This window comes from Diabrotica virgifera, chromosome 10, assembly GCF_917563875.1.
Source record: "Diabrotica virgifera virgifera chromosome 10, PGI_DIABVI_V3a".
In the NCBI taxonomy this organism is placed as follows: Eukaryota; Metazoa; Arthropoda; class Insecta; order Coleoptera; family Chrysomelidae; genus Diabrotica; species Diabrotica virgifera.
In genome coordinates this window covers 100,764,539-100,908,717 of record NC_065452.1, presented here as the reverse complement: position 1 = coordinate 100,908,717, position 144,179 = coordinate 100,764,539, and the positions used below count along the sequence as shown (strand labels likewise).

At 34.3% G+C, this 144,179-nt stretch overlaps 2 protein-coding genes across 2 annotated transcripts; one reads left to right on the top strand and one right to left on the bottom strand.

The window, feature by feature from the left end:
• The first annotated feature begins 30,831 nt into the window (after window positions 1-30,831).
• Window positions 30,832-142,282, top strand: LOC126878478 (secretory carrier-associated membrane protein 1). Its single transcript, XM_050641228.1, has 7 exons — window positions 30,832-31,084; window positions 31,206-31,301; window positions 87,830-87,958; window positions 114,399-114,606; window positions 130,176-130,422; window positions 131,372-131,498; window positions 138,194-142,282. Exons 1-7 carry the CDS (start codon window positions 31,028-31,030, stop codon window positions 138,356-138,358), a joined length of 1,029 nt encoding a protein of 342 aa, XP_050497185.1. The 5' UTR covers window positions 30,832-31,027; the 3' UTR covers window positions 138,359-142,282.
• Window positions 72,623-74,665, bottom strand: LOC126878477 (isovaleryl-CoA dehydrogenase, mitochondrial). Its single transcript, XM_050641227.1, has one exon. The coding sequence runs from the start codon at window positions 74,508-74,510 to the stop codon at window positions 73,257-73,259; it is 1,254 nt and encodes a 417-aa protein (XP_050497184.1). The 5' UTR covers window positions 74,511-74,665; the 3' UTR covers window positions 72,623-73,256.
• Window positions 142,283-144,179: the final 1,897 nt, after the last annotated feature.

The window sequence follows — 144,179 nt, the reverse complement described above, 5'->3', positions numbered from 1 at the left end:
TCAATTGGAGTAGAATTAATGACATCTACCTTGAGATTTGCTGGAGACGTGTAAGAAATATGTTACGCGAAATTGAACTAGAACCAAAAATATTTTTTGTGAAGACGAGGATATCTCAAACATATTCTATACAACTGATCTTCAAAGAACAAAGAAGAGAAAAACATTTTTCGATGAAGCAGGTGAAAGTGAAACAATTTTAAAGGGCAAGAAAGATTCAGAATTGAATTAGGTATTTAATGTTATGTGCTACAAAGAGATTTAAATGCTACAAAGATGTTACATCAGCTGTTAGATATTTTCTACGCTAGATAAAGAAGCTAGCAGCCAAGACGTCAATTAATACTTCATGCGTAAAATAGAAAAAAGATGTTAATGAAACCAAAGAAAAGTTGCATAATGAAATTACTCATTCTATAAAATTATGCCAAAAGTTGAATAAACATTTGAAAAATTAGATGCCATCCATAAAGTAAAGGCAACATTTCCCAATATTGTACCTTACTGCATGTTTATTTGACGATACCAACTTCTAATGCATTAGGCGAGCGGTCTTTTTCGTCTTTAAAAAGAATAAAACTATATTTAACGCCAAATTTGGCTCAAGAAAGTCTAGACGCATATAAATATCGTAGTATAGAAAATGAAGACCTTATATGAGAGATTGCTAATGCGTACTCAAGAAAAAAGAGTGAACTAATTTTTGTCTTATGTATTTTTTAGAATAGGTATATTTTTTGTTTGTCACAATGTGTAGTTTTGTGGAACTTTCTGTTTTGTTATATTTTTAAATGTATTTTTTGGAATATTTTTTACGTTTGCTACTCTTGTTGTTTGTTTTAAAAAATATTGTATGTATAGATTTTACAATAAACATTTATAGTTAATAAATGTAATGTGTTTTCTTGTTAAAAAACTGACAACGAATAGCAATTAAGGGGGCCCCTAAACATCCAGTGCCCAGGGCCCGAAGTTAGGTTAAACCGGCACTGGCTTGATTCCTGAAACCAGGAAGCCACCAGATCGTTAGAATAAAGGGGCAACTGCGTTTATCACCTGACTAAAAGTTTAGATGAAAGGTGTGTGGATCTTACAGCCTAGGTCAACATTTAACTGTGTTCCAGGCTGTTTTTGCTTTGGTGACCTGCATTGATGAAATCATAGATGGAGACCATAAAGCTAAGAGAATCAACATTTACACAGATAGCCAAGCCGCTATTCTGGCAGTAAAGAACCCGCTCACGAAATCAAAACTGGCGAGAAACTGCAAAGATATTCTCAACAACCTAGCAAAAGACAATAAAGTGTCTTTAATATGGGTGCCGGTTCATGGGAATATACCCCTCAGAACCTTCCTGTGGTATTATTAAAGATGCTACGAAAAACGAGGTTCAGAAAAAGCTAATAAGAAATCATCAAAAGAAATGGAGAGTTACTCAAGAACAAATCTAGATTAACAAAATAATCAAGAATAATGATAAAAACTTTCGAACAATTTTATAAAAAAAAGGTAACGCACAAATAGTTTTCTAACTTCGCGAGAGATGCAATCGGTCACTGAAATGGTAACTGGACATTGCCGTTTAAGCGAAAGGTCACAGGGGCGACAATTTACGGGGCCGTAAGAGCAGTAAGCCTGACGAGGCATTTGACTAACCAATTGTAGATAAAATAGGGAGTTAGTCAACCAATACCTCGTGTTTACTGCTCCTACGGCGCCGTAAATTATCGCCCGTGTGGCCTTTCGCTAAAAAACCACCTATAAAAACTAGGTAAGATGAACGAACCATGGTGCAAAAAGTGCGAAATGGAAGAAGAGACTGCGGTACACCTACTATACCATTGCAAAGTGGTAAGTGATGTAAGGAAAGAATTCACTGGTCGATTGAGGTTTGAACCTTAACCTACTAATAGCGAAAGACCACACGGGCGATAATTTACGGCGCAATAAGAGCAGTAAACCTGACGAGCCATTTGACTAACCAATTGTAGATGAAATAGGGAGTTAGTCAACCAATACCTCGTGTTTACTGCTCCTACGGCGCCGTAAATTATCGCCCGTGTGGCCTTTCGCTAAAAAACCACCTATAAAAACTAGGTAAGATGAATGAACCATGGTGCAAAAAGTGCGAAATGGAAGAAGAGACTGCGGTACACCTACTACACCATTGCAATGTGCTAAGTGACGTAAGACAGGAATTTACTGGTCAACTGAGGTTTGAACCTAAAACTACTAATAGCGAAAGGTCACACGGGCGATAATTTAAGGCGCCGTAAGAGCAGTAAACCTGACGAGGCATTTGACTAACCAATTGTAGATGAAATAGGGAGTTAGTCAACCAATGCCTCGTGTTTACTGCTCCTACGGCGCCGTAAATTATCGCCCGTGTGGCCTTTCGCTAAGAAACCACCTATAAAAACTAGGTAAGATGAATGAACCATGGTACAAAAAGTGCGAAATGGAAGAAGAGACTGCGGTACACCTACAACACCATTGCAAAATGCTAAGTGATGTAAGGCAAGAATTCACTGGTCGATTGAGGTTTGAACCTAAAACTACTAATAGCGAAAGGTCACACGGGCGATAATTTAAGGCGCCGTAAGAGCAGTAAACCTGACGAGCCATTTGACTAACCAATTGTAGATGAAATAGGGAGTTAGTCAACCAATGCCTCGTGTTTACTGCTCCTACGGCGCCGTAAATTATCGCCCGTGTGGCCTTTCGCTAAGAAACCACCTATAAAAACTAGGTAAGATGAATGAACCATGGTACAAAAAGTGCGAAATGGAAGAAGAGACTGCGGTACACCTACTACACCATTGCAAAATGCTAAGTGATGTAAGGCAAGAATTCACTGGTCGATTGAGGTTTGAACCTAAAACTACTAATAGCGAAAGGTCACACGGGCGATAATTTAAGGCGCCGTAAGAGCAGTAAACCTGACGAGCCATTTGACTAACCAATTGTAGATGAAATAGGGAGTTAGTCAACCAATGCCTCGTGTTTACTGCTCCTACGGCGCCGTAAATTATCGCCCGTGTGGCCTTTCGCTAAGAAACCACCTATAAAAACTAGGTAAGATGAATGAACCATGGTGCAAAAAGTGCGAAATGGAAGAAGAGACTGCGGTACACCTACTACACCATTGCAATGTGCTAAGTGATGTAAGGCAAGAATTCACTGGTCGATTGAGGTTTGAACCTAAAACTACTAATAGCGAAAGACCACACGGGCGTTAATTTACGGCGCAGTAAGAGCAGTAAACCTGACGAGCCATTTGACTAACCAATTGTAGATGAAAGAGGGAGTTAGTCAACCAATGCCTCGTGTTTACTGCTCCTACGGCGCCGTAAATTATCGCCCGTGTGGCCTTTCGCTAAGAAACCACCTATAAAAACTAGGTAAGATGAATGAACCATGGTACAAAAAGTGCGAAATGGAAGAAGAGACTGCGGTACACCTACTACACCATTGCAAAATGCTAAGTGATGTAAGGCAAGAATTCACTGGTCGATTGAGGTTTGAACCTAAAACTACTAATAGCGAAAGGTCACACGGGCGATAATTTAAGGCGCCGTAAGAGCAGTAAACCTGACGAGCCATTTGACTAACCAATTGTAGATGAAATAGGGAGTTAGTCAACCAATGCCTCGTGTTTACTGCTCCTACGGCGCCGTAAATTATCGCCCGTGTGGCCTTTCGCTAAGAAACCACCTATAAAAACTAGGTAAGATGAATGAACCATGGTGCAAAAAGTGCGAAATGGAAGAAGAGACTGCGGTACACCTACTACACCATTGCAATGTGCTAAGTGATGTAAGGCAAGAATTCACTGGTCGATTGAGGTTTGAACCTAAAACTACTAATAGCGAAAGACCACACGGGCGATAATTTACGGCGCAGTAAGAGCAGTAAACCTGACGAGCCATTTGACTAACCAATTGTAGATGAAATAGGGAGTTAGTCAACCAATGCCTCGTGTTTACTGCTCCTACGGCGCCGTAAATTATCGCCCGTGTGGCCTTTCGCTAAGAAACCACCTATAAAAACTAGGTAAGATGAATGAACCATGGTACAAAAAGTGCGAAATGGAAGAAGAGACTGCGGTACACCTACTACACCATTGCAAAATGCTAAGTGATGTAAGGCAAGAATTCACTGGTCGATTGAGGTTTGAACCTAAAACTACTAATAGCGAAAGGCCACACGGGCGATAATTTAAGGCGCCGGTAAGAGCAGTAAACCTGACGAGCCATTTGACTAACCAATTGTAGATGAAATAGGGAGTTAGTCAACCAATACCTCGTGTTTACTGCTCCTACGGCGCCGTAAATTATCGCCCGTGTGGCCTTTCGCTAAAAAACCACCTATAAAAACTAGGTAAGATGAATGAACCATGGTGCAAAAAGTGCGAAATGGAAGAAGAGACTGCGGTACACCTAGTACACCATTGCAATGTGCTAAGTGATGTAAGGCAAGAATTCACTGGTCGATTGAGGTTTGAACCTAAAACTACTAATAGCGAAAGGCCACACGGGCGATAATTTAAGGCATCGTAAGAGCAGTAAACCTGACGAGGCATTTGACTAACCAATTTTAGATGAAATAGGGAGTTAGTCAACCAATGCCTCATGTTTACTGCTCCTGCGGCAATGTTCCAGATGTAAGGGTTTGTTCACTACGGAGACCAAAGGATGGTATCCTCGCCTAGAGCTTTAGGATCCTACTCTTCATTTTGGTGAGCGCGCGCATTTAAAATAATGCATCTGGCGATCGATAATATGGTACAAGCAGTACGAGGGATACCAAGGAGCGAGGGTCGGCACCTCGTTGTGAGCACAACTTAAGGCAGGAATTCACTGGTCAACTGATGTTTGAACCTAAAACTACTAATAGCGAAAGGCCACACGGGCGATAATTTACGGCGTCGTAAGGGCAGTAAACCTGACGGGGCATTTGACTAACCAATTGTAGACGAAATAGGGCGAGTTAATTAACCAATGCCTCGTGTTTACTGCTCCTACGGCGCCGTAAATTACCGCCCGTGTGGCCTTTCGCATAAGAAAACTGTTGGCCTTTGTTGAGGCCACATAACTTGTAAGAGTTTAAGGCAAAAACAAGGTATGGGGTACAAAGGCCTTTCGTCCAGGTGACAGCAGAGCAAGGTTGGCAAAAACCAAGGTTTTTTCAAAAAACCAAAAAACCAAGTTTTTTTTTGTTTAAACCAGGTATATTTGGTTTAACCCAGATTTATTAGATACAAAGTATCATCAGTCTAAATACTTTTAAAATGAATAAACTATGTATTTTATAAAACAATAGTAATAAACAATGAAAAAAATGATTAAGACAACTTAAAAATAAAATAACAAAAAAAAACATTAAATGTAATAATCTTCAAAATAGTTAAGTTCGAAAATAAAAAAATAGAATTTATTTATCTTAAATTTTCTTCATTTGCGGCAACTGTATTAAAGACTTTAAATAAAAACACCAGTTTGGATGCTCAATAAAAAAAATCAGGTTTTTTTCTTTAAAAACCAATTTTAAACCATGGTTTATACCAAGGTTTTAAGCATGTTGGTTTAAACCTGCCAACCCTGAAGAAGAGACTAACGAGTCTCACCTGATTTAAGAAGAAGAAGAAAAAGGTGTGCAACGGACTGGTATTTGAAGAGTTGAAGAGTAATGACAAAAGGACAAAGATCTATTGGTGATCATAACTGAAGATAGGCTACAATAAACAAAAGAAACATTTTTGTATTGTATATTAATATTTTTCTCCGCTTTCATGTGTTAAAAAGAATTAATGAATGTTAAAAAACGCAAATTTTATGTAAATTATTAACTTATATAATTGTATGTTGATAAGGCACACAAATGTAAATTTGCAATTAGTATAGTTTAATCAACTAGTGTACGAAAGCGTGTGTACCTGAAAAAGAAGCGTGCATATTAAATTTTTAAATTGTCAAACAACATTCTCACCTGTGTCAGGTGTGTGGACAATCGTGGGAACATCATTTAATGGCAATAGTTTTTCCCTTGCTCTGTCTTCATTCAAATCACTAAATTTATAATTACTATCTTCAGATCGCGAAATTTTGAATCGACGCTGCTCTGACATTTTATCCAATAATATTTATTTTAAACTTAAAAAATTCTACATGAATCAAAAATATCACTTTTAAAAAAGTTATTTCAAATAAAAAACAAACAACGTCCGGAAGTGAGGGAAATGTTATTTTCTGTTTTGGACAACCCGCACAAATTTGATAACTAACACTTGTCATATATCGTATTGTTTATACGCGACATCTACACTGCGCTGTTATCAGTCGCTTTCACAAGGTGGGTACAATCCGACAATCAAATAAAGGTGCTATTCCAAAATAATTTTACTCAAATCCAACGTTGGCTTCCATCTAGCGGCGAATAGCTTCACGATATTTCGGAGTTTAAGACGTTTCGAAACCGCCAAAATCATTTTAAAAGATCCTAGTCATATCCTAAAGTTGTCCCTTGTAGGGTATGGATAGAATTTGACCTTAAATAGCAGAATTTTTGTTTTTGCTGCACAGAGGGTTACAAGTTTATTGAATACACACACCACTTGGATATCGACTGACGGAAATATGAGTAAGCTGGATGTCTCGGCGTCTAGGCAGGGCCGGAGTAGCTATGCCTGCCTAATACAATTATTGCTCCCTACTTTCATAATAAATATACCGATGGACAAAGAAATGCAACACCTAGAATGACAAATATTTTTTTAAATGTTTATTTACGGAAGTATACATTATAATTTTCTTATTATTTGATAACATTATAAACAAATTCGCAACGTCATTTTCGTCAAAAAATTAATCATGAGCGGCTTCTTGATTTTCTATACACTCAGTTACTCTACTTATGTTTTGTAGACTTTGGAAAGGCATTTGATAAAGTTCAGCATGAAAAGCTTGTAGTTATATTAAAAAGCAAAAATATTGACAGTCGTGATATGAAAATTATATCTAATAATATATTGGAATCAAACTGCCAAATTAAGAGTTGACAACCAGGACACCCAAGATATCAAAATACAAAGAGGGGTCCGTCAGGGTTGCGTGCTGTTTCCACTACTTTTCAATGTCTACAGTGAAGCGGTATTTCAAGAAGCGCTCTCAGATTCAATAGAAGGTATATCTATCAATGGAGAAGTTTTGAACAACTTACGTTTGCAGACGATACAGTAATAATAACGGATAATAACAATGATTTATAGAACGTAATGCAACGCCTTCATGAATGCTGTCATGAGTACGGACTGAAGATGAATTTAAAGAAAACTTAATGCATGATCATAGATAAATCAGCTCAAATCCAGATTCATATGGCATGCAATAGGTCTTCTAAGTTTTCTGAAGGACGTAGCAATCGACTTAGGTTTCGACCTACCATATCCCACATATGTTCGATGGATGACAAATCAGCTGATCTTGATGGCCACTCCAAAGTGTCTATACCAGATTCTTGTATGAACTCCACAGTTTCACGGACAATAAAATATAAGGTCTTGCGTTATCCTCTTGAAAGATAGCATTTGAAACGGTTTGTAGATAGGGGCGTAAAGTGCCGCTAATAAGAACTGAGGTGATCTGCTTCCCAAACATATAATACCCCATACCATAATGCTTGGTTGTCAAGTGTATATTTCGTCTCTCACCTAAAAAACGTCTTACCCTTATACGCCCATCAGAGCCACCCAAATGACACCTAAATTTATCATTCACAACCAGACAACAGTGTCTGATTCTGTGATGAATCTTAAAAAAAATTGAAAAAAAAATTGTGAAATTTTTTCTCAAATTACGGATACCCAACATCATTTTCATTTATTAGAATTATTATGATAACTCTTATTATTAATTTTACGAAAAAAAGTTATTCTTCATAAAAAGCTCTGCATGATCTGAAACCTTCAATCGTCATATATCAACTTTTATACGAGGTATGTCAAAAAGTATGAATTTCGTTTAAGAGTAAAGTGCCTTTATGGTTCACAATATTTCAATTAGAAGGATGTAATTACATATTGAAACATAGTTTTTAATTATAAACAACTTTTCGTAATAACAATTTTCAATTTTGTGACAAATAAAGGTACTTTACTCTTGAGCGAAAGTCATATTTTTGACATACCTCGTATAAAATTGATAAAATTTGATTTTTAATGGTTGCATCTTAGATTTTAGACCATATAGAGCTTTTTATGAACAATAACTTTTTTCGTAAAATTAATAATAAAAGAGTTACATCATTGTAATAAATGAAAATGATGTTGGGTATCCGTAATTTGAGAAAAATTAATAAAAATATATTTCAATTAGAAGGATATAAATGCGCATTAAAACATAGTTTTTAATTCCAAACAACTTTTTATAAGAACAATTTTCAATATTGTGAAAAATAAAAATAATAACTTTACTTTTGAGCGAAATTCATATTTTTTGACATACCTTTTTTATAACCCCTAATAGATTCTGCAATCTGCCGGAAGGACAATAAGCGTTTGCTTTGACAAATGTGAGATTGACATATATGTAGAGTATCACTCCAGTGACGTGATCTTCTTTAAAGATTTAGCTAAATTAATATTTAGTGTTTTTTTGACAATGAGAACACTAAATTTAAATTTAGCATAGTTTGACATACCTGGTATAATATTGATAAAATTTCATATCTGACTGTTGAATCTTGGATGTTAGACCATGCCGAACTTATAATATTTGATAATATAATATATAAAATAGAATCATTAGATATTCAATTTTTTCAATCATACGAGTTATGTCAAAAATATGAATTTCTCTCAAGAGTACCTTCATATTTCAAAATATCGAAAATTGTTGGGTAATACGACCCATATGCGCGCCAATGGAGAATATAAAATTCTTAATTGTATGTCAAACAATGGGCAATAATTACTTCTTAAAACCTACCAAATTTCAATTGCATATTTCAACCGGTTTTAGAACAGTAAATAAATGGTCAGTTTGTAAATTTAGAAAAATTTCAACATCCCGTATCTCGGAAACGAAGCATTTGCGGACATATGTTTATAGAGCAAACTGTCAATGCAGAATTACCCCTTAAAGTTTGCCGCACTTATTTAGAAACACCCTGTATTGATGAAGAACATGGCTAGTTGTGAAAGTACCTAATTTTTTTATTATCCAACATAGTTGGATTTTAATTTCAATGGCTATAGTTGGGTTTTAATTTCAGTATTTTATAAATGCTAGAATATTCCACAGGGTGTGGTGAACTTTGAGAAAAAAACACAGTTTGATTGGTACACCCGGTATACAGTGACAATTTACCTGTCTAGCAACAATTTTATTACAGCGATATTGTTAAATAATAAGGCTATAAATCACTTAAATCACGCTAAAAGATCACTTAAATTGGACAACAGGTTTAGGAAATTCGGGACATCAACAACGACCCATTTTTAAGGTGGTGCGTTAATTTCTTGGAGTTGGGTATTGTCTGTGAATCTTCTATCAAACATTTCTTCCAAAGGACATCGCACACATCTTTATGGAAAATATAATGTCACTCAAATTCAATAAAATTTATACGAATAGATTCGTTTTAAATTAACGGTCAATTCTTATCATTCCGCCAACTCTTAATTATGATTAATTACGGCGCAAATTGCAATTAAAGTTTATCGAAATCACATTTTTGGAGTCTATTATATGTCAGTTATAATCACTATTGCTCTGGGTGCTATTCAAAACAGCTTAAACCGCGCTGGGCCTAAGCGGATTAGTGAAACTATTATAATAAGATGCTTAATAGCCCGAGAAGATTTATGAAGTTACCGATAATCTGGGTATTTTAAAATATTTTTTCTCTCTCTAACTTATGTACCTACCCATTTGATTTCAGATTGATTTATATCAATTTCTGCTCTGATTGTTGAAAATTAAGAGTTGGCGCAATGATAAGAATTGACCGTTAATTTGAAACGAATCTATTCATATAAATTTTATTGAATTTGAGTGACATTTTATTTTCCATAACGGCTCCATAACGGCCAACGGCTCTATTAGTACTGTGGTACTGTGGTGCAGTGTTGCATTGTCATGTCTGTAGCATGGTTGATTTCTTTCTGTCGCTGACAAACTAGCCAAATTCGTTTGAACTATACTCCTTAAAATTTTCAAATATCGTTGTCCAGTAAGATTTTAAAAAGAGCAAATTTTTTGAAATGCTCTTGGCCTTTTTAGACGGGGATTTTAGGATGTTATGTAAGTAGTGACAATTATGTATGTTCAATATGCCATTATTCGTAAGTTTTGGCATATTAATCGATACAATATTACTTAAAAATCTTCTGGATGCGCATTATTTCAGCAATATCCATTGGTATAAGAATTAGACCTCTAAATTATATTTTTTGTCACAATTCTTTGAATTGTTGAAAATGACAATCGCAAATGACGCATTGCATCTCTTATATAAGCATTCGGATATGCAGTTTAAAATTCCAAAACATTTGCATCATTATCTTCCTTATCGATAATATTGGCGTATCTCCAATATTCTGTTCTCTAAGATCCATTATTTTACAAATTATTCTTAGTGGCATAAATGGTTTTATGAGCTGGAGAAGGTAAGTCAGGGTATGGTTTTGCAAAAACACGATATAGTCTGGCTGCGATTCTCTGGATTTTCTATGAATTATTAATAAATTATTAAAATATTTACTCTATAAAAAGATAAACCTATTTAGTTATATGTTTATGATTTACGCGAACTGGGAACTGTCAACTAAAATTTTCATGACATGCTATCCAGAGGTCACCAATTAGTTTCCCTGCGGGTCCGTTTCGAAAACCTATGACACTTCCGGGGTCCGGATTTATGCTGCCTGTGTCTGACTGTTCTGATTCGGTTTCTTTGTGGATTATTGTTAAAAAATATCCCCTATAAACAAATCAGAAGGGTGCCGGGCGAAATTTTTGGGCAGAAATTGTTTAATATATTTTTTAACACATTCAAAACATCACCTTGCCCGCGAAAATATGTTTTTAGCATTTTTGGGTCATCTTAAATAAAAAAGATCTGTCGTTTTATTAAAACTTAAGAGTTTTCAAGCATCGCAAATGCATATTTTCGCATTTTTCAGATTTTAAATCGCTTATAACTCTAAAACTATCAACTTTTCAGAAATATGACAAGAGACCTTTATTGTTTATAATTACCCAAGAAACCTAAAAATAGACTTTTCGAGGCAAAAAAGTAATTTTGAATTTGCTTAAAAAATGGTTTCATCCGGCACTCTTCTGATTTGTTTAAAGGGGACATTTTTGAACAGAAATCCGCAAATAAATCGAGTCAGAAACATTTTTCATACGAAAGTCACCTCACATATGGACTACTATGGAAAGGAAAACTAATAATATCTGATTGTTTTTTGGTTACTGTATACTTTTCTGTAAGTTTTCAGGGTACAATAAATAAAATATAAATTCATTGTGTATTGTTTTGATGTTATTATCAGTATATTTTGAAAACAGCAGTATTGTAAATTGTTACTGAGAATATTTTAAAAATTAGGAATTTATATTTTGAATGCTAAGGAAGTTTTTAGACATCTTCTAGAAAGAAAACTGAGGAATTTAAAATAAATATTCGTAGCACAAAATACTAATTAACTTGTTATTTTTTCTACATTAGTTTCAATGCAAGGTGTTTGTTGCAATTTGCAAACTTATTAAATCTGAAAATTATTTTAATTAAATGCACATCTGAAAAGGACTCCTACTTAACATATACTAGAGAGGAAATAAATATAAAAAAATGCACATGACAATTTTATATTACAGCTTACTTAATTTCAAAATTAATGATTAGTAAGTATAACAATAAGGGGGAAAACTCTTTACAAAATTAAATTATCAGAGAGAAAAATGACATTTTTTATGTACAACCTGTCTGCAGTTTGCAGTGAGTTTAGTGCAACTGAGTCTCATTAGGGAGTTGAGATATTCATCTGTTAAGTGAGATGTCTACCGATTTTTAATAAAGTTCATTCTTGATAAAGCGGCTTCGCACACATAAGTTGAGCCAAACATAGTACACAATTTTATGGCCAAACATTTTCAAAATTGCCAAACACTAGGTATATTCTGAATTTATTGACGGTCCGCACAAAACTAGCTCACGGTCCGGATGCGAACCGCGGTCCGCTAATTGGTGACCCCTGTCATCATTCTCTTTGCCTTATCCCTATGCGGGGTCGGCTTCCCTAATTGCATTTCTCCACACAATTCTATCTTGGGCCATATCAATGTTAATCCCCTTTACCAACATGTCCTGCCTTATCGTCTCCCCCCAGCTCTTCTTTGGTCTTCCTCTCCTACTCCTTCCAGGAATCTGCACTTCAGCTATTCTTCGTATTGGGTGGTTAACGTCTCGACGTTGAACATGACCAAACCATCTTAACCTATGCTCTCTCATTTTGGCATCAATTGGTGCCACACCTAGACTTCCCCTAATATACTCATTTCTAATTTTATCCTTCTTTGTCACTCCACTCATCCATCTAAGCATTCTCATTTCCGCCACATGCATTCGCTGTTCCTCTTTCTTTTTCACTGCCCAACATTCAGTTCCGTACATCATAGCTGGTCTTATGGCTGTTTTATAGAATTTTCCCTTCAGCTTCATTGGAATTTTTCTGTCACACAACACACCACTCGCTTCTTTCCACTTCATCCATCCAGCCCTAATTCTACTGCATGCATCTCCATCTATTTCTCCATTACTCTGTAATACCGATCCTAGGTACTTAAAACTATTGCTTTTTACAATCATTTCACCATCCAAAGATACCATTTTATTTGTAGTAGCTCCATCTTTAAATGAACATTCCAAATACTCTGTTTTTGTCCTACTAAGTTTTAAACCTTTTTCCTCCAGAGCTTGTCTCCACTGTTCCAGTTTTTGTTCTAAGTCTCTTTCACTATTTCCTACTAACACGACATCATCAGCATACATTAAGCACCATGGAATGTTACCCTGTATTTTCGCTGTTATCTGGTCCAAAACTAATGAGAATAAATACGGACTAAGCACAGAACCTTGATGCAATCCTACTTTCACATGAAATTTATCAGTCTCTCCCACACCTGTCCTAACACTAGTCGTTACTCCCTCATACATATCCCTCACAATCTTTACATATTCACCAGGGACTCCTTTCTTATTGAGTGCCCACCACAGAATCTCTCGAGGAACTCTATCATATGCTTTCTCAAGATCAATGAATACCATATGAGCGTTTGTTTCTTTACTCCTGTATTTTTCCATCAACTGCCTTATAATGAAAATTGCATCTGTTGTTGATCTACCCTGCATAAAGCCAAATTGATTCTCGGATATTTCGGTTTCTTCACGTATCCGTCTATCAATTACTCTTTCCCATATTTTCATGGTGTGGCTAAGCAGTTTTATAGCCCTGTAGTTTGTACATTGTTGTATATCTCCCTTGTTTTTGTAAACAGGTACCAGTATACTGCTTCTCCATTCGTCTGGCATTTGTCCAACTTCCATAATTCTATTAAATAGACCTGCTAGCCACCTTGTTCCTGTCTCTCCCAATGCTCTCCATACTTCCCCAGGAATATCATCTGGTCCTACCGCTTTTCCTTTCTTTATTTTTTGAAGCGCTTGAGCCACTTCCTCGTTGGTTATTTTGGTGACCATTGCTGCTACTGTCTCCGTTGACTCTACAGGCTGTCTGTCAAATTCTTCATTTAATAAGCTGTCAAAGTACTTTCTCCATCTCTTTTTGACATCCCTTTCGTGAACTAGTATTTTATTATTTTCATCTCGGATACATCTAATCTGATTAAAATCTTTTGCTTTCTTTGCTCTCTGTTTGGCTATTTTATATATCTTCGTTTCGCCTTCCCTGGTATCAAGTTGATCGTATAGGTTTGAATACGCTTCTGCTTTAGCTTTTGCTACTGCTACTTTCGCTTTCTTTTTGGCGACCATATAGTTTTGAAGATCTATGTCCGATCTGGTTTCTTGCCACTTTTTATATAATTTTCTCTTCTCTTTTATGTTTCCTTGTACTTCATTTGACCACCACCAAGTCTCTTTATCTTCAAACTTCTTTCCTGACGTTTTCCCAAGTATTTCAATAGCCGTCTCTCTAATAATATTGGCCATTTTTCTCCAAATTGTGTTAGGGCTTCCTTTCATGTTCCAACATATTTTTTCTACTATTCTTTCCCTGAATAGACCTTCCTTCTCATCTTTTAGCATCCACCACTTGATTTTTTGTGGTCCTCTCCGATATTTTTGTTTAGTTTCGCTTTTTACTTCGATGTCCAGAACAAGCAGCTTATGTTGTTGGCTTACTGTCTCACTAACTATTACCTTGCAGTCCTTGCATTCACGTATGTCTTCTTTCCTTATCATGAAGTAGTCTATTTGGGATTGATGTTGTCCACTTTTGTAGGTAATAAGTTGAGTTTCTCTCTTTTTAAAGAATGTGTTAACAATCGCCATATCCAATGCTGTTGCTAATTCTAGCATGTCATCTCCAGCTTCATTTCTAGTTCCAAAGCCTAATCCCCCATGTATTGTTTCATATCCTGTCTTGGCTTGGCCCACATGTGCATTGAAATCACCTCCTATTATAACTTTCTCCTCCGCTGGAATATCACTCAGTATGTCTCCCAATTGATCATAGAAAGCTCTTCTTTCATTCTCACCCAGACCTGTTTGAGGAGCATACACACACACAACATTCAATACCTCTTTATCAATTACAAATTTCACTGACATCATTCTATCACTCGTTCTTACAACATCTACTACGTTATCTTTCATTTCACTATCAGCAATTATACCAACTCCATTTCTAGTGTTACTACTCCCTACATACCACAATTTATATCCATCACCTAGTTCTTTCGCCCTTTGTCCTTTCCACCTAGTTTCTTGAATACAAGCAATTTGAACTCTTCTTCGTTTGAGCGCATCCACTAACTCCAGACTCTTACCTGTAAGACTACCAAGATTCCAAGACCCTATCCTGATTTTTCTAACCTGCAATGGTGTTCCCCCTGAGATAGTCCTCACCCGGAGATCCGAATGGAGGCTCATTTTACTTCCGGAACATTTTACCTCAGGAGATGCCATCATTTCAGTATAAGTTTTTATTTCGTTTGGAGAAGGTCTTTTCATTATCATGGCCTGAAAAGATTTTTGGATATTTGATGCCTGAATGCCTTTTCTATCAGCACCATACCCTGCCCTGTCCTGCACGTTTAGCCAATACACCACCAATGCAACCAAAGTGCAGTATTACCCCACACCCGCCTGCATTTTTCTGTATAGGCCAGGATCCCTACTGTAAGGACTGCCCTATAAGCCAATGTATTGTTGCCCGTATCCCGCCACTAGGAGGCACGTACTTCATTCGGGAATATTCTGAATTTATTGACGGTCCGCACAAAACTAGCTCACGGTCCGGATGCGAACCGCGGTCCGCTAATTGGTGACCCCTGTATACAATAATAATCAAAATCATAATGCAAATATTTAATCTACACGTTAAAAGCTAAAGATCTGAATAACTGCTATAGTTAAGTATAGTATACAGTTAAGCTTAAAGGATAGTCAAAGTTCAAAGTTCTTTTTAATAACGCCATAACATATAGAGTGATCAATTTAGGAAATTTGAAAAGAATTTAGATACGCCTTTTGAATCACCTTGTTTATTAAATTTTGTTTTATCCACAAAATTTGAGAGTTTCATCAAAACAGATGGTACTAAAAAAGTTCCACCAAACAATTTGCATTGTTTGCAACACTAAAATTTAAATAAAAATTTTACGGGGTTTTGCTCCCATTTAAAGCTACACCCTCCCCCCTCCCTCCTCCAATGTTTGTGTACGTTCCAATTAGATTATTATTGTAGTGCCATTAAACACATTGTCCTTAAAACTTTTTTTGCCTCTTGGTACTTTTTCGATAAACCAGTTTTTATCGAGATATTTTGAACATTTGTAAGATCAACCACATATTTGTAAATCGTTAAGTAGGTAAGATTATAAAATTTTAATTTTCATAATATTATTATTAGATTTCTATAATCTTACATCTTACATACTTACTTAACCATTTAGAAATATGTGTAGAAATTTTCAAAATATCTCGATGAAACCTGGCTTATTGAAAAAGTAGGTACTAAGAGGCAAAAAGTTTTAAAAACATTATGTTTAACTGATGGTACCACAATAATAATTTAATTGGAACGTACATAAATATTTGGGGGCGTCTAAGGGGGAACAAAACCCCCTTAAAATTTTTTGAGGTGCACAAATTTCACTGTCATTTTTTTTTCAGATGTTCCAACCATATTAATACCACATGTCCATTTTCAATAAAAAATCTCTAATAGTTTTCGATATATTGGAAAAAATGGTTTTTCATGTTGTAACTTCAAAGGTCTTTAACTTTTTTATATGCACATTTGTACTAAGGTATGTTAGGTTCAATCGAACTATTTTTGATCCCAGAATATGTTATTTATTTTATGATCTGCGTTTGTGTGCTACACCCTGTATACCTAGTTTAACACTGGCGAAGCGTCCATGTAACCACTGTTACCATTGGTAACAGTTAAAAATCTTGCAAATAAATATTTTATGACTACTATGAAATAATTCCAATTATATTTTTTACTAACAGAAATATTTGTTAATAAGTAGTACATAATTCAGTAAATAGTCAACTAGACGCACGAAAATATTGGCGAGATTATGTGAATCCGTTGCACGTTATTATACGCTGTTACCACATTTGGGTACGGTAACACAGGAGAGCAGGAACCTCGCTATCGCTCGGGACTAGCTCGTTTTTGAAAATATTGAAGGAGCAACGGCTCTAGAGACGGCGCGTTCGCACGCTGTGTATATCAGTATTGTAACCATATTTTGATTTGGTAACGTTAGTTTAGTACCTATTACAGATTACAGTATGCGTGCATTTACACATGGAAGAGTGTTGCTGCGTATTGCGTAATCGATCAACTACTTGAAAAGTCATTGTCCTTGTGTATTTTTTTATACACTCACCGGCGCAAAATTCCGCCACCCAAAATTTTTTAATTAAGTTTGACAATCTATAACTTTATTATTTGTACTTCGATTTTCAAGATTCTTGCACGAGTTTGTAGGTACATGTATTGATGTCAATTTCTATTATTCCGGTAACAAAAAATTTTTGCTTAGATGGCATTATACGGGGGTGAATGTAAGCGTTGTTTTTTCTCCTAACTTTAAAAAATTCTGTGGAAAAATTGGAGGGCTGATTTTGTTTCATACTCCTTTTGTATTATCCTGGAAGTATCAATAAGGTCTTGTTTTTTGAATTATCTGAATATCTCTTTTCTTGTAAGAGCTGTAATTAAAACCACTGATTTGAAGGTTTATTTAATTAAAAATATCAAACGCACTAAAATTAACAAAACAAAACAAATTTAACAACAAAATAAAACAATTCAATAGCGGTTATGTCCACCTCTTGCAGCAACGACTGCTCGCAATCTGTTTAGCATTTAATAAAGATGTGTTTTCCTTGCCTGGGGAACAGCCCAATATTCCTCTACCAGGGCCATAACTGTACCAAATTTTCTGGAGGCCTAGGATGACGGCAAATAGCTTTTTTTTATTCATCCCATAAATGCTCAATATGATTGAGATCTGGCCTGCATGTGGGCCATTCTAATCTTATCAATCCAACCTCAATAATTGTATGAGTCAATCAGTGTTTTTATTTACAAAAAATGGTACAGCTCTTACAAGAAAAAATATATTCGGATAATTCAAAAAACAAAATGGTGGTGATGCCTTCGGGAAAATATGACAGGACTATGAAACAAAATCAGCTATTCCATTTTTCCACAGAATTTTTTAAAATTAGGAGAAAATACAACGCTTCCTTTCACCCCTGTACAATGACATGCAAGCAAAATGTTTTGTTACCGGAATAATACCAAACAATATGAATACATATACCTACAAACTGGTGCAAGAATCTTGAAAATCGGAGCACATAATGCAGATGGCATTATACGGGGGTGAATGTAAGCGTTTTTTTTTTCTCCTAACTTTAAAAAATTCTGTGGAAAAATTGGAGGGCTGATTTTGTTTCATACTCCTTTTGTATTATCCTGGAGGTATCACTAAGGTCTTGTTTTTTGAATTATCTGAATATCTCTTTTGTTGTAAGAGTTGTAATTAAAAACACTGCTTTGAAGGTTTATTTAATTAAAAATATCAAACGCACTAAAATTAACAAAACAAAACAAATTTAACAACAAAACAAAACAATTCAATAGCGGTTATGTCCACCTCTTGCAACAACGACTGCTCGCATTCTGTTTAGCATCTAATAAAGATGTGTTTTCCTTGCCTGGTGAATAGCCCGATATTCCTCTACCAGGGCCATAACTGTACCAAATTTTCTGGAGACCTAGGATGACGGCAAATAGCTTTTTTTATTCATCCCATAAATGCTCAATATGATTGAGATCTGGGCTGCATGCGGGCCATTCTAATCTTATGAATCCAACCTCAATTGTATGAGTCAATCAGTGTTTTTATTTACAAAAAATGGTACAAATGGTTCTTACAAGAAAAAAGATATTTGGATAATTTAAAAAACAAAATGTTGGTGATGCCTCCGGGAAAATATGACAGGACTATGAAACAAAATCAGCTATTCAATTTTTCCACAGAATTTTTTAAAATTAGGAGAAAATACAACGCTTCCTTTCACACATGTACAATGACATGCAAGCAAAATTTTTTGTTACCGGAATAATACCAAACAATATGAATACATGTACCTACAAACTGGTGCAAGAATCTTGAAAATCGGAGCACAAATAATAAAGTTATAAATTGTCAAACTTAATCAAAAATTTTGGGTGGCGGAATTTTGTGCCGGTGAGTGTATATAATTTTGAAGAAAAAAATGGGATTAATTATTGAAAATGGAAGACTTAAAATATAAACAATAGTTTTCAGAATATGTTCTTTTTCCTACTTGTTCATTTTTTTATGTTAATTTTATGGTAGAATAATCTGATTAGTTTGTTTATTATTTATTGTTATACCTATTCAATACACGGGCGCCCATATAAAAATTTTCAGGGGGGGGGGCAGACGTGAAGATGTTGCACATTATATTTTGTATACTTTGGATAACCATATATAGTTTACAGCACCCAAAAACCAAGGGGGGGCCACGCCCCCCTGCCCGTGGGTATGGGCGCCCGTGATTACATATACATAATTACATAGGTACATATAATTGGGGAATAGTGATTTGTTTAATTTTATCCCACAGGATTAAAAACAAAAACTTATATTTGGGAGGTTCAAAATAATTTTTTTAAATAAGATTTTTTTACATCTGGTTTTGGTAACACTTTCGAAAAAGTCACGAGTCGCCACTGATGCAATACCAAACCAAACAAGCAAAAAATTTATATAGGTAATCATAGTCAGTTATAATCAATAACTACTGAAATAGTTCGAAAAATACTGTTTTAATAATGCACAAAGCCAATGAAATTGAAGTTATATTGAGATTTTTGAATAATACATACGTTTTTAACCGAAGCGACATTGAAATTATCTGAAACCGGTACTGAACACTAAAAGTGATACCTAAGAATAGTAAAATGTGTGCAAAATTGTACACAATCGATAAATCGGGGAAAGCGTCAAGGTTGTGTAATGCCACCGATGTTGCTCATTATTTAATCAGAGCAAGTCTACAAAAAATACACTGCGCGTCAAAGAGAACGGGCCACCCACAAGCCATTTAAGAAATTTTTCATTTTTATTTTTTCTTATTTAAGTATATCAAATAATGAAATCTATTATCTATTGAGTCAGATACTTTTGTAGCACGTAACCCGATATTATCATTAGTAAAAATTGGAAAACAAGGAACAATTTGGGAAAATAATAAATGCATTGAAAATTTAGATGTAGGTACCATTACAGTTAGTTATAGCAATAATTGAATTATAGACTCAAGAAAAGGCAAGTATCACTGGTTTCAATATTGTGTGTTGCCACCACGATTCTGGATACCACTTATCATTCGATTTGGCATATAACTGTTTTGGATGTCCTTGGTAGGGAAAGTGGTCCACCCCTCAATTAGAGCCCTTCGAAGCTCTTCGCATGTTGTTGGAGCAACTATACGACGTCTTCCACGCCTTTTGAGAAGGCTCCATATTTGCTCAATAGGATTAAGGTCTGGACTTTGAGCAGGTCAGTCCATTTTAGGAATACCAACATCTTCAAGATACTGTGTGATCATTGCCGTGTGTAATCTCGAATTATCTTGCATTAGCAGAAAACCATTACCACTAAACCCAGCATATGACATCACATAATGTTAATGTTGTAGGATCTCCGTTTTGTATCGGTGTGCTGTTAATGTGCCTCTATTAATCAAGACGAGATCCGTGTGTGTCTCAAAACAAATCCCTGCTCAAAACATTACTGAGCCCCCACTAAAAGCAACCCCGTGGCCGAGTGCAGGTAGCATAACGTTCTCAAGCCCTTCTGTTGACCTTATTTCGACCACCTTTACCATAAACTGATATTCTATACTCATCCGTAACCAATCCTTTTTCCCAATCGTTTATTGTCCAATTGACGTATTCAGGGGCAAATGTAAGTCGGTGTCTTTTGTGAGCAGCAGTAAGTAATGGCCCCATTGCTGTATTGTAAGCTATCAAACTCTGTTCTGTTAACCTTTGTTGAAAAGTAGAAACGCTGATTACTGGTCCTTGGGCTTGCTGAATATGGCTTTGGAGCTAGTGATGTTGATTATAGTTACTTTCGAGTTTTCGTTACAAATCGTTACCTTTGTATAAAGTAATCATTTACAGTATTCGTTACTTTGATTACTATGATTACTTTTGTTACTTTTGTATTTGAGTACCGGTAATCATATCGAGAATCGTATTTCTCAGTAGGTAGGTATTTTGTATAGGTATTCCGATATAGGTAACAACGACCTTCACCGATCTGTTTAAGGGATAAAAATGATTTGATTACTGTGATTACTTTTGTTACTTTTGTATTTGTGTACCGGTAATCATATCGAGAATCGTATTTCTCAGTGGCTAGGTATTTTGTATAGGTATTCCGATATAACAACGACCTTCACCGATCTGTTTAAGGGATAAAAATGATTTGATTACTATGATTACTTTTGTTATTTTTGTATTTGAGTACCGGTAATCATATCGAGAATCGCGTTTTTCAGTAGGTAGGTATTTTGTATGGGTATTCCGATATAACAACGACCTTCACCGATCGGTTTTTACTCGCTGGGATACGATTGGTAGAAAGTAATCAAGTGTACTGGTTGTAGATACAATAGTCGTTACTCGCTCTGATACGATTGGTACGAAGTAACGAAGTAATCAAAGTAGATACAATAGTCGTTACTCGCTCTGATACGATTGGTAGGAAGTAACGAAGTAATCAGAGTAATCAAAGTAGATACAATAGTCGTTACTCGCTCTGATACGATTGGTACGAAGTAATCAGAGTAATCAAAGTAATCAAAGTAACGATTTACCTCTCTGTATAGTAATCGTTGCTTTCGGTATTCGTAAGTAACGAGTACTTTGTAACGAATTTTTTTTTGAAACGTTTATTCAGCAATCTGTTAGTTATAAAAAATTCTAACAATAAGCGTCTTTGGGGTTTGAAGTATAAAAAATTGACGTTAGAGAGGTCAGTCCAATGACTGGGCCTCTAGTATGGAACAAACATGACATTCCGATAATATGCTACATATAAACATACATTTTACATTTACAAACAATACATATTCTAAAACATAAACCCAATTACGGTGAGTTATAAAACTTAATTATAAATAAGGTCCAATGGATTTTTACGTTTTAGTCTGTGAGTTTGTTGACTATTATCAAGCAAGTTTATTGCCAAGGCATTTGGATGGCTTTCTAGGCGTTTTATGTACCGAACACTGCACTGAACTATCACTTCACTGATCGTAGGTACTTCTAGATCACAATAAATATCTTTGTTTGACACGAACCATGGGGCGTCTGTTATAGAGCGTAACACTTTGGATTGTAATCTTTCCATTATGGATATGTTGGATTTTGCTGCTGTACCCCATAGCTGGATCCCATAGGTCCAGACCGGTTTCAGTATTGTATTGTATACCAACAGTTTGTTCTGTGTATAGACAACTTCGATGTTCTGCCCAGTATCCAATAATGTTTACGAAATTTTAAATTTAACTGTTGGCGCTTTTTCCATATATGTGTTCTCCATGTCAAAGTTTTGTCCAGGTGCATACCAAGGTATTTAACGCTTTCGGCTTGTGGAATTTCTTTGTTATTTATTTCTATATTGGGCGATATTTTACGACATTTTGTAAATATGATATGTTGTGATTTTGATTCACTGATCTTTATTCGCTATTTCTTTGTCCACTTTTCAATGTTCCTAATATGCCTTTGAAGAAATTCGGTAGCTGTTGCGGGGTTTTCATCTGTGATTAACATAGCTGTGTCGTCTGCGAATGTTGTAGTCGTTACATTTTCGTTTGTTGGTATGTCGTGTGTAAATATTAGATATAATATAGGACCCAGAACACTACCTTGAGGGACTCCAGATCGTATAGGGTAGATTTTTGATGTATCTGCTTCATGCTTGACACGGTAGTACCTTTCTTCTAAATATGATTTTAGTATAGTAAACATTGAATCAGGAACGTTCATTTTTATTTTGAAGAGCAACCCTTCGTGCCAGACTTTATCAAAAGCCTGACTGACGTCAAGAAAAAGTGCAGAACAGTACTTTTTTTCTTCAAAAGTTTTATTTACTATATCAACGACTCTATGAACTTGTTCTATTGTTGAATGCTTCTCTCTGAAACCAAACTGGTGATCCGGAAAAAGATTGTTATCAGTTATTATCTTCATTAGCCTGGTCGCTAATAGCTTCTCAAATAGTTTAGCTAATACCGGTAAGAGGGTCCCGGTGAATTCGTAACTATTTTAATCCCCCATCCTAATTACAGGCCAATTGGTAACTCTGGCCCTCAGGTAATTCTTCGGTAACCAATCAACTACCAGTGAATTCGTAACTAAATAATAATAAGGTATAATCTTTTAGACTTGAAATACACATATGGAAAATCTCTTTGCTTTTAAATTATCAGATGGATTTAAATAATTTATCATTACTAAACATCTAAATATTGAATTTACAATTACTTGATAAAAACCAAGCTCGTGTAGAGCTATACTTGATGGAAATAATATTTATAACACGTGTTAATGAAACACTATAATATTGTTTCAATTATTTTATTAAGATATTTCAATTTTTGCTATTTTTTATAGGTACATAATATAATGCAAATTTAATATTTTTAAGCAAACCAAGAAACATTCGTTTTAGATTTACGGTATTAGATTTAATCAATGGTTTCGAATTCACCTGAAGAAAGTTTCGAGTTGGCAGGTCAGGTAATTGAAAAGTTACGAATTGGCCGGTGTACATTTTGATTTGAAAATTTTTGTCATTAAAAGTTACGAGTTGGCGCGTGTCCCGGTAAGAGGCTAATAGGACGATAAGAGGTATGTTCGTGAGGTGGTTTACCATGTTTATGGATCATTATTATATCAGCAATTTTCCATTGCGTTGGTACAATTTTGAGCCTTATTGCGGCGTTGAATAGTTGTGTTATCATAACTACACCTTTATCTGGTAACTCTTTTAAGATAGTTCCTGTTATAAGGTCATAGCCAGGAGCTTTTTTGGTTTTCTGAATATATTGAATAGTATTTTTTACATCTCTTTTTGTTACTTGTTTAATTTGCTCACTTGGCTGTTGGATTGTTGCTAGACTTTCATAGATTTTCATTTTCTTCAGAACTGACAGAGGGTAGAGGTTGAAAAACTTCTTCAAGATATTTTCCAAATGCCTCTGATTTTTCTTGATCTGTTCTCGACCATGAGCCATCTGGGTTTCTTAATGCTGGTATGTGTTTACTGGGTTGTTTTAATTTCCTGGTGGCCTTCCAAAGTGAATAATCGGTATCTGCTGTTGGTGTTAAATTTTGAAGATAATTTTCGATGTACGAGTTTTTGTGCTGTAGTATTGTATTTTTCAGCTGTCTTGTGGCTCTATTGTAGTTCGTTTTGTCTTGATGCTGCCTTGTGTTTTGCCATATCTTTCTTAGTCTCCTCTTCTCTTTAATTTGGTTTCTTATATTAATAGGATTGTTTCTTTTATTCTGTGTATCTTTACATTCTGGAGTGGCATTCCAAGCAGCTTCTTGGAGAGGTGTAGTAAATTCGTATACTGCCAATTCAAGTTTATCTTTTGTTTTGAGAGAAATATTAAGGTTTATTTTTTGATGTATTTCTTCTCTGAACTCATTCCAGTCGGTTTTATGATTGTGCAGTTTTGCTGGACGTTATTTCTCAACAAATCTTGAATTTAGCGTCGCTATTACGGGGGTATGGTCTGAAGCAATTTCATAATTTGGTACAATATTTAGATAGCCTTCTCCAAAACCTTTGCTTACAAAGAAGTCAAGACAGTCCGGAAGTCTACTAGGGTCAGTGGGCCAGTAAGTAGGTGTGTAACTAGATAAGTGTTTGAGATGTAGTTCCTGCATTACTTGAAAGAGGATTCTACCTCTACCTGGTGGAGAAAGTCGAGAGCCCCAACTCACATGTTTTGCATTATAGTCAGCACCGGCAAGAAATCTATTACCTAGTGAATTAAAATAATTAGTAAATGATTCTTTATTCGGTGGATAGTTTGGTGGAAGATATGCTGCTGATATTGCTACTTGTCCAAGCCAATCTTCTATAATAATACTTGCTGCCTGCAAGTGTGGCTCTTTTATGTTACCAAGGTGATAGTGTTTAATCCCTTTTCGAATAATAACGGCTGCACCTGCCCTAGTTGTAATAAATACGATTGTAACGAATAGATACTTTTTCAACATCTCTATTTGGAGCATTTAAGCAGTTTGCGTCCAGTTTCGCAATGCAGCATTAGTGAGAACGCGATCTTCTCTGACTGTTATCTTCTTTTTTGCACTTGTGCCGGTTGCCGTTGATGAAGTCGGTCTCAAGAAGTAATCGTTAATAAGTTCTCTGCACAATTGGACAACTAAAGCCGGCTACTCACGGTACTGCGGCGTCGTTCAATTTTGTCGAATTCGACTAATTGGCAAAAATTATGATCGTGTGCATCCAACAAAATCGTACAATTTGACCACAGATAGATTGGTCTGTCTGCTGCAGTAGGTACTGCAGAATTGATATTATCGACGATTTTGTCGAATGACACCGCAGTACCGTGAGTGGCAGGCTTAATATTCAATTTTCAGACTGCTTGTATATTAGTGCACCCTAATATCTATGTGCGTATTTTGGCATTGGATCCGAGCTTGACATGCCACACCGTTGCCATATTCTCTATTTTTTCATATTATCACATTACATAAAGTTGCATTTAAAAATATGTAGTTTTGAAACACCAATTAAGAAGTTATGTTGTTGTTTTCCCCAATTTTGAAAAAACGTAAAAACGTTGAATTATCCACGTCCGTCTCTCCGTCCGTCCGTTTCTCTGTCTGTCTGTAAACTCAACTCATCCGTCATTATACCAGGTAGAATGACACATGAGGTGTCAAATGAAAGCTTATAATCCAAGGATGGTACTAAAGGTGAGAAATTTGATCCAGGCTGTCTGTCCGTCTGTCCGTCCGACCTCGAATATAATTCCTTCGTCACTATGCCAGGTAGAATAACAAATGAGATGTCAAATAAAAGCTTATAATCCAAGGATGGTACTAAAGGTGAGAAATTTGACCTAAGCTGTCTGTCCGACCGCTAATATAACTCCTCCGTCACTATACCAGGTAGAATAACAAATGAGGTGTCAAATGAAAGTTTATAATCCAAGGATGGTTCTAAAGGTGAGAAATTTGACCTACGCTGTCTGTCCGTATAACCTAGGACTTCCGGTTTTATTATATTATTCGAGTTTATTATATTTTATTATTCGGCGCGCCAAGACGGGAACAAATATATACTTCCGGTTTCATGACTGTCTGTCCGTCCGTCCGCGAATACAACTCCTCCATTATTAATATTGACAGATTAATGAACGGACAGACGGCAGACTGCCTAGGTCAAATTTCTTACCTTTAGTAGCATCTTTGGATTATCAACTTTCATTTGACACCTCATTTGTCTTTCTGTCTGGTGTAATGACGGAGAAGTTATATTCGCGGTCGGACAAATAGACGGACAGACAGCCTAGGTTAAATTTATCACCTTTAGTACCATCCTTGGATTATAAGCTTTCATTTGACACCTCATTTGTCACTCTACCTGGTGTAAAGACGGAGGAGTTATATTCGCGGTCGGACGGACAGACAGACAGAGAGCCTAGGTCACATTTCTCACCTTTAGTACCATCCTTGGATTATAAGCTTTCATTCGACACCTCATTTGTCATTATACCTGGTATAATGACGGACTAGTCGTGTTTACAGACAGACAGACAGACAGACCGACGGACGGACGGACAGACGGACGTGGATAATTCAAAGTTTTCACATTTTTCAAAATCGGGTTCAATTTAAACGTTCTTATAAAATGATTCTATAATTATTCTTTTAGGTAAATACATGATACTATAAATAACAAGATAATATATTGCGCATTTCGAAGAGAAGGGAGTCGTGACGTAACTGGAGACCCAAGTTCGTAATGGTTCGTAATGTCTGAATGATTTAAAATTAGTTTGAATTGCTCGCGGTTGTATAGTCCAGGCTGTATGGTCGCCCCCGTTAGGTAAATTATTCCGATTCGATTTTTTTGCACAAACTTACTAAAAAAGTTCCTTATAACAAATCCACAGGGTACCGGGAGGTGCCGCGATCAGAAAATTGTTTAAACAAATTCAAAAAATTAATTTTTTCAATTCGTTCAAGTTTCTTATATTTTTTGGGTCATTATAAGCAAAAAAGGTCTCCTGTGATTTTTCTATAAAATTTATTTTTGTCGAGTTATACGCGATTTAATATTTGAAAAACGCAAAAATCGACATTTTCAAGGCTTAATAACTCAGTTAAAAATTATTGCTATAAAAGTTGGAAACTGACCAAATCAAAGTTTAAAGTCCACCCTACAAGAATCTTGAAGAAATTTTTGTCATCATTTTATTAGATACTAAGCTGTTATTTTTAATTATTAACAATGAGCGCTAACTGCATATAGTCGGCCGTCAATAGTGAGTGCGAAAGAGATGCACCATTCCGGCCGTCTAAAGGCCCCGTCTCACCATCAAATAATTGACAGTTATTTGATCAAACTTGACAGTTAGTGACACAAAGTGACAGTTAGTATGTATAGTTTGTGTCACTAGTCAAGTTTGACTGTCAAGTTTGATCAAATAACTGTCAATTATTTGATGGTGAGACGGGGCCTTAATAGTGCATCTCAATTTCACTCACATTGACGGCCGCGCCTCACTTAGCGCTCATGGTTAACAATTAAAAATAACAGCTCAGTAATAAAATAATGACAAAATTTCTTCAGGGTCCTGTAGGGGTAGCTTTCAACTTTGATTCAGTCACGTTTTGACTTTCATAATCATAATTTTTAACCGAGTTATTAAGCCTTGAAAATGTCCATTTTTCGCGTTTTCCAAATTTTAAATCGAGTATAACTCAGCAACAGTCAATTTTAGAGAAAAATTACAAGGGACCTTTTTGGCTCATAATGACCCAAAGAATATAAAAAAATTATACGAAGTGGAAAAATTGATTTTTTGACTTTGTTTAACAAAATTGTTTAAACAATTTTCCGACCGCGGCACCTCCCGGCACTCTGTGTATTTGTTGTAAGGAACTCTTTTTAAGTGAGTTTGTGCAACAAAATCGAAACGGAATATGTTACCTAATAGGGGCGACGATACATCCTGGACTATAAGCTAACAACAAGAATTCAAATTCCGGTCTCCAGTTGCATCATGCAATGCGCGAACTCGGAAGTATTTTCGCTACGGGAAGATACTATCTCGTTATTTATAGTATCATGGGTAAATACATTTAACATTGATTGAAATTATGAAAGAAATAAACAAAAAAGTATGCTGTGGCATACAAGCATAAGATTCAGATGTAGGTTACATAGGGTGCACTAATATACAAGCTGTCCCAATTTTCTTGCCGCATGCCTTTGGCTTGCTCCCTTTTCCAGCAATGTAACAATCTGAACAGAGTTTCGATATTTTTCCATTGTTATAAGCGATACAATTAACTGTAAGGAGGCCAGTGTAACAGTAAAATATCCCAGAAATTCTTTAGAATACATACTACAATCAAGCGCGGATCCAAGGGGGGTCAATGGGGTCAATTGCCCCTCCTTGAGACTTCGTCTGGTGTCGCCTGTTTTTAAGAAAGAGATAATTACGATTGAGAATAAATGGTGAGTTTTGTGTCCTGTTGACAACTGAATAACGGAATGGAACATAAAACAAAATTCCTTCTCCAAAGTACTTGTTCTCGGTCTTACTGTATGGTGTCGAGTCTTGGACTGTGAATAAAATCGATCTACTTACCTAAATCGCCCTGAGGCTCTCGAAATGTGGTTCTATAGAAGAATTTTAAAAGTATCTTGGGTAAAGAAGATTCGAAACTCCACAATACTAGAACGTCTCAGCAAGACTACAGAGATTATAGAAGGCATCAATAAGAGAAAAGTGGAGTATTTTGGACATGTAATGAGAAGTTTCAAATATAGGTTGCTACAAAATATTATGCAAGTGAAAATAGAAGGCAAACGCAGTCCAGGACGAAAAAGCACTTCGTGGTTGATTTAGGGTGGCAGTGAATAAAATTAAGATAGCTATGATAGTAACCAACGTTCTGAAAGAACATGACACATGAAGAAAAATAAAGTAACAGCCCATACCGAAAAATAATCCTGCGTACGCGAGTGACGAGAAAATTTTTATTTCATTGCCCCCTCCTTGCAAGGTTGCTGGATCCGCCGTTGACTACAATAGTTCACACAGTTCCCAAATCAATCAATTTCGCGAAGCTTTGTTGATTCGTAACTAACGAGTTCTGAAAATTTTATGATTTAATAAGCTTTGCGAAATACATTTCCCGGTAAGTCTATCTAAGGATGCCACAGTTTTCCAGGCGGAAATAACGGCAATCCATCACTGCATAGAACAGATCGAAAGGCAGGAAAGAACGTTCCGTTCTGTTGCCATGTTCACAGATATTCAGGCAGCGCTTAAGGCACTTAATTCTGTCGAGATCGATTCTAAGCTAGTATGGTATTGTGTGTGTGCCCTAAATAAACTACAGTAGCAAGGTCACGGTAGACTGGGTACCAGGGCACGAGGGTCATAAGGGCAATAAAAAAGTAGATGAAATGGCCAAACAAGGCTCATCAATTCCAATCGTTGGACCGGAACCGTTCTGCGGCATTTCAAGGGCAGTAACAAGAACGGCTAAAAGAAAGTGAGTTGCTCACAAATCTTTGGAATGGCCGAGGAATTTACCAGGACAAAGACAGGCGAAACAGTTCATTACAGAACATTTGCCAAAATTTACGGCAGACTTAATAAGCAAAGACAGGAAAACAGTCAAAGCCATAGTAGGTCTGTTAACAGGGCACTGTAAGGTAAATAGGCACTTAAGACTTAAAGCTGATGGAATTGTCAGACGATGACCTGTGAAGATTCTGTCAGCTGGAAGAAGAAACAGCAGAGCACATTCTATGACAGTACTGTGACAATATGGCAAATCTGCGGTTCTGTGCATTAGGAGAATAAAATCCACCGGCAAATAGCTACATCGAAGGTTCAGTCTCGAAGCTATTAGACCTTTGAAAAAAGGTCAGGCTAGAAAATGTAATCTAGGACTAGAGGACCACAATAGATCTGAAAGGGTCGCAGTGGAATAGACCAAAAGGCCACCTCTTTAAATCCATCTATCTAGGCTGTGTGAATTTGTTTATACTCTTCGAAGGCTCGGTCTAGCTTCTCAGTGCACGGATAATAATTCATTTAATTTAATTAACATAAATCAAATTAAAAAAAATGGAGAAGTATGTAACAAAATATAAAATTTTCTAAATTTTGTGGGTGGTCCGTTTTCTCTGACGCGCAGTGTATATTTAACGAAATGAAAATTAAAAAATGCTGGTCACCACTTTAAAAAACGTATTAATAGCAGATAATGAAAAGCTGTAAAAGGTCAAATACCCATACCTACTGCAATAATAATTATGGTTTTCATAAGCATTTTCAAAAGTCCCAGTTTAATATTTAAAACTACTCAATTTTATTTAGATGCATGAAGATAAGAAAAACGAAAACGAAATATTTAATTATAATACCTACGACAGCTTATTCCAAATTCGAGTTATTATTATTTTAATCCCCATTACTTATTCGTTTGTGAATCTTAAAAAAAATCAGATTATAAATAAAGTTGGTTTTGCTAGAAATTTCCTTTTTTGCACAACTAATACTTGCGTGGTTTTGTTATCTATGAAATTTTGAATAATTTTGAAACATTCTTCATTGTGATTGGACGAATGAAAATCCTCTCTCATCGTTAGGAACAATGAATAAGTTGTCCAACTTCGGGGAATTTGCCTGCAGAGGGCAGTGCAAGAAAAATAGCTTGGTACTCCTGATTTTAAAAATAACATGCGTCAACCGATGTCAATTTATGTCAGTCTAATGACATTTACTTACAGCTATGCAAAATAATGGTGTCTTGTCAACTAAGATTATGAAGTTAATATAGACACATATAGATAAGATAAAACAGTGTATTTGTGCCTCTAAAATAAACTAGAAGAGAGTTCGTAAAAAATGTCAGGATTTGACGAAAATCCTTTTGGTGAACCCACCATAGACAACCCTTTTGCAGTAAGTAATCTACGTTTTTCTTATCAGTCATTGTGTTTCTTCCAGAACAATATCTGTTAACAAAAGGAAAGAAAGTTTGTTATGGCGCACTTTATTAATATATTATCGTATATTATTTTAGGATCCATCTGTGCAACAAGTTGCTAGAAACACAAATGCTCAACTTCGAGTTGATGACTACAACCCTTTTGATAATCAAGTACAAAACCCAAAACCGGTAAGTTACACCTTCTTAATCTTTTTCTAGATTTTTTTATTAAAATCACAATCCCTTTATTAATATTCTCAAGTATTTTATATGCAGAACAATACATCAAACATAATTTTATCAAATGTTGGAACTATTACTAAAATAGGTATTTATGTTTGTACTATTTTTAAAGTGAATCATATTTAGAACTGTGACATTATATTCATCAAGATGTTTTATTGTGTTTTACAGACCACTGTCTAGCACATAAAATATATCTTTAAAATGATAAGGTTCTTTTATAATATTATTGATGCTTTGTTTATATTCCTAGACTAAATGTTCTGTAGGATTATGTTGACTGTTTTCAAATATATACAATAGAAACATTATGATGGTATCATTTTGGTTAGTAAATGTTTTGCTTACAAAGGTTTTGACCATCTGTTTTTTAAGTTTACAGGCTATTTTTTGTTTTGAAGAATCTTGGAAAATTTTTATTAATATTATTACCTATTTGATATCTCACTGGATATTGATCGAAAATATTATGGAAAATTTTTATTAATATTATTATTTGATATCTCACTGGATATTGATCGAAAATATTATAATGTTGTCGTTAGTAGTGCATTAATTATTATTGTGACTACTGTTTGATTGTCTATGATGTATGTATGTAATAGTACCCAAAGATGGATATTTCTGATTTTGCCTTTAACAAATTTTATTTGCTTAAAAAATACAATACATACACATATTTTATGCTCTGAAGTAAAAATAATGAATCAGCAGTTAACAAAACAGCACCTAACCTAATAAATATTATGTGAGACATCTTGACTGGCTCTACAATTCGGGGAATGTTTTAGCCACATCCACTATAACCTTCCATCTTCTATGATCTTGCGCTTCCATTTCCCATTTTTCTACTCCAATCCTAAATAAATCGGCTTCAACATCATCCTTCCATCTTTTTCTTGGACAACCTACTGATCTTCTACCGTCTGGTCTCTCAAAAAGTACTGTCTTTTAACACTCTGTTTTCCTCTGATCTTACCACACAACGTGTCTGTCTTATATGGTTAGCTTTTATATGTCTGACAATGTTTTCAGTACCAAAGTCACCAATTCAACATTACAACACCTTCTCCACTCTCCTGTCAATTACCCTTTGAGAGCCAAATATCATTCTTAGAACCTTCCTTTCAAATACCAGCAGCTTATATATTTATTTCCTGCTGATGTGGAGTCCATGTTTCACTTCCATATGTAACAACTGGTTGAATAATTGACATGTACATGTAAAGTCTTAATTTAGATTTTCTTTTTAGCAGCTTAGATCTTAATAATGATGATAGGGAGGATAATGCTCTATTCCCCCGCAGCCATCCTTGAGGAGACCTCTTTTTATATGTGGTTGTCATCTGTGATTACTGGTCCCCAGATATTTAAACTCCTTTACTACTTCGAAGTTTTTTAAAAATTTTTTTATTTATTTAATTGCAAATTTACAATCTACTCCACAGTAACGTTTAGAGTAATAAGTAAATAGTTTAAATTTTGTAATATGCATGTGCCGAGTACCATTTATCAATGGTTCTTGTAACAGTTACTCAAGTAGGTTAGATTCGTTTCAATCTTTTATCTTCTAAAGGTTGATCACGTAGGTCTCTTATGAACAGATTGTAATGATCTCATGTTCATTCTTGGTAATAATTCAGGGATATTACATATTTTATTAATGGGTTTTTAGATTACTGTGTAAGGTTAGATTTGTTACATACCAAGGTGCCCCAGATATCATACAGAGTATCTTGGACTGAAATGACTGTAATATTTTGGTATTTGATGGCTTGGTACATCCCCAGAGATCAATCCCATATGTCCAAATTGGCTCTAGCATATATTTGTAGATGGTCAGTTTGTTTTCAAGTGATAGTGTGGACTTTCTATTGAGTAGCCAGTACATATTTTTCAGATTAAGTTGGCTTCTTTCATGTGTGTCTTTCATGTCAGTTTCTCATCCAACTGGAGTCCAAGATATGTTACCACTGTTTTTAAGAGGATAGGGTTGTAATTTATGGTAACCTGGGATGGTCTGCTTCTTCTTGTAGTAAATGTTATTTGGACGGATTTATTAGTCTTAACATTTATATTAACCTATTTATCAGTCCCGATCGAAGTCATGAGCATCTAGTAAAGTATTACTTTGACTCCGATTGGTGTCATGGGCAGTGAGTGTGTTAAAGTACTTTCCACATATTTCCTGGTGATTTGGCTGTTGCAACTACAGTCGACTCCCGTTAATTCGAAACTCCAGGGGCTCTTAAAACATTACGAATTATTGAGTGTTTGAAATATCAAATGGTTCGAAATTTGTGAGAGAAAATAAATAAAACTTCGAATTATTAAGTGTTGATTATTTATTAACTGCTACATCTTCTATAACGATGACAAAAGTTTAGAGGTACATTCGTGTACATACATACATGTATGTATTCCTGATGTGAATTAATCAATATTTGGAAAGAACTGTATTATACTGGTGTGCTTTGAGCACATTGCTGGTGCTCAGCCTGTCAATAATTTTTTTTAAGAGAAAAAGTGCCTGAAATGCTTTCTCATCACTTTCGTTTTGTAGGCAGAAGGTTTGTAAGGTATCAAATGAGGAGCTTGCTTTCTTAACTGACACCTCTGCCAAAGGTTCTGATGTATCGTACTCATCTTCATCGTTACTTTTTCCATTCGTATCTGTCGCAGATAAAATTTCGCCATTGGTTAGTGAAACTGAGACAGCAACATCTTCATCCACTTGAACAAAGTCAGAAAAACTCACACCGCTGATGTCAACTAATGGTTCTATTGCTGGTTCTTCATTATCCATAAGTAATGGAAGATCTTCTTGATCTTCTTTTAAAAACCCGGATTTTTTGAAGCAGTTGAGAATAGTTATGAGTGTTAACACCTCTCCATGCTTTGTAAATCAGTAAAATAGCTGTCAGAAGCTGCTTGTCACAATCTCTGTAACTTTGAATTGTCGAGTGTTGGATGCTGATGAGTTCGAATTAACGCATCGTTTTGTTTGTAGCAATGATATTTTTCGTTCGAATTACCAAGTGTATAAAAATGTATTGATTTAGTTCGAAATATAAAGAGATTTTGTAGGGAACTCGTTATAACTTTGAATTATAGAGAGATTCGAGTTATCGCAGGTTTGAATTAACGCGAGTCGACTGTAGTTTTCTCTCTTTCATTTTTTTAGAAACTGCACTTCTCTATTTCTTTACTTGCCAACTTTATTGTTGTGTTTGGTGTATACTGTACTTACATTTTTGTTTTGAAATTTTTTTGATATCACTACTGAGTAACGCCTTTCCTTATCCTATAAAAGAGCTTTCCAAAAATATGGTATATATCTGTATGTTTTTATTCAAAAATTCGAGATACTTTACTGACTTTCCGTGTCCGGAACACCAACAACTTTAAATTCTGTATTTCCAATGGTTGGCCACATAGATGGCCCTGTCATTTGCTATAATTAAGTCTTCTTCTGTGCTGGTCTCTCTCATCTCTGTACATGATAATAGATGGTATCCCCATTTTTTCAGGTTGCTAGCACAATGTGAAATGCCAGTTCTTAGTCTATTGAGCGTTTTCCAAGTCAGATACGGTAAATATTGTGTCCAGCAGCCATTTCCTCTGAGGGAGGAAAATGTGTCACAGTAGCTGACGCTTGCCACAGGTGTATTCGGCGCGTCTCTGGCGCTTCGGGGTGGATCTTGATGTTTTCAGGAAGCTTTTCCGAGATCTTAATCTGCTTGGCTGAGTTTGGTGGTCATATAAGGGGTGTCTTCGGTCCATCTCCTGCTTTTTTCGTTCTACCTCTGACGTGACCTTCCTCCTGATAGGTGGTGGAGCAATCCCAGCTATGGGGTATACCGTATACCTCTTCGATAGGTGTCGGTTTCAGGCAACCCGATATTATATGAAGCATTTCATTTAGAGCCACGTTGATGTTCTTTGCGTGAGCAGAGTTTGTCCATACTGGTGCTCCAAACTCTGTAGCCGAAAAACATAATGCTAAGGCAGAAGTAAGTGAGGAGAGTGTGGTTGTGCTCCCCATTTTGTATTAGTTAGCTTGCAGATGATATTATTTCTGGCACTTACTTTCTTCTTTTAACATCTTGACAGTGGTATCAGTAAGACAGAGTTCTATCCAGACGGATGCCAAGGTATTTTGGCGTCTCATTGTGTTCCAGCATCTGACCACACCATTCCACCTCCATCGGCCTTCAGACATGCTGGTTTCTAAGGTTGAAAGCACATACCTGGGTTTTTGTGGGATTGGGTTTCAGATGGTTTTTATCGTAGTATAGGGCTAAGTCTCCCAGGGCATCTGTCAGTTTCACTTCGACTTCATTGAAGGTTCTTCCCTGAGCTGCCACAGCTGTAGCATCAGCGTAAATAAATTGCCTTGTTTTGTAAATTTGAGATAATGATTGTATTTATATATTTGTAAATTATTCAATAAGACAAAAATGTACAAAGGAGTATTTCGACTGACAGTTTCAATAATTTTCTCAATAAAAAGTAAATTAAACAAAAAGCAATAAAATTAAGAAAAATGAACATGTTTAGACTTTTTTTTAAAGAAATCTTCTATTTTGTTTTGTGTTTCCCTTTGACAACGATGTTTTGCAGATATATCTCTCCAATACTACACTCTGGACCAAAATTAACCGGCCACCTTAAAAATGGGTCATTTTTGATGTCTTATATCTCCTAAACCTGTTGTCCGATTTAAGTGATTTTTTTAATATGTTATAGCCTTATTCTTTAGCAATATAGCTGTAACAATGTTGTTGCTAAACATGTGAATTTTCATTGTATACCGGGTGTATGAATCAAACTGTGTTTTTTTCTTAAAGTTTGCATCACCCTGTGGAATATTCTAGCATTTGTAGAATACTGAAATTAAAACCTAACTATAGCCTCATGCTTTCTCAACATTTTGTTTTTTGATTGATTCGATTATATTGGATAATAAAAAATTTAGGTGCTTTAACAACTAAACATGTGTTTTATCAATACAGGGTGTTTTTAAAAAATTTTGACAAAGTTTAAGGGGTAATTCTGCATGAAAAAAGAATGACAGTTTGCTTTATAAACTTATGTCCGCAAATGCTTAGTTTCTCAGATAGGGGATGTTAAAAATTTTCTGACAAACTGACGATTTATTTATTGCTTTAAAACCGGTTGAGATGCAAATACAATTTGGTGAGTTTTATGACGTAGTTATTGCATATTTTTTAACATACCATAATTAAGAATTTAATATTCACCATTGGCACGCATACGGGTAATATTAGCCATCATAATACCCGTATGCGCGCCAATGGTGAATATTAAATGCTAATTGTATGCCAAAAAACGTGCAATAACTTCGTCTTAAAACCCACCAACTTTCATGTGCATGTCTCAACCGGTTTTAAAATAATAAATAAACTCACCGACAAAATTAACCGCCCACCTTGTATTTCTTTTAATTTGCAGAAATTGTTAACTTTGGACCACATTTTATGAAGGATACGGTGAAAACTACCTCCGCGGAAGAGAAAAAATATTCTTTTTGAAAAAAATCCGTTTGTTACAGCAAAAATCTAATGAATAAACTCTTAGAAGAAAATTCAAATTAACAATATTTTGGAAATCAAGGTCTTGAAAAAAAATTGGGTATCAATAATGGGTATTACCGCTTCTAGTCCTTAGGACTTCTTGGAGCCGGTTTGGCAATCCATTCATGATATCCTGGATATCAGATTGGGGGATATTGTGCCACTCCTTTACCGCAGCTGTCTTCAGCTCTTCAAATGATGCAGGGGCTGGTACTCTCGCTCTTACCCGTCTTTTGAGGTTGTCCTAGATATGCTCAATTGGGTTAAGATCGGGACTGTGTGCTGGCCATGGTAGAACTTGAATCCCGACCTCATTAAGGTACTCACGGGTAGATCTTGCTGTATGGCAACGTGCATTGTCGTGCATTAGTCTGAAGTTATCACCAATGAATGGTGCAAAAGGCATAACATGGTCTTGGAGAACTTCTTGCACGTATACTTGGGCATTCACACTGCCTCTACCGAACACAACAAGATCAGTACGCGCTTAGTAAGAAATACCTCCCCAAATCATTATTGACCCTCCTTGGAAAGCCACTGTTTCGGTTATAGCGCATGGAGCAAACCTTTCATTTTGATGCCTACGGACACGTTGGCGTCCATCTGGACCTGTTAGGGTTATTCTGCTCTCATCTGAGAACAGTACCTATATGCTTCCATTCCGCCAGAGTCCAGTTAGCATATTCTCGTGCAAAATGAAGTCTAGCCCTACGGTGTTGGGGGAGCAGTTGTGGTGCGCGAGCTGGACGGAAAGTCCCCAAGTTTATTTCTGACAGTCTTCTTCTAATCGTTTGTCTACTCACACTAACGTTTCTCACCTCAAGAAGAGACCTACGAGCTTCAGAAGCGGTGCAAAAGCGATTTCTCAATACTTTGGTGACAATGAAGCGGTCGTCTCGAACTGATGTGCATCGTTGTCGGTCTTGACCTGGCCTGCGGTTGTATGATCCTGTCTCCCGAAATCGTCTAATGGCATTTTGTACCGTAGTTCTGGGTACATCGAGTGTACGAGCAATATGACGTTGACTGTAACCAGCATCAACTAAAGCCACTGCCCTAGCAGCATCAGTTGGAACGAGTGGCATTTTTCAAATCACAAACATTAAAAAAGCACTAAAATTTCAACTTGAACAATATTCGCTAACAATGACAGATATAAAATTACAGGGACTGTTCAAGAATTGTTGTTAACACGGAAACAGATTTTGCAACAATGTCATACAACAACTGTATGTCAAAAATCCTTCGATGACACAAATTTAGGAAACAAACTGTCACAGGTAATGTAAACAAAACAATAATAAAGGTGGTGGGGTTAATTTTGCTGGTGAGTTAAATCGTCCGTATTGATGAAAAACATGGATAGTTGTTAAACTACCGAACTTTTTTATTAGCCAACATAAGTGAATGAATCAAAAAACAGAATATTGAGAAAACATGAGGCTATAGTTAGGTTTTAATTTCAATATTTTATAAATACTAGAATATTCCACAGGGTGATACAAACTTTAAGAAAAAAACACAGTTAATTCGTACACCCGGTATACCATGAAAATTTACCTGTTTAGCAACAATATTATTATAACGCTATTTTCAAGGAATAAGGCTATACCATACTCTTATACTGATACAAAAATCACTTAAATCGGACAACAGGTTTATGAGATATAAGACATCACAAATGACCCATTTTTAAGGTGGCCGGTTAATTTTGGTCCAGAGTGTATGTAATTTGATCAGGAATACAAAAACAATCTTATTTTTAACTGAAATTATTGTTATCCGAAACGGCCTCCCCCCAATTATTTCAGTTAACATAGGTTTTACTGTAATTTTAAAAATATATTTCTTCATGAAATATGTCAAAAATGTTTATTCTGATGCTGGTTCGTTAAATTGATAAACGTAATTTCAATTGTAACTGTAATACAAGTTTGTTTCCACTTTAACAAAAATAAACAGAATAATTCAACTTTGATGTTACAAATTTAACCGTTATGAGCTGTGCTAGTTACGAATTGTCGCTGTTTAACAGTCCTGCCTATATCAGTCTTTCTATTTTTTTAAGACTTATCACCACATCTTTTCCACCTGATCTGTGTTTGTATTTATGTATTTCATAGTTGCCATTTTTATTTTTAGAATTATTACATTCAATAATGTTTGTGTGTAGAACATCTTCGTGTGGTCAGCTAGTAGCATATTCTTGACATAATTGTGAGTGATCTCATGGAATGCTTATTAACCGAAGGCTTCTTCAATCAAAGGCCCATTTTTCTTGGTGATGTAATTATTAGGTGCATATCTCGGTTCCTCTATTTATGCAATATTGTATGCTTAGTAGGTACACAATGTAGATTAGATTGGAGCAAACCACTCCATCTAAGAGTAGATGAACATTAGAGTCAATCTGTCCTTTAAGCTCGCTCAGTAGGTCTAGTATCTCGTGAAATCTTACCTTCCCTGCCCATATCTTAAAAAAGTATATCAAATAGGGAAGGTATATCAAATAAAATTATAATCATCTTCAAAAGTTCTCAGTTAATATTTAAAACTACTCAATTTTATTTAAATGCGTGACGGTAAGAAAAACGAAATTAAATTATAAATGAAGCTGTTTTTGTTGAAAATTTCCTTTTTTGCACAACTACTACCTGCGTGGTTATGATATCTATGTAATTTCGAAAATAGTCTTCATTATGGTTGGACAAATGAAAATCCCTCTCATTCTAACAAACAACATATGAGTTCAGAGAATTTGCCTGGAGATGGCAGTGCAATAAAGATAGGTTGGTACTCTTAATTTTAAAAATAACATGCGTCAAACAATGTCAATTTATGTTAGTATGTGACATTTACTCACAGCTGTGCAAAATAATGGTGTCTTGTCAACCAAGATTATGAAGTTAATATAGACGCATGTAGATAAGATAAATCAGTGTATTTGTGCCTCTAAATTAAACTAGAAGAGAGCTCATAAAAAATGTCAAGATTTTACGAAAATCCTTTTGATGAACCTACCACAGACAACCCTTTTGCAGTAAGTAATCTACGATTTTCTTATCAGTCATTGTATTTCTAAGAGAACAATATTTTGTTAACAAAAGGGAAGAAAGTTTATTATACTTACTCCGTGGTGTTACAACCCTGCGTGGGGTTTAGTCGACTAACATGCATCCACTCTTCTCTGTTTTGAGCAATCTATCCAATTCTTCACGCCCATAGCCTTCAGTTCTCCTGCTATATTATCTCGCCACTGGAGTCGAGTGCGTCAGCGTGGTCTTCTTCCAGTTGGGACTTCCTCTCACACCAGTTTTACTGTTCTTTGGTCAGAATTCTGGGGTGTCCTGCCCATTGGAGTCTTCTGGACTGTATTTCTTTTATGATGTTGGCGTCTGGGTATAGTTCTTAAGGTAGTAGTTATATAGGTCTTAAGGTTCTGGTATTAAGTTTATTAAATTATATTGTCGTATATTATTTTATGATCCATCTGTGCAACACGTTTCCGACAAATTTTCACAAAATGCTAATAGGAATGGTAGTGTGCTTATATCATTCCAACACAGTACCCCCCAGAGTTCACAAGCTCTCTGGGGAATAGTTTATTCCAGGGGTCACCAATTAGCGGACCGCGGTCTGCATCCGGACCGTGAGCTAGTTTTGTGCGGACCGTCAATAAACTCAGAATATACCTAGTGTTTGGAAATTTTGATAATGTGTGGCCATGAAATTGTTTACTATGTTTGGCTCAACTTATGTGTGCGAAGCCGCTTTATCAAGAATGAACTTTATTAAAAATCGGTAGAGATCTCACTTAACAGATGAATATCTCAACTCCCTAATGAGACTCAGTTGCACTAAACTCACACCAAACTTCAGACAGGTTGTACATAAAAAATGTCATTTTTCTCTGATAATTTAATTTTGTAAAGAGTTTTCCCCCTTATTGTTATAATTACTAATCATTAATTTTGAAATTAAGTAAGCTCTAATATAAAAATTGTCATGTGCATTTTTTATATTCATTTCCTCTCTACTATATGTTAAGTAGGAGTACTTTCCGATGTGCATTTAATTAAAATAATTTTCAGATTTAATAAAGTTTGCAACAAACACCTTGCATTGAAACTAATGCAGAAAAGATAACATGTTAATTAGCATTTTGTACTATGATTATTTATTTTAAATTCCTCAGTTTCCTTTCTACAAAATTGAAGATGTCTAAAAACTTCATTAGCACCCAAAATATAAATTCCTAATTTTTAAAATATTCTCAGTAACAATTTACAATATTGCTGTTTTCAAAATATACTGATAATAACATCAAAACAAGACACAATGAATTTATATTATTTTATTTATTGTACCAGGAAAACTTACAGAAAAGTCTACAGTAACCAAAAAACAATCAGATATTATTAGTTTTCCTTTCCATATTAGTCCATGTGTGAGGCCACTTTCGTATAAAAAAATGTTTCTGACTCGATTTATTTGCGGATTCCTGTTTAAAAATGTCTGTTTTAAACAAATCAGAAGGGTGCCGACGAAACAATTTTTTAAATAAATTCAAAATTACTTTTTTGCCTCGAAAAATGTATTTTTAGGTTTCTTGGGTAATTATAAAGAATAAAGGTCTCTTGTCATATGTCTGAAAAGTTGATAATTTTTGAGTTATAAGCGATTTAAAATATGAAAAATGCGAAAATATGCATTTGCGATGCTTGAAAACTCTTAATAAAATGACAGATCTTTTTTATTTAAGATTACCCAAAAATGCTAAAAACATATTTTCCTGGGCAAAAAGGTGATGTTTTGAATTTGTTAAAAAAATATTAAACAATTTCTGCCCAAAAATTTCGCCCGGCACCCTTCTGATTTGTTTATAGGGGATATTTTTTAACAAGACTCCACAAAGAAACCAAATCAGAACAGTCAGACATAGGCAGCATAAATCCGGACCCCGGAAGTGTCATAGGTTTTCGAAACGGACCCTCAGGGAAACTAATTGGTGACCCCTGGTTTATGCAACACTGGTTCCCCTTACTATGCCTCTTGTGCTTCTACTTCTGAATTGTTTGTCTCTAGTTTAGTCCATCGGTATGGTGTTAGATTATCTCCTGGGATTGGGTTAAATGATTGAGGTTATTATGTAGGAGCAAAATTGGAAGGTATGGTGGAGCAGCTGAACTAAACAGCTTCACCTAAGAGTAGATGAACATTAGAGTCCAGCTGTCCTTTAGCTCACTCTGTGGTACTCAACTCACATTAGTAACGACGATTATTGTGTATGAGCCAATAGATATTAATTCATTTAGTTTACATTTAGAGAGAGTTATCAAGGAGGATGCTAACTAACTTTACACCTAAAGGTCTAGTATCTTGTGAATTCTACTTCCTACTACCTGGTATACTTCAATATCTTATAGTTTTTAGGAGAAAGTGTTCCAAGGAGATTATCTACCTAATTGTTTGTTGTGACCCCTTTTTACAAAAACTAAATTTTTATGAATATGAGAAACCATAGTTGACTACATAGCAGCTTTAAGTACTATTAAATAAAAATTAAATTTAATACTTATTAATTAAAAAGACAAATTTCCTTAGATTTTAATACATAATCTGCCCTGTGATGGATGACAGAAGTTATCTTTAACGTAAAGTTGTCCTGTAGTTAAGTTATAATCATCGAATTGGTGTGATGTATCATATTTAACTTAACTATTTGCGTTATTTCTTGACAGTTCTTGAGTTATCTGGTCACTTTATAACGCGACGTTAAACCTCAAGTTATGAGATAACTCTGTAGTTATGCAAGGTTAGGTTCATCTTTTGACTTGTTTTTAGACAGAAATCAAGTGAATTTAGAAGCTAGTGATTTAATAATTAAGAATAGAAGGGTAATACAATTTTAAAAATTATACAAAAATCAAATCGAGCGATATAAGTTGAAATTTTATTTTAAGTACCTACTGAGCTTTCTATCCAGAGTTGCCAGATGATATTTTATAAATCCCCCACTTAGAAACTGAAATTCCCTGAAATTAGCTCAAATACCCCAAAGTCCCCAAATTTAAATTGTTGCCGCATTTTAATAAATTATTAGTCAAATGAAGAGAACAGTAAAGCAAAATTCATACTACCATATCAACGAGGGCCATGGAAATAATTCATAGTTCCTATCGTCTTCGATTATATGGGAGTATAATATACAGTTCTATGTACATTCGCAAATTTAATTTACCATGACCCCTTAAAATCATCCATAATTTTCCGCCCCCAAAAAATCCCACTACAATTTCTGCTTAGAAAAATTCCAATAGACGCTTTCAAATTAACCCAAAATTTTGGGAAAATACACCAATCTGACAACCCTGTTTCTATCTACCGTTTGAAAGCAACTTAGAAACACCAACGAACCCAAACAGCTGTTTGCTGTTCGGTCATCGGCGGTAGCCGACGACGGGTATGTTCGGAACAATCTCTCGCGCTGACTCCAACTTGTACTATTTGTACATAAGGTTCTCTTTGTTACTTCAAAATTTGTTCCTCAAAACTTCTTTCTAATATAACGTTGATGATATAACAGCTGCGGTTAAAACTCGCCCTGATGGAATACAGTGTTGCCAAATTTTGGCTGAGAAAAATGTCACTTTTGGCGGGCAATTCAAATTTCAGTAAGTCACTTAAGGACAGTTGACTTTAAAAAATAATATTTTCATTTTCAGTATTTATGGAGGACGGAGGCTACTGATTGATAATTCCGTTCATCTTAGATGTGTTCAATTGTTCAATTGTATGTAATTATTATATGTATAATATGCAAATATTTGTTTGTATGATTGTTTTTAGACTACAAATAACAGAGATATAATATAATACCATACATTAATTAAAGAATAGGATTGAAATTGATGTCTATAATTTTTTTTTGTTGAAGTGTTCAAATGCCAAGAGCCAGGAAGGATGTAGTAAAACTGAAGAACAAAAAAAGGAACACATGATAGGTATGGAATAATAGTAATAAGGTGTAAGGCATACAGAAAAATGAAACGAAAGCTTAAGAGATAACCAAAACAATGATAATAAATAACAATGAAGGCCTAAACAACAGAGAAATAAAATGCAATCAGATAACATTAAAAAAGTATCAACCTATGAATACCTAGGTAGGGAGTATAATAACTGACGACGGGAAAATAGACGCTGAAATAGCAAACGAAGGAAACAAATCGACATGAATATTTTATACCTTAAATACACCCATACTAGGACATAGAGACATACAAATGGAAGTGAAAAGGAAGATGCATAATACAATAACAAGACGACAAGACCAGTAATAACCTATGCAAGTGAAAATTGGACAATACAGAAGAAACATGAGTCAAAAATAGAAGCAATGGAGATGAAACACTTAAGAATGATTGCAGGAAAATGAAAATGGGGTAGAATAAGAAATGAAGAAGAACAGAAATAGAGCCAATATTATATCACATCCAAAATAAACAACTGGAATGGTATGGACATATCATAAGAATGAAACCAGAAAGGATGGCCAGGAAAATTCTGGAAATGGGAAACACAACAAAAAGGAGAAGAGGACATCCACGAAAGAATTGGAGGGATCAAATAGAGGATATAGTACATGTACGAGGGAAAACGAAAGAAGAAATGAAAAGCCTAGTCAAAAACAGAGAAGCGTAGAAAAATGGGTGAAAGAAACAACGGACCATAATCCGACACCGTAATAGGCATATGGAAAAAAGACAGGAAGAATAGATAAACTGAACGAACATTCATGAAAAATTCTTGTTTTATGTAAATTCCATCTATAAAATTTACATTTATATTGAATTTAAATATATGGATTTGTTGATACTTTTTTCAAAAAAAAAGAAGTTTGATAAAGAAACAACAGTTCAGAATAATTATAATTATTTTATTTGTTCTTAAAAATATTAAAAAACTAAAATAAAAATAAAATATACAAAACTACAACCACCCATTTAAGATGAATATACCTTGGGTCGCCCTTTAATGGTAAATTAATTTACAAATGCTTGCATGTAAGAACAATGTAAAATTAGTATGGCAGAGGATCACCAGGAAATAATACGAAATTAAATAGCATTTCAACTTATTTTTGTAACTCCACACAGAAAGCAAACATTTTGTTTTTTTTTTAACTAAAACTTTGATTTAATAGTAAAGTTTTTAGGAATAAAAATTAAGAGGGGCACCACTATCTTAACATAATCAGTTGCATTTATTTTATGTATCTGATGAAACGCATTTTTTTAATACTTAAAAACTTAAGTAACATCAATTTTTTGGTGGTTTCGGTCTACCTGGGGTAAAAACTGAACATACTTTTTTATGAGAAAATGGTGGAGAGTCTAAATTTGGAATTTAATATTGAAACAATGAAAAAGTGAAGCTGAAAGTTTCAAAATTTTATGTCTATTTTGTATAACAAAGTATAATAATATGCCCTTAGACTACTCGTTAAACATGTCTTACACAAACATATGGAAAATAGCATCAAAAGCTAAACGAGTTAAAAATATTTACTATAACTTTTTGCTACTCCCGCAAGAAGTAAATTTAATGTTGTTCATTATAAAAATAAGATATTTATATTTTTAATTAAAAATATATGTATTATCTAGGTACTACATACAATACTGGAAGTATAACATTTAAAATGAAAATAAACCAATAATTTTATTGCATCTATAAGTAAGAGTCCTATGATGGCCGCATCTACAGTAAATTTAAAATTAAGATGCAGTAGAAATAAACAAATCAAGACAAGTTAAATGCTACTATTAGGAGCACTCCCGAATCATAATTTACAATGTATAAACTTTGGAAATCATGATTTGGGATTTACAATGTATATACATTGTAAATTATGATTCGGGAGTGCTCATAGTAGCATTTAACGTGTCTTGGTTTGTTTATTTCTACTGCATCTTGAATTTAGTATAGTATGACGAAGTAGTTTTCAATCCTAATAGTAAATTATTAATATTGAAAATATTACTAAAATATTTTTAAATTGAAAACTTAAAAAAAAAATAAAAATCTTTTAGTAATATTTTCAATATTAATAATTTACTATTAGGATTGAAAACTACTTTGTCTTTCAATGCCAGATGGCGCTAGCCACCTACTATCATCACTTCAGTTGCAATGGGTGGGAAAACCTCTCGATACGAATCAGTTAAAATATGGAGAACAGTGCCTACGTTCCTTCCGATGAAGGCTCCAATAAGAGCCGAAAATCGCGGTTCAAGGGACTGGACTGCACTCCGTATTCTAATTGAAAAGTAAGATTGTTTTGCCTTCGCATTGCAACTGAATAAAAATGGTATACATTTTTATTTTAGTATAGTATATTTCTATAAATATTTAGGTAAATTTAAATACCAAAACAAAATATATGTTATTACCACTGAATGTAAAAAAGATTTAAGTACAGTGAAAACTATTAAAGCTCTGTCTATTTTGTGAAAAATTACTATTCACAAACTTTATTTAGCAATAATGTATCAAACCCGGTATTACCACATCTGCGAAAGATAGTACCTCCGTAGACTAGGGTAGGTTTGTGACTATGGCCACTAATGTAGACACAATGAGATTCCAGGCTAATGTATGTAAGTGTAAATAATATGAAATGGAGATTTATTATTTTTATAACAATACAATAATTTCGATGGTTAAACAGATTAGGTTAATCTTCATTGTACAGATCTATTTATTATGAGATCTTTCCTTAGAACACTTAGAAATGAAATGCACATTGTTTCTCACTGGCCCTGGGAATAAAAATTATGGTTACTATTGATTTGTACACCAAGTTACTTCAGGCAGGTAATATTTTATATTAACGATATACTTTGTTTCTATAAATGTTTAGATCAATTAAAAATGGTCTTCATTTGCCAATCTGTTAACATTTTTTTCAACTCATGTACTGAATGTTCCATTAATTTCACATCTTCCCTAAAACAATATCAATGTAAAATCAAAAATATTCCTTTCATGATTGCATTTATTTTTGGAACTTTACATACCTTATACTTAAATTTAACAAGAGTAGAGACATGTTTACATTTTCCACTATTTTCTGCTTTACAAGAACATAACATTTGGCTAATGCTCATGCCATTTGTGAAAGATAGGGTTCCTTTAATTTAACAAGAGTAGAGACATGTTTACATTTTCCACTTTACAAGAACATAACATTTGGCTAATGCTCATGCCATTTGTGAAAGACAGGGTTCCTTTAATTTCGTGGGGATTGGACCTTACTGAAGGAATAAACCATATATTTTGATGGTATGCTCAGAACTTTCCTCTATTTTTCCAGCCAAAATAAGATGACCAGAGTTTAAAACTTGTTTTCCTTCTAAAACTTCTTGAATTTTCAGTACCCAAGAACTTCAAATATCCCACGATACTACTTAACTTCATGACTAAAAAATAGAACCAAATAGAAAATAGAACTTCAACAATTTTGAAAACAAAACCCAACAAATTTGTTTTTGACAGAATGACTTGAATGACAGACGATTTGTGACGGAACGGAACAGTAAATTAGGCAACATTGTATTCCATCAGGGCGAGTTTTAACCGCAGCTGATATAACTATCTCATAACTGCGAGCGATACATCACACCAAATTTTACCTATATAGTTATGGGCACGTTATTCCTGAGAGTTATCTTAACTTTAACTCAAACGTTAAACTTAACTTCGGTCATCCATCACACGACTGAATATCTGTAAAAGAATAAACAACATTGTCTATAATCAGTTTTGTTGATATTATGTCTCATATAAAGGTATGCAGATAATGAATAATTAGTTCAACCATTAACTAATAAAAATATTCTTTATAATCACCTTTGTTGAGATGCCTCATTTAAAGGAATGTAGATAATATATACTAGGACTAGTTTATTTCTGTACAGATATCTGATAAAATTCACAAATATTTGATTAATAATTACTAAAAAATTAATAAATAATTCTTTTAAAAGTGTACATATATATACGATCAACATTATTTAACATTATTTACTTCTTCAATGAGGTGGTAAATAAAATATCAGTCTCTTTCTATGATGTTTTTCTTGGAAGCTGTCTTTTACACTTTTACGAAAGTTAAAATAGAAATTGACACCTCTTTCATTGGTGTGTGGCCGGTTTGCGGGATGCAAAGTAGTCGGGGCACACTTTAAACTATTTTATTGGTTTATTTACAACAAACTACATACTAAAACAAGTAAGAAAACTATGACAGTTCTTTTCGGGGTTTCTTAATGTTGTTCTGACAGACGTCCGTTAATCCGTCTCCTCTTCTTTCCCCAGCCGGTCAACACATATTTGGTCGTAGGTTAACTGTCAATCTGCCACAGGGCTCCCCTCCAGTGAGGAACCTACTGGTTTCGAACGGCAATGTTGACCTGTGTTACTCATCAGACGGTTGGCATATACATGTTCTTCCTGCACCTGTTGGGCCGCTGGAATATATGCTGGTTTGAGTCGGTCCATGGAAATTCGCTGAGGAACATTTTTGACATCTACAGTTAGAAACTTGTCACTTCGTTCCAACACTCTGAACGGGCCGGTATAGTGAGGTGTAAGCGGAGGCTTTACTTTATCAGTCCGCACAAATACATGACTCGTAGCCTGCAGATCCGGATGGACAAAGGCAGTGCGGACTGAGTGGTTGCTCGTCGGTACAGGCCGCAATGCTCCCATGGTCTGACGTAGTCGTTGGACAAAACTATGCTCGTCGGGTGTAGCAGCACTAGGGACAAGCGGCTGTCCAGGGAGACATATTGAGGTACCATACACTAACTCGGAGGCTGTACACGCAATGTCCTGTTTGAAAGTGTTTCGAAGGCTTAGCATGACCAGAGGGAGGGCCTTAACCCACGATACTGTGTCCGCGGCGATGAGAGCAGCCTTGAGCGTTCGATGGAAACGTTCAATACATCCGTTTGACTGTGGGTGATAGGCAGTGGTTTTAATATGTTGTACACCTATCAATCTATTGAGCTGGCGAAATAAGTGGCTCTCAAATTGTCTACCTCGATCCGTTGTTATGGTTGCTGGCACACCAAACCGAGATATCCATCCCTCAAGAAGCTTCTGCGCAACAACTTCGGCTGTAATTTCCGAGATAGGTATGGCCTCGGGCCATCTCGTGAAACGATCGATGATTGTGAGCAGGTATCGAAAATTCTGATTTGTTGGAAGTGGGCCCACAATGTCGACATGTATGTGTGCGAATCGATCGTCTGGCATTCCTATAGGTGTCACAGGTGTAACAGTGTGACGTCCAATTTTGGCACGTTGACATTGGATGCACTCTCGTGACCACTGCTTGACTTGGCGATTCATGTTATGCCACACAAAGCGTTCGGCAATCATTCGTAATGTAGCAGCATGTCCTGGGTGGAACTGCGTGTGGAACTTCAGGAAAACATCTCTCTGGAACACAGCTGGCACATAAACTCGTATACGACCATCTTGGACTGAACAATAAATAGGTCGTTGGCTATCTGGTAGAACTATGCGCTGAAGTTGTAACAAGCTAGCTGGATCGTTCAGGATCTGTTGAAGAGCCTCATCTGTAGTCTGAGCTTCGGATAGCCGGTTATAGTCAATGGTAATGGGTGTTATGACAGCGTCTACTTCGGGTCGTGAGAGACAATCGGCAACAATATTGGCTGCACCCTGATTGTATCGAATATCGGTCGAGAATTGTCCAATAAATTCTAGTTGACGTATCTGTCGTGGAGACTGCCGCTCATGTCGCTGTTGGAAGGCAAACGTTAAAGGCTTGTGGTCAGTATAAATGGTAAACGGCATGCCCTCAAGAAAATGGCAGAAGTGATGTATTCCACTGAATATTGCAAGCAGCTCTCGGTCATAAGTACTATAGTTTCGCTCCGTCTTAGAAAGCTTTCGGGAGAAGAAAGCGATGGGCTGTAGGTGTTCACCTATAAACTGTTGCAAAACACCGCCGATGGCAGAATCTGAGGCATCAACTGACATGTTTAATTGGGCATTCGGTGCTGGGAAAACCAATTCAGTCGACGCGGCCAAGAGTTCTTTGACTTTGGAGAAAGCTGCTGCAGCTGCTGGTGTTAATGTCAGTTCTTGCTGCTTTTTCTTTTGCTGAGATAGTAAGTCCGTTAATGGCATTAATTCATTTGCAGCATTTGGTAACCAACGTCTGTAGAAATTGAGCATACCCATAAACCGTCGTAGCTGTCGATAAGTCGTAGGTTGTGGAAAGTTGCGAATTGCGCTTACTTTAGCCGGCAATGGACGAACGCCAGTTGGGGAGACCGTGGCACCCAGGAAGTTTACTTCACGTTCACGGAATTTTGATTTATCCTTGTTGATTTAAAGTCCATTTGCTTTCAGAATCCGAAGTACTGATGCCAGGTGTTTCTCATGCTCGGTATCAGTCTCCGAGGTAATCAAAATATCGTCGATGTATACATACACATATGAGCATTCTCGAAAAAGGTGATCGAGGTACCTTTGGAACGTCTGGGCAGCATTTCGCAAACCGAATGGCATTCGGAGGAACTCGTAAAGCCCAAAGGGGGTTATTACAGCCGTCTTTTGTACATCCTTCGGGTGGACTGGAATTTGGTAAAAAGCACGTACCAAATCAATACAAGAGAAAATTCTCTTACCATGTAGCTGGTTAGCAAAATCCTGGATGTGCGGTATTGGGGTAGCGATCTGGTTTGGTCGTGGCATTTAGACGGCGGAAATCTCCACAGGCACGCCATCGTCCATTTGACTTCTGAACCAAGTGAAGCGGACTGGCCCAAGGTGACTTTGATGGTCGGATAATGCCTGCCTGCATTAGCTCTTTGAATTCTGCTCGTGCAGCTTGAAAACGATCTGGTGGAAGCCTTCGTGGTTTAGAAAATACTGGTGTACCTCGAGTCTCAATATAGTGCTGGACCCTTCCAGTATCTTTTGGTATAGTGGCTGTCGGACGATCGTAAGGATGGGCAGTGGATAGGCCTACTTCTGGTACTTTAACACGACGAGACACACAGGTAATACTTCTTGACGTATTTGAGCTTACTAGTCGTTTGTTTCTCATGTCTACACTAATGCCATAGTGTGTCAGAAAATCGGCTCCTAGTATGGGTGTGGTGACATCTGCGACTACAAAATTCCATGTTACAGGTTGGTCTAGACCAAGGTTTAGTGAAAGTTGTCTCTGTCCATACGTTTGGATGCACGATCCGGTGGCAGAATATAAGCATGCAGCGCTGGGCTGAGTCGCAGGGCAGATTTTACGTGGAAGCACACTCAGGTCTGCCCCTGTATCAATAAGGAACTGAAGCTGGAGAACACCATCGGTGATGAAGAGGCGGCGTGGTATGTGAGGGGCTGCAGTTGCCGCCATTACTGCGCCCTTCGGTCGTTTTTTGTAAAACTGCAGGGTGGTCTACATTTCTTTGCTTGTGCACCATATCTTCGATGGTAGTAACACTGCTCGTCAGATGATGACTTGGTACTCTTGACCATTTGAATCTGTTGCCGTTCTTCAGCTACAGTTAATCTGTTGGATAAAGCGCTCACTTGGTCATTCAATGCAGGCACTGCTTTGTCTAAGGTAGGGCTTTCGGTAACAGGCATGACTGGAAAACTGGAACATCGGAGGTACTTATCGGCTTTCTTAGCAAGTTCTTCTAGATCTCCATCAAGAACAGATATAACACTTCGAACCGAAGGTGGTAGGCGGTCCAACCAAAAATTTTTTAGAACTTGTGTACTAATGCTATCCATGGCCAGAGCTTGCATTCGGTGGAGTAGTTGAGTAGGTTTTAGGTCATCCAGAGTGAGCTCCATTAATCTGTGGATCCTTTCATCTGAGCTAATGCCATACCTTTCGAGAAGGCGAGCTTTCAGTTGTGTTGGAGCATTGCTCAGCATTGCCAGCAGTTGGATTCTTTACAATATCCGCCACTTCTATTAGTATGTCACTGTTTAAACTAGCAACAGTATGGTCGAACTTGCAGTTGTCGGATGTAATTTTGGCTTGTCGGAACTGCGCCTCCAGCCGAAGAAACCATAGTTTTGGTTCATTGTGCCAAAACTCTGGAGCTTTTATGCCTACCCGTGCAATTATTGGGTGATCATTGCCTTCGTATGGTGTAGCATTATCGTTTGGCATTGTTTGGTCGTTATCTGTCATAATGTGGTCTTTAAATCGTTGTACTTACAGTTTCTTTTTCTCGGGGTCACCAATGTGGCCGGTTTGCGGGATGCAAAGTAGTCGGGGCACACTTTAAACTATTTTATTGGTTTATTTACAACAAACTACATACTAAAACAAGTAAGAAAACTATGACAGTTCTTTTCGGAGTTTCTGAATGTTGTTCTGACAGACGTCCGTTAATCCGTCTCCTCTTCTTTCCCCAGCCGGTCAACAAATATGTGGTCGTAGGTTAACTGTCAATCTGCCACAGGTGTTTCACTGCACCAGGCCAAATGGTGTGCATTTGCATCACAGCTAATAATAAATCACAGTTCATTTATCCTGCAATCTCTCGCTAGCTGTTCCATCTTCCAAATTGATCCGAGAATTATCTCCTTCATACTCCCTCCCTCGGTGATCTTCATCTTTACCGGTATTAAATCCCTGGAACAGAAATTCATCAAGGGCAATGTTTTGATATCTCTCTAATGCCTTCCCTTCTTATGGAGTATTGGGCGCTCTTGCGTTTCTTAGCCAAAAGTGTTTAGCCATCCTCTTCTGTTTTATTCTTTCGAAATTTCCTCTACAAGTATTTAGCCATTCCTCTCTGTTTGACTTCTCTCCATCTCAGGCCAATTCTTTCGTGATCCCTTGTTACAGTTCTTCTCCAGCTATTATCGGGTCTTCCTCTTCTTCTTCCGTCGGGTTGGTATTCGAGTGCTTGTTTGGTTATATTATTTCGGTCCTTCCTCAGAGTATGTCCAGTATTCCAGTGTTTTGATATACCGTTTGACTCTTATACAGATGCTTGGGAGACCACTGCCAAAGAGAAGATTATACAAGTGGAAGTCACCAGCAGATCAAGAAGAGAGAATTGTAAAAAACCAAATAGAGCATGTATTAGTTATCCGAGTGCTGACATAGGATCAGATCACAACCCAGTAGTGACAATTCTGTCTAAATCTTAACCCAGTACTTTGTGCCGTGTAATTTGAGTTGCCTATATGAATTTGAATCGGTGAAATGGGTATACAGTAGAATCGCGATTATCCGTGCTCCTCGGGACCGGAGGTGGCACGGATAATTGAAAAGCACAGATAATCCGAACATGTATTTCTTATGTATAATACATATGTACGTATACACATACATATGTACCCACCATAAAAAGATAACAGAAAAAATAAATCTTTCATTATGAGTCTCTCTTTAGTCCTATAGAGTTTCCGTCAAGTGATTTACGATGACGCCATTTTGATAAAACCTCAAAAATGCAACTTGAGTAATAGAAAATCATAGCACGGATAATACGCACACAGATAATCGGGGTTCTACTGTATAAATAATAAAGTTTTGCTGTATTAACCACCTTAAAAATTGTTAAACCCATTAAAAATTTAAAATTGTAAGGCATGAATGAATCAAATATGCAGTACCTTTTTTTGTAGATGTATTTAAAAATGAAACTGAAAAGTTATTACTATAAAGAGTAATATACGTACCTATACTGTGGTTATATGCTTGATAAAACAATGATTAGATATAATAAAAACACAAATTTTATTAAATTTGGGAAAGTTATCGGGTAATTTTTTTCTTAATCATCCACTCTTTTTGCACATTTCATATTTTTAACTTGGTACCAGAGCTGATGGGCAGTATTTCAAAATTTAAATACTTTGTTGTAAGTATTTAAAACTTTGGACTTTAGAGTATAACTTTGAACTTTAAGTATTTAACTGATAAGTATTTAAATACTGTATAATTATAAATAAATATTTGGTATTTAAATGCTCTAAAGTATTTAAATACCTAGAAATAAGTATTTACATTTTGAAATACGGCCCATTAGCTCCGATACTCCGATACGTTAGCTCCAATGATTAAGAAAATAATTTACCCAAGAACTTGGGTACATTTTTAGTAAGTATTTAAATACGTTTCAACATTGGTATTTGAATTTATGATACTTTCCAAATTTACTAAAATTTGTGATTTTTTATATCTACTTACCTAAATGTTTTATTTAAGTCAAGCATAGCCACAGTTATAGGTAGCTACAGATCACTTTTCAGTTTCATAATAACTTTTCAGTTTCATTTTTAAATACATCTATTACAAAAAAGGCACTAATTATTTGATTCATTCATGCCTAACAATGTGAATTTTTAAGGTGGTTAATACAGCAAAACTTTATTATTTATTATATGCCCATTTCGCCGATTTAAGTTCATATAGGCAACCCAAATTACACGGCACAAAGTAGTGGGTTAGGATTTAGAATCAAAAGTGTAATGACCAAAATTAGGCTCCAAATTAAAATAGTAAAACGAAGAACAACGATGCACAAATTGATACAAGTAAATTAAGGAACCTACTCATAAGACAACGCCTGACAGATTAAACCAATAATAATTAATCGATTAATGAATGTTACAGAGCAAATTCTGCATAATACTGAAATGGATATAAAATGGTTATTAATAAATACAGAATTAGATAAAAGTCAAAAAGAACACCAACCAAATACAACAAGAAACTATAAATGATGGAATAAATTTTAGATATAATATATATACACCGTTTTTAGGCGTCAACGCCCTTCCGGTAGGGATCTATGGAAGAGTGTCACCGAGCCGCAAGCACTTATCCCTTGCCGTACCGCTCCTCCATAGGCCGATCAGACACCAGCTTATTCCAGACCAAGTCGTAGATTCTTTTTATAATTTTAGACTACGACGTCAGCCTTTTTATTTTTCTATTCACCGGGCTGGGGCTCGAACCTCGATCGCCTCGACCGCATATCCACTATAGATTTGCCAATCGTGCGCCTCAGTCCGTTTGGCTGATCTGATCGACATCGAAATTTTAGATATAATGAATGAAAGATGGAAAAAAGTGGATAAACAAATAAAATAAAAAATTAAGCAAGTGCAAGAAGAATGATTAAAAGAACAATGTGCAGAAATATAAGAATACCAGAAAAGGCATTAGTCAACACACACAGACAAATAAAAAACAAAATTAAGTGTAAGAAGAATGATCAAAAGAACAATGCGCAGAAATAGAAGAATATCAGAAAAGACATTAGTTAATACACACAAAAAATTAACTCACAACAATAGAAAAAGAAAAATTGGGTATACCTACTGAAAACTGCAAATGGAAAACTAGTGTTGAATTCTTCTCCTTTTTCTTCTAATGGCGCTACAACCCTTTGTGAGTCTTGGCCTGCTTAACAATGTTCTGCCACTCTGCCCTGTCGGATACTTTCCTTCGCCACTGCCTGATGTTCATGATTTTAAGATCTTCCTCTTCGCCGTCTATCCATCTTTTTCGGGGCCTTCCTCTTGTTCTATTTCCTTGGAGCTTCCATCTCTGGATTACTTTTACAGTTCGATTGTTTGGCATTCTTTCTAAGTGACCAAGCCAGTTTAGTCTTTGTGACATTGTTCATCCAGCTCCTGGTTCATTTTAATTCTCCACGAACCATCGCTGCAATGTGTTGGTCCAAATATCTTCCTTAGTATTTGCGCTCAAATATTCTCAGTTCATTTTCATCAGTGGTTGAGAGGGCCCACGTTTTACATCCACGTGTGACCACTGGTCTAATTACTGTTTTGTAGATTCTAAGCTTAGACTCACGATTCAGTAACTTACTTTTCATTAAGTCTTTGTATGCATAAAAACATTTATTAACGCTAAGAATCCGTGCTTGTATTGCTTGACGGGTGTTGTTGTCATTTATTATTGAGCCTTGGTAGGGAAAATTGGAGACATATTTGTAGGTATGGTTGTTTACCTTCAGATTCTCATGTTGATTTGACTTTGTGCACCCCATATATTTTGTTTTACTTTCATTTATATATAGACCAAACGTAGCAGCTTCCTGTTTCAGCCCTATAGCTTTTTCCCTATCCTTTTGTTGCGGCTTATTATGGCAACATATGCGCATATTTGCATAGATCTTGTATTAATACAGCATACAGCCGTTCATAACCAATTTTCTAACAACAGCTTCTAAAGTTAGATTAAAAAGTGTTGTTGATAAGGCATTACCTTGCCTAACTCCATTGTCAATATCATATGCCTCTGTCATATCTCCATCTATTCTCACCATAGCTTTGGAACCCTCCAAAGTCATTTGTATAAGTTTTACTGACTTATTGGGTATTCCTAACATAGATAGTTACTTTAACATCTTTTGTCGATCTACTCCGTCAAACGCCTGTTTGAAATCGATATACGTTGTAAATTGGTATGTTATATTCAACACATTTTTCATTTATACCTCTTAACATAATATACAGCGTGTCTACTTAAATTGGAAACACATGGGAAACTTTTTTATTATTAATTTTACGAAAAAAAGTTATTCCTTATAAAAAGTTCTGCATACTCGAGAACCTAATCATCAGATATCAAATTTTATCAATATTATACGAGGTATGTCAAAAAATGTGAATTTTGTTCAAGAGTAAAGTATCGTTATTTCTCAATATCGAAAATTCGTATTATGAAAAGTTGTTTAGAATTAAAAACTAAGATCAAATATGCAATTACATGCTTCTAATTAAAAAATATATATATTTTCCAAATTTTTCTCAGATTTATGGATACTTGACTTCGTTTTTATTTATTACACATACTATAACTCTTTTATTATTACTTTTACGAAAAAAGGTATTCTAAAGCTCTGTATGTCCTAAGACCTAAGATGCAACCATCAGATATCACATTTTATTAATTTTATACGAGGTATGCCAAAAAATTTGGAGTAAAGTACCTTTATTTTTCACAATATTGAAAATATGATATTACAAAAAGTTGTTTAGAATTAAAAACTATGTTTCAATATGCAATTACATCCGTCTAATTGAAATATTGTGAATAACAAAGCTACTATTATACTCATGAGCGAAATTCATATTTTTTTACCCACCTCGTATAAAATTAATCAAAGTTGATATATCATGGTTATATCTTAGATTTTAGACCATGCAGAGCTTTTTATGAAGAATAACTTTTTTCGTAAAATGAATAATAAAAGATTTTATTTGTAATAAAATAAAAACGATATTGGGTATTCATAAATTTGAAAAAAATTTGTAAAATTTTTTTTTTCAATTAGAAGCATGTAATTGCATATTTGATAATAGTTTTTAATTCCAAACAACTTTTCATAATAATAATTTTCGAAATTCAGAGAAATAAAGGTATGTTACCCTTGAACGAAATTCATATTTTTTGAGACCTCGTATATTATTGATAAAATTTGATATCTGATGATTGAATCTTAGGTTTTAGAGCATGCAGAACTTTTTATGAAGAATAACTTTTTTTCGTAAAATTAATCATAAACAAGTTTCCCACGTTTCCAACTTAAGTAGACACGCTGTATATGTATTTGGCCTTTAGTTAACCCCTTTGGTCTGAAACCACATTGGTATTCACCTATCAATTCTTCCGAAAACGATTCCAGGCGGCTGTATATAATTCCTCATGATATCTTGTAGACGACATTTAAAACTGTTATGCCCAGAGTTATGCCCAGAGTTTTCGCAGAGTCTTTTGTCTCCCCCTTTGTACATAGAAAATATGATTCCTACTTTCCAATCTTCTGGGATGCCTTCTAGTGTCCATATATGGTCGATTAGTTTATGGATACGCTTCCATAGCACATGTCCACCATTCTTTATCAGCTCTGCAGTTATTCCATCTGTGCCAGGTGCTTTGTTATTTTTAAGATGTTTTATGATGTTTATAGTTTCTTCCAATGTTGGTTGCTCAACTAGTTGTTCTGCTGTGTGGTGAATTATTTCTTCATGTATTTAACTAGTGTTGAATACTAACGAAAAATTAAGGAGATGGATAGAATACATCAATGAGATATTTAAAGACAAAAGGTATTCAAAGAGGAAATTAAAATGGCATTAAAAAACAGCAAAAATGGCAAAACAGTAGGTCCAGACCAAATCTCAGTAGAAAGCTTAATTTACATAAATGATGAAACCTTAGACATTATAGTAGACTAGTTTAACACAAAACAGAACATACACCGAAATAATGGTTACTCTCCACTTTTTGCACTATCCCTAAACATACAAACGTTAAATACTTCAGTGAATACAGAACAATATCATTAATAAATGATGTTCTCAAGTTATTCCTGAAAATAATACATGGTCGTATAAATTAAAAACTGGAAGAAGGAATAGATGATAGTCAGTTTGGACTAGGAACCAGAGAGGCGTTATTTGCTTTTAATGTGATAGCTCAAAGATGCATGAATATGAATGTGCATGTGCATTTTCGTTAAACTGATTTTGAGAAAGAATTAACAATGTAAGACATGAAACACGTTGATCATGACAAGGAGAACAGTGCAAAAGATCCGTGTGTCTCAAAGGGCGATGGGGCGTGCTATATGTTGGGCGTTTCACTAGAAGACAAGGTCCCAAACCGCCAGCTACGACAAAGATTAGGAGTAGCTAATGCAGTAGAGAGAATAGCAGCACTGAAATGGAACTTACATAGCCTCAACCTACATAAAAAAGTCAAAGAACTAGCCGGAATAGGAAATAGAAGAACCTCAAATACATTGCCCGACAAAAATGGAAATATAATGGAGACAGAACAAAAACTACGACGATGGAAAGAGTACATCGAGGAACTATTTCATGACCAGAGAGAAGCTAGTACATCCGTAGATAGTCAAACCGGAGATGTGAGGCCAGAGATAACCAAATCAGAGCTTAGTCAGGCAATAGACTCTATGAAAACCAATAAATCTGCTGGTCTAGATGAATTACCTACCGAGCTGATAAAGTTGGTCAACGAGAAAAACCTGGACATAATAGTAGAACTGTTCAACGCTATCTATACTACGGGAATCATCCCTAGAGAAATGTTGACATCAGCATTTGTGTGTTTGCCAAAGAAAGTGAATGCCAAAGAATGCATTGACTACCGAACCATAAGCTTAATGTCACATAACTTGAAAATTCTGCTGAAAATTATCCACGCCAGAATACACTCTAAACGAGCTGGATATTAGTGACACTCAATATGGGTTCCGCAATGGTATGGGTACCAGAGACACATTATTCTCCTTCAACGTGCTGACACAGAGATGTTTGGATGTTAACCGTCCTCTTTACGTCTGTTTTATAGACTACAATAAAGTGTTTGATAAAGTAAAACATGATCGACTCATGGAAATTCTGAAAACTAAAAACCTAGATGAAAGAGATTTAAGACTAATAACACACCTCTATTACAATCAGCGAGCAATAGTAAGAATTGAAAAAGAAACATCTGAAGAAATGGAAATGAAGAGAGGAGTCAGGCAAGGCTGCATACTATCACCTCTATTATTTAACGCTTATTCTGAAGAGGTAATGTGAGGAACTCTGGAAGATTAAACAGTCGGCATAAGAGTAAATGGAGTCTTAGTTAACAATATCAGATATGCAGATGATACAGTAATAATAGCCGATAGAAGACCTGCAAAGACTCATGAGTAAAATAGTAAGGTGTAGTAGGGAGTACGGACTCTCTCTCAATATCAAAAAGACGAATTTTATGAAAATTATAGTAAAAACAATCATAATAATAACGAAATCTTGATAGTAGAGGGCCAGCAGATCGAAAGAGTAAAAAAGTACACTTAGCTAGGAACACTTATAACAGAAAATAATGACTACACTGCAGAAATCAAAGTCAGAATCGAAAAAGCACGTTCTAATTTTATGAAAATGAAAAAGGTCCTATGTAGCAAAGATTTAACATTAGCTCTTAAAGTACGCCTAACAAAATGTTACGTATACAGTGTACTATACTATGGAGTGGAATCATGGACGTTAAATGTAGAGACAATGAGACGATTTAACGGCTTTTGAAAATGTGGACCTATAGAAGAATTATGAGAGTTTCCTGGGTATATAGAGTTACGAACAACGAAGTACTGGGAAGAATAGGTAAAGAGAAGGAAGTTGAACTTACAATTAAAGCTACAGTATCTCGGACATGTGATGCGGGCGAGAAGTATGGCATCCTGCGACTCATAATGCAAGGAAAGATAGATGGCAGAAGAAGCATCGGAAGAAGAGGAATTTCATGGCTGAAAAACCTGAGAGAGTGGTTTGGATGCAGCTCAAAACAACTATTTAGAGCTACTGTCTCAAAAATTAAAATAGCTATGATGATTGCCAACCTCCGTAGCGGAGATGGCACCTGAAGAAGAAGAAGAAGAATGGAACTGGGCAGGGCACGTGGCTCGAATGACAGATAACAGATGGACAAAGCGGATACGGGAATGGAGACCAAGAGATGATGCGTACCGAAGCAGAGGTCGTCCACCAACACGTTGGACTGATGATCTAAAACGTTGTCATAGGAATTGTATGCAAGAGGCACAAGATCGAAATAGACGGAAAATTATGAGGGAGATCTATGTCCAGCAGTGGACAAGCGAAGATTGAATGATGAAGACATGAAAAATTAGTCCAAATTCTAAACACAAAACATATAGACAAAAGGGGCTTAGAATAATAACAAACCTTTACTGGAATCAAAGATCACAAATTGTAATAGATAAAAAAACCCAGTTCAGAAATTGAAATCAGAAGAGGTAACCCGGTCTATATAGACATTTGAAATAACAAAAATTGCCGGAGAGCCAAATTTTGGTGGAGAGCTAGGGTATACCATAACAAATAAAGTTTTTAAAGTCCCCATCGATCCCATGTGTGCAACAAAAGTTATTCGGGCTCAAAGGTCAAAATTTGAGATTTTTTGGATTTTTTTCGAAAACGGTTGTAGATCTTAACATTCTCTACGTTTATTCTCTAAGTTTTATCAAAACAGAACCTTAACCAAAGTTGTAAATCTTAAAATTCTCTACAAAAATAGTCCCTACTATTTTTTTCCTAAGAGTTGCCATTCCTGAGATATCGCGATTCTAAGAGTCACATTATACATGATATGCACAAGTTTCCACACCACCTGTGAGGTAGTATACGCAGCGCGTTTTTTACCGTGGTTTCCCCTGTAGGCCTACTCCACTAATTATTTTGATAATTTTAGGATAATTTAAGGAAACAATACCGGTCAAGTTCTAGATATTACCTTATTATTGATATTGATTATTGATATTGCTATTGATTATTAGTTTAACTATTGTTTTGATTTCTTTAGATATTTTAATCAAATTCATATTCTTGAAGGTCTACTTCAACAGTCAAGTCTTCTTCGATTTCATCTTCTTCTTCTTCCTCTTGCTGGATGTTCAAAAATTGTTCAAATGTGACTGAGTCATTGGTCTCTTCATTAAAATCTCAGGAGTCTTCCTCTGTTGTACTAAACTGGACATTTGAGCAAGACTGACCTTGGCAGTTGGTACACGCTAGAGAACACAGCAACCCGACTTTTTTACATCCACATTTGGCACTACACACTTTTTTGCGATTGCAAAAAATAGTGTTAAGGAGTTTTTCTAGAGCAGCTGGGAGTAAGGTTTTAATCGGTTCCAGAGTATTATCTATTAATTTCCAACCCCAGTCTTCTTGATTCAGTTTATTGCCTAGCCATGTTTGAATTTGATAATATACTCGATACAAATGTTGAAAAGCAGATGCTGATGTTGGAGGAAGACATGATAGTTGTACTTGTTTCTTGTTTCGCGTATTTTTTTACAAAAGTTAAGTACATATCGGTATTTATCAAGACAACTAATTTTTTTTGGAGCTCCATAAACCGCAAGAAGAAAGCGAATTCCTTCCGTAATTATTGTTTTGCGGTGTGGAATCAAGTTCTGTAAAAACTTTACAGCAGTCAGTCAAATCTGTTTTTTTTTTTTTCGAATAATTTAAGTACTGACGTTTTGCCCCTTCTGTACATTGCTGACGTAGTGTCGCAGCCGGTTATCGCATGTACAAATAAAATGTACTTTTGGCATTTGGGATAAGCCGATAAACTTTTCGAAGAATATATCACTGTTCGCTGTTGAGCCCTTCCAGGTTTCAGAAAATAAATAACTTTATCTACTGGAGTCCTTTCAGTAAGCAGTATTAACAAATCAACATCTTCACCAACTACAATTGTTGTGTATCTTGTTGATTCTGTATCTGTCCCAAATACTGAGCCAGAAGTTGTTCCAAGCGGAACAGACTCTGCACAAAGTAGCAAAAAACGCCTTTCTGGAGCTCAAAAAAGAAAGATGACGAAAAAGGCAAAAATGGCTGCTGGAACATGGACCACAGCAAATCCCCATAAAAACAAAACGGGAGTACTGGTAAAATCCGAGGGTAAAAAGAGACCGCGGGAGAATACCATTACCCCCCCCCCGCAACAAAGGGTTGCTAAGAGACCAAGGAGCTCTCATGAGCAGACTAGGTCATACAGCAATGTCACAAAAGTATTCAGGATAGCGGTGGCACACAGGCACCATCCGGATACTCAACTAGATCAGGCTCACGCAGACCTGATCATCAACAAACTAAAGCTAGCAGTGGATGAGGCTCCTGTTGGAAGTCAAAATCAACTGCTACAGTTCCATAAAACATCGTTTAGCGCAGGTACTCTGTGGGTAAACTGTGCTAACGAACATACCAAAAAATGGACTACTGAGGTGGTAAGGACTATGGAGGGCCTGTGGGAAGGAGTCGACTTAAATGTGGTCGATCCCAGCCACATGCCAAAACGCCCTATGGTCCTCGCCCGCATCCCCGAGAAAGAGGCTGAAGAATCAACAGTCAGAACCCGTTTAGAGAGGCAAAATAAAGACCTTAAGACGGAAGACTGGTTGTTGAAAAATCGGAAGGTCGGAGAGGACATGCAAATCCTCGTATACACGATCGACGAGGTCTCCTATAAAACATTGAAGGCTGCAAATTTCAAGGCGTATTACAGACTTGAAAAGATATCCTTCAAAACCATCAGAGGCATTGATGGCTCCAATCAGAATCCTGCAAGCGAATCTCCAGCATAGTAAGTCAGCTTCGGCAGAACTTACTGTCGCCATGAGAAGGTTTGATGTAGCCTTGATACAAGAACCCTGGGTTTACAAGGGCAAAATAAGAGGTCTATCGGGTATTGGTGGAGAGCTTTTATATAGCCGGTCTGCCGATGTCCCGCGAACTTGCATAATAGTCAAACGAAACATCAAAACACTGCCGTTGATAAATCACTGTTCCAGGGATTTAACCACGGTAAAGATGAAGATCATAGATGGAGGAGGGGTGAAGCAGATAGTTTTAGGATCAGCATACCTCCCATATGATGATCCCGAACAACCACCATCAAGGGAATTGGAGCAGCTAGTGAGAGATTGCAGGAAAAATGGATTGCAATTGATCATTGGCTGTGATGCGAATGCGCACCATCTGACTTGGGGCAGTACAAACACCAATGCAAGAGGTGAGTCAGTACTACAGTTTATAATGCAACATAATTTAGACATATTAAACGTAGGAAACAAACCAACCTTCGTGACTTCACGACGGAAGGAGGTGATTGATATAACAGTTGCCACGACTAACGTGGCTAGAACTGTGAAAAACTGGCATGTGTCAGATGAGGTGTCCTTTTCAGACCATCGACACATTTGTTTTGAAATGACAGGCAATGAGCTTATCAAGGAAACTTATCGTAATCCTCGTAAAACAAACTGGGAAGCATATCAAGCAGACATAGAATATAGCTTAGGCAGGATTAACGGGAAGATAAGGCATACATTGGACCTAGACATGGCTGCCGAACAATTTCAAGAGATTGTCACGTCAGCGTTCGAAGACAACTGTCCGGAGATAGTCAGGAATTCCAACAGGAAAGTTCCCTGGTGGAATCATAATCTTGCAAATCAAAGGACAGAGGTTAGACGAAAATTTAATTTCGCCAAAAGGTCAGGCGAGTGGGGCGATTATCGCAAAGCTCTGACTGACTACAATAAGGAACTGAGAAGGGCAAAAAGAGAATCGTGGAGAAGGCATTGTGAAGAGATAGAAGGGACTTCAGAAATGGCAAGGCTCCATAAAGTTCTCTCAAAGGACCCTCAGATAAGTATTCCCTCGCTCCAAAAAGAGTCAGGTGAATACACTCAGAATGGTGAAGACACCCTGAAAGAGCTTTTCAGGGTGCACTTTCCTGAGTCTGAGACAAAACTGATACCACTAGACACATGGCAAACCGGACTGGATATCATGAATTATGGTTCTAGGGAAAACTGGCATGTGGCAAAAGAAGTTATAAACCAGGACAAAATCAAATGGGCAATAAACTCATTCGAGCCATATAAATCACCGGGTCCGGACGGGATTTATCCAATACTTCTACAGAAGGGAAACGACCTTCTTTTCAAAAAATTGTGTAAGATACTGCAGGCTAGTTTAGGGCTGGGGTACATACCAAAAGCATGGAGGCTGATAAGGGTGGCTTTTATACCCAAACCTGGCAAAATCGGACAGGAAAGGGCCAAGTCTCTGCGGCCATTAAGTCTGATGTCATTCGTACTGAAGACCTTAGAAAAACTGCTCGATAGGCATATCAGGGATGGTGTATTGGTTGAAAGTCCGATACATCGGGGACAATATGCATATCGAGCGGGAGTCTCCACAGAAACGGCACTGCACCATCTTGTACAGAGAGTGGAGTACGTTCTAGAAAACCAAGAGGTGATGTTGGGTGCATTTCTCGATATTGAGGGAGCATTTGACAACACCTCTTACGAAGCGATCACAAGGGCGATCCGTCTAAAAGGAATAGACGAAACAAGCTGTAGATGGATAGACTGCATGCTGAGAAGCCGTGTGATATATGCTACGTTGCTAGGGGATACAGTGTCAGCTCAGGTAGCCAGAGGCTGCCCACAGGGGGGAGTCTTATCTCCTCTATTGTGGAATCTGGTCATGGATGGCCTGATAGCTAGACTCGACAACGATAGGCATCACGTCCTGGGCTATGCGGATGACCTAGTCATCTTAGCCCACGGAAAATTTAATGGTACAGTCAGAGATCGAATGCAACAGGCTCTGACAGTAGTTACAGAATGGACTTCAAATGTAGGGCTTAACATCAGTCCTCTAAAGTCCAAAATCATGAAATTTACTAAAAGAAGGAATTCAGAGGAATTGGGTCCTCTAAGTCTAAATGGTATACATTTAAATCTGGTGAGTGAAGTAAAGTATCTCGGGATAATATTAGACTCAAGACTTACTTGGAATCAGCAGATAGAAAGAATAACGAAGAGAGCGGTATCTACGTTAATGGTAGCCAGACGTACTCATGGAAAAATGTGGGGTTTGAGACCAGACATGGTATATTGGACTTATAACATGGTAGTAAAACCCACAATTACATATGCATCAGTGGTATGGTGGCCAAAAGTGCAGCAAAAAAGTGCCATCATCAAATTAAGCAAGGTGCAAAGACTTGCTTGTCTCGGGATCACGGGGGCTATGAGGGGCACACCTACGGCAGCTATGGAGGCACTACTGGATCTCCCTCCTTTACATATAACAATAAGAGGTGAGGCGAGAATGGGCTATTATAGACTGCGAGAAAACCTGAGCAACGTACCAGTTAAATCAGGACATAGTAAAATAACGAATGAAATTAATGATGCCGAATGGATGATGATTTCTGACCATATGACATCAAGATATATGCCTGAAGTACCTTTTCAAGTGGACATTTGCCCACGAGACGAATGGGACAGAGGAAACTCTCGACCCAGACTGCAGGGTTGCACCTGGTATACGGACGGGTCTAAAACTGCAGACGGTTCGGGCGCAGGAATATTCTATAGTGGTGGAAATTTCAACATTTCTATTCCACTGGGAGAATGTACCTCCGTATTTCAGACAGAGATTTTTGCAATCTTGCAGTGTGCAAGAGAAAACAACCTGAGGGCATTCGAACTGCAGCGGGTTAACATATGCACAGATAGCCAAGCAGCCATTGGGGCTCTTATAAGCCCTAAGGTGAACTCTAGGCTGGTGTGGGAATGTCGACAAGAACTTGATAGACTGGCACAACATAACAGTGTTATACTGGTATGGGTTCCAGGTCATCGGGGCATATACGGCAATGAAAGAGCTGATGCACTTGCCAAGAGAGCATCAGCTACAAAATACCTGGGTCCAGAGCCGGCCGTGGGAGTGCCAAAAAGCACCGTCCGCGAACGAAAAAAAGCCTGGATCCGAAGCCAACACAACTCACACTGGGAGAGTGTACCCGGTCAAACACATGGCAAGATGTATATCGGACGGACATGTGCTAGTAGAGCTGAGTTACTGCTGAAAACAAGCAGGAATCAGCTCAGAGTCATAACAGGTTTCCTCACTGGACATGCGCCAGTTAAGGGTCACCTGCATACAATGGGGCTGTTTCATGGAGACTTGAGCTGCAGACTCTGTAACAGAGAACCTGAAACAGTCAACCATATTTTGCATGACTGTGAGGCATTGGATCGGAGGCGGCAAACACTTTTCGGAGACATCGAAATGACTCCAAAATTATATGGCACCCACCCACTAGACCTGTACAAGCTGGTACAGGGTTCCAGAATTCTGGAATGGGTTTCATAAACAATGGAAGATGTACAATAAGCCAAGTGGCTGCAGTACAACCGGTTCACAACAGACGGCTTCCAGGAAAAAAAAAAAAAAAAAAAAAAAAAAATCTTCACCAACTACAATTGTTGTGTTTGTTGCCTTAAATTTTTCAATTGCTGTCTCAATTATTATAAGGACATCTGCGTCATTTTTAGCTTCAATATTCACAGCTGTTTATTTGTCAGTTAACATGGAAATGAAACGAGATTTATTATTAATGTTAGCGAAAAATTGTTGTTGTTTCGCTGGAACTGTTATATTTTCATCAAAGATAATCTCGGAACCCGATGATGTTTTTGTAGTTCGACGACGTTGTTCTGCAGCTTTAATATTCTTTGTCGAGTCACTGTAGCCGTCAAATACCACTGTCACTGTAAGCCCGTAATGTCTGCTAAATGGTAGACGCTTGTAAAAGTACTTATATTCACTTGAACTGAACCTTTAGCACTAAAATAAACATATATTATGAATAAGACCTACGGACAATACTGTAGCCATTGTTTACAATAGACAATCTGTTCTTTTTTAAACAATGGTATAGCCAAATGCTTTTCAAGGCCACGTGGAGAGAGGAAATTCAGTTTGGGTAGAGGTGTAACTAGGATGACCCTAAGGGGGGGTTACATCTACTTGAAGGTCTCTGGGGGTTATGGAATAATAATGGTGTTAAGCGTATAGAGCTCAAAGTACATCCAAAAGGGGGGTTATAACCCCCAAAAACACCCCCTGGTTACGCCTGACTGATTTTCTTTTGAAGAAATATTTTCAGAATAGTTTAATATATTATATAAAAGAGACACAAATAGACATTTACACTTGTCTTAAGTGCCACATTATGTATATACGTGGCTTATATGTGCATATAATGTATAAAGTAACTTTTAAAATCGCGATATCTCAGGAATGGTAACTCTTAGGAAAAAAATTGTAAGGACTATTTTCGTAGAGAATGTTAAGATCTACAACCGTTTTCGAGAAAAATCCAAAAAATCTCAAATTTTGACCTTTGACCCGGAATAACTTTTGTTGCACACATGGGATCGATGGGGACTTTTAAAACTTTATTTGTTATGGTAAACTCTAGCTCTCCACCAAAATTTGGCTCTCCGGCAATTTTTGTTATTTGTCAACTATTTTGATGTCTAAGTTGACCGGATTAAGGAGTTAGGCAGAGATGTATTATGTCTCCATTACTATTCAATGTATAGAATGAATCCATTTTTAAAGAAGCGTTACTATGTGTGAAAGTGAACGAATAATAAAATTAACAGAAAAATTATTAAAATAGAAAAATGAAGTAGGTTGAATGCTCGAATATATGGAATTTATAGGAATAAAAGGCAGATTTCGAGCATATAGTTTAATCAAATCTTGCCCAAGTATACTTTCGCTAACTTAGCATCATCAGGGGCATTTCGTCAAAACAGGAAGATATCGCAGCAAAATGTAGATAACATTTGTATGGTAAGAAAGTAATTTAAAAGATTTAGCAACTATTGTAGTAAAGAAAAAGAGAGACGTTCTCACAAACAATTTATTTTACAACTGACGACCGGTTTCGCTGTCTACAATATTCACAGGATCCTCAGGTCCGGTTAAAGTAAAATTAAATGCTACAAACAACAAAAAACCAGAGTTAGTTAGGTGGTCTAATTTAAATAAAATTTAATGATACAGCCAATATCAAAGTACATATGTTTATGCATGTACATGAATACCCACATGTATGTACGCATGGTGTAAAATCCTCACACTCACATACATGCACGCATTCATATGCAGTGGCAATCAAAAGCATGTCGAGTATATATCTTATACTCTATAGTGTCATATCTTATACTTGACATGATTTTGATTGCCACTGCATATGCATGCGTGGCATGTACAATGTTTATGCAAAAGTACATATGTTTATGCATGTACATGAATACCCACATGTATGTAAGCATGGTGTAAAATCCTCACACTCACATACATGCACGCATTCATATGCAGTGGCAATCAAAAGCATGTCAAGTATATATCTTATACTCTATAGTGTCATATCTTATACTTGACATGCTTTTGATTGCCACTGCATATGCATGCGTGCATGTATGTGAGTGTGAGGATTGTACACCATGCGTACATACATGTGGGTATTCATGTACATGCATAAACATATGTACTTTGATATTGGCTGTATCATTAAATTTTATTTAAACCAGACCACCTAACTGACTCTGGTTTTTTGTTGTTTGTAGCATTTAATTTTACTTTAACCGGACCTGAGGATGCTGTGAATATTGTAGACAGAGAAACCGGTCGTCAGTTGTAAAATAAATTGTTTGTGAGAACGTCTCTCTTTTTCTTTACTACAATAGTATGGACTCACAAATGCAACCCATTCATTATTTAGCAACTAATAAATTACATTAAACACACACTGGACGAAGGACAAACAGATCAAAAATTAATTAAAATTTGCCAAGATCTGATGATGCTAAGTTAGGGAAAGTATACTTGGGCAAGATTTGATTAAACTATTTCGAAATCTGCCTTTTATTCCTATAAATTCCAGAAAAATTATTAACAACATAAGATTATGCAGATGACATCGTGATTATGGCAATCTCTTCTGAATAACTTCAACTACTACTAAACAAGACAAACAATTTCTACAAAAAATGTGGACTAAAAATTAATCTAAAACAACTAAATGTATGATAACAAAGGAAACACCTGGGAACCTGGATTTCAGAAAATAATGATCAAAGAACAGAAGTAAGGGCCAGGATAGAAATAGCAAGAAATGCGTTTGTAAAATGAAAACAATTATTGACTTTAGATTAAAACTGAGTGTAAGAGCTCTGAGATGTTACATGTTTTTGATAGTTCAATATGTACTTGAAAGCTGGACACTGAAGCAAGAACACATATTATACTCCAGGGTAATAAGCTAGAAATAGACCATGTTCGGGACACTCAAAGATCCAGGTAGCTGACTACTTTTTTAGTTATTATAGACCTATAGGCAGAAAACCTACCTGTTTCCTGCCTAGAGTTCGCGTCCGTTTTTTAATTATTAACAATTTAGTGCAAAAATCTCGCTTTTTTCGATTTTTTGCACCCCATTCAAAAATTAAACAGTTGACATAAAACTACAAAATTTAATTTTTTAGAACATTGAAAAACCTTCACAATGCCGATTTTTCAAAGTTAAAAGTTAATTTGTTGCTACGCAAACAGCAAAATAAGTGAAAATCGTTATTTGTTAATAACTTTTACTAAAACTACTTTAGAACTTTAGTGTTTCACCCAAAGTTGTGTATTGGGGTACTTAACAAACAATCAAAATTTGAGACCGATCCATTAATTAGTTTAAAAGTTATTCTATTTGTTTATCCCAGAGACCTTTATTTTGCAATAACATAAGACAGAAAATAATGAAGATAAGGTAATTCTGCGTATGTCAAATGAAAGTAGAAAAGTGATACTATCAAAATGTACTAGAAAAAGATAAAAAATATCTAATATAGTCAAAAGTACTAATGCCAAATTATTGAAATTTTGTGTTTATAAACATTGAGAACAATTTTAAAAATATTGTCCGTAGAAAAAATCATTGTACATATTTGAAAAAGTTGGTATTTTACACGAATTTTTAAAAATGTTGTTCAATTGGTGACTAGTCGTGGTAAGTGAAGGGGGAGCTGAGAGCCGACAAATGCACGAGTTCAAAAACTAAAAAATGCAACTTAAAACTACTATCATTTTCTATATCTCGGGATCTACTGAATATATTTTGATCTTTCTTTTTTTAGTTTGTATGTAATTTTTCCGTACATTATAAATATGTAATTTGTCTATTTGCAATTTGACATTTATTAATTAATAAAAAGTTTAATTTGTTTAAAGAATTTTTGAAAAAAAATTTTTTCCCAAAAATCCATGTTTTTAATCAGACTATCATTACTAATGATACAAACGGCTAAGGTATACTTTAATAAATAAATTATCTTCAATAAATAATTATCTAATACAGATAATTTATTTATTAAAGTGAACTTTAACTTTTTGTATGATCATTAATGATACTATGACTAAAAAAATAGATTTTTGTAAAAAAATATTTTTTCAAGAATTGTTTAAACGATTTAGACTGATTATTAATTAATAAATTTATAAACAAATTGCATATTTGTAATGTACGTAGAAATTACATACCTACAAATTAAAAAAAGAAAGATGAAAATCCATTGAGTTGATCCGGAGATACAGAAAATTGTATTACATAGTTTGAAATTGCTTTTTCGGTATTTTAACTCGGTAGATTCGTAGGTTCCCCCTAGTAACCGTTTGAACTACAATTTTGAAAAATCGTAGAGGGTGCTGTGAAGATACAATGTTTAGCAAATTGTTTAACAAAAAATACAAATCCCATTATTTAAAATGGCATCAATGAAATTTCTTAATTATTATAAACAAATTAGCTGTGAATTAAAAAAAAAACCCATGGCTAATTTTGTCCCTAATTAACCCAGGCTAATTTTTTTTATTATTTGAAAATTCGTGTTAAAATACTAGCTTTTCCAATATATAAGAAGATTGTTCCTACGGACAATATTTGTAAAGTTATTCTAAATCTTTATAAACTACAAAATTTCAAAAATTTGGCATTAGGATTTTTGATTATATTGATTAATTTTTTAATTTTTTTAATAAATTTTGATACTATCACTATTCTACTTTCATTTGGCATACTCAGAATTGCCCTATCTTCATTATTTTCTGTCTCGTGTTATTGCAAAATAAAGGTCTCTGGGATAAACAAATAGAATAACTCTTAAACTAATTAATGGATCGGTCTCAAATTTTAAAGGTTTGTTAAGTACCCCAATACCCAACTTTGGGTGAAGCACTAAAGTTCTAAGGTAGTTTTAGTAATAGTTATTAACAAATAACGATTTTCACTTATTTTGCAGTTTGCGTAGCAACAAATTAACTTTTAACCTTTTAAAAATCGGCATTTTTAAGTTTTTTAAATGTTCTAAAAAATTAAATTTTGTAATTTTGTCAACTATTTGGCTTTTAAATAGGGTGCAAAAAATCGAAAAAATCGCGATTTTTGTACTAAATTGTTAATAATTAAAAAACGGACGCAAATTCTAGGCAGGAAACAGGTAAATTTTCTTCCTATAGGTCTACAATAACTAAAAAAGTAGTGAGCTACCTGGATCTTTGAGTGTCCCGAGAAAATCCTTATTACCCTGGACTAATAAATAAGCTAGTCATTTGAAATGTGGTATGTATTACAGAAGGATTCTTAGAATAGCATGGAAATGGGCAAGAATGCGAAATAATAAAAACAATAAAAATAAGAAAGTTACAATATGAATTGTGGATATTGGTAACTTTTACATAAAATTTATATTTTTTAACAAACAGCGTATATGACTGAAAAAATTGAATATATTTATGACGGTTGTATTCTAGATTTTAGATCATTCAGAACTTTTTATAAATTATAACTTTTTTTCATAAAACTAAAAATATAAAAGTTTTCTATATGGTGCAAACTTAATTTGACCATATTTTTTGTAATTTTATGAAAAAAGTTATTCCTAATAAAAAGTGTAGGAATACAATTATCAGATATTAAGTTTTTTACTCATATACGCGGTTTATAAAAAAATATTAATTTAATGTATAAATAAGCTAAGATAAAAAATAATCTAACTTGTTATAAATCTAAATTTACAATATTTGAAAAGGTTTGTGGTTTTACTCATTGAATAGGGTTGAATAAATAATTCGAAAGCATTTTGAAAACTAAGAAGATTTAATAACATTTACACAGTAATACAATGTTAATTTAACATGAAAAATGTTCGACAAATTTACATAAAAGACTATTTACTATATTTTTTGGAAATTAACGAGAATGTCAGTTGAAAATGAATTTATTTTGACGTTTCGATTTCCATTTCAGAAATCGTTCTCAAAATACAAATTTTAATTTGTATTTTAAGAATTTCCGAAGTGAAAATCAAAACGTTAAAGTAAAGGTATTTTCAGATGAAATTATGTTAATTCCCATAAGTAACAACAATTTCACAGGCAAATATTTTCAGATCAATATTAAAAAAGTATAATTTTTCTTATGCGCTAATAATACCATAATAGAATATAGTAAATAATTGTTCTACTGCCATATTTTGATACGCCATTACAATGTCAGTTAACCTTATTTTTAATTAAATCGTTAAAAAGCAATAAAGGTAATGGTATAGAAAATGTAATACCGTGTGGTTTTTAAGATTTAGGATATTATAATTTATTTAGACTGCTGACAAAACAAAAATTAAAAACAAAACAAAAAAGGAATGTATAGAGAGTTATTAAATTTTTTCTATGCTGAAATATGTAGGATATTACAAGAAAAATAGATATTTCTTTATGAATACTCTGAATTAATCACCCTGCCTATAACCAGTCTTCTAACTTCTGAGGTTCCAGCTCCAATCTCGTAAAGTTTGGCATCTCTGAGAAATCTTCCAGTTGGATAATCATTAATGAATCCATTGCCACCTAAAATTTGTATTGAATCTAGGGCCATTTGAGTAGCTTTTTCACCGCAGTATAAAATAACACCTGCGCAGTCTTTACTGTTTACCTTTTTTTTATCACAAGATTTCGCTACATTGTACAAATAGCTTCTGCAAGCACTTAATGTTGTGTACATATCAGCCAGCTTACCTTGTAACAACTGAAACTCACCTATACGTTGATTGAATTGTTTCCTAACGTGTGCATAAGAAAAAGCAACATCACAACAAGCTTGCATTATACCTAAAGGCCCACCTGCTAAGACCAGTCTTTCCAAATCTAATCCGCTCATAAGCACATACACTCCTTTATTTTCCGAACCTAACAAGTTTTCTTTGGGAACTACACAATCTTCAAATATTAACTCAGAAGTATTTGAACCCCGCATACCTAATTTATCTAACTTTGGACCAGCTTTAAAACCTTTAAAATGTTTTTCAATTACGAAGGCTGATATTCCATGTTGTGATTTCTTACATTTAGCATCTGTTTTTGCATAAACCACTAAGACATCTGCGTCTGGTCCGTTAGTTATCCAAAACTTATTTCCATTTAACATATAATGGTCTCCTTTCTTTTCTGCTTTCAACCTCATAGACACTACATCGGAACCGGAACCAGCTTCTGACATCGCTAAAGCTCCTATATGTTCACCCGAACACAATTTTGGCAGATATTTCTTTTTTAGATAATCACTACCATTTCGATGGATTTGATTTACACACAAATTCGAATGAGCTCCATAAGAAAGACCTATAGCTCCAGAAGCTCTACTCAGTTCTTCCATGATAATGACGTGATCAGTGTAACTTCCACCGGTACCTCCATATTCAGGATTTACAGTGATACCTAGAGCTCCTAAGTTGCCTAGTTTCTTAAAAAAACTTCTTAAGTTTTCAAATTTATTTTTCTTGTCAATTTCGTTGGCTATAGGAGCTAACTCTTTTTGTGCAAAGTTAAAAATTGTTTCACGTAGCTGTATTTGGTCATCAGATAATCCAAAAATGTGTTCATCAATTGGATAATGTTGGGACACCGATCTTGAATGAATATGCTTAACTTTATTTAGAAACCTTAGTAACTGACACCCACCTAAGGCCATTTTGTTGTTCACTTAGCACTTTCAACACTACAATGATACGTTTAGTAATTTCTCATTTTTATCACAAATAAGAAAAATATTACTTTCGTTACTGTCTGCCTTATCTTCATAGAACGATAAACTTGTTTGTTCTCTACTTAATGACGATGTAGTAGTAGTTACAAAAACAGTTGTTGCTAAATGAATAATGAACTTGAAAATTTAAAGGCCATTGACGTAGACACGTCCGGTTAGTGGGGTATAATTTAAATCAACGAGAACTTCATATTAACGAATCAATTATTAAGGCTTATATTTAGAGCAGCTGAAACTTTATATTAATAATTGTCGAGTATTGCTTTTTTTATTTAAAATTAATTTTTTATTATGCAAATTAATTGGTTAAACTTTGTCTGCTAGAATTTTGTTTTCTATAGTTTTTATTTCAATTTAAATAAAACTAGAGCAAAACTAGGGCAAGTGCAACAACCTGCTCAGATCACAGAACAATATCTTTAATGAATCACACACTTAAAACATTTTTGAAAATAATATACAGCAGAATTTTTAAAACTCTTGAATATGAAATTAGTGACACAATTTGGCTTTAAAAATGGTATGAGCACAAGAGATGCTTTGTTCGGCTTGAATGTGCTGGCCCGGAGATTCATGAACATGAATCAGGATATGTACTTATGTATGTTTTGTAGACAACAAAGCAACTTTATAATAGAAGGTATGTATATCTATCAATGGAGAAATTTTGAACAACGTACGTTTTGCGGGCGATACAGTAATAATAACGGATAACAACAATGCTTTACAGAACGTAATGCAACGCCTTAATAAACGCTGTCATGAGTACGGACTGAAGATGAATTTCAAGAAAACTAAATGCATATCATGACTAAATCAGCACACGCAAACATCCAATTGACTATTGAAGATACTGTAATTGAGAGTGTGGATAACTACAAATACTTAGGAACATGGATAACATCAAATGTAGACCAAACCAAAGAAATTAAGACACGCATTGAAATAGCACGTGCATCATACATCCTGGCTTAAGAACTTAAGGGAATGGTTCGAATGCAGTAGTGCAAAGCTATTTAGAGCGGCAGTCAAAGGGTCCGCATTGCCATGATGATTTCCAACCTTCAGTAGATAGAACAATTATAACTTTAAATAAAAAAATTATAAACATCGAACAAATTTGCTGACTTCGTTTAGATTTACACATTTATTAATAAAAGTTTCATATCTGCCCTTTTTATCGTTTACTGGATCATTCTTGTTGATTAATGTTTATATACAGTATGGTGCAAATGAAAGGAAGAAATTCGTTATTTCGTAAGCTGGAGAATTTAAGGAAAAATCCCGAAATAGGTCGATTTTTATTTTTAAATTGTGATTTTTTGGAATGTACATATATGTATCATACTAGTGACATCATCCATCTGGGCGTAATGCCGTAATCGATGATTTTTTTAAATGAGAATAGGGGTCGTGTGCTATCTTATTTGAAAGGTTATTTAATTCTCTATTCAGTAATATAAACATTAATATAATGATTTATACAGGGTGGTCAAAAAAGTTTTCTTGAATTAAATTAAGTGACAAAAAAAGAAGAATGTAATGTAATTTATTTAATTCAAGATACATTTTACTACTGTCAAAAATAAGAAAAAAAATTTATTTCATAAATAAACATTGCTTTTCGCTTAAATTAAATCTTCAAACTTCTGGTGGCAGGTGGCAGGCAAACAAGAGGCAGGTGGCCGGCGGGAGCTGGCTTGAACATTGAATTTAAGCGAAAAGCAATGTTTATTTGTGAAATAATCATTTTTCTCTGTTTTATGGCAACAGTAAAATGTATTTTGAATTAAATAAATTACATACATTCTTCTTTTTTGTCAATTAATTTAATTTAAAAAATTGTTTTGGACAGCCTGTATAATTAATTATGTTAATGTTTATATTACTGAATAGAGAATTAAATAGCCTTTCAAATGAGCTAGCACACGACCCCTATTCTTATTTAAAAAAAAATATTGATGACGTCATCACGCCCAGATGGATGACGTCACTCATACGATGTGTATGCCAAAATATCATTTAAAAATAAAAATCGACCTGCTTCAGGAAATTTCCTTAAAGTCGCCGGTTTACGAAATAACGAATTTATTCCTTTCAGTTGCACCATACTGTATATTTATGTAGTCTTTTCAGTCCCTTTTACTTTTTAGTGTCGGAACTGACACGTCGTTTCATGTGTGTACAAAAAATGTTGACTATTGTTTCTTGTTAGGTATATGCGAATTTGCTTCCTTCTGCTGTTGTTGTTTCCTTCCTTTGAATGATTTTCGCGACTGTTGTATCCCAATCTTCTCTATTTCTTTTTTTTTTTGTATCCCGGCTTCCCCTATTTTCTTCACCGATATGTTGTCTTTCATTCTTTTCATTTGTCTCCACCAACTTAGTTGTTGTTCTTCAATGTACCTAAGTACTGATTTCGTAGGTCTGTCCGTATATCTGTGTCTCTTATTCTGTCTCTCATTGTCAATCATCTAACTCTTCGTAAATATTTCATCTCTAGGGCTTGTATCTTACTCTTTAGTTTTCTTGTTAATATCGATGATTCGCAGCCGTAGGTAAGTACTGGTCTATACAGTGATGAGCGCGCTAATAACCTGCAAAATAGCGCAAAAGATGGAAAACATAGTACATTGCGAAACAAAAAGAGATGAAACTAGTGGAGATGGAAATGATCGTTATAAACGTATAAATTAACATTACATTACATAGTTTCCCACCTTTAGACGTCTGTGACAGGAGTATTTTATTATAAAATTCTACTGTCACAGTGACAGTTATCATACTCCTTTGATACGTCTAAAGGTGGGGAACTATGTAATGCAATGTTAATTTATCCGTTTATAACGATCATTTCCATCTCCACTAGTTTCATCTCTTTTTGTTTCGCAATGATTATGTTTTCCATCTTTTGCGCTATTTTGCCGATTATTAGCGCGCTCATCACTGTACATTGTTTTAAACACAGTTAATTTGGTTTTCCTTGTAAATAAAGTCTTTTTTGTTTAAGAAGTTATGTTTTATTGCATGGAATAGTTTTGATAGTTTACTAATTATCTCTTCAATATCGTCAATGTCTTGCCTTCTATCATTTTCAATTGTAACGCCCAGGTTTTGGAAATGGTTCACTTGTTCTAGTTCCGCTCCATGTCTCCATTAATTTGTATATTTATTACGAGTTGGCAACTCTTCTTCTTGTTTAGACATAACTACGCCATCTACGAATGCACCTTCCGAAATGCTTACACTTTGGAGATTATTGTACCCTATACGCAATATCTTTAGTTTTGGTGTACAATCTTTCATGATTTCATCCATAAAGATGTTGAAGAGGGATAACCTTTGAACAGTTTCATTGGCTCCAAAAATGTGAAGTAACTGATACCTCTTTACTTGTCATTGTCAATCATCAATATTCTATTGGCTGATTTAAAATAAAGATATTTTGATATAAAACAAATGGATTTTTCAAAATGGATCAAGCAGCCAATGTTCGTGGATTTGTCTGATATATCAAATATGCAGTATTAAAAAGGATTCGCAGAATTGTAAAATGATGAGTCAGTTTTTTATTGTATAAAAACTTACTGATTTACTCGTAAAGGAAAATTGGTTGGACATAACAACGTGGAGACTTAAGACTGAAGCTAACCAAATTCGAACCTAATATAAAATCTCTGTCCAGCAAGCAGCAAGAATCAAGCGCAAGGATCTCACTAAATTAAAGTAGGAAAATCTTTATTAAAATTATTTATTTTGAAAATTTAACTGTGTTTCGTTAACAATTTACTAGTAATTTCTTCCTAAAGTCTATCATTAAGTTTCGTTAGTGAACAATTAAACTTTTATAAAAAAGATCAAGGCAGGTTTTGTTTATATTTGATTCAGAGTTGGACCACCATCTCCATATAGCTATTTCAGCATCCTTATGCCTCATCGGTGAAGCTCAGAAGTCTCAACTCTGAAGGAAATACAAACAATTCTGCCAATTTAAGGCAAACCATCGCAATGCAATGAACCCACCTCTGAGACGCAATTCAGCGACATCTCTCGTATTACGAGGAAAACAACGAAAAGCCCCAGATGCAAAGTTTACTACCTTTTAAACAATTAGAATAATTGAAATAAAAATATAATAAACAATATTTTAAATCCAAGACTTTTCGTTAATAAACTGCTTTCTGGCTGCATCCCATATCTCCGGATTTTACAATATGTATAAACAAAACCTGCCTTGATCTTTTTTATCTTTTTCATTTTTACTCAGTTTGAGTATTTAGAAACTGCCTTTCGGTCCTTTTCCTTGACGAAGGGAAGGTAAATGCGTGGCCTAAGCGTCCTCTATTTGCTTTCTCCTACTTTCGTCGTCTCTTGTGATTATATATTGTAAAATCCGGAGATATGGGATGCAGCCAGAAAGCAGTTTATTAACGAAAAGTATTGGATTTAAAATATTGTTTATTATATTTTTATTTCAATTATTCTAATTCTTTAAAAGGTAGTAAACTTTGCATCTGGGGCTTTTCGTTGTTTTCCTCGTAATACGAGAGATGTCGCTGAATTGCGTCTCAGAGGTGGGTTCATTGCATTGCGATGGTTTGCCTTAAATTGGCAGAATTGTTTGTATTTCCTTCAGAGTTGAGACTTCTGAGCTTCACCGATGAGGCATAAGGATGCTGAAATAGCTATATGGAGATGGTGGTCCAACTCTGAATCAAATATAAACAAAACCTGCCTTGATCTTTTTTATCTTTTTCATTTTTACTCAGTTTGAGTATTTAGAAACTGCCTTTCGGTCCTTTTCCTTGACGTGGGAAGGTAAATGCGTGGCCTAAGCGTCCTCTATTTGCTTTCTCCTACTTTCGTCGTCTCTTGTGATTATATATTGTAAAATCCGGAGATATGGGATGCAGCCAGAAAGCAGTTTATTAACGAAAAGTCTTGGATTTTAATTTTTTATATTAAAAATTATTGTTACATAGGGGGGCATGAGAATTTTAGAAAATAAAAGGTGGGGTATGGCACAAAAAAGGTTGGGAAACGCTGGTCTAGCGGGTAATGCTCAAATACATTATTAAATAATATGTCACCAAATATTATTCTGGATAATGAATATAGAAATGAAGTAAATGAAATGATTGTGAAATAATATGGACATAACTCATTAAAGTAATTTATACGTTGGAAATTTTGGAATTTTTGTGTAGCGGATACTGTTAAAGTTTTGATTTTATACTTGCAAAACAATCGCTGAATCTGATCGCAAATATTTGACCTTACGGTCAAGAGTAGTACCTACTTGCTATGTTAGATTGCATTTTCTGAACCTGCAAGCCACTGGGTATTTTTAATAATTTATTTACCAGCAGTACAATAAAAATATAAATACCGAGCAGCAGGAACCTTGTGGGAAAATAAATTAGCGAATTGTTCTATACAAAATAACAAAAACTTTTGGTAAAGAAGCTGGTGGATCATGATGATTTTCGATTCGATGTAATTTTCTTATTTAATATCTCAATTTTATCTGTGAAGGTTTCTGTTGGTATATTTTCTTGCGTTCCTCAGTTTTATTTGCGCCTGAAATGTTTGGGATATATATGCTTCAATACTTTCTTTTAGTTTCCTATTATCACTTGTAGCATTGTCGTATCATCACTATTTTGGTTGCTTCTAAAATGATTACATGAGTAACCGCCATTAGTGCTTGCATTCGTTGAAATTATCAAGATTCGCCATTACTAAACTGTTCAAAATTTTGCGAATTTCCACTTAATAGTATAAGTTCGTGTATGTCTAAACAACGACCAAAAAAATAACTATTGTAATGTCAGAAAACCGATAGTTTCAACATAAGAATCATTATTTTTAAAGACACAACTTACTCAACACTCACACACAGGTATAGTTGCGATAAGAAATATAGTAGAATGCTCAGATTTGTAGGTTTTCATAGCTCTGCTTTAAGATATATTGCGGCTGCTGGTTGATCTGGTAATTAAATATGTAATTAAAAAATTTATTTTTTACTTAGGTATATACCGTTAAAGCAGGACATATCTTCTTTTAGTAGCACTACAACCCGGGGTGGGTCTTGACTAACTGCACAACTCGTCTCCATCTCAAACGGTCGTTCATGATAGTTGGGTCAGTGGGTAGCCCCATTGTTCTTAAATCTGACCATATATCGCTGGTACCTATGATTAATGTGATTCCTAATATATTTCTAGTGAAAATAATAACTCTTTGATAAGTGTTGGCGATACAATTCTTTTTTATATGCGTGTCCGCGAAGATTGTAACTCCCAAAATATTTATAACGAAAAGATTTAGTTCATAATAGATGCCGACGAAAACAATAATTATTTCCCTTTCTGTTTCTGTTTCCGCCGACGAAAACAATTATTTCTGAGAACTTTTTAGTAATTATAATTTTCGTGGACCCACATCGCATTCGTGGGCGTCCTAGCGGCCTTCTTGCTGTGGGGGGCCCCCTCGCAAGATATTTAAAACTCTCCACTCTTTCAAAGTTATATGGGTCTATCCGTCTATCGTAGCATTTTGCCCTATTCTGTTTCGTCCCTTTTGTCTATTGATGCACATGTATTTGGTTTTCTCTTCATTAAACCAGTTTTCTTTGCCCCTACCTCCAATTTATGGAAAGTCTCCTTCACATTGGTGACTGTGTTTTCCACAATGTCAATGTCATCCGCGTATAGTAGTGGTAATTTTGGTCCATTTACTGTCAGTAATTCTCTTCTAATTTGTGCTGTTCATACTACTTTCTCCAGAATTATATTAAAAAGTAGAGGTGACAGCGCATCTCCTTGTTTCAGGCCCATGCTGATTTCGAACGATTCTGAGAGTTTGTTACCTATCCGTACTTTGAATCTACAGCCATTTACACATATCTTAACAATCTGGATAAGTTTTTTGGAACTGAAAGTTCTGCCATTGCATTCCACATCTGATCCATTTTAATGCTGACGTACGCTTGTACATGGACATAATCGTATGAGGATAATAGTCTAAGAGCTAGAGCCGAAAAATCATCGTCATAAGTAATATGAAGTTTGGCATGTGAAATGTGTCTATTGTATATTGACAATTATGACCCCTTTCAAGCTGACACCATAGTGGATACAGGAAGTAGGAATAAGGGATGAAAGGGGAAAATTAGTGTAGTCTTTAAAGGTTTTCACCTCCTATTTTGTTAAACCTCCATTGATTTGCATGAAAATTGGTGACTAGTTTAGAGCATACCCCAAGAAATAAAAATGATTTGGTGCCAACTTGCACTTTTACCCTGGAGGTGGATACCACCCCTTCTCGTGGGTGAAAACTATTTTATTAAAAATAACCCCACAAATCGACAGAGGGACAAATTATAAGTAAAATTTGTTATATCATGTTATTAAAATAAATCAATACTTTTTGAGTTATTAAAAATCAAAGATTTGTCTGTTTAAGAGCACATGCGTGAAGTTACGGATGATAAAAAGAACATATTAATTAATTGTATGTTACTAAAATTTTATTTTTATATTATTTCTATATTATAAATTTAGCAAAAGTGTATTCGAATATGTCAAATGTACCCATTATTGGACACCCCCAGTTTCTGGACATATTCAGTTTATATTGATAGAAAAAAATCAATTAAATATTGAAATAATATAAAAATAATATTTTACTAACATACAATTAATTAATGTGTTCTTTTTATCATCCGTAACTTCAAGCATGTGCTCTTAAATAGACAAATCTTTGATCTTTAATAACTCAAAAAGTATTGATTTATTTTAATAACATGATATAACAAATTTTACTTAAAATTTGTCCCTCTATCGATTTGTGGGGTTATTTTTAATAAAATTGTTTTCACCCATGGGAAGGGGTGGTTTTCACCACCAGGGTAAAAGTGCAAGTTGGCACCAAATCAGTTTTATTTCTTGAGGTATGCTCTAACTAGTCACCAATTTTCATGCCAATCGATGGAGGTTTAACAAAATAGGAGGTGAAAACCTTTAATGACTGCACTAACTTTCTCCTTTCATCCCTTATTGCTACTTCCTGTATCCACTGAGGTGTCAGCCTGAAAGGGGTCATAATTGTCAATATACAATGGACACATTTCACAGGAAAAACTCCATATTACTTATGGCGATTATTTTGAAAGGACATAATAATATTATCGTATGTGTTTAAATTAATTTTGACCATTTTTTATTTACATTTTACCTTATTGAGGCCCTCCCTGTTATCGCATGCTTGCACCGATAACTGATGTAGACTCTTGTTATTGTTAGAATTATTGATCCTAAATGAACTTTATAAAAACACAGTTAAATCTAAAATTAACGTAAGTATACGGTATAATTAACAAGGAATCACTTGACATACTTAATTCATTTTTTTCCTTCTTCCGTATTTTCTGCGTCGCTATCACCATTCAATTCAATAATAAATTTATTTGTCATACCAATAATGTGGAGCTTCCCAATCTTCTTATAGTATTCTTCAACTTTGATCACTTTGTAGATTCTTTTCTGCCATTCTTCTTTGGTAATATTAGATACTTATTTTTTAATTACCTCAATTACCTTCTTATTAAATTTAGGAGTCTTATACGTGGTTTTAATTGTCTCCAAATTAACTCTTTAGGATTGAACACACAAAAATAGGAAGAATATATAGGGTGGAAGACACTTATGGAATAAAATTATTTCTGTCCTTGTTTTACAATTTTTTTAAAAACGCTAAGACCCGTTGACAATTACAATTCCATTTTTAAATATAAATATACGCTTTTTAAACCTAAATGTGAATGTACAGGGTGATTAACGCAAGCTTAGCACAGTCTATAATCTTTATTTTAATGGAACACACTATATATTTTTATATTTTTAAAAGCTGTTTAACAACCTGATTTCAATGAACCGTATCATGTACGGTGTATTATGAATAATACAGGGTGAAATCTTGAAATTATAGTGTGTGGAAACCACTTATGGAATAAAACTGTTTGTGTCCTTATTTTAGAAAATTATAAAAAACGCTAGGATACGTCAACTTTTAAATTCAAATGTGCACTGTTTAAACATAAATTTAAATATATAGGGTGATTCACACAAGTCTAGCATAGTCCATGATCTTTAATTTTAATGAAACGCCCGGTATATATTTTAATGTTTTTAGAATCTGCTAAATAAACCCACATCAAAAAAGTGTATTATGTAGGGTCTGTTATGAATAATACAAGGTGAAATTTTAAAATTATGTATAATTTTAGTCAAGATATTAAATACCTACATAAAATTTTGAAATTAATAATAATTTATCATACTTTAAATAATGTTATTATTTTTAAATTAGCTCAATAAAGACATACATTTTCTAAACTAAGTATAACTATTGGGTTTTGTATTTAATGTCTTGACGAAATTTATAAATAATTTCAAAATTTCACCTTGTATTATTCATAAATTCATAATAGACCCTACATAATCCACTTTTTTGAGATGAGGTTGTGAAGTAGGTTCTAAGAACATAAAATATACAGGGTGATCCATTAAAACTAGAGATCATGGATTAAATTTGTTTGTAAAGCGCCCATTTGAATTTAAAAGTTGAATTGTCCCAGCATTTTTTATAATTTTGAAAAGAAGGACATAAACAGTTTTATTCCATAAGTGGTTTCCATACTTTATAATTTCAAAATTTCACCCTATATTATTCATAACACAAGATACATGATATGGTTCGTTAAAATCAGGTTATTAAGCAGCCTTTAAAAATATACAGGGCGTTCCATTCAAACTAAAGCTTATGGGCTCAGCTAGACTTGCATGAATCACCCTGTACATTTAATTTATGTTTAAAAGGTGCAAATTTTTATTTAAAAATCGACGGGTCTCAGCGTTTTTAATAATTTTTTGAAACAAGGACAGAAATAATTTTATTCCATAAGTGCCTTCCACCCACACTGTATATTACAATATACTGTGTTCATACTTTTGACAATACTCTCTAGGGCGTACTTAAAATTTGTTAAATTCCTTCGTGTATAGAACTTCAATAAGTTTTTTTTTGTATAAAAATCTTCGAAATACAAATCACTTTCCCTTAAAAAGCGTTGCAGTTCAGCTTTCTTCTTTGAAGATGTATTTGGTATCCTGGTTAGCTGCCGGAAATGATAGGAAACGTTGTCAAGCACAATTTCACTATATTTGGCTCCAAGTTTTGGATCAGTGTAAGTAGTCAACGTTACAATCCTCCACAATGTACAATAATTAGCTGCTATCCTTTATTTGTAGGCATTTTTGATATATACATGTTTGAACCATCTCTCCATCCTTAATGAACTGTATCATGGGTACCATACCAATTTTTGTCTGAATAGTAAATTCGCCTACTATATTGCCTATATTTAGCCATTGTAAAACATCAGTTATCCAAGAACCAAACGTCGCCGCATTTAAAGCATTCTACAATATATAATATATAGGGTGTAAGGCATTTATGGAATAAAATTATTTCTGTCCTTGTTTTTAAAAAGTATAAAAAATGCTGAGATCCGTCGATTTTTATATATAAATGTGTGCTTTTTAGATATAAATTTAAATATACATGGTGATTCACGCAAGTCTAGCATAGCCCATAAGCTTTATTTTTAATGGAACACCCTGTATATTTTTATATTTTTAAAAGCTGCTTAACAACCTCATTTCAACGAACTATATCATGTAGGTTGTATTATGAATAATACAGTGTGAAATTTTGAAATTATTATGTATTGAAACCACTTATGAAATAAAATTGTTTGTGTCCTTATTTTAAAAAATTATAAAACACGCTAGAACATGTCAACTTTTAAATTCAAATATACACCGTTTAAACATAAATTTAAATGTAAAGAGTGATTCACGAAGTCTGGCATAGTCCATGATCTTTAATTTTAATGAAACACCCTGTATATTTTTATATTATTACAACTTGCTAAACATCATCTCAAAAAAGTGTATTATGTAGGGTCTATTATGAATAATGCAAGGTGCAATTTAAAAAGTATGTAGGTATAATTTTCGTCAAGATATTAAATACATAAAATTTTTAAATTAATAATTTATCATCCTTGGGTTAAATTAATCATTGTAAAGACTGAAATAGTTTCGTACACACTTATGACAGCAGGTAAAAGGGGGAGAAGTGTACTTTTGAAGTGTGTAAAATTAATAATTCTTAGCTGAGCGCTTTCGGCTTATAAAGCCATCTTCGGAGCTATGCTACAATAAAAGATCTCTAATGAATAATTGATCTTAGAATTCAAAGTTTAACTTACGTCAAAAAGGTCAAAATACCACTATGAAGAGAGATGGGTTCCATTTATGATATGAAATACTTCTGTTTCTTAGAAACAGAAGTATTTCATATCATAAATGGAATTTCATATCATATTTCTGTTTCTTAGAAACAGAAGTATTTCATATCATAAATGGAACCCATCTCTCTTCATAGTGGTATTTTGACTTTTTTGACGTAAGTTAAACTTTGAATTCTAAGATCAATTATTCATTAGAGATCTTTTATTGTAGCATAGCTCCGAAGATGGCTTTATAAGCCGAAAGCGCTCAGCTAAGAAATATTAATTTTACACACTTCAAAAGTACACTTCTCCCCCTTTTACCTGTTAAATTAATAATAAATTCGGTTTTGTATTTAATATATTGACGAAATTTATAAATAATTTCAACATTTCACCTTGTATTATTCATAACAGACCCTACATAATACACTTTTTTGAGATGAGTTTGTTAAGTAGCTTCTAAGAACATACAAATATACAGGGTGATTTATTTAAACCAAAAGATCATAGACTATTCTATACTTGCGTGAAGCACCCTGTATATTTAAATTTATGTTTATAAAGCGCCCATTTGAATTTAAAATTTGACGTGTCCCTGTATTGTTTATAGTTTTCTAAAATAAGGACACTTACAATTTTATTCCATAAGTGCTTTCCATACTTTATAATTTCAGAATTTCACCCTGTATTACTCATAATACAACCTACATGATATAGTTCGTTGAAATCAGGTTATTAAGCAGCTTTTAAAAGTATAAAAATATACAGGGTGCTCCATTAAAAATGAAGCTTATGGACTCTGGTAGGCTTGCATGAATCACCCAGTACATTTAAATGTATGTTTAAACCGTACATGCCTTCCACATATTACCGCGAGTATACACGTACCATGTGTCTTACATGGTTACATTGGTAACTCATCTAAAGTCGGGCAGATGAGTTGCCAATATTGTTAAAGTGTCAGTTGTATAGGAGGTTTATGGTATTGATGCACTTCACCTTTCGCTCTTTGACTTCTGACAGGTCCTCCAAGACTACTACGTAACCGGTGATCCACAGGAGTGTTCAGATCTAAATCCGAATGGACAGCCTAAGTCTGACGTCACAAATGTCACAAAATTGGGAGGAGCTTATATTGGCTCCAAACAATTTTGATTGTAATGTTAAATGGTCATAAGGAATTTTTCATTTATGTGCTTTGTGTGGCAAAATAAGACTTCATTTACGTATTTCGTTAAAGAAACGTGTTAATTAAGAGATTTTTGTTCGTTTTTGCTCAGGTGGTTTTTATTCCTTAGTGATTGAAAATAAACATAACCTCAACACTGTTTACGTTCTAATCATTGCATTAAATTAACTTACCTGGGCCAAAACGAATAAAAATCTCTTAATTGGCACGTTTCTTTTACTAAATACCTAAATGAAAAGTCTTATTTGGTCACACAAACCACGTAAACAATAAATTAAAAATTCCTTACGAGTGTTTAACATTATAAACAAAATTGTTTGGAGCCAAATATAAGCTCCTCCCAATTTTGTGACGTCAAGACTTGTCCATTAAGTCTGAAATAGGATTTTCAATCGCTTTGTCTTGACATTCAGTATTCTCTAGGTCTAGGTGATTGTAAAGCTGATAATGTATAGTTTTTGCAAAATTGAAGTATTATACAGCAACAGCACATATAAGTTTTAGCGTAACACTATGAAACTTGTTGGAAGCATAATCGCTTTAAATTGTAGATATTTCCAACCTCTAGTCGTGATTTCATGAAAAACTGGTGCTTTTCTTACTGCTGTCATTCCTGTGATTTATATCTAGAACAACAAATACTTTCTTGAGTTTTATAGATAATTATTTGTATAATTTGTTACTTTTTAGGTAAATTATGGACAAGCAAATAGTGGTCCGGCAATTATGCAACCTACACAAGAACCACCAGCTTACACCAGAAGTGGCCAACAGGCCCAAAATGTCCCAAAGCCTACCATAGATACAGCAGAATTACAGGTAAATATTAAAATTAGTTTTAAGGGGCTATCCTAGTGTAAAAGTACTAAATTCATATACTTTTTTGGGAATATTTAAAATAAATAGTACTGTACCAAGTCTTTTGAAAATTTGCATGAGCATTTATTATAAAAAGAAGTAGGTGTAAAAAAGTTTTCATAAAAAAATATTGAAAATTAAACGATTTATGCGCCACCTGCTGGCAACGTGAAAAAAAACTGCTGCAGTGATTGGAGCTAATAGAGATCCTGAAACATAAAATTTCAAAGTGATTATTGAAATCAAGTATATTCAAATGGGAAATAAGCCACAATTTTACCTAAAAATGATTTTATTAACGTTTCGACGCCCAAGTCGGGTGTCGTTGTCAAAATACAAAATAATACTAAATAAATAAAATGTTGTTGCTTAGTAAAAAATTCTTCTAATAATTTATTTAATCTGACTCATTTATATCGGCAATTCAGACACGTATTATACATTTTAAAGTAGACGACTTTAAAATATAAATGAGTCAGATTAAATAAATTATTAGAAGAATTTTTTACTAAGCAACAACATTTTATTTATTTAGTATTATTTTGTATTTTGACAACGACACCCGACTTGGGCGTCGAAACGTTAATAAAATCATTTTTAGGTAAAATTGTGGCTTATTTCCCATTTGAATATACTTGATTATAAAAATGCCACATGATTATTGAAATATAAGTTATTTCCTATATCATCAACTAGGGGTTTTTTGATTAGATAAAACATGTCAATTTGGCGGTTTTTTAAACTAAAAATGTTTTAACTAATTTTAAAATAAATTTTCAACACTTCGTTATTTTTCTAAATTTGAATATTTTTCAAAAATCCTAGTTGATGGTATAGGAAACAACTTATATTTCAATAATCACTTTGAAATTTTATGTTTCAGGATATCTGTTAGCCCCATTCACTACAGCAGTGGAGCTATGTTTTTTTTTTCACGGTGTCAGCAGATAGCACATAAATCGTGTAATTTTCAATATTTTTTATGAATTTTTTTTTACATGTACTTCCTTTTATAATAAATATTCGTGCAAATTTTCAAAACAATTGGTACAGTACTTTTTATTTTAGAAATTTCAAAAAAAGTATATGAATTTCGTATTTTTACATTATGATAGCCCCTTAAGGTATAATTATTTAAATAATATTTTTAAGTTTAATTCTTATAGATCACAGTCTAAGATCACACAAGCCTAGAGCTTCTGACCTATTCTAATCAATCTTAATAATACGCAAAGTTATTTTATTTCTTAACTTGTTTCTGAAAAACAGTTTGACGATTTTTATATCGTAATAATAACATTAAGACATTTATTAAAATAACTTTTTCTTTGATAATTTTTTATCTAATCTAATTTATGCTGATAATTCTATTTTGAAATTATTTTCGTTTTGTTGTTAAATTGTAAATGGATGTGTTTCAACTTCTTTACCAAATGTAATTTTTCGACTTCAAAGAATGCATTAAATATTTTAAAGGTTTTGAGTACCTCCGAATTCATCGACAGGGATTAAAAAAAAACGAAAGTCCTTTAGAATTTACTAATATTACAAAGATTTTGTTTAACCTTAATTTTTGTTAAGACATATTAAAGGGCGGGATCTGCATATATGCAGATTGGTCTTCTTCTTCGTTTATCTCATGCTTTAACCCTCGTAAGGCGGTGCTTAGATTCTTACGTAAACAACGGTGCATTTGCACCCCATCTGTATATCCATTTTTTCATATGTGAACGTTGTGAAATTTATTTGAAAGATAATTAGGACTTGTTTTTTTATACTCATCATCATCATTTGGCTCTACAACTCTATGTGAGTCTTGGCCGCGTTTACTATTTCTCTCCATTGTTGTCGGTCCTGAGCAGCTATTTCCCATTGCTGTACTCCCATTTTGCGTAGATCGCTGGCTACTGCGTCCTTCCATCTCTTTCTTGGGCGACCAACTGACCTTTTTCCATCGGGCCTTTCCCAGAATGTGGCGTTTAGAAGTCTTTCGTCACTTGATCTTAGTACGTGACCCGCCCATCGTATTCTGTTTGATTTAATGTAGCGTACTATGTTTTCATCTCCGTATATTGTCTGGAGTTCATCATTGTGTCTTCTTCTCCATTCTCCTGTTGTCTCTTCTCTGCAAGGCCCATAGATAGTCCGCAGTATCTTTCTTTCAAGTACCAGTAATTTTGTTGTTTCCCGCTGATTCAGAGTCCAGGTTTCGCTTCCATACGTTATTGTGGGACGAATTATTGTCTTATATACTCTTATTTTTGCTGGTCTTGAGAGTATTTTTGATTTAAGTAGGGTCCTTAACGAGTAATATGCCCTGTTTCCTGCAATAATCCTGGCTGCCACGTCCTTTTCATAGTTATTTTCAGATGTTATGATCGCTCCCAAGTACTTAAATTCTTTGACGACTTCAAAATTGTATTCATTAATTGTTACGTTTTGTCTAACCCTTGGTCTTGGGTTCTTCGTAACCACCATGTACTTGGTCTTGTCCTCGTTGACCTTAAGACCAACTTCCTTGGCTCCGTTCTCGAATAGGGTAAAAACTTCTTTTGCATCTCTGGTGGATTGTGCAATTGTGTCCACGTCATCCGCAAAGGCTAATAGTATTTTTGATCCTTGGGCGGCAAATCCGTTTGTCAGTTGTGGCTGATCTTTCCTTACTGCATGTTCCAGTGCGAAGTTAAACAGCAGGGGGGCGAGAGGATCTCCTTGTCGAAGTCCGGTGTCAATGAGGAATTCCTCCGACGTGTTGCTGCCAACTCTGATTCGTGCGGAAGCGTTCTCCGTGCTCACCTTTGCTAATCGTACCAGTTTTCCAGGTACTCCCATTTCTACCATAGTCTCCCACAATGCTTCTCTGCTAACAGAATCGTAAGCTTGTTTGAAGTCCACGAAGATTTGGTGTACATCGCGGTTGAATTCCCAGTTTTTTTCCAACACCTGGCGTAGGACGAAGATCTGGTCTATAGTCGACCTTCCCGGGCTGAATCCGCTTTGGTAGTCGCCTATTATTTCCTCTGCGTATGGAGTTAATCTTCTAAACAGTATTATGGATATAATCTTGTATGTTGTATTAATTAACGATATTCCTCTATAGTTCCGACATATTTGTTTGTCTCCCTTCTTGTGAATAGGTATTATATGGCTTTCATGCCAGTGTTTCGGTATTTCTTCTCTTTCCCAGACTTCTCTTATAAGATGATATATCTCAAGATGTAGTTTGTCTCCCCCTTTTTTTAGTAGTTCCGCCTGTATGCCGTCTGGGCCTGGGGCTTTATGGTTTTTTAGGGACGAAATTGCGGACTTTACTTCAGCTAGTGTGGGCCCTGGTATTTCAGGTTCGGCTAACTGGTACTGTCTTTGTTGCCCTGTCGTTGTGGCGTTTTTGCCCTGTCGTTTTTTTATACTATGAAACATAATTTTACAAAGTACTCATTTCTTCTTAAAAAAAAGTTATTATCGTCGCAAGACAAACACATGAAATTTTTCACAGAATGAGCAACACAAAGTTTTTACACACAATACAGTTATGCCAGGACTTTCGGTCTTTTTTCTCTGACATAAGTAACACCGATCTTGTCCCGTAGCTCTGTTAGCTCCAGGTGGAACATCGGAAACGTCTAATACAGGATATGAAATTTTCATCATTTGCACCTTACAGTCATTTTTCCAAAAAGCACGTAAACGCGAAGAGTTTTAAATGCTGTAATGGGTGGAACGCGTGAATTTAATGCGAATAAAAAAGTGGACTGATCTGATGATTTACAGTGGTGTTGCAAAGGATACAAGAGCCAAGGAGGAGTCGCACTGCTAGTTCATAGAAAATTTGTACACCAAGTACAAGAGTGCCGATATATCTCCGAAAGAATAGTTAGTGTAAAAGTTAAACTGGATGTCGAAACCTCTGAACGTGATAGCGATATATGCACCTGAGAACAACAGGGATGCCACCATAAGAGAAAACTTCTATGAATATCTTCAGACTGTAATAAACGAGATCCCAAATGATGAATATATAATCATTATGGGTGACTTTAATGCCCGTGTTGGCAATGACACAGTTCCGGGAATAAAACAGCGATATATTGAAAATATCAAAAATGAAAACGGATACCTTCTGACGGACCTCTGCAGCATAACTAAATGAAATACGAATTAACAATACATTTTTCCCTCACAAAGAACAATACAAATACACGTATGAAAACACTAGAGGACAAAGATCTATGATAGACTATGTTCTATCGAATAGAGAGTTACACCCGTCTCTAATCTTGGATGTTAGAGCACTAATATCAGCAGAAATAGGAAGCGATCATAAATTGGTATTGTGGAAAATCAGAATGAAAACACATATATGTGATAACAAAACAGCAGAATACACCACCAAGATTAAAGTCGAAAGCTTACAAGACGACTCTACAAGATACCTATTCCAAAAAAGAGTAACGGAAAAAAGCAGCAACATGTATATCACAGAAAGTGACGGAGTCGAAGACAGCTGGGCAAAAATTAAGTCTAATATCTTAGCCTCGGCCAAGGAAGTTCTTGGTGAAAGAAACATTAATAAAAATAAATCGCTTCCAAGACGAAGAACACCATGGTTTTGTACAGAAGTGAAGGAAAAATGTAAAGAGAAGAAAACAGCTTACCTAAAATACATGTCAACTAAAACACAAGAGCTATACGATAATTATAAGACTATAAGAAACGAAACACATTCAGTAGTAAGAAGAATAAAAAATGATCACTGGGAACGTTTTGCGAAAGAAATGGAACATGATTTTTATGGTCTCCAAAAGGAAATATGGCGCTTTATAAGAGGTCAAAGAACGAAGGTAAAGGAACTAATAGAACCAAAACACATAGAGAAGGATACATGGATTGACTATCTAAAAAAGCTCTATGCAGAGGAAGAACAAATGATGCTAGAACCGGAAACACCAGAAATTACCACAAATGAAGATATTAATATAAGTGCACAGGAAGTACGAAAAACACTCGAAAAGCTGCAGGTAAGGATGGAATACCAAACGAATTACTGAAATATTGTGGAGCCGCAATAACAGAACAATTAACAACATTAATTAACAAAATCATAAAACACAATAAAATACCGGAAGAGTGGAGAACATGCGAAGTAATTCTACTATTTAAAAAAGGAGATAAAAAGCAGCCAGAAAACTACAGAGGTATCAACTTGTTAAATACTACCCTAAAACTTACAACTAAAATCTTACAAGACGTAATGAATCAGAGGATAAGTTTAGCAGCTGAACAACAGGGTTTTCGTACTGGAAGATCGTGTACAGATGCAATATTCGTCATAAAACAAATTACTGAGAAATCACTAGAGTATAATAGACCAGCATTTCTATGTCTGATTGACTTAAAGAAAGCATTTGACAGAGTAAGACTCAAAGATGTAATCCATCTTCTGTATAATAGAGAAGTCCCTCTAGATATCATAAAAACTATTGAGAACATCGACCAAAACAACAAAATGGAAGTCAGAATAGATGGACAACTTACAGAACCTATAGATATAGGCAGCGGAATAAGACAGCGAGACTCATTGAGTCCTATGCTTTTCAATTTAATCATGGATGAAATCATCAAAAACGTCAACAAAGGAAGAGGATATAGCATGGGAAACAAATAAGTAAAAATACTCTGCTACGCAGACGACGCAATATTGATAGCCCAAGATGAATATAGTCTGCAAAGATTAGTCCACAGATTTAACATAAGAGCAAAAGAATTCAATATGACAATTTCATCTCAGAAAACCAAAACAATAGTAATCAGTAAAGAACCAGTCAGATGCAAAATAGAAATTGATGGTATCAGTATTGAACAAGTAATGGAAGTAATATACTTTGGAATTACACTGTCAAGTTACGGAGACCTAGACAAAGAAGTGAGAAATCAAGTACAAAAAGCAAATAGATTGGCAGGATGCCTTAATAACACTATATGGCGAGACAGACATATTAATACTGAGACACTGAGATGAAGTCAAGAATTTATAAAGCTAGTGTAAGACCAATAATCACATATGTATCAGAAAGAAGACCCGATACAGCCACAACACAAAGACTACTGGAAACGGCAGAGATGAGAGTACTGAGAAGAATTACAGGAAATGCACTGAAGATCGAAAGAGGAGCGAAGATATTAGAAGACAATGTAACGTACAGTGTATAAACGAATGGACACTAAATAGAAAAAAAGAATGGAACAACCACATAATCAGAATGGGGGAGACACGTGTGGTCAAAATAGCACGAGATAAATCACCAATCGGTAGAAGAAGTATCGGCCGACCGCGCAAAAGATGGAGTGACAACCTTCCGTAGAGGTATCAATCCGCCAATGAACAAGCAGAATTGCTTATAAAGAGGAAGAAGAAGAAGAAAAAAATGGACAAAAATCAAAAAAATTTAATTAAAAAGATATGTGGAAAAAACTAGGTCTGGGGTGCAGCTACACCTCGCACCGCCTTACGAGGGTTAAGGACATTGGCGATAATTACGGTCCATTTTACTCTGTCTGCAGCGATTCTGAAGAGTTCTGTTGTTGTTTTTCCACTCCACTGCTTTAAAATTTTCAACCAGGACGCGCGTTGTCTCCGCGGTTCTCTCTGTCTTTCCACTTTCTCTTATACAATAACCAATCGCATCAACTCATATTTTTCATATCACATTTTTCATTCCTTAGTATGTGACCATTTTTCTTTCCTTCGTAGTGTTAAGTATTTCTTTTTTCATCTTTCTTGATATTTGCTTGTTTGTTACGGGTTGTGTCCATGATATTTTACACATTTTTCGATAAGTTAGCATAAGAAGATATCTCTCTCTCTCGTTCCATCCCTCCTTGTGGAGTATTGGGCGCTTATGCGTTTCTTGGCCAAAAATGTAAGATTGCTGTCTGGCCGGGACAGCGCATCTTCTTTTGTTTTTATTCTCTGGATAAATTGTAAACTAATTCCCTCCACTCTCTTCTATCTTTTGCTCTCTTTTTGACTTCGCCCCATCTTAGTCCAATTTTTTCGTGTTCTCTCGTTGTTGTTCTTTTCCAGCTGTTGTCTGGTCTGCCCCTCTTTCTTTTCCCCTCTGGTTGGTATTCAAGTGCTTGTCTTGCTATGCTGCTTTGGTCTTTCCTCAAAGTGTGGCCGATCCATTTCCATTTTTTTCCTTGACTGTAGTAGATATGTTAGTTTGCTTTGTCCTTTCCCATAGTTCTGTATAACTGTTCTGTATATATATTTCTGTAGTTCTGTATATATTTTGTTTGGCCAGTATATTTTCAGGATTTTTCTTAGAGATTTGTTTACAAATGTTTGTAGTTTTTTAGTTGTATTTTCGTCCTGTTTCCATGTTTCTGCTCCATAGAGCAGTATACTTTTAATGCAACTATTAAAGATTTTAATTTTTGTAGTTTCCGATATTTCGTTTGTTTGCCAAATTATACAGGGTGTTTCATTAATAATTGTCCATATAGTAACTGGAGAAACTTTAGCACAAAATACGAAGATTTAACCTAAAACTCTTAAATAAAATGTGGTTCCTTACTGAGTTACAGGGTGTTTTATCTATAAATTTAAAAACTATTTTTACTCAGCATTTGGAAACTATTCCAAGTATCCTTTTCATGCTTGGTAGAAAGTGCGACTACTATACACCCTACTAAATTATGATAAACAAACGTTTCTAGCTACTACCAGAGGCGTACGACAGGGGATAGTGAATGGTTCACCCTTCTCAAATTCTACGCCACTGGAGGAATTACTATTTTAGTACCATTTTTAGATTCTCCAATACTTTCTACGTAAATAATGTACTCTTTATTGGTAACGATAAAGTCATTAGTTTTTGAGATATTCGAAGTTAAATATGAAACGGCACAGTTATTTTGATTAATTTATATGATTCATATTATGATTAAAATTTAAAAATTATTTGTACCCAGTACTTTAAAACTATTTGGCGTATCCTTTTCTTACTTGGCATAATGTGTAGGTACTGTACACCCTACTAAACTAAGATAAATAAATATTTCTAGCTACTACCAGAAGCGTACGACAGGGGATACTGGCTTGTTGACCCTTCTCAAATTCTACGCCACTGACGAAATTGTTGTTCTAGTGTAATTTTTTTATTTTCCAATACTTCTTATGTAAAAAATATACTGTTCATTCGTAACGATAAAACGATTAGTTTTCGAGATATTTGAAATTAACAATGAAGCGACACAATACATTAATCAAAATAACCGTGTCATTTCATTTTGAACTTCAAAGATCTCGAAAACTAATGACTTTATCGTTACGAATGAAGAGTATATTATTTTCATAGAAAGTATTGAAGAATCCAAAAATTGAACTAAAATAGCAATTCCGGCAGTGGAGTAGAATTTCGAAAGGGCCAGCCTTTCACTTTCCCCCGTCGCACGCCTCTGGTAATAGCCAGAAACGTTTGTTTAACATAATTTAGTAGTTTGTATAGTACCTATACTTACTGCCAAGTATGAAAAGGATACGTCGAATAGTTTTAAGATGCCGATCAAAAATAGTTTTTAAATTTTTAGATAAAACACCCTGTAACTCAGTAAGGAACCACATTTTATTTAAGAGGTTTAGGTTAAATCTTCGTATTTTGTGCTAAGGTTTCTCCTGTTACTATATGGACAATTATTAATGAAACACCCTGTATTTAAAGCGTTGAATGCGTGTTGCGCCTTTGTTATTCTCGTCTGTATATCCTTTTTACACCCCCCGCTCCTTTCCATGACAGATCCGAGGTATGTGAACTTGTCTACCTCTTCTACTTCTTTACCGTTTATCATTATTTTAGTATTTGGATGGTTATTATTTTTTAGAAGTTTAGTTTTTTCTGTGTTTATTCGAAGTCCGATCATGTCGGAGTACTGTGCCAATTTGTCAATTTTTACTTGCATATGATTTCGGTGTTCAGTTATCAGGCAGATGTCATCTGCAAATAGGGCTTTTCATCGATTGCCATTTGTTTCGAGCTTCTGTCATGTGTCACATAATATTAATATATCTACGTCATACGTCTCTAGTTTGTATCATTGTTATATACCAATAACGTATGACGTAGATATATTAATATTATGTGACACATGACAGAAGCTCGAAACAAGTGACTGTGAATGAAAAGCCCTATTCGAGATCTTCTAACTGTTTGAAAAGGTTCCACCTGATGCCTGTTCGATCGTCGATTACATAAGAAGATATAGTTTTTGTTTATATTATTGTTTTATTTATTTCCCTTTTATTTATGATGGATTTCTGTTATTTATTATTGATGTTTTTTAATTTATATCTAAAAAATTTTTTATGTAAAAAAATAGATTGAACATTAATATGTTTGTATTTTTTAAGGATTATTACAAATAGTTTGGAAGCATGCATCAATTTGGATACAAGCTTATTTTTGTTACACTTAGGCCGTGGCCGATCTTAAGGCTGTAGTGATATTTTAGGCTTAACCCCTTAACGCGCACGCTCGAGTTAACTTTAACGCACTATTTTGGCCAAACTGGGCACACTCGAGATAATTCGAGCGGCGTTGTACTTCATGTTACTATAATTTTTCATACTCGAATGCAATCGAGAATTGAAAATAACAATGTGAAAGCAAAAGAAAACAATCGTTTTATTGATATTTATCATTTTCATGGGATTGTAAGCTACAACAGTTACTTATTCAAGTATAAAATATAATCCTTTTTCTACTTATCACTTACGACTTATCTCTTCATTGTGAGCCGCTTTCTGATAAATTTGCGTATTCATATTCTGATTCGCTAATTTTTCAATATACAGAGTGGGCCAAAGAAAACCCACCTGGATTTATTAGATTTTAAGGAAATGACGAAACAGGTCAATTTTTGATCTAAGGGGGACACGTTTTTACGGTACATACATTTGTCTACCCCCTCCCTTCCACTTCCTCACCCCTTATTTTTAAATGGGGAATAGGGGTCGTGTGCTAGCTCATTTAAAAGGTTATTCAATTCTCTATTCAGTAATGTAAACATTAACATAATTATTTATACAGGGTTTTCAAGAAAAAAATATTTTAATTAAATTAATTAATACAAATAGAAGAATGTATGTAATTTATTTAATTCAAAATACATTCGACTGCTGCCACAAAATAGAAAAAAATGTTTTTTAATAAATACACATTGCCTTTCGCTTAATTTCAATATTCAAGCAGCCACCCATCTGCCTCTCGGTAGGTTGAATATTGAATTTAAGCGAAAAACAATATTTATTTGTCAGAAAAACATTTTTCTCTGTTTTCTGTCAGTGGTAGAATGTATTTTGAGTTAAATAAATTGCATACATTCTTCTTTTTGTGTCAATTAATTTAATTCAAAATAATTTTTCTTGGACACTCTGTATAAATAATTATGTCAATAATAATAATAATAATAATAATAACTCCCTGTGGGAGTTTTTTGTCAGTTCTTCTATCAGGCGCGGCCCCCTGCGAATGGGGGATGCTTTCTGGGTATTCGTAGCGCCAATACCCAGAGAGTAGCAGGAATACTTGCCGTGGAACAAAAACTGACACCTGGCAGTAGGTATAAAATGCACACCCATGAGAATGGAGAATAATAATTTGTGTTTAGGATCGCTGCCTGGGGATCGCCAGGGCACGTCTGGAGCCGGCGCTGGACGTGACAGCATGCGGGACGTCGGTGGCAGGGTGTTGAGGAGGCGGGCCCCTGTCATACAATCAGCTACAGCCCAACCACAACCACAAGCGAGCCAAATAACAACAAGAGCTCCACCCGCCGAAGGTGCTGCGCTGGATCATCAGCCGGCGCTCACTCAAGCGGGACGACCGAGGCAGCGCATGAAATGGACTGTGTCCATCAATGAAAGCATTTTGCGCTTCTATTATAAGGTGACAAACCTCGGTCAAGAAACGATCGGCTACAGACAACAGCTGTATGTCGAATTTTGCAGGGAGTACCCAGATATTCAAGTATCGGAGCAAAGAGTATCAGATCAATACCGGGTAATCATAAGAAATAATCTTATCCCAGAGACTAGACGCGATGTCATCAAAAGCGAAGTCGAACGGGAGATGAATAACCAAGAGCTAGTTTTAGATCAAATCCCTAATGAAATCCTTGAGGAGCAGATTCCTGAGATTCCCATACCAGAAACTCAACCTGACAATACACAGCAGGAAAACATCGAGTTGCGCCATAGTCTAGAAAACGAAATGGCTCGTGCCGTACAAGAGTTTAATGGAACAAATCCACTTAGCAGACCACCGCTACCACGAATAAACTCTTGTAAGAAACTAGGTGCGCTGTTACAAATTGTGAACACTGAAGTCCACATCGTAGAAGCCCACACATTGGAATATCTGCATATGCTAATCTATTGTGCAGCAACAGCAATTGCCAATGTAATGGGCGTTAAGATCAGAACACGACGGGGTACTAATAACGGAAGGACTGTTAACAGAATTGCACCATGGGAAAAAAGACTTCTCGGAAAAATTGAATTACTGCGTAGGGATATTGGTCAAGTCACAGAATATATAAGAGGTGTAACAAGTAGAAAAGTCATTAAGAGAGCTGAAGAAATAATGCGGAGCACTGCAAGACACTCGAGATACGATCCAGAAAATAACACAGCCCAACAGTGTCTGGATACATTAAAACAAAAACTCTCCGTCTATTCAGGACGATTAAGAAGGTATAAAGTTAGTAACAACCGAAAATGTGACAATGCACTTTTTGAGAACTCTGAGAAGGCGTTTTACCGAAAACTCAATTCCACCGTAGAAAGTGTCGACAAGTCTTACCCAAGCCAAGAAGAAATTCATGAGTTTTGGGGAAATCAACTTTCCACGCCAGCTGCTTTTAACAACAATGCTGGCTGGATAGAAGATACGACGCACAACTGTCACCACTACGTCACTGCTAACTACGAACCATTCACGACTGAAGAAGTCTCAAATGTCATCAAAGAGCTTCATAACTGGAAATCTCCTGGACCAGACGGAGTTCAGAACTTCTGGCTTAAAAAGTTTTGGAGTATTCATGAGTGCTTATCAACGTTAATTAATCATGTTATTTCTAATCCGCAGGAATTACCATCATTTCTAACTCAGGGAACTACTTATTTAATACCCAAGGATCAAAATAACACCCAAGGTCCATCCAAGTACCGCCCAATTACTTGTCTTCCAACTTTGTATAAATTGGTCACATCCTGTGTAACCCGGCGTATCTACCAACACTGTGCTCTAAACGATATCATAGAGCCTCAACAGAAAGGATGCGCTAAGGGTTCCATGGGTTGCAAAGAACAGCTTATCATCGATTCAGTCATTTCTAACCAGGCATTCACTAAAAAAAGGAACCTTTTTACTGCTTTTATTGACTATAAAAAGGCCTTTGATTCAGTACCGCATGAATGGCTAATAGATATTTTGAAAATATACAAAGTCGATGATAACATAGTGACCTTTTTAAGGCATATAATGAGAGATTGGAAGACTAAAATTCACCTCCAAATACCTGGTGAAAAAAATATTGAAACCGAAAATATCGCAATCAACCGGGGCCTGTTTCAAGGAGACTCGTTGAGTCCACTGTGGTTCTGTTTAGCTTTGAACCCCCTTTCCCAGCTATTAAACTCCACTGACTCAGGTTTTAGCATTAAAAGCAATAATACTGTAGTAGCGAAGCTCAATCATCTGTTGTATATGGATGATTTGAAAGTAATGGCTTCCACTCGAGAACACCTAGAAGAGATGCTAAAAACTGTAGAAACATTCTCTAATGATATTAGTATGCAGTTCGGTCTAGACAAGTGCCGTGTTTTGAATATAGTCAGAGGAAAGGTACAGCCCGGTGGATTCGATATGCAAAATGGCCAGAACATCGAGGCCATGGGCGATAACGATATGTACAAATATCTTGGAGTAAAGCAGGCGCGGAAAATTGACCATAAGCAAATGAAAACTGAGATAACTACTGAGTTTATAAGAAGGGTAAAACAGCTACTTCGTTCACAGCTTAACAGTAAAAATTTGTTTAAGGCACTGAACACCTACGCTTGTTCCGCGCTTAGCTATTCATTTGGTATTGTTAAGTGGACAAAAACGGCTATAGAAAATCTTCAGCGAAAAGTACGAACACACCTCACAAAGGCACAAAAACACCACCCTAAAAGTGCAGTAGAACGAACGACATTACCCCGGTATTTAGGAGGAAGAGGACTTATGGATATAGGTGAGCAATTAGATAAACAGATTGCTAATTTAAGAACTTATTTTCAGATGCAGGCTGAGACATCTACTCTACACCGCGCAATTTGCGCAGTAGATGACACAACACCGGTCAAATTGAGGGAACCAGAAATGCGCATAAACCACCTTACTAAGGACGAAAAACTGCGCACCTGGATGGGTAAACCTCTGCACGGGCGACATCCCAATGAAGTTAGCGAAGACTATGTCGACAATATAGCGTCGAACTATTGGTTGACATCAGGAAAGATGTTTCCTGAAACGGAGGGTTCATTACTGGCCATTCAGGATCAGGTTATACCAACCAGAAATTACCTGAAATATATCGTCAAAGACCCTCAGGTTCATAACGACAGATGCCGATATGGATGTCAAGCCCAAGAAACCATCCAACATATTACAGGGGGCTGCCAGGCATTTGCTGCAACTGAATACAAGGAACGGCATGACGCAGTGGGAAAAATCCTTCATCAAGAGATAGCTAACAAGCTGGGACTTCTCCAAACGGACCATCTCCCATATTATCAATACGTTCCTGAGAGTATGCTTGAGGATGGCAACTACAAGCTATACTGGGACCGCAGTGTGCTCACAGACCAAACAGTGGCACATAATAGACCAGATCTCGTACTAGTTAATAAATTAACAAGACAAACAACACTAATTGATGTGGCGATACCTAACAACAATAATTTACGTAGTAAATTTACTGAAAAGATCGCCAAGTATAGAGATCTGGAAATTCAAATACGGAGACAATGGAGAATGCAAAGTACGCAGACGATACCTATTGTTATGTCTACTACTGGAGTCATTCCGAAGACCCTCCTCGAAAGCATAAAAAAGCTGGGTCTCAATGAACATATTTATAAGACCATGCAGAAAGCTGTACTACTTGCGACGGCCAGAAGTGTAAGAAAATTTTTGGGAGATACACCTGCATTCCAAGTCACCTAGGGCTCGATAACACGGAATCGATAACAAGAATCCAAAAATTGATAACAAGAGCTCAATCCTTTTGATACCGTAGGTATCTGGGATGAGTCAATTTTCCCCTCAGAGGGAGTGTGAGCCGTATGGCTAAATCTGGATAATAATAATAATAGCGTTTATTGCCCAACAGTTACCCATTTACAGAGCAATTTTACAAATAAATAATAAACAATTCTCATGCAAACAAATAAATAAATAAAAAAGAAAACAAATATACGTTATAAAGACAAAAAAAAAACCAAAATGAAGTACCTTAGGTAAGAGCTCGACACTTGTTTTTTAATTCATAAGCACTACAACAGAAGATATCACAATTGTTAGATAGTTTGTTTGCGTTTCTGCACATTAAGTTGATTGGTGCTTTCAACATTATATTCGTGTAGGATCTTTCACACACAAATGTATTATTAGATCGAGCTGATACCCGAGGAACAAAGATATCGATTTGTGCTAGTAAATTAGGACAGTCAACTCCACCATTTAATAGTTTATGCAAAAATAATATCGCTTATTGATTCCTACGCATTTCTAATGAAATAAAATTAAAACTATCTAACAAAGCGACATAATCACAACCCCTTTGGGGATATGTTCCTGTAACTTTGAAGGTTAAAAATTTTAGATATTTTTTTTGAACCCTTTCGATAACGTTGGCATATTTAAAATAAATAGGATTCCATATTAAAGCACCGTATTCCAATTTAGATCTAACTAAGCTCATGTACATAGCATTTAGTGCTGATAGATTATAGAAATTTTTGCAGTTGCGAATAATGAAACCATATGAGCGATATGCCGAGGAAACCATAGAATTAATGTGATAGTTAAATGTTAGTTGACAGTCCATGTAAATACCCATGTCAATATCTACTTGTCGAATATGTATTTGCGAGTGAATATGGTCATTTTTCAACAAAAAAAACACGTTTTTAGACGGTTTTCGGAAATACCTCAAAAAGTAAGTATTTTATCGAAAATATATTCTTAGGAAAAATTTTGAAAAAAAAGCATTTCCTTCAAAATTTCAAATTATTTTTTTTTATTTATAACAATTTTTTTTTCAAAAATAAGCTCTTTGAAATGGTGAAACTTCCAAATCATATAAAGTAAATTGTAAAGCTGTAACGATTAATTTCATTTGGGATTTTTACGATGTTTTTTACCAAAAAAAAGGGACCAACTTTATTTTCAGCGTTATACTGGCTTAAACTTGTTTTAAAGCTTAAATTTGTTTTCTTTAAAAACAAAAATAAAGCTTTTACTAAAGACTTTAAAAAGTTATAACGAGTTTTGCCCGAAAATACTTCATTTTTTTATTATTTCACGGTGAAATGTTCGACTTGGAATTTGACGAATAAGAACCCACTTTTCTCGAGCTACAACTCTTCCTCTACTGTATCTACCGATTTCATGCGTGCTATTTAAAAAAAATTATAAGCTATATTTTTGCTAAGAAAATTTTTTCCAATAAAATACACACTTTTGTGTTATTTGCGAAAAACCATCTAAAACCGTGGTTTTTATGTTGAAAAATGAACATATTCACTCGCAAATAACTCGAAAAATATTTACTTAGTGAAAAAACTGTATATGGAACAAAAATTGCTTAGAGTTAATCAGTTTATCCAATTCCGGACTTAATTTTAACGTATATTTTTTCATCCCCGACGACGAAGTATCAATTTTTTTCTTTGTTAGATATAAATTAGCTATGCGTATGCCAAATTTCATGTCAATCCAAGCGGTTCTTTAAAATATGGAGCAAAAACCGTGAGCAAATGGACTATAATAATAATTATATATTTATTTGTTCTCTGATAATGTAATCGTTGTTTTCTGTAAATATTTGTATTATTCATAACAACTTATCAGTATATTACTTTCCTGCTGCTGAAAATCTAAGAGCAGAAAATAAGGGTTACCCAGAGGGCCATGCTAAGAATCACAAGGAGACAGAATACCAAATAATATCAGGCAAAGAGCAAAAATCAAAGACATAGTAGAACATGTAGAAAAAAGAAATGGAGATGTGCAGGTCATGTGGCAAGAACACCGAACAACAGCTAGACTAATAGAAGATTATTGGAATATGCGACCGCGGGCGGACAATCGGATAAACGAAGCATGAAGCAGAGATCGACCACCAACGTGCTGGAGTAACGATGTAAAGAGAACTGGCGGGAACTGGATAGCTGGTAGCCCAAGATAGGGAGACATGGAGAAACTTAGAGGAGGCCTATGTTCAGCAGTGGACGATAACGGTTAGATTATGATGATGATACTTTTCTAACACATAAAAAATAGTTTGTTGCTATACCGTATAACGATTCACTAAGCCAAAAAAAACTACTTACAAAGGAAGGAGGAAAGGAGCGCCTAAAATTACTTACCCCGGGGCCGCTTGAAAGCCTTGGCGCGGCCCTGGCTCTACCCATTAATTCTCGAAGCGTATGGATATGAATCAGGGTACTGGATCCACTTCTGAAGCCAGCTTGCTCTCTTGGCTGTGCAACATCTCATGCGTTTGTTAATCTGTTGTTGATGATCTGTAAATAATACAACATGACTTGTACTATTTCATTTCTGTCTATAATGCTGATGTTTTCGTTTGTTAGAACAATGATTTTCTTCTTTCCAATGCTTAATGCTCTTCTCGTTTTTTCCAGTCTTTCATTGTATTTTCTTATGTCCTCCTTAATATTTTTCCTTATTGTCGCACAAAGTTCTGTGTATTGTATTCTCTGTATGTTGCTTCTTACGTTTATTTCCCTTTGTCGTAGTTGTCTGGTTTTATCAGACAGTTTCCTCTGTTCATTTTGTTGTCGATTAGTGTATGGTTGCTGCCTATTTTTCTAAATTTCTTGATAACACTGACATCTTTTATTGTAGCAATCTTGTTGGTTAAAATTAAGTCAATTTCATTCTTAGTGGTTCCATTTGGCGCTACCAAGCTACCAAGTCCATTTTTTGTTGGAGTTTTTCTTGAAGAATGTATTTGCACTAGGTATGTTTTGGTAGTGTGCCAACTGAACCAATCTTTAAAATTTATAAAGTTTAACAAGCTTTAGCCATATCTTATAGTTTTATCTGGATCCCATTTCTCGTAGTGTTATAAGAAAGATTATACACTTGAAAGCAAAAAAATCGACTCACTCGCTGAATTGTACACGTTATATGTCTCGAATTTCCTAAACCTGTTTTTCGATTAGAGTGATTTTTTTAGTGTGTTATAGACTTACTATTTAAGAAAATCGATGTAATAATATTGTTGCTAGACACATAAATGTCATTTTATACCGGGTGTAATAATCATACTGTGTTTTTTTTTAAGTTAGCAACACCCTGTGGAATATTCTAGCATATACAGGGTGTTTCATTGGGAAACGGAAATACTTTCATTGTGAATAGAGGTCACCGAGGCGGTTCTAGGTATACTACATTTTTTGCCCTACCGACTTTTATAACCGAATTACAGGGTGTTTTATCGAGTTTGCCAATTTTTTTCCTAAGCCATAACTTTATAACCACCCGGTGTATTTTTTTGATATTTAGTACACATGTGTCTCATCCAAAACCCAAAAATTTATAAAGTAATTATGACCTTAAAACAACACCCTGTATATTGAAATTCTGAAAATCTGTTTGCATATTTGAAAAGAGCACAAAAAACTAAGTCTAATCGTTTGCTTCAATTTTTCGGCCAGACAATTTTATGACTTTAATTTTGAAATTATATTGAATTTTTTAAGAACTTACACATTTAAAAGCAGGTATTATTAACTTTTAATTATAAATTATGAAATCTATTGAATAGATACTCATTTTAAAATTAATCAATATTTATTTGCCACAGTGGAACGACCCAATTATTAATCACAAGAAAAATTCAGGTCCGGATTAACAAAAAAACATAAAGTAATTGTGATCTTAAAACAACACCCGGTATATTGAAATGTTCAAAAAAATTTTTGCACATTTGAAAAGACCACAAAAATCTGAGTTTATCGGTTTGCTTTAATTTTTTGTGAAGGAAATTTAAAGACTTCAATTTTGAAATGAAATATATTGATACTTTTAAGAACACTGAAATTAAAAAGCAGGTTTTTAAAGCACTTTTAACAATAAATTTAAAGGTATTAAATAAATACCCATTTTCAAAATAATCAATGCAATAAATAATAACTGATTATTTTTACAATTAGTATTTATTCATTAACTTGAATGATTTATTACTAAAATTGCTTTAAAAACCTGCTTATTAATCTCAGGGTTCTTAAAAATTTGAAAATATTTAATTTCAAAATTAAAGTTAATAAATTTTTGCACAAAAAATCAAAGTGAACCGATAAACTCGGATTTTTGTGGTCTTTTCAAATGTGCAAACAAATTTTGAAAATGACAATATACGGGGTGTTGTTTCAACGTCACAATTACTTTATTTTTTTTTGTTAATCCGGACCTGGATTTTTCTTGTGATTAATAATTGGGTCTTTCCAATGTAATAAATAAGTAGTGATTCATTTTAAAATGAGTATTTATTCAATAACTTTAATAATTATTTATAATTCAAAGTTAATAATACCTGCTTTTTAATGTTGAGTTCTTAAAAAATTCAATATAATTTCAAAATTAAAGTCAAAAAATTGTCTGGCCGAAAAATCGAAGCGAACCATTAGACTTAGTTTTTTGTGCTCTTTTCAAATATGCAAATAGATTTTCAAAATTTCAATATACAGGGTGTTGTTTTAAGGTCACAATTACTTTATAATTTTTTGTTAATCCGGACCTGGATTTTTCTTGTGATTAGTATGTCGGTCGTTTGGGTTTTGAATGAGATATATGTGTACCAAATATTAAAAAAATATACAGGGTGGTTCTAAAGTTATGGCTTAGGAAAGAAATGAGCAAAATCGATAAAACACCCTGTATCTAGGATATAAAAGTCGGTAGGGCAAAAAATTTAGTATAGCTAGAACGGCCTCGGTGACCTCTATTCACCATTAAAGTATTTCCGTTTCCCAATGAAACACCCTGTATAAAATATTTAAATTAGAACTCAATTGTAGCCTTAGGCTTTCTTATCATTTTGGTTTTTGATTCATTTGCTTATTTTGGATAATAAAAAGTTAGGTACGTTAACAACTAGCAATGTTTTTCATTAATAAATTCTCATTTTCTCCTTAGTTTAATAAACAAGCCTAAAGTAGGCTATGAGAAATTAACAATTTAATGGATGTCAAATTGCTCACAGTCAAGAAGTATCTGGCTGTTTTGAAAATTAGTAGATTTATTATTTAAAGTTTCAATTAAGTCCGTATTTTTTTTTGTTGGTTGGTAGAGATGGAACGCGCTACAAGGAATTTGAACCGCGATGAGTGTATTCAAGCAGTGATCGTACATAGCGAAGGACTTAGCTACCATGCTATCGGCTCCTTATATTGGTAACAATTTTTTTAATGCGCTATAATGCAAGACCTCACGTTCACGATTTGTAACCGAATATTTACAACAGGTAAATCTTCGGACTTTGAAATGGTCATCGCATAGTCCAGATCTGAACCGAATCGAACATTTGTGGGACCTAATTGGCAGAAGACTACGACAGCGTTTGCCACCTCCTAGAACCTTACAAGAGGTAGAAGCAGTAGCTCTCGAGATTTGGAATGATATTGATCAAGACCAAATAGTATACCTCATTTGTAATATTAAAGCACATATCTCTTTTATTATCGAACATAAGCAAATGAATCAAAAAACAAAATGTTAAGAAAGCCTAAGGCTACAATTGAGTTTTAATTTAAATATTTTATATATGCTAAAATATTCCGCAGGGTGTTCCGAACTTAAACAAAAAAACACTGTATGATTACGCTAAACAACAGGTTTAGGAAATTCGAGACATCTAACGTGTACAATTCAGCGAGTGAGTCGATTTTTTTGCTCTCAAGTGTAGATGGGCACCATCGAGTTCACTCCCGTCTTGGGCAGGTAGTTATTTTATTAGTCGAGTTCACTCCCGACACTATTCGAATTCACTCCCGAGCGATTTTAAAATAAAGTATGATTTAAGGATATTATTTTTCTAAAATTTAAACATTGTTGCCAAATAGCACTTTCATCGTAAAGCAATTCGAGAAGTTTTTCCAGACACTAAACTTAAGGGATGCTTGCTTCACTTGAGTTAAAGTTGGTATAGAAAATTTCAACAGTTGGAACTGTTCCACGAATATCAGTGCAGAAACAGATATAACTAAATATATACCTTATATATTTGGCATTTGGTTTACCATTTCTCAAAGCAGAGGACGTTGGGGATATTGCTTTGCCATAGATCTGGTTGCAATTCAGGAAATACATTTCCTCCTCATATATGGGCTGAAAATTCTTCGTCTTTACAAAGGACAACAAATGCATGTGAGTCTTTTCACTCTCGCTATAATGCTTCATTATACAACACATCCAAATTTTAACCAGTTTATTTATGTTCTTCAAGATTTTCAATTAGATACTGACTTATATCAAACTTCAAAGTATAGATACCGTTGTGAAAGTGTACGATAGAAAAGTGATATTAAGGAAAAACTTAAAGATAATAATTTGAAATAACTACAAAATAACGGCCTTACCAATTTTGAATTTATAAAAAATATATCAAATATGTTGTAAAAAAAAGAAAGCTTAGCAATTCCATATTTACTCTAATGTATGTATTCGATGAAACAAGTGACCAAATATTAACAAGAACATAACAATGAAACTTTGTTTTCTTGAATTATTACCAAGTTGCATTTTTAAAAATCATCCCAATTAGATCTATGTAGATGTGCAAGAACGTCTAATAAGAAATATACTTTTAAACAAATGATTTGTCAACAGTGTCCAGATTTTAAGGTATAATAATTACTTTATTAATGACGGCTTAAAATCGTCTGGGAGTGAATTCAAACATTACCTTTTACGTAGTCAGGTAATATTTATATTTTGGGAGTGAACTCAACTCGTCCCGTGTAGATAGACTGCCTTTTTAATTAGTTAAAATACTAAGCATTTACAGTCGACTGTGTATGCTGTTAAAACCACAATATTTCGTTAGACATTATAATTTTCATAAAAAAAACCCAAGATTAGTGTATTTCATTGCCATTAATAAGTAATTACACTTAATAGTATTAATTGCTTAATAGCACCAACTGAGGAATTGTAGTGGAAAAAAACTAATAATTAAATACTAGAATCTATACTAAATTTACAATCAAGATGCAGAAGAAATAAACAAACCAAGACACGTTAAATTCTACTAGGAGCACTCCCGAATCATAATTTACAATGTATATACATTGTAAGTCCCAAATCATGATTTCCAACGTTTATACATTGTAAATTATGATTCGGGAGTGCTCCTAGTAGCATTTAACGTGTCTTGGTTTGTTTATTTCTACTGCATCTTGAATGTAAATTTAGTATAGTATTTTATTATTAGTTTTTTTCTATTTTTAATTATTAATAATTAAAAAAAGTCATTTTCTAATTATTAATAATTAATTATTATTCTTCTTCTGGTAGCACTACAACCCGGGGTGGGTCTTGGCTGACTGCACAACTCGCTTCCATCTCGAACGGTCGTCCATGATAGTTGGGTCAGTGGGTAGCCCATTGTTGTTCTTAGATCTGACCTGAACTATAATATATTAATTATAGTCAGAACAAAATTAGATCAGGCATTCCTTGTTTTTTATAGGTGTTAACATACTAAATTACATATCCATTAATATTTTTATCCATTCAACAGATCGGTGCCGATCGACCTTATATCGGATTCTCTAATATAAAACACCCTCATTTGGGTAAATCGTATATGATCCTATGTATTTTGTTGCTTTAATCGCTTAGAAATATTATTAGAAATTCACAAGGAAAAAGTTTTCCTGTAGTTGGCTGTATACCATATAATACAAAAAACGACTAAAATCCTTTATAAAAGGTATATATTTAAAAATCCCTAAAAAGGGCTACATCACAGAACTAGTTTTCGATTGGGTGACCAATCATCACCAGTGCTTACCTAAAATGAATATAACCTGATGATATTGCAAAGTTTTTAAAATTTTGACTACGGTTTTAAGAAAAGTTGTAGGTTAAACTACAAGACAGAAAATCAAACAAATGAAAGAGAAAACAAAAGTAAAAAATGTAGCTGAACATACAGGGTGTCCCGGAAAATAGTGCGTTCCTTTAAGGTATGGAGAGAATACACAATTTGGAACAAAAAAGTCCTATACCATTTTTTTCTAAAGTTAGCCGTTTCCAAAAAAAAGTTAACATTGTTTTCCATATACCTGTATTTTAATGTTTGGAAATTTTAATAAACTGGCAACATCGTACGCACTACGGCATAATAACATAATAAGAACTCGTTTGTGATTGTGATTAACAGTATTTAAAATAATCCAACCTAATAGTAGGTAATACTTATGTATTTACTATTTGTTTACTAAAATTATTTTCTTTTGAAATGTATTGAAATACCTATTGCATAATTTTAAACGAATTACACATCTTTAACATAAAAACACATCTTTTAACTAAACTAGTATTATGTATTTAGTAAGGTTTAAATGGCTTGAATGCTGAGTATTGCTGAGGGCTTTAACTGAATTACATAGTTTTAATAGTTTACAGTGGAACTTAAATACACCAGATAATGTCTCAGTAATTTGTTTACTTGTGAACTGAAATAACTAAGTTGTACTTACTTGAAAATAATTAATATACCGAATAGATGTTTCAAGTAACCTTTCACAAACACCATTCATAGGTAATAACATAATAGGTAATACACTCACTATTCGAAAACATTTTCGGCATTGACACTAAACAGGATTCTTTAAAACTATCTGTTTACTATCATCTTTTATCTATTTACATGGGACTGTCTATGCTTAAATTTGCGTACCGCACATAGTTGTCAGATTTAAATTTGAATACCAAAATACATTTTAATTTTTTGGTCAAACGGTTGCATTTAGAAAAAAATGTTATAAGAGTTTTTTGTTCTACATGGTGCCTTCTACCTATACCTTTAAGGAACGCACTATTTTCCGGGACACCCTGTATAACAGGGTTAAAATTAAGATTTGCGGACCACAATGCGAGACAGGAAGAAAATAGATGGAATGCTGAAATACAAAACTTGGGACCGCGGACAGGAAGAAGAGGCAAAGGAAGACCTCAGATGCGATGGAAGGACGATATTGTAAAAGCTGCAGGAACTAACTGTAAAAGCGCAGCCAAGGACAGACGGAAATGGAAAGATTTGGGGAAGGCCTATGTCCTAAGTTGGAAAGAAATGGGCTAAAAGAAGAAGAAAGAAAGAAGAAGTAGGTTATACTCACGTGATCTAACATGCTAGCCACCAAAATACAATGTTATAAAAATATATGGGTAAAAACCCTTTAAAAGTGATCCGTCAAGGAAACATTGATGAAATATATGTGAACTTAAACATGGATGTTCAAAATATTCCATGTAATATGCTCTAGGTATCATCTGAGCTCTAAATCGACTTGTTCACATGTTGACTGTATGGTGGCAAGTGACGATGATATGGGGACTCGATGGGGTGACGATGACAGAAGTGACAGTTCCACAGGAAGTTGAAAAATTAATCTGTCAGTTTTGAAGACTATAGTGTAAAGCTTGTTAAATTAAGAAAAGTAACAACAATCACTCCACTGTGATAAATAATCAATTAAAATAAAATAAACTAAATGTTGTAGTTATAAAAATGTTTTCACGTATGTTGTCAATGGAGGTGGTAGGCAAACCACATTACACAAAAATTAATCGAAAACTAAAATTAATGATCAAACCCTATTGTCAATAGACCCAGGATTTAGAAAAGCAATTTTGTGTTGATTTAAAGTTATCGAATTTATTTAACTTATTGGTAGCTGTTGTAATTTGTGTAAGCTTAAAAAGACGTCACAGTAGGGGTGACTGAAGTGTAAAAATGTCTTAAATAATCTAGGGGGATATATCATTAGAAAAACAAACTCAGACTTAGGCGACTAATTCCTAAGGACCCCGCAGGCTACCCGGATCCCTAAGGGTTTGAAACCAAACCGTCATAAAATGTTGTTGACAGTAGGGGGAGGAGAGGATGGAATAAAGATGTATATTATCATGAATATAAGATGTATATGATCATATGAGAGGAGAGGATGGAATATAAGATGTATATGATCATGAATATAAGATGTATAATATGATTATATACATCTTATATTTCATCCTCTCCTCCCCCTACTGTCAACTACATCTTATGACGGTTTGGGTTCAAACCCTTAGGGTTCCGGGTAGCCTGCGGGGTAGATGTATATGATCTCGAATATAAGATGTTTATGATCATATACATCTTATATTCCATCCTCTCCTCCCCCTACTGTCAACTACATCTTATGACGGTTTGGTTTCAAACCATTACGGTTCCGGGTAGCCTGCGGGATCCTTAGGAATTAGTCGCCTAAGTCTGAGCTTGTTTTTTAATGATATATCCCCCTAGATTATTTAAGACATTTTTACACTTTAGTCACCCCTACTGTGACGTCTTTTTAAACTTACACAAATTCCAACAGCTACCATTAAGTTAAATAAATTCGATAACTTTAAATCAACACAAAATTTCTTTTCTAAATCCTGGGTCTATTGACAAAAGGGTTTGATATCATTGACTTTGGTTTTCGATTAATTTTTGTGTAATGTGTTTTGCCTGCCACCTCCATTGACAACATACGTGAATACATTTTTATAACTACAACATCTAGTTTATTTTATTTTAATTGATTATTTATCACAGCGGAGTGATTGTTGTTACTTTTCTTAATTTAACAAGCTTACACCATAGTCTTCAAAACTGACAGGTTAATTTTTCAACTTCCTGTGAAACTATCACTTCTGTCATGTCATCGTTCAAGAGTCCCCATATCATCGTCACTTGCCATCATACAGTCAACATGTGAACAAGTCAATTTAGAGCTCAGATGGTACCTAGAGCATATTACATGGAATATTTTGAACATCCATGTTTAAGTGAACATATTTCATCTGTTTCCTTGATGGATCACTTTTAAAGGGTTTTTACCCATATATTTTTATAATATTGTATTTTGGTGGTTAGCATGTTAGATCACGTGAGTATAACCTACAACTTTTCTTAAAACCGTAGTCATAATTTTAAAAACTTTGCATTATCTTATCAGGTTATATTCATTTTAGGTAAGCACTGATGATGATTGGTCACCCAATCGAAAACTAGTTCTGTGATGTAGCCCTTTTTAGGGATTTTTAAATATATACCTTTTATAGAGGATTTTAGTCGTTTTTTATTATTAGAAATGATAATTTCTTTATGTGGACACTTCAAATGGTGGGCTAAATTTTTTATTAAACAATTTGTGAAAAAAATAGGACTTAATTTTTTCCCCATTTCGTTGCTATATCTCGCTAACTATGCATTTTAGAAAACATTTGTGAAGACAAAAAGTTTTGCAATTTCCTACAAGATAGAATAGGACTGATGTTCAAATTGAAAAAATAATTATTGTTATTGCAAAATTAGCAAAAACCATTAAAAAAACAGTCAAAAATCAATGTTTTTAATAATCTTTTTATAATAATATTATTGACCGATTGTGTTGAAATTTTGTGTAGTGCTTTTTAATATTAAAAAGACGTTCTGGGTAAATTTTTTTAAAATGCATAGCTGCCAAGATATAGCAACGAAAAGGAGAAAAAAATGTTTCTAATTTTTTCCAAAAAACTGTTTAATAAAAAATTTAGCCTATCTTTTAAACTGCCCGCATAGTGAAAATATAATTTCTAATAATATTTCGAAAAAATAAATAGGATCATATACGATGTATCTAACCCAAAACAGATTCCTCCTGGACTACTAGGCAGTTTGCTAAAAATATGTAGTCTGAAGGACCTACTTCTATATATTTGCTTGAAACTTGTTTGTTGATTGGTTGAATTATAATTACTAATTAAAAAATATATAAATGTGTTTTATATTAAATTTAGTTTTTTCTGTTTAGAGAAGACAAGAAGAATTAGAAAGAAAAGAGCAAGAATTAGCTCGCAGGGAAGAAGAAATGAGAAATTCGACATACAATGTACGACGTAACAATTGGCCTCCTTTGCCTGAGCAGTGTTGCTTTCAACCATGCTTTTATCAAGATATACAGGTTGATATCCCACTAGAATTTCAAAAGATTGTGAGAAATCTTTACTATCTTTGGATATGTAAGTAACTTGTCACGCTTGTTAGAGTAAAATACACAAACACACATTTAAGAAGTGAATATTTCTTGTTGCTCGGAATGATGGCTTTGCATGGGCCGAAATCATATTTAGCATCATTCTAAAAATCGAGACGCGTGCAGTAACCTTGTAGTATACGAGTACAGTAATATACAAGATGTACATACAATATACATACACTTATTACAATTTTATATATCTTTATATAACAACTTGAGAACGACTGGATCGATTTGGCTAATTTTGATTTTAAAATATTTGTATAAAATAAATTAAATAAAATTCAATAAAAGTAAATAAAATCGAATCTGATCGAATTAAATAAAATAAAATTTCATTATCATCCCCAAGTTCATAGCCCATCCATAGCATTGAAACATCATAATATTCAGCCTATATTTGGTACTATTAGTTTTTGAAATGGGTAACACATTCTTTAGAGTCGTTTGCTACGCTGATTCTGTCCTTATCGCCGATTCTGAAGACAATCTCCAAAGGCTACTTTGGAGATTGGAGGCTATTTAATATTAAAGCCAAAGAACTAAATATCCTCATCAACACCGAGAAGACCAAGTGTCTAGTAGTTTCCAAAGAACCGATAAGATGCAAATTAGAAATTGACTCCAAAACTGTGGAACAGGTGAATCACTTCAAATGTCTTGGAGCGGAAATAACAAGCTATGAAAATCTCTCAAAAGAGGTCAGAGAACAAACAATGAAAGCAGCTAGAATCTCGGGATGCCTGAAAGAAATCGTATGCGGAAGAAACAAGACCAGACACAAATAGAACGTTACAAATGATGAGAACAGTTGAAATGAAAACACTAAGAAGTATACAAGGCAAAACTCTACGTGACAAAATAAGAAGTGAAGACATCAGACAAAACTGTGGAATACAGGACATAGTCAGACAGAGATGAAGATATTGGAACAAACATGTAAAGAGAATGGAGGACAGCAAACTCGTTAAATGCGCAAAAACGAATAACCCAGTAGGTAAAAGACCACAGGGTAGACCACCAAAACGATGGCGAGAATGGTAGACCTCATCGTCCATGGTAGACCTCATCGTCCGGGGAAGACTTGATGGCAATGAACAGGCAGAAGCCTACTAGCATGATCGATCATGCTAGAAAGAAGAAGAACAGTTTCCTTGTATGCATTACCCCACATAATGCATTGTAAGCAAATTAACCCAACCTAACCTAAATCATAACGGAAGTAATTTATTTCCTTATATGCATTACCCCACATAATGTGGAGCCCAAGGTTTTTCCTGATCACCAAATTTTTCACCGAAGTAAGCATGATAAGAGGTAGCAAAAAGAACAGAGGAAGAGATAAACAAGAGATTGGAAAGAATCACGACCGGGAACATAGAAGAGGAATGGGAACTAATACAAGCAGCTGTGATAGAAGTGGCAGACCTTAGCATTGGGACAGCAGAAAAAGAAAAGAGAGAACAATGGTTTGATGAGGACTGCAAAAGAATTCTAGAGCAGAGAAACAACGCAAAAATGAAAAATATTAGAAACAACACAGAAAAAAGTAAAGAGTATTATAAAGACAAAAGAAGAGAAGCTAAGGGATTATGTAGGCAAAAGAAGAGAAAATCACTGGAAAAGCAACTAGAAATAATAGAAGAAAACTACGTCCAAAATGAAGTTAAAAATTTTTATCAAAGAGTAAAAAACACGAGGGACTCAAAATAAATGCACAATGTTTTTCAGAAATAAAGATGGTATGTTGCTGGGAGACAAGACAGACAAATTGGATAGATGAGCAGAATACTTCGGAGAATTATTAAACGATAAAGCCTAAACAGAAACAGAAATGCAACAGCGAAGGCAAGAAATCGAACAACAACAAATACGAGAAGCGGAACCACAACAAACACAAGCACCGACAGAAAGGGAGATAATAACAGTAATAAAAGACCTAAAAATAATAAAAGTGCCGGAGAAAGCGGAGTGCCAGCAGAGATATTAAAGGTAGTAGGAAGTATACTGCAGCAAAAAATAGCTGGATTTATAAAGAAAATATGGGATATCGAAAAAATGCCGGAGCAATGGAACACAGCACTCATCTGCCCAGTTCACAAGAAAGGTGATAAGACCATATGTGAAAATTACAGAGGAATCGCACTGTTAGAAGTGGTGTATAAGGTATTAGCAAAAATTATAAGAACTAGATTAAAAGCTTATGAATCAGAGATAATAGGAGAATTCCAGGCTGGTTTCAGACAGGGAAGAGGAACAACCGATGAATTTGTTTTGCTAAATTTATTACAAAACAATAGTTATGAACAAAATCTAGGCTTGCATATGCTCTTTATCGATTTTAAACAGGCTTACGACTCCATCTCACGAAACGGGCTATACGAAGCAATGAGAGCACTAGGAATATCAGAGAAACTGACACGATTAGTAAAAATGACGTTAACCAACACAGTCAATAAAGTCATGATAAAAGGCAGTTTTTCAAATCAGTTTAACGTCAACAGAGGATTAAAACAAGGGGATCCCCTGTCAACAGACTTATTCAATCTAGTGCTGGAAAAGATAATTAGAGGAGCCAATATCCAGACAAGCGGCATGATTCTTAACAGAAGACAACAGTGTATAGGTTTTGCAGATGACTTGATGTTTCTGACACGTTCAAGAACAGAACTTCAAAAAATGTTCAAGAAGACGCAAAGAAAATATGGCCTGACTATAAACCAAGGAAAAGCCAAGTATATGAAAATGAGAGGAGAAAACGCTGAAGAAAATAAGTGGATTACTCTAAGGACAAACGACAAAGATTATAAATTTGAGAAGGTAACTGAATTTCAGTACCTTGGAGTAACAGTTACAAATAGAGGAGACGAAGATAGAGAGATAGATAAACGGTTGTTAAAAGGTATCAAAGCAGTAGGTTCATTAAACGCACTGTTGAAGGCAAAAAACGTGTCCAGGGTAGCCAAGATCCGAGAGTATGAAACAATAGTGAGAGCAACGGTGTTATATGCATGTGAAACTTGGACAATGAACCATAAAGTAGAAAAAAAGCAGAGATTTGGGAGAGAAAAATATTGAAAATAATTTTTGGTGGTATAAAGGAGGCTAACGTGAATGGCGCAGAAGAACAAACCAGGAGCTAATGGAGATGTATAAGAAACCTAAAATAACTCAGAAAATCAAGGCACAGAGAGTAAGATGGTTGGGTCATGTTTTACGAATGCCACAAGAAAGAAACGTACTAAGAGTTTTATCAGCAGGAGAACAAGGGAAGAAAAGAAGAGGAAGACCACGAAGGAAGTGGTTTGATGCCGTCCGGACTGACCTAGAAGAAATGGGTACAAGAGACTGGAGAGGACCGCAAAAAATGGAAGAAATTAGTCAAGACTATCGAAGCCAAGGGCCTCTAAGGCCTGTAGTGCTGTTATATATAAGCGTGATAAAATAAACTACAGTCATTTGAAATGTGATGTTACAGAAGGATGCTTAGAATAGCATGGACACAGAAGAAAACGAACACGGAAGTATTGCGAGAAATGAGCAAAGAATGCGAAATAATAAACACAATAACGATAAGAAAGTTACAATATCTGAAATGCTAAGACTGATAATGCATGGAAAGATAATAGACGGAAGGAGTATAGGAAGAAGGAGAGTGTCATGGTTGAAGAATTTAAGGGACTGGTTTAAATGCAGTTCTATAGAACTCTTCAGAGCAGCGGTAGATAGAGTAAAGATAGTGATGGTGATATCCAACCTCCGATTAGGAGACGGCACTTAAAGAAGAAGAAGAAGCGTGATCAGCTTTCTTGATAAATTCTGCATTGCTATTTGTATCCTTAAACACGTAAGAAAATATGGCAGAACTGTTTTTACACTTTCTTGTTGACATTATGCCGGACTAAACACTCAGAAAACAAAACACAACTGGATGCTACCAACAACTGACGCTAACTAACTATTTCGTAAACAACTGCCGCACAGTGTTCAAAATTGGTCAAAACGTGATCGAAACTAAATTTGTTTAAACTGTAAAAGTTATCTCGCTGAAAACTTAGAATATTTGAGGTATTATACCGTATAACGAGTATATATATATATATATATATATATATATATATATATATATATATATATATATATATACAAAATATGCATAAGATGGAATGCAACCACAGACACGTGTTTCTGACTTATTAGTCGTCATCAGTATGGTATAGCCAAACAGGAGCAACGCAACCAATTTGTGGCTGTAATGTTAGAAGACCCTCAGGATTCGAGAGCAACAACTAACACATCCACGGAGGAAGCTACAGCTACCTGAGGAAAGTAATGCCAAACGTTTAAAACGTTTTAAGATCAAACAAGGAGAGGTTAACGCGAGTTAATAGATATCGGCATGGCTCGCAACAATGAAAATACAAAATATGCATAAGATGGAATGCAACCACAGACACGTGTTTCTGACTTATTAGTCGTCATCAGTATGGTATAGCCAAACAGGAGCAACGCAACCAATTTGTGGCTGTAATGTTAGAAGACCCTCAGGATTCGAGAGCAACAACTAACACATCCACGGAGGAAGCTACAGCTACCTGAGGAAAGTAATGCCAAACGTTTAAAACGTTTTAAGATCAAACAAGGAGAGGTTAACGCGAGTTAATAGATATCTATTAACTCGCGTTAACCTCTCCTTGTTTGATCTTAAAACGTTTTAAACGTTTGGCATTACTTTCCTCAGGTAGCTGTAGCTTCCTCCGTGGATGTGTTAGTTGTTGCTCTCGAATCCTGAGGGTCTTCTAACATTACAGCCACAAATTGGTTGCGTTGCTCCTGTTTGGCTATACCATACTGATGACGACTAATAAGTCAGAAACACGTGTCTGTGGTTGCATTCCATCTTATGCATATTTTGTATTTTCATTGTTGCGAGCCATGCCGATATCTATTAACTCGCGTTAACCTCTCCTTGTTATATATATATATATATATATATATATATATATATATATATATATATATATATATATATATATATATATATGTCTTCATATCAAGGCGAGATCCGTTTGTATCATAAGCTATACAAGATGAGATCCGTTTTGCAAGGCGAGATCCGATTTTGGATCTCACCTTGTATTCACGTGTATATAATGACATCTCGATGTAACAATGGTTGGGGTACAAGGAAATCGATTTTTGTCTGGACCTCATTTTGCACCCCTTTTGGTGAATTTTATATTGCAGTGGTTCCACTAAATCCGCTGTAGAGGGCAGCGCGCGCGATCCGTTGTGTATATCCTAAATATATATTTTGCAGACAACCCGAAATCCGGTAAATTTGGAAACATCGCAAATGAATTTCACGGTCAGCTCTCTCACTCGGCTTATGTCTAGCTTGAATAAGAATATTTACATTATTTAAGGGCTCTGTCCAGAAAGGCGATTGTCAAATATCTCGAGAACTAGACGGCATATCGAAAAAACTTTGGAATGCTTTTTTAATGGTTTTTCAAAATCTATATACTTATGCAATAGCAGGGTTCTTATTCTGCCTGCGAAAGTGGTGGATGTAGCAACTTTGAATTATCAACTGAAACCCTTTATTTTTAATTAAATAGTTGAAATTTAGAATTAAAAATACACAACTTTTGTTTGAATCGATAATAGCTTCTTTAATCCAGTCGGAAGAGCTTCAAAATCGTCGTTTTGATGACATTTTTAGGGTTTAGGTGTACCTCAGGTAGTTAGCTTAAAACGTAAGAAATAAATTTGAATAGTAACGGATTAAGCCAACACAGAGCCTATCGCAAATGTATACTTTTCATTAATGTTTATTGATAAACAAAGCTCCAATTCTATTTTACTTCAACTCATTTTAAGGCTATTTCAATAAACTCACCGGTTCTTTTTTCAGTTTTTTGGTAAAATATTGTAACTTATAGACGAAAATTCTTAAAATCGGCTATTTTTCATTTAAATTGTCAATAAATAATTAAATTGAGAAAAAATTGGTCAGATTTACATAAATTTTGTTATTCCGTCCATATAGAAACTAAAACAATTGTTACGTAGTTACACTGAGTGTCATAAAAACCGTGTATTTTTACTCATTGCTTTGAGCTATTTCACGTAAAATCGAGATATAAGTTGTATTTTTACATAAGTTATATTAACGTTAAACTGACTTAATTTATAGTTTTATAAGCAACAATTAAGTATAGCGAAATTTATAAAACCTTGTTTAAATTGTTTTACATGCTCTATAATGCGGTTATCTTAAATTTTGTTTTGAATGTTTTTCTTCTTACTGGTGGACAAAAAATGGCAAAATGTGCATTTTTGACATCAAATTGTTGATAACCAACATAGTTACTACTCAAAATATTTAAAAAAAAACTAACCGTCGGTATAACAGGTTGCGTGGCAACCAGATGCAGAACAGTACCATAAATGTTTTCCACTTTTTAGCACTTTCTTTAAGTGAAATTTAAAATCATTTACCACCAATAACTTACACCCATGTTCACTCATTACGAAATCTGTTACAAGAATTTCAGCGATTTCAGCCATTTTTTCAAAATTTATTTGGATTTTCTCTAGTAATCCTTCTAAAAGACAATACATAAATGATGAATACCTTTTACACCAACTTCAAGGAGGGTAATTTATACAGGTACATACCTGGAATTATTATATGGACAGTTCACTCTTTTTAGAGTATAGTTCGCTCAAATATGAGCTCTTTTCATCCATTTCACGCGGTAAATTAGTCCGCTTTTCCTTTAGGTCGTAGTTCATAGGTTGTGATGTTTTTTTGCCTTCTCTACTATCTTCTTCCACTCTCTCCGGTCCTGAATCTTTTCTCTCCAATTTGCAATTTCCATCTTTGATATATCGTCTAGCAGTTGATCTTCCCATCTTATTTTTGGTCTTCCTATTGGTCTATTTTTTACTGGTTTCCAGTTCATTATCTTCCTGATCAGTTCTTCTACCCCTCTTCTTTGTGTGTGCCCAAACCATCTGAGCCTTTGTGCTTTAATGAATTTTACTATATCTTCTCCTTTATTTATATTTATTATTTCATGGTTCATCAGCTTTCTATATTCCCCTGTTTCTGTCTTTACTGGGCCATGTATTCTTCTCATAATTTTTCTCTCAATTATTCTTAAGTTTTCTTCGTCTTTTTTCGTAAGGCACATTACTTCTGCTCCATAGGCTATCACTGATCTGATTGCTGCTGTGTATATTTTTGATTTTGTTTTTTGCTCAGGTTTTTGTCCTTGAGTAATTGGTGAGATTTCCAATATACTCTATTACCTGCTTTAATTCTTTCGTTTATCTCTATACTCCTTCCGTTTTTGCCGTCCACCATCACCCCCAGGTATTTGAAGCAATCTACTCTCTGGAATGTATTTTCACCTATCTTTATTTCTGTTATTCTGTTTACATTGTCTCGTTTGCTTATAAGATATTTTGTTTTATTCTGATTGATTATTAATCCTCTCGTCTTTTCTTCTCTTACCAGGGTCAAAAGTGCCTGTTCTAGTCTTTTTTTATCTCGTGCTACCAGTCCCAGGTCATCTGCATATCCTATGATCTGTGTTGAGCTTTGAATGATTGTCGTTTTCAGCCCTGTGTCACTAATTACTCCTTCTAGAGCGATATTAAATAGTGTCGTTTGTCGTTGACAGACTATCTCCTTGTCTTACTTCAAGTTCTATTTTGATGTCATTTGTATCGCCCTCATTTGTTTTAACTTTTGCTGTTGAGTCTTTTATTGTCATTCTAGATAGTCTTATTAATTTTGCCGGTATCTCCATTTTTTCATTTATTTTAATAATTGTTGTCTGTATATGCTGTCGAAGGCCTGTTAGAAGTCGATGAATAGTATGTGTAATTATATGTCATGTTCACAGCTTTTTTCAATTGTTTGTGTCAGTACGTGTATTGCATCTATTGTTGATCTTCCTTTTCTAAAACCCTGTTGGTATGGTCCTATAATTTTTTCTGTGTATTGATTTAGTCTGTTTCTTATAATTGTGGTCAATATCTTATACGTTGTATTTATTAGCATAATTGGTCTATAGTTGCAGCACTTAGTTGGATCTCCTTTCTTAAAGATTGGTGCGATGTGTCCGTTTTTCCATTCTATGGGCATGCTTTCGTCCTTCCAAATTGTAACCATTAACTTGTGCATTCGCTTCGTGAGCTCCTCTCCTCCGTTGATAATCAGTTCGTTGTTGATTTCATCTGGCCCTGGCGTTTTGTTTACTTTTAGTTGTTTTAATACCTCCATGAATTCCTGATAAGTGGGTGCGCCTTCCTCTTCATCTCTGTTATCTCTTATATCCTCATCCTCTGAATATGCCTTATTGTCGTTTTTGTATAGGTCCGTGAAATGTTTTTCCCAATCTTTTTTGTTTATTTTTGTGGCAGATTTTTTAGTACTGTATTGTTGTTTTATCTATTCGAACAATTTCTTGTTGTCTTTATTATTCGTTTCTAATTCTTGCATTTGTTCAGAGATCCATGTGTTGTTCTTTCTTCTATAGAGTTTCAATGCTTCTTGTTTTTCTTTTCTATATTGGTCCAGTTGTTCCTGTTCGGCACTTTGTAGCCATTTGTGTCTTGCGAGGTGCTTCAGTTGACTTTTTTGGTGACATTCCTCATCAAACCATTCTTTCGATTCTTTGTTTTTTGGAATCCTATTATTTGTTCTGCTGTCTCTATTATGCTGTTCTTTATGTTTTTCCATTCTCCTTCTATTTCTATGTGCTCGTACTGACCCAATTTCTGTTCCAGTTGTTCTGTATATTGTTGCTTTGTTTCTTGCGTTTTCAGATTGGCTATATTCCATTTCCTCCTTTTTCCTTCCTTATGATTATTTGCTTTGATTATTTTCATCTTAAGTTTTGCTATCAACAATATGTGGTCAGTGCCTCCATTTGCCCCTCTATATGACCTTACGTCTTGTACTATTTGTGTCCACCTTTTCGAAATTAGAGTATGATTTATTTGGTTTCCATCCATTTTTCCTGGTATCATCCATGTTATTTTGTGTTCTTTTTGATGTTTATGCCCAGTACTAACTATATATGTGTTTGTTGCTGCTGCTAGGTTGCAGATTTCTCCTCCATTATCATTCGTAGTTTCATGAATGGTTTCTTTGCCAGCTACATTACGATTATAGTCCTCCTTTCCGATCTTTGCATTAAAATCACCCAATATTATTAATATGTCATTCCTCGGAATATTTTCACAGGTTTCTTCCAGGATGTCGTAGAATTCTGCTTTATCTTCTTGGTTTGCTTCTTCGGTGGGTGCATAGCAATTGACTATCGAGATGTTGGCTTGTTTATTTTCTTATGTAAGATATCCTTTCATTAACTGCTTTGAATTGTATCACTTTTTCCCTCATTTTTTTGTTCACCATAAATGCCGTACCATTCGTTCCCTGTTTGTTTTCTCCCGAATAATACATGCTAAAGTTTTTCTTCTCAATTTTTCCTTCTTTCTTCCATCGTATTTCCTGTAGGGCTAGGATTTCTAGTTGGTATTTTTTCATTTCAAGAGCTATTTCTTGCATCTTACCTACTGCCAGCATGGTTCTAATATTCCAAGATCCCATTCTAATGGGTCTTGTTCTTTTCTTCTTATTGAGATTATTTCTTTATTTTGTGTGCGTTATTTTGTTTTCGTTAACCGTTTGCATTTCCGAGTCTTTTTTTGCCATGTCAATATCGTATTTCAGCCGCTGTTCTTCGTTTATTAGTTTTTTGAATTTTTTATCAGCTGTTCTCTCTCTTCGTCCCATATCTAGATTTTGCCATTCACTATTAATTTCTTGTAGCCGGTTTTCGTTTGTTTACCTTTGCTTCTTTAGTCCTTTGCTAGATACGATCTTTATGCTGTTTTAGTTTACGTTTCTTATTTAGGATTTCCATTTTATCCGTGAGGGCTTCTGTTTCTATTGCGCATACTGTTTCTCCTATTTTTTTTGCACTTCTTAGTTTTATTTGTATTTGCAACTCTTGGGCTATAAAATTTTCCATTTCTTCTTTTAGTTTCTTATAATCATTTGTTTCTACTTTCAACCCAGTTACGATCAAGCTTTTCTTTTGCTAAATTTCTCCAGTTGCTCCATTCTTTCATGTAGCTGTTTTACTTCTTTTTTTAGTTTTTGATTCTCTGCTTTTACATCCATTAACTCTTTATTGGTTTGTTGTTATTCTTTCCTTATTTGTTTTATTTCCTGAAGCATTTCATCGTTTTTATTCATTAGCTCTTTCATTATTGTAATCATAACATTTTCCATGTCTTCCTTGTTTTCGTTGCCTGCTTTGCTTGGTGACCGTTTTTTAATTTTACTTCTATTAAAACAATCATCCAAGTTTTCTCTTTTGCGTTTCGTTTCATCATCGGTTTCACTTCCTGTGCCATTTTTTCCATTTTCTAGGAGTGCAGCGCTAAATACCTGGAATACCGATATTAGATTATCAACAATACTTAAAAAATGAAAGTTACCAATTCACCGGTAGTTAATGGGTTATCTAAAAATTACCTGCGCACCAGAGTTGCCAGTTGGCCTGTAATTAGGATGGGGGATTAAAATAGATACGAATTCACCGGGACGCGGAAATATGCACACCCTGATATTCTAGTTACGTAAGCTCGTCCGATTGGCGCATGACGTCAGCAACAGGGTAAAGCATAGTCCCGTCTATGCGTTCGTAATACGAACGCGAATGAAATTTGAGAATAGTACAAATGAATGAATTATGACTAAAAGAAACTACGTGATTTTTATAGTTTAGAGGAAAATTATTAAACTATTTACTTTTATTTAAATTGATTTTCAGTTATTTGTAAAGTTCCCAGTTTCTTGATTATATTGGTATCCGGAAAATAAAAATATTCATATAATCGATATCTAATAAAATTATTATATTTCGTTAGTTGGCAAAATTTGATTAGTGGCCTACACATTAGTAAATATAATTTTTACCAAGGGGAAGAAAAGCCCCAAAATAAAACCATAAATTTAATGGATTGATAAAAAAACAAAAATTTTTACTTTTTAAATAATGTATTTCATCAGATTTAAGTAAGAGGCTTGGAAAAGACAAAAACAAGTTTTACAGTTTTCATGCCATGCACTTTATTTAAATTTTGTGCATGTGAAATAGATGTACATACAGCAACTATGTAGCAGTTTTCATAATTTTTCTTTTACGCAATGTCAGGTTGTTAAGAGACTTGTTTAATTCTTTAATTCGGAAGTACATCCGAGACCTAAAAAATAACTTGTTCGCTTTGTTAGAACAGTCTACAGTTACACTTTTGGACATAAGGTTTTCTAAATAATTTTTAGTTACCAAAATGGAATCACCATTCATGTGGAAGGAAAAATTGTCTCCAGTTATGGGCCATTCCACGAACATACGCCTGTTTTGGATTACTTCGACAACGAGTATTTTACTGTGCAACATAAGAAGTACGAAAGTAAATGGCGCTAATAATTATTATTCCAATAAACAACAATGTAATTTGCAATTTACTTTCGTTCTTCTTATTTTGCACAGTAAAATATTCGTTTTCGAAGTAATCCAAAACAGGCGTATGTTCGTGGAATAGGGTATACTTAATATATGACAAGAGAGTGTCTGATGGTTTACATAAACCACACTTACTCAAATGATCAACCCACGTGTACGTTGAAACATCTTCGGATTGAATACTGGAGTCCTTCAATTTATGGCAGATATAACCAGCCAAATTCTCCAAACCATCATACTCGAGGTCACTAATGTTTTTTTATTCTGATTCTCATTGAGAACTTGAAAATCCACAACTGTTTCGTTGTTAGAATCCAGCCTTTGGATCAATTGTCCAGAAATTGGTAAATCTGAGATGTCGTCTGTTTAAACGTTCGAAAATTCGTTCCATTGTCTTTCCTACCCGTATATAACTTTTATAAAATATAATAAACCTTTTTGTAAACACTTTAAAAAAATTTTAATGGGTTTTCCCATTTCATTTCATGAGCTTCATTTTTTGGTACTATGTATCACGTTAAAATATTTGATTTGGAATTTGAAGGATAAGATCGTCTTTTTTATGAGCTACAAATTTACTTTTACTGGTTCTATAGACTAAGAATATACCATTTTTTCGTTTTTTTTATATGCTACATTTTTTCCAAGAATATTTTTTTGGATAAAGTACTTACTTTTTGAGTATTTGCGAAAAACCGCCGAAAAACGTGTTTTTTTTTTTGTTGAAAAGTAAACATTTTTAGTCGCAAGTGACTCTAGTACCTACCACTGAATTAACCTAGTACCTAAGTTAAAAAAACTCTATAGAGCAAAAGTTGCTTAAAGTTAGTCAGATCTGTTTCCGGACTTATTTTAAACGTATATTTTTTCACCCTCCAAGTAAAAGCAATCAACGGCACAAATTCAGCTTTGAAGTGGGGGATGGGTAGAATCTAAATCCAAATTTTCATGCAATTAGGAGTTGACCCTGAAAATTATGTGTGTTTCTTTGTATCTTTTAAATCATTTTACTTAAAATCATTTTTTAACTACCAAATAATAATTACATATTGAGTTATTTTATTTTTTAAACTTTAACTAGGTAAAGAACTTTTCTCAAAATAGGTTTAATACTATAGTTGATTCCAGTTCCTGAATATTTAAATTTACTATGCATTTTCACAATTTAAATGTGAAACAGGCTTACACAAGTGCACAGAATTCGCAGATTGGTGGCTAGAGATTTCCCTGAACAAAAATTATCAATATGTACATACAATTTAAAATTCACATCAACAAACGATATAATCCTTATTGAACACCTAGTTTTTTATTACATGTTTTAATCTCCAACAAACCAATTAAATAAATATTTATTATTAACTAAAATTCTAGCCATAATTGGTTGGATGGATCATAGTTGGAGTCTTCATATAATTAATTAGTACCTATAATAAATATTATCCAAGAGTCGGCTTCCTGTATGACTACCTCCCCTAGTTTCTTAAATGGACTGCTCCGGACTTACTTAACCTAGCCACAATCTAACTGCAGCGCAGCGGTACCTAGATGCAGTCAATTTTTAAAATCGTCACGAAATGTCCACGCATCGTTTTCTTGTTTTTAATATCTAAATTAAGGATTTAATATTTAAGTTAATAGATTCTCACGATGCCTAAAATGGTTTTTAGCTTGATTATTTTTTTTTTTAGATAAATTATATTTTTAAATACATAATAATATAAAAATAAAAATTAATATTAGTTTTACAATTTCGGCTTTTCTGTATCAATTACTTTTGTGTGTTGAACTATTTTAAAAATGTATAAGGCTTTTTTGTTGGCAAAACAAATTGTGTTGTAGCTGCGTGTACAAAAATTTAAAAAAAATGCTTGAAAAAAATTATTGCAGAATATGCAAACGATTTTCGAGGTTTTTTCTTTATAGTCACAATATTTATACGGGATTGTCTTCTTAATAGTGAATTTTTAATAAATTTGAAAAGGACAATAATGCCGTACAGGCATTTTTTACTAACTCTTAAACGGAAAATTTATTTTCCTACTGTGACGTCATGTGTCATTCAAAATTTACGGCATAATAATTTGAGAAATACTTTTATATATAACTTTCTAAATGTTTTGGTTTTAGGGTGCCTGAAATAAATTATCTTATTCTATGTAAAAATTAAGGCTTACGCAAGGGTGAAAATGCTCTTGGGCTAATGAATTTGTATGGCATAGTAAAATATAATAAAATAAATATATTTACTTAAAATCATGCATACCGTACAGTTTTCTATAATTTTTTCCGCCAGTGAAAATATGTAGGAAATGAAAATTTTTTTACGTTGCAGGACCAATATTTTTGTACGGCATGTAGTTTGTATGTCTTATTTTTGTAATATCTTCCTTACGTCTTAATGCCGTCAATTTAAAAATAATTTATTTATCTGGTCTAAAAGTGAAAAATTTTATGCACCACTGTCAACACATGTGCCACAAGTGACGGCATAGCGCTCAAACGTTTTCTTTTAGGTTCTACTATTTCATTTATAGACTCTTAAGGTGCCTAAAATGATTAGCAAATTTCACCTATGCCGGCTCTTAGTCTATTAGTATTCCGATATTTTATAGTGAAAATTTTATTTTATATTTACATATTTATTTTTTCATTAAAATATTTTAAATATTAATATTCTGGTAAATATGTATATTTATGTAAATATAAATATTCTGGTGGCGTCTGTGAAAATGGTGTCTGTAGGAGGAGGTACAACTACGAGGTATACCACAGATATAAACAAAAATTTGGTGGTAAAGACGTAGTATCTCTTATAAGAATAGGAAGACTAAGATGGGCAGGACATCAAGCAAGATCACAGCAGAACAACTCTCCTAGAAGAATCCTTATTATGTCACAACCTGTGGGAAGTAGAAATAGGGGTAGGCCAAAACTCAGATGGAAGGATGGTGTGGATGATGATGGGAGAAAAATAGCCGCAGCAAACTGGCAACGGTTGGCAATAGATAGGACTGACTGGCGTAATAGACTTGTCGAGGCTCTTTCATAGGGCTTTAGCACCATTGATGATGATAAATATTCTGATAACTGTCAGAACTAAAATGTCATGCAATGATTTGAGACATTCTTAAAATCCTATGTGATGTCAAAATTATTGACACACTAAAAGAAGGGTTTGCTTTGAACTATACCCATATTAGCTAACGATACTTAATAAATTTAAGGGGCTATCCTCGTGTAAAAGTACGAAATTCATATATTTTTTTTGGGAATTTCTAAAATAAAAAGTACTGCACCAATTGTTTTGAACATTTTCAACAGCATTTATTATAAAAAGAAGTACATGCAAGACAATTTTTATAAAAAAAAATATTGAAAATTAAACGATTTATGCACCATCTACTGGCACCGTGAAAATAAAAACATGGCTTCTCTGCTGCAGTGATTGGGACTAATAGAGATCCTGAAACATCAAATTTCAAAGTGATTATTGAAAAATAAGTTATTTCCTATACCGTCAACTAGGATTTTTGAAAAATATTAAAATTTGGAAAAATGACGAAGTGTTGAAATTTTTTTTTATTTTCTAAAACATATTCAGTTTCAAAAACTGTCAAATTGACATTTTTTATCCGATCAAGAAACCCCTAGTTGATGGTATAGAAAATATCTTATATTTCAATAATAACTTTGAAATTTTATGTTTCAGGATCTCTATTAGTCCCAATTACTGCAGCAGTGGAGCTATGTTTTTATGTTCACGGCGTCAGTAGATGGCACATAATTCGTTTACTTTTCAATATTTTTTTATGAGATGGTTTTACATATACTTCTTTTTATAGTAAATGCTCACGCAAATTTTCAAAACACTTGGTACAGTACTTTTTGTTTAACAAATTCACAAAAAAAACTATATGAATTTCGTACTTTTACACTAGGAAACACCGAAATCATGTCGGCCTGTGATATTTAACTATTCTTTATTTTTCAGATCACGGTTCTGTTATGATTTTAAATATAATAGGTGGAATAATTCTAGAAGATTTTACCGTCGTGGGTTTAGGGATACTATACTGTTTGTTATTTACTCCATTCGGATACTTGTGTTGGTTCAGACCAGCATATAAAGCATTTCGTTCGGATTCCTCATTCAATTTCATGGTATTTTTCTTCATATTTTTCTTTCAATTTGTAATAACTACAATACAAACCATAGGCATCCCTCATTCGGGCACAATGTAAGTGATGTTTGATTTATTTTCAATAAACTTTCCATTAAGGGTGGTATGCTTTGAAATCAACATTTCATGCACATTTTTGTGATATTTTAAAATCTAGTAGAATTATTTTATTTTTAAATTAAATAAACATATTTAGTACATGAATTTCAAAAAATATAAATAAAGTTTCAAGGTAAAATATTGACAAATAAGCCATCAGTGACAAATTTCTACGGACACGTCAAAAAAATGCATTTTGCGGTGGACATCAAAACTCGTCTTTGGATCATGTGAAACAAAAAATTCAAAAAGATTTTATAAGCTTATGAGTTTCTCGAGGTAACTGCCGAGTTTTTTAGTTTTAACGATTTTTGAGTTTTTGGTATCAATCAGAAGTCAAAATAACGAAATTGTTTGTAAAAAAAATGGTGAAAACCAATATATTTATTATTGTTAAACAAAAAATAAGCTTAAAACAAAAAAATTCTCGATAGCATTACCTCACTAAATGTCTAAAAGAAATATGTGCAAAATTGTTAGAATGTCCACCGCCATTTGAAAAAATCAGTTTCGAGAAAAACGCGTTTAAAGTTTTGACAACTTTTATTTTTAATTTCTTTCTTGTCTATCAAATCGTAAAGTGATGCACACCGGAATATGCTTTTGAATCGCGGAGTAATTTACAAAAGAGAAGGGGAACAGCTGTTGAACGTTTCTCACTACCCTCAAGCGCGCTGGCGCGAAGCTGCTGCAAAGCCAGTTGAAGGTAGAGAAATTCAACATGCTGTAGTTCCGGTAATTTTTCTCCGATCAATCTAAAGTGTTCAGAGTATTCTTGAAGTTATGTATCCTTTCATTTAAAATAATTAAAAATATCGAAAATTTAAAAATTTTCAAACCATACCCCCTTAAAGATGGAATATTGAATTAAAAGGATTTTGTAATTCATTTTTGTATAACTTTTTAGAGGAATTATCACTGCTCTTGAGACATTTAAGAATACAGCATGGAGTATTGTCCAAGGAATAATAGCTCTAATTATCGCCATAGGATTTGGATTAGCAGCAACTGCTGATTTACTTTTGATATCTAAGGTAAATAAATTAAACACCAAACTTTAGTAATATATTAATAAGATCCGACTAGAATTAGACTTGTGTGACAGACTTTTGAGTTAAGATATATGCAGCGGTGAAAGGAAAAGTGGGGCAAGTTACCTGAACATCATTTTGAGATATTTAAAGATTTATAACAATGATAATAGTTATTTTTGTTTATTTTGTTTCAAGAATTATGTTTTGGTAAACTAAAAGTATCCTTCCTAAGTGTACTTTTTGTGTTCAAGGTGTGAACTGACAAACTACTTTTCCGATATGGGGGCTTACTTTCTAAATTGAAAAAAAAGACAATTTTTAAAGGAAAAACTATTATATTTATGGTTATAAATTTTTTAAACATTGTTAAGAAAATTTCGAGGGATACAAAAAAAATTGCCACTTTTAGTTGTTTGTCACCACAGCAGAGTGCGTCTTGCAAAAGATGCATTTTAATTTGGGACACTTTTTTGCCTTCCTGTAACATTTTTTTAATTCGAACGGGATTCAATTCGTGAAACTTAAAACTAATAAATAAACATTTAATAAATTTTTAAATATTTTTATGGTATTTATACGCGATTTTATAACGAGTTCGAAAAAACGTTTGTTGTTGGGTGAATTTACCCCTGTACTAAAAAGATGGGGGTTTGTTTTAACTCTGTAGAGGTTTATTTAGTAGTCGTATACAGGGTGTTTCATTGGGAAACGGAAATACTTTAATGGTGAATAGAAGTCACCGAGGCCGTTCTAGGTACACTAAATTTTTTGCCCTACCGACTTTTATATCCGAGTTACAGGGTGTTTTATCGATTTTGCTCATTTTTTCGTAAGCCATAACTTTAGAACCACCCTGTATATTTTTTTAATATTTGGTACACATATGTCTCATTCAAAACCCAAACGACCGACATACTAATCACAAGAAAAATCCAGGTCCGGATTAACAAAAAATTATAAAGTGATTGTGACCTTAAAAAAATACCCTGTATATTGCAATTTTGAAAATCTGTTTGCATATTTGAAAAGAGCACAAAAAATTAAGTCTAATGGTTCGCTTCGATTTTTCGGCCAGACAATTTTTTTACTTTAATTTTGAAATTATATTGAATTTTTTAAAAACTTAACATTAAAAAGCAGGTATTATTAAATTTTAATTATAAATTATTAAAGTTATTGAATAAATACTCATTTTAAAATGAATCAAGACTTATTTACCACATTGGAAAGACCCAATTATTAATTACAAGAAAAATCCAGGTCCAGATTAACAAAAAAAAACATGAAGTAATTGTAACCTTGAAACAACACCCTGTATATTGACATTTTTAAAATTTGTTTGCACATTTGAAAAGACCACAAAAATCGGAGTTTATCGTTCACTTTGATTTTTGTGCAAAAATTTATTAACTTTAATTTTGAAATTAAATATATTCAAATTTTTAAGAACCCTGAAATTCATAGCAGGTTTTTAAAGCACTTTTCATAATAAATCACTCAAGTTATTGAATAAATACTAATTTTAAAAATAATCAGTTATTATTTACTGCGTTAGAAGGACTCACTTACTAATCACAAGAAAAATCCAGGTCCGTATTAACAACAAAATACAAAGTAATTGTGACCTTAAAAAAACACCCTGTATATTGAAATTTTTAAAATGTTTGCACAACTGAAGAGAGGACGAAAAACTAAGTTTAATGTCCCGCTTTAATTTTTTGTGCAGACAATTTTTAATGACATTATTTTTGAAATTATATCGAAATTTGTTTTATGAGTTCCCAGAGTTTCGACATATGTAATTTCAAAATTAAATTCATTAAATTTTCGGGCCAAAAAATTGAAGCAAACGATTAAACTTAGTTTTTTGTGCTCTTTTCATACCTCTGTGCAAACGGATTTTGAAAATTTCAATATGCAGGGTGTTGTTTCAAGGTTACAATTACTTGATATTGTTTTGTTAATCCGGACCTGGATTTTTTTTGTGATTTGTAAGTGGGTCGTTCGAATGTCGTAAATAAGTATTGATTATTTTTAAAATGGGTATTTATTTAATAACTTTAATAATTTATTGTTAAAAGTGCTTTAAAAATCTGATTTTTAATTTTAGTGTTCTTAAAAGTATCAATATATTTAATTTCAAAATTAAAGTAATTAAATTTTCTTCACAAAAAATTAAAGCAAACCGATAAACTCAGATTTTTGTGATCTTTTCAAATGTGCAAACAAATTTTGAAAATGTCAATATACAGGGTGTTGTTTCAAGGTCACAATTACTTTGTTTTTTTGTTAATCCGGACCTGGATTTTTCTTGTGATTAATAATTGGGTCGTTCCAATGTGGTAAATAAGTATTGATTAATTTTATAATGAGTATTTATTCAATAGCTTTAATAATTTATAATTAAAAGTTAATACCTGCTTTTTAAGAGTTCTTAAAAAATTCAATATATGTAATTACAAAATTAAAGCCATAAAATTGTCTGGCCGAAAAATTAAAGCGAACGATTCGACTTAGTTTTTTGTGCTCTTTTCAAATATGCAAACAGATTTTCAGAATTTCAATATGCAGGGTGTTGTTTTAAGGTCACAATTACTTTATAATTTTTTATTAATCCGGACCTGGCTTTTTCTTGTAATTAGTATGTCGGTCGTTTGGGTTTTGGATGAGACACATGTGTACAAAATATCAAAAAAATATACAGGGTGGTTCTAAAGTTATGATTTAGGAAAGATATTGGCAAAATTGATAAAACACCCTGTAAGTCGGTTATAGAAGTCGGTAGGGTAAAAAATGTAGTATACCTAGAACCGCCTCGGTGACCTCTATTCACAATTTAAGTATTTCCGTTTCCCGATGAAACACCCTGTATAAAGTATCAAGAAAATTTGCTTTACTGAGATTGGTGTAATAGATTAAATGATCAGAAAACTGGAAGAGGAATATACAAAGAATGGGATGGAAATAAACCTAAAGAAAACTGAATACCTAACAACGAAGAATCAGGAATAAAACAGCTGAAAATAGACGAAGGTAAACAAATCAAAGGAACAGACTAGTACAATTATTTAGGTTTATAATACCAAACCAAGAAACAACTGAAGAAGATATAAAAATAGACTAGGACAAACAAGAGACTGCATACGAAAATTAAACCCGATACTATGGGATATGAACATCAGTATGAAAACAAAAAGAAGAATTATCCTCACTTACTGGTGTGAAAGTTGGATAATAAATAAGAAATACAAAAACAAAATACGAGCAACAGAGAGAATTCCTAAGGAGAAGTTGCAGAGTGTCAAGAAGAGATAGAATAAATGACATAGAGATTAAGAAAAGAATGGGAATGAACTCAGATATAATAGACTACATAGAACAGAAGAGATTAACCTGGTACGAACATGTCAGAAGAGCAGACCAAAAACGTGCGATAGACAGAGTAACAGAGTGGAGCCCGATAGGAAGAAGGAAGAGAGCCAGACGCCGAAGATCTTTCAGAGATGAAGTGGACGAAGCAATGGAAAGAAGAAATCTGCGGGAAAGAGACTGACAAAACAGAAAGAACTGGAAAGAACGGTTGAGTGAGGGAATATAGTGAAAACTGTGGAAATTTTTAGTATATACAGGCTGTTTAGTTTTCAATTAGATGTACGCACTATAAATGGCAACACTGCTTCCCCGCTGCCCACCTAATGCACTTGATTCGCCCCGATTCATTCGTCATTGTACAGTAGCAATGCAACTCATTCTCATAAGCAATGTTGTCGATTTTAGCGCTTCCTTCATTGGGGTACAGCTAAACAAACACTAAAGAGGAAGTAACTATACAGGGTGTTTGGTAAAGAATGGGCCATAGCTTAACCTTAGATTCCTGAGGTTGAAATAGGTCGATTTAAGCTAACATACCTTAATATAAAAGGTGATAATAACCGAAATACAGGGTGTCAAAGTTAAACTTTTATTTTATTTACTTTTGAATATTTCCTGACAGGCATGGGACAACAACACTAAATTTGGTATTTGCTGCTGGTATTGTACAATCTACTAAATTATGTTAAACAAACGTTCTGGCTACTACCAGAGGCGTACAACGGAGAACGTGAATGGTTGACCCTTCCCAAATTCTAGGCCACTGGCGGAATTGCTATTTTAGTGCATTTTTTTTATTCTCCAATACTTTCTATGTCAAAAACATAGTCTTCATTCATAACGATATACCATTAGTTTTCGAGATATTTGAAGCTAAAAACGAAGGAGCATAATACATTAATCAAAATAAGTGTACCTTTTTATTTTTAACTTCAAATATCTCGAAAACTAATGACTTTATCGTTACGAATGAAGAGTATATTATTTGCATAGAGAGTATTGGAGAATCTAAAAATTATGCTAAAATAGCAGTTTCATCCGTGGCGTAGAATTTGGGAAGGGTCAACCATTCACTTTCCCCTGTCGTACGCCTCTGGTATTAACCACAAACGATTATTCAACATAATTTAGTAGGGTGTACAGTACCTACACTTTCTGCCAAGTACCATAAGATTGTCAAATAGTTTTATAGTACCGGGCACACATAGTTCTTAAGTTTTAAATAGAGAATAAATTATTTAAAAAAAAAAGAATATGTACTTTAAAATAATTTGACATATCCGTGCGATACTTGGCAGAAAGCGTAGGCACTGTACTCCCTACTAAATTATGTTAAATAATCGTTTCTGGCTACTACCAGAGGCGTACGACAGGGGAAAGTGAATGGTTGAACCTTCCCAAATTCTACGTCACTGATGAAACTGCTGTTTTAGCATAATTTTTAGATTCTCCAGTACTTTCTATGCAAAGAATATACTCTTCATTCGTAACGATAAAGTCATTAGTTGTCGAGATATTTGAAATTAAAAATGAAAAGGCACACTTATTTTGATTAATGTATTATGCTCCTTCGTTTTTAGCTTCAAATATCTCGAAAACTAATGGCTTTATCGTTACGAATGAAGAGTACATTTTTTACATAAACAGTATTGGAGAATCAAAAAATTGCTCTAAAATAGCAATTCCGCCAGTGGCGTAGAATTTGGGAATGATCAACCATTCACGTTCCCTCGTCGCACGCCTCTGGTAGTAGCCAGAAACGTTTGTTTAACATAATTTAGTAGATTGTACAATACCAGCACCACTTACCAAATTTCGTGTTGTTGTCCCATGCCTGCCAGGAAATATTCAAAAATAAATAAAATAAAAGTTTAAGTTTGACACCCTGTATTTCGGTTATTATCAACTTATGTACTAAGGTAAGTTAGCTTAAATCGACCTCTTTTAAGCTCAGGAAGGTTAAGCTATGGCCCATTCTTTACCAAACACTCTGTATACGTAGCATATTAATTACGTGACCAGACACCTCGTAACGCAACAGTTCGTAACCGGACAGTTGGTAACGGACAATTCGTAACAGCGACAGTTCGTAACGGCGACACTTCGTAACGTCCAAATTGAATTATTCTGTTTATTGTTGTTAACGTGGAAACTAACTGTTATTACAGTTATAAATGAAATTATCTTTATCAAATTAACGAATCAGTACGGGGATAAACATGTTTAACACATTTTATATTTCGTGTTTCAGAGTATGTACCTATATTAAAAGTCTTTAAACAGAAACAAATATTTAAATACATACAAACTTTTAACAATATTCTTAAAAGTTTATTCCTCTTATTGTTCCTTAAATTTGCATATACAGTAAAACCTGTGTTACCGGCCATTTGCCAAAAACAGCCACCTGTACTAACGGTCAGTTTAAAAATTCTCCAAACCAATTACAGTGAAACCTGTGTTACCGGCCAAAAACGGCCACTTGTACTAACGACCAGTTTAAAAATTCACTAAACCAATTATATGTAGACTACAAAAACTGGCAATACCGGCCACCTTTCTATATCGGCCAATAGTTCTGTCATTTTTAGTGGCCGTTACTGACAGGTTTTACTGTATATGTAGACTACAAAAACTGGCAATACCGACCACCTTTCTATATCGGCCAATAATTCATTCATTTTAGTGGCCGTTACTGACAGGTTTTACTGTACCTATACAAAGGAATAATGAAGTACTTAACTCCTGACATCTTTAATCTGACAATCGTCTTTAGACAGTCCCAACTTTTTAAATAAACATTTTGTAAAGGAAAGATAATTACCTATTATTATAATAAACCTTGTGATTGGTAATAGCTTTGGGACATTCAATCAACGGTTATATTGTAGTTGATAAGAGGGATGGCTTTTATTACTTTAATACCTGGTTTAAATACTTTTATTATATTCTGAAACACGAAATATGAAATGCCTTAAAAATGTTTATCCTGATACTGATTCGTTAAATTGATAAACATAGTTTCATTTATAACTGTAATAACAGTTAGTTTCCACGTTAACAACAATAAACAGAATAATTCAATTTGGACGTTACGAATTGTCCGTTACGAATTTGTATAGTTACGAACTGTCGCCGTTACGAACTGTCGCTTTTACGAATTGTCCGTTACCAACTGTCCGGTTACGAACTGTCGCGTTACGAGATGTCATGGAACCATTAATTATTGACAGAGCTCACTTTTCGAGCCCGTGGTACAAAAAGTTAGTTATCTTTTATAAATTGAATAGGTTTTCTATAATAAAGTCGTTTTTCTTTTGTAGATCCATCGTATGTATAGAAGTACTGGAGCCAGTTTGGCAAAAGCCCAACAGGAATTCACCACAGAATTCTTTCGCAATCAACATGTTCGCGATGCTGCCACTAATGTTGCAGTAGCTGCTGTTAACTCTCAAATAAATCAAAATCAAACTACTCCGAGATATTAGTTAACCAATACTTCATCTATGGTTAATTTCAGTATTTAAATCAGAAATCAGCTTGGGTTTAAAGCTCCAAATAGATAAATAAAATTCTTAACTATAAGAGTTGATAGTGTATATGACTTTGTAAAGTATTATTACATATTTTATGATTTCTGACATGCTGATAAAATTGTTATCGATTTTGATTGCTTTCATTACTTCTAAATATATTATGATTCACACTAAATTGTACGAGAGCACACTGTTATATCGTAAGACAAATGAAAGAATATTATTTCACTATTTTTTTTTTATTTTCAGCAAATCCTAATCATGTAGTAATTTATTTACATTTCACTTATTAATGTTATAAAACCCTTCTATCGAACTCATTGTTGAATACTGGTATATCTATGTATAGTTTTGTTACATCGACTAAATATATAGGTTGTAAATATGTTCATCATAATTACCCACCATTGCATGTTAAAAAGTCAATTACATAATTATATTTTGATAATAAGAAGTGTATCTTACTGAAAATATCACCTACTTGGAAAATAGTATCCGAGCTCTTGAGACAATATAAATTTTTTATTTGATATTCCCATTTGATAACACAAGTAAACTCTGCTTATACTAGTTTGAAAACATCAAGGAAAAAGCTTATTGTTTGATGTCAATATATACTTAATACACTATTATTATGTTCATGAGTTATCAAAAGTTAATTAGGATATAACAAATATTTTAATTTTCATAAATTAACGACGAAGTTCAACACAATCTTTTATACGTTTTTGTAGCATACTGAATAATAGGAAACAAAGCGTACCCCCCCCTAAAAAGATAGGCAAAATGCCCTGACTTCCAGAATTCAATTTTTTTCATTTTTTTACATTGTTGTATGTGATAAAAAAATAAGACTCGGCTCAGTTTTAACCCTCCTTTCGTTCCCCCTCTACCTCCACCAAAAACTTCATTTTTTCGTTGTACTTTTTTTAGGTGGGAGGCAATAAATTTCAAAATTTCCGTAGTCGGGGCTTTTTCAAAACATATTTATTTTTTATTCCACAGGTTTAAGCACGTAGTGTACATAACCTCAAAATGCAGTTTATTTATTTATTTATTTTTTGAAAAAAGCGTAACTTTTTTGGCGATGGCTGCAAGTCTAATTTTTTTTTGTTTTGTATATTTTATCAAAAATTGTATTTCGAATTTTTTTCAGATTTTTCTGAAGGTGCACCACGTTCAAAAATCCGAAAAACTGGTTTTTAGGGTGTTTTTTGGGAGTATTTCCCATTTGATAGACTTCAAATTAGATCAAATCAAGGTTTTTTTTATAACTTATATATAATTTGAAGTAACTGAGTCCATTCGAACATTCAAAAATGGAAGAAACACGTTCAAGCCCCCCCCCCCCCCCAAAAAAAAACGTGGAGGTTTTATAAGTTATAAAAAAAAACTTTGATTTGATCTATTTTGAAGTTTATAAAATGGGAAAAACTCCTAAAAAACAGTTTTTCAGATTTTTTAAGGTGGCGCACCTTACTGAAAAAAAAATTAGAAGTATAGTTTTTAATAAAATACATAGAATAAAAAATAAACCAGCGCCATCTCAAAAAAAAGTTTTTCAAAAAAAAATAAAATGCATTTTGGGGTTATGTACGAACACTCAACCTATGTGTCAATTGTTTGAACTTGATAAATTGATTGCATGCCACCTAAAAAAAAATAAAAACGAAAAAATTACGTTTTGGTGGTGGGTGGAGGCTTAAAATTGCACCTAGTCTTATTTTTTAATATCATAGAACGTAAACCAATTGAATTCTAGGAGTGAGGACACTTTGCATATCATAACGGGGGGTACACTTTGAAATACACCATTATGATACTTCTTTGAAGATATGAAAACTAAAAAATTTGCTATATTCGCACAACGCCTTGCTACCAAAACCTCACCCCCTATCGATATTGTTGATACATCATTTCAGTAATACAAGTAATAAACTATATAAAGTACAGTCGTACTACATACATCTTTTTTACTTAAATCTTTTGTGCTCTAGTGTAAGAGGTATGTTTTAAACTCGAGAGGTATGGGAAAAATAATATGTATGCTTGGACGTTATCGCTCGGCCTCTTTAATTATAGGCCAGGGTAATAAGACAAAAATATACCCTGTTCGTGACACTTCAACAACCAGAGTACTGAAGCGTTTTTTCGATAGGTGATACCTATAAAAACAAATTGTAACTATTTCCTTCGTAGGATCTGGCGGCCATTTTTATTTATAAACAATTTAGTGTCAAAAAACGACATTTTTTCCTTTTTTTCATTTTTTCCATTTTTATTTATAAACAATTTAGTGTCAAAAAACGACATTTTTTCCTTTTTTTCCAAATTAATGGAAAACAGTACGAATTATGGTTTTCTTAGTACAAACATCGTCGAGAGAATGGAAAAAGCTTTAAAATGGCGTATTACAAAGTTTAATACACTCATTTATTGTTAATATAATTGCGAAAAAAGGTTGAAATTTCAAAAAAAAATTAATTTCGCAATAACTATTGTAAAAATAAGTATAGAGCTTTGAAATTTTTGTCAAATGAGGGTTCTTTTGTGCTTAATATGCAACAAAAATTTCAAAGCGATTCAGTGAATTGTTTAAATGTTATTCAAATTGTTTATCCCAGAGAGCTTTTTTTTGCAATAACATAAGTCAGAAAAAAATAATGTTAGAACCATTCTACTGGTGTCAAATGAAAGAGCATGAACTAAACTTTCAAAGTGGTTTAAAAAAAGTGAATAAAAAATGCATGTATTAGTAATAAATAATTACGCAAAACTATCATAAATTTTTATTTTTTTGAATCCTTTAAACTTTTTGAATAACTTTTTTCTAAAAAATCTATTTTTTACCATTTTTTTGGTGCATAATTAGAAAGTACATATGTAATGTTATTTATATGATAATTGATGAAAAATTGTAATAAATATATATAATTTATTATATAAAAAAAATAAAAAGTTTATAAGGAAAAATTGAACATACTTTTGCATAATTATTTATTACTGATAAATGCATTTTTTATTCAGTTTTTTTAAACCAGTTTGAAAGTTTAGCTCATGCTCTTTCATTTGACACCTGTAGAATGGTTCTAACATTATTTTTTCTGACTTATGTTATTGCAAAAAAAAGCTCTCTGGGATAAACAATTTGAATAAAATTTAAACAACTGAATGAATCGCTTTGAAATTTTTGTCACATATTGAGCACCAGAGAACCCTCATTTGACAAAAATTTCAAAGCTCTATATTTATTTTTACAATAGTTATTGCGATATTAATTTTTTTGAAATTTCGACATCTTTTTGCAATTGTATTAACAATAAATGAGTGTATTAAACTTTGCAATACGCCATTTTAAAGTTTTTTCCATTCTCTCGAAGATGTTTGTACTAAGAAAACCGTTCTACTGTTTTCCATTAATTTGCAAAAAAATAACGTTTTTTGACACTAAATTGTTTATAAATAAAAATGGCCGCCAGATCCTACGCAGGAAATAATTACAATTTGTTCTTACAGGTATTACCTGTCGAAAAAATGCTTCAGTACCCTGGCTGTTGAAGTGTCATGGAAAAAACCTTATTACCCTGGACTATTACACATTATCTGGTACTTTATTATATATCTTTATGTAATTAATTGTCTGTGTTATATTAGTCGTAGTGTTAAATATAATTGATTATAAGAAACATTTTCAAAATGCTATACCATAATGCTTCGCTAACATTTTATAATTAACTTAAACTAGCTGATTTTCTATTTCTTATGATCAATTATTAGATAAAGACATTCAGTTTGGCACGTTGGTTTATTTATTATATAGTTTTGACACTCTATTTTATAAGTTATAAATTATAATAAAACTAAGTTGCAAACCTTTTTTTATTATTTCTTATCTGGTCCATAGAGAAACTATAATGTGAAGTCCAAGGTCATATTAGAAATATGAGAATAGCATCGATAGTCGCTTTCAACTTTAAAAAATGACAAGACGCTGTAGAATGTATGTAAAGTATACAGGATGTCCAGAAACTACCGACAAACGGAGACAGGAGATTCCTCAGATAATTTTAAGACAATTTAACCCAATTCACCTAGTCCGAAAATGCTTCCTAAGGGAGCTAGAGCTCTTTGAAGATAGCGCCATGTAATTAGTTTTTCTTAAATACCTCCAGAACGCTTCTATCTAGAAAAACGAAAATTTGTATACATATTTACTTTCCAGAAATGAATTGATTCCATCCATTGCGAATTTCTAGTACCGGTCATAGGCGTCCGTTTTGGGTAGGGCAACGGTTATTTTATGGAATTACTTTTTTGTCTTCAACTTTTAAGCATTTTTGATACTGGATTATTAAATTGTAAGGTATTTTAGTACTAAAAGGTACTCTTACTTTAAGTGGGTAGGACACACCGTTTTCTAGAAAAATCAATTTGAAAGTTTTTAGTTTTGGGAATTTAAAAAAAAACTTGAAAAAAATTTAAAAAAACGATGTATTTTACCAACTTAAAGCAAGAGTAACTTTTAGTACTCGAATATCGCATAATTGAATAATCTAGTATGAAAAATACTTAAAATGAAAGTCAATAAAGTTATGCAATAAAATAACTGTTGACCTACCCAAAACGGACGCCTATGACCGTTTCTAGAAATTCGCCATTAATGAAATCGATTAATCTCTGGAATATAAATAAATGTACCAGTTTTCATCTTTCTAAATAGTTTTTTTTTAATTCAAAGAACGAAAAATTTTCAAATCGATTTTTCTAGAAAACGGTGTATCCTATCGACTTATAAGAGTACCTTTTAGTACTAGAATACCTCACAATTTAATAATCCAGAGTCAAAAATGCTTAAAAATTAAATACAAAAAAGTTAGGCGATAAAATAACCATTGCCCTACCCAAAACGGACGCCTATGACCGGTACTACAAATTCGCAATGGATTGAATCGATTCATTTCTGGAAAGTAAATACGCATACCAATTTTCGTTTTTCTTAATAGAAGCGTTCTGGAGGTATTTAAGAAAAACTAATTACATGACGCCATCTTCAAAGAGCTCTAGCTCCCTTAGGAAGCATTTTCGGACTAGGTGAATTGGGTTAAATTGTCTTAAAATTATCTGAGGAATCTCCTGTCTTCGTTTGTCGGTAGAGTTTCTGGACACCCTGTATACAGTGTGTCGCATTTAAGGTGAAGATACTCCTATATTTCGGTTATCAAAATAAATCCAGATTTGAAATTTTGCAGTCATACAGGTTGATGGTTCACATTTTTTAAGATGGTCAACTGAAATTTAAATTTTAAACGCGGCCTACTGCAAATTTACAAAAAGGGTGAATTTTCGATATTTTGCTTCACGTTAGAGATATAGGAAAAAGTTATTTGGAAAAGTTTTCTTTGATAGTTATTCAAACTAATTTTTCTGTTCATTTCTCTTAATCTTATAATTATTATTATATGTACTTGTCCTACTGAGACATATTATAAGTATCTGATGTTAATTGTTTTCCTGTTCTGTTCTACACTCATCATCCAGTGATGAAGACAAATTAGAAGCATTTTACAAAGATCTTACTGATGCTCTAGATCTTGTCAAAGCAGCAGAAAATACCATAGTCCTCGGAGATTTTAACGCTAAAGTCGGCAAAGGACGCTGTTTGAACATTGTGGGGGATTATGGCTTGGGAAACAGAAACGAACGTAAAGATAGACTTGTTCAGTTCTGTCAAGAACACGATTTCATTATATCGAATACTCACTTTAAACTATCA

Bases quoted from the DNA above. Each gene is read 5' to 3' on its own strand.
- LOC126878478 (XM_050641228.1), top strand. From the start codon at position 31,028: ATGTCAGGATTTGACGAAAATCCTTTTGGTGAACCCACCATAGACAAC. The intron at 31,085-31,205 runs GTAAGTAATCTA...ATATTATTTTAG, and splicing joins CCATAGACAACCCTTTTGCA to GATCCATCTGTGCAACAAGT. The intron at 130,423-131,371 runs GTAAGTGATGTT...ATAACTTTTTAG, and splicing joins ATCCCTCATTCGGGCACAAT to AGGAATTATCACTGCTCTTG.
- LOC126878477 (XM_050641227.1), bottom strand. From the start codon at position 74,510: ATGGCCTTAGGTGGGTGTCAGTTACTAAGGTTTCTAAATAAAGTTAAG.